The 121896-nt window shown below is 39.6% G+C and overlaps 2 protein-coding genes across 10 annotated transcripts; one reads left to right on the forward strand and one right to left on the reverse strand.

Annotated features, from left to right (window-relative positions):
- Positions 1-52206: 52206 nt before the first annotated feature.
- On the forward strand, positions 52207-91055 carry lrrfip2 (leucine rich repeat (in FLII) interacting protein 2). Of its 8 annotated transcripts, XM_061961547.1 has the most exons (27): positions 52207-52420; positions 53365-53527; positions 69925-70011; positions 77182-77244; positions 77917-77973; positions 78075-78113; positions 78267-78338; positions 78497-78544; positions 78625-78693; positions 79083-79172; positions 79577-79636; positions 80269-80322; positions 80438-80494; positions 80865-80936; positions 81102-81215; positions 81538-81579; positions 81854-81985; positions 82337-82408; positions 82928-83098; positions 83203-83295; positions 83590-83682; positions 85355-85456; positions 85760-85892; positions 88267-88437; positions 88510-88589; positions 88668-88772; positions 90423-91055. In XM_061961547.1, exons 2-27 carry the CDS (start codon positions 53438-53440, stop codon positions 90531-90533), a joined length of 2277 nt encoding a protein of 758 aa, XP_061817531.1. In that variant the 5' UTR covers positions 52207-52420; positions 53365-53437; the 3' UTR covers positions 90534-91055. The 8 variants fall into 8 exon arrangements, with proteins under 8 accessions (XP_061817531.1, XP_061817508.1, XP_061817512.1 ...); XM_061961510.1 differs by lacking the exons at positions 52207-52420; positions 53365-53527; positions 69925-70011; positions 82337-82408 and having other exon boundaries at positions 77125-77244; positions 90423-91054; XM_061961513.1 differs by lacking the exons at positions 52207-52420; positions 53365-53527; positions 69925-70011; positions 83590-83682; positions 85355-85456 and having other exon boundaries at positions 77125-77244; positions 90423-91052.
- A 25-nt stretch (positions 91056-91080) lies between these two features.
- mlh1 (mutL homolog 1, colon cancer, nonpolyposis type 2 (E. coli)) lies at positions 91081-113047 on the reverse strand. Of its 2 annotated transcripts, none has more exons than XM_061961505.1 (19): positions 112545-113047; positions 112379-112469; positions 110720-110818; positions 110563-110636; positions 110427-110499; positions 103563-103654; positions 101249-101291; positions 101093-101181; positions 100914-101026; positions 100746-100854; positions 98484-98637; positions 95873-96201; positions 93875-94041; positions 93693-93801; positions 93559-93622; positions 91956-92120; positions 91801-91893; positions 91625-91735; positions 91081-91542 (listed from the first exon to the last, which is right to left on the reverse strand). In XM_061961505.1, the coding sequence occupies exons 1-19, from the start codon at positions 112649-112651 to the stop codon at positions 91387-91389; spliced, it is 2238 nt and encodes a 745-aa protein (XP_061817489.1). In that variant the 5' UTR covers positions 112652-113047; the 3' UTR covers positions 91081-91386. The 2 variants fall into 2 exon arrangements, with proteins under 2 accessions (XP_061817489.1, XP_061817490.1); XM_061961506.1 differs by having other exon boundaries at positions 100746-100839; positions 112545-113045.
- Between the last annotated feature and the right edge of the window lie 8849 nt (positions 113048-121896).

Genomic DNA, 121896 nt, shown 5'->3' on the forward strand with positions numbered 1-121896 from the left:
CCAGAAGAACGACGCAAGCGGCTGATGGAGGGAAGATGTTTTTACTGTGGAGAGGGCGGCCATCTTGTCGTTTCGTGTCCAACCAAGGGATCCCAGGCGGTGAGTCACGTTCCGGCTGTTCCTCAGATGCCCCGTATTCTTACCAAGATCACGATAACCCATCACACGACCACAATTCTAGAGGCGCTAATAGACTCTGGGGCAGATGAGAGTCTGATGGACTGGGGTTTAGCTAGGAGACTAGGACTCAAGTCAGAACCACTAGCTAAACCCATTAGGGCCAGGTCTCTAAATGGTAAGGAGCTTTTCACCATCACACACATCAGTGAACCTTTCCAAATGAACATAGACGGTCATCAGGAACAAATTTGTCCATACCTGATTATTTCACCCTCTCATTCGCTAATCTTGGGGTATCCGTGGCTGTACCAGCATAACCCTCGTGTTGACTGGAGAACGGGGAAGATCAGTGTATGGGGAAGGGAATGTACCCAGAAATGTAGTTTTTCTACTGTCCAAAAGAAAAATGTCAAGGAAATTAATCTTTTTTCTGCCAATCCTGCCACAGACTCAGAATTTCCGGACCTGAATTCTGTTCCCTCCTGTTATCACCACCTACGACAAGTCTTCAGCAAGACTAAGGCTCTGTCACTTCCACCCCACCGTTCCTACGACTGTGCCATTGATTTACTGCCCGGGGCCACTATTCCCAAGGGTCGCCTGTACTCTGTCTCTGGTCCAGAAAAGGCAGCCATGACTGATTACATCTCTGCATCACTGAAAGCTGGCTTGATCCGCCCGTCGTCATCGCCAGCAGGAGCAGGGTTCTTCTTTGTGAAAAAGAAAGACGGGTCATTAAGACCATGCATTGATTACAGCCCACTCAATGACATTACCATCAAGAACCGTTACCCTCTCCCCCTCATGTCTTCTGTCTTCGACCAACTCCAACAGGCCAAAATATTCACCAAACTGGATCTACGCAACGCTTACCATCTGGTCCGAATTAGAGAGGGAGACGAGTGGAAGACTGGATTCAACACACCCAGCGGCCACTATGAATACAGGGTCATGCCCTTCGGACTCACCAATGCTCCCGCCGTGTTCCAAGCAATGATCAATGATGTTCTAAGAGACTTCCTGGACCATTTTGTGTACGTCTACCTTGACGATATATTGATTTATTCTCCTGACAGTGATACTCACCAAGTCCACGTAACTCAGGTTTTAAAGAGACTCTTGGACAATGACTTGTATGTTAAAGCTGAAAAGAGTGTTTTTCATGCCGACACTGTCTCCTTCCTGGGCTTCATTGTAGCTCCTGGAAGAGTGCAGATGGATCCGGCTAAAGTTAGCGCTGTGGCCGATTGGCCTACACCTGACAACCGCAAGAAGGTTCAGCAATTCTTGGGTTTTGCTAACTTTTACAGGCGGTTTGTCAGAAGCTTCAGCGCAATAGCTGCTCCTCTCCATGCTCTTACCTCTCCCCAGGTGCGGTTCCACTGGTCTCCAGAGGCAGAGAGGGCCTTCCAGACACTCAAACACCGTTTCACCTCAGCGCCCATTCTCACCATTCCGGACCCGCAGCGCCAGTTCGTCGTGGAAGTGGACGCTTCTAATGAAGGAGTAGGAGCGGTCCTGTCTCAACGTTCCCAACAGGATAGCAAGATGCATCCCTGTGCCTTTCTGTCGCGGCGGCTGTCCAAAGCTGAAAGAAACTATGATGTTGGCAATCGTGAGTTGCTGGCGGTGAAGCTCGCCTTGGAGGAATGGAGGCATTGGCTTGAGGGGGCCGAACACCCATTCATCGTCTGGACTGATCACAAGAATCTGGAATACATCAAGAAGGCTAAGAGACTTAACTCTCGCCAGGCCAGGTGGGCACTTTTCTTTAATCGCTTTTCCTTTTCGCTCTCCTACAGGCCGGGGTCCCGCAACGTCAAGCCAGACGCCCTGTCACGACTATTCGACCCCGAGCTTGAGGCCAAGCAACCTGAGACCATCCTTCCACTGAACTGTGTGGTAGGAGCGGTAACTTGGCCAATAGAAACTGAGGTAAAGCAAGCTAACGGTGTGGCCCCGCCACCTAGGGGATGTCCTGATAATCGATTGTTTGTCCCCATTGAGCTGCGTCCCCGGGTGATTCATTGGGCCCACACCTCGCTGCTTTCATGTCATCCGGGAGTTAAAAGAACAATGTTTGTGATCTCCCGGCGGTTCTGGTGGCCAGCCATGGAGACGGAGGTCCGGGAGTACGTAGAGGCGTGTTCGGTCTGTGCCAGGAACAAGACATCTTCCAGGTCTCGCATGGGACTTCTCCACCCGCTCCCCATCCCCTCCAGACCATGGTCAGACATCGCGATGGACTTCGTTACAGGGCTCCCGGTCTCACAAGGTAACACCACCGTCCTCACTGTGGTCGACAGATTCTCCAAGATGGTCAGATTCATCGCTTTGCCTAAATTACCATCCGCCAAGGAGATGGCGGAGATTATGATGACTAATGTGTTCAGAGTTCATGGATTCCCCAAAGACATTGTTTCAGACCGGGGGCCCCAATTTGTATCACGGTTCTGGAGGGAGTTCTGCCGACTAATTGGAGCCAAGGCCAGCCTAACATCTGGATATCATCCTGAAGCCAATGGCCAGACCGAACGACTAAACCAGCAGCTGGAAACCGGCCTCCGGTGCTTGGTCTGCCAGAACCCCTCCACATGGAGCAAGCACCTGGTCTGGGTAGAGTATGCGCACAATTCATTGCCTACATCAGCCACCGGCTTCTCTCCCTTTCATTGTGCCTTAGGGTACCAGCCCCCTCTCTTTCCCGAGAATGAGTTGGAAGTGTCGGTCCCCTCCGCCCATGCCATGGTCAAACGTTGTCACCGTATTTGGGCAGCCGCCCGCCAGGTATTGAACAAACAAGGAGATCGGATGAAGCGGGCGGCAGACCGCAAGAGACGGCCTGCGCCCGCCTACCAGCCTGGTCAGAAAGTCTGGCTATCAGCCAAGGACCTACGCCTCAAGGTTCCATCAAAGAAACTGGCACCACGTTTTGTAGGCCCATTCCCAATCAATAAACTCGTCGGACCTGCAGCAGTGCGGCTTCGTCTTCCCCGATCCCTCCGCGTCCATCCCACCTTCCACGTCAGTCAGATCAAACCAGCCAAAGTAAGCACCATGGTCCCAGCCACCACGTCCCCTCCACCACCCGAAATGATCGAAGGCGGACCAGTATACAAGGTTAAACGCTTGTTGGCAGTACGGAACCGGGGCCGGGGCAGACAATTCCTGGTGGATTGGGAAGGATATGGACCCGAAGAGAGACAGTGGGTTCCGTCCCGCCACATTGTCGACCCCACTCTCATCAGGGACTTCTATAGACTCCACCCTGAGGTTCCTGGGCCGTCAGGAGTCGGCCTTAGAGGGGGGGGTTCTGTCACACCTGGGTGAAGTCTTGTCTGGGTTTCGTCTGGTTTCATGTTGTCTTGTCATTTCCTGTTTTATTTTGAAAGGTTAACTTTCCCTCTCATTTCAGGTCACTTGCCCTTCCTCCCGTTTCACTGGTCTGATGTCTCTCCTGATTGCCTGATTGTGCCCACCTGTGTCACCCTCCCTCATGTGTATAAATGTCTCTTCCTCCTCTTGTCTTGTGCCAGAGTATATCGTCTCGTCACGTACCTCCAGCCTTTGTCCACAGCATCAAACCAAGTTGTTAAGTATTGCCTCGCCTTATTTATTGATTTCTTTGTTTCCTCTGAGAGAGTGATTTTCGTTTGCTAAAGTTTTTTGATCAAATTTTTTGTGTGTTATTTCATAGTGCCTTGCCTTCCTTTTTTCCTCCTCTTGGAGCGCTTTAGTTTGTAGTTATATCAGCTCTTTGTAGCGTACTTTCTGTTTATAGTTTCTAGTCTCCTCTGCATGATTTTTTTACCTTTTTGTAGCTAATCATAGATTTTTTTGTTATTAGATACGTGTGTAATTTTGCTGTTGCCTTTTTCCTCCCTATGGAGTGACTTTCTGTTTATGGCCTTATGCCTATATGTCTTTTGTTTCTCTAATGTATCAAAGCTAGGTTCTGTAGCCGCTTTGTTTTAATCACTCTGTTCAAAGAGATTTCAAAGAAAACTGTTTAAATAAAGCCTGTGTCAATTGTTCCCCTTCTGCACCTGAGTCCTCATTCTCGCCAAGTCTTAACAGTACCAAAGTAGTGTCCAACCGTCAGAAAGTCATCCTCTCAGTAAATGATGAATGCATGAGGGTCAGTCGATTCCTTTTGGTCCATTTCAGCTGTAAATAACAATATGTAATTAATAAATGTCAGTGTTCATCTTATCGCGATAACATAAACGCATCAGATTTAGGGCTAGCCTGTTAGCTATTAACATTTTGTTCACTCGGGTTGAGACAAATAACGACAAAAATGAATAATTTTACATCATGTAACAAAGTAAATACTGAATATTTGATGTTGTTTACTTTCGTTCCACGCCTTCATTTCACATTTCTCTTTAAACTACGAGGTCAGAGTCCAAGTGAGTAGCTCGCCTCGCCGCTTTGAAGTACGGCTGAATTCTTTATATTCCTCTGTAAATACGTTTGAAAGAGTCCATCCCCTTCTCGTAGACTCGCGTATTAAAATGAAGTTTGTAAAATTGCATAAATAACATTTAACTGCATACTAGTTTAAAGACTACAGCTGAGTAAAAACACTGCAAGATGATTCCACTGATCAGCGTTCTTCAGCACACAGAAGCCCAAAAAAAGATCCTTCAAGTGGAAAGTTATTTTTGCTTTTTGTTTTCCATGTTGTCAAGTTTATTGTAATAGAAACACAAGAAATAAGAAATAAACTAGTTCTCCTTGCATACTGTAATGGCAAATGAAACTTCGAATACCAAGTTTTACAACTGTAATAGCCCCTACTGTGTTCAACCAGTCAGCGTTCGACAGCACAGCCCGGACCTCCAAGGTTCCTTGGAGCTACCGAAAGTCCCACCTTGCTACTAGGAACTAAAAGAAGAACTAAATCTACCCGAGTAGTTTTTAGTGGAAACACAGGGTGTACTTTATCTGCGTAGGTAAATGGGAAAATTATTGTAAAGGTCTCATGTCTAATTTAGGGTGCTTTGAACTCACCCTAAAAAGTTCCTAAGCCCTACCTATAATCAAAGCTGATTGTTTTTCGTGAGTAGTTAGTTCAGGCATGCACCTAACACAAACCAGCGACAATATAAAAATGTTAATACAATTTATTATTGTTTGAGTAGAATGATTGTACAGGACCTGGGTGGTGTGTGTGAGTACTCAAAGAACCATACTGTAGAAGGAACAAAAGTATACAGGGGACTAGGTACGCGGCATGCCAGTGTGTTGTAGCATCACCGCGAGCAACGTGTCTGCAAGGCAGCCACCTTGGCTAGATAACAAGCTAGCTATATAACCGAGTAGAGTTGGAGACCACATCTTGCAGATGTCTGACATGCCTCTGCCTCAATTGCTCCAGCATCACAGACATACCGCCATGAAAAGTAATGACACCATCCAGCACATGGCCTCTTCAACCTGCTACCATCCGGAAGAAGGTATAGATCGATTCACGCCAGGACCACCAGAAGGTCTCACAGTCTGTATCCCCAGGCTGTGAGACTGCTAAATGAACAGCCTGCCCCCGTCCATCTTAATACCTCGCTCTTCACCAGTGTTGGGTTAGTTACTGAAAAACAGTAACTAGTTATAGTTACTAGTTACTTCATTTCAAAAGTAACTCAGTTACTAACTCAGTTACTTACACCAAAAAGTAATCAATCAATCAATCAATGTTTATTTATATAGCCCTAAATCACAAGTGTCTCAAAGGGCTGCACAAGCCACAACGACATCCTCGGTATAGCCCACATAAGGGCAAGGAAAAACTCACCCCAGTGGGACGTCGATGTGAATGACTATGAGAAACCTTGGAGAGGACCGCATATGTGGGTAACCCCCCCCCCCCCCTCTAGGGAGACCGAATGCAATGGATGTCGAGTGGGTCTAACATAATATTGTGAGAGTCCAGTCCATAGTGGATCTAGCATAACAGTAAGAGTCCAGTCCACAGTGGGGTCAGCAGGAAACCATCCCGAGCAGAGACGGGTCAGCAGCGCAGAGATGTTCCCAACCGATATACAGGCGAGCGGTCCACCCCGGGTCCCGACCCCGGACAGCCAGCACCCCATCCATGGCCACCGGATCTGTGTGTCTCCCCTTCCACAAGGTATAGGGGGGAGCAGAGGAGAAAAGAAAAGAAACGGCAGATCAACTGGTCTAAAAAAAGGGTGGCTATTCAAAGGCTAGAGTATACAAATGAGTTTTGAGATGGGACTTAAATGTTTCTACTGAGGTAGCATCTCTAACTGTTACCGGGAGGGCATTCCATAGTACTGGAGCCCGAATAGAAAACGCTCTACAGCCCGCAGACTTTTTTTGGGCTCTGGGAATCACTAATAAGCCGGAGTTCTTTGAACGCAGATTTCTTGCCGGGACATATGGTACAATACAATCGGCAAGATAGGCTGGAGCTAGACCGTGTAGTATTTTATACGTAAGTAGTAAAACCTTAAAGTCGCATCTTAAGTGCACAGGAAGCCAGTGCAGGTGAGCCAGTATAGGCGTAATATGATCAAACTTTCTTGTTCTTGTCAAAAGTCTAGCAGCCGCATTTTGTACCAACTGTAATCTTTTAATGCTAGAGATAGGGAGACCCGAAAATAATACGTTACAGTAATCGAGACGAGACGTAACGAACGCATGAATAATGATCTCAGCGTCGCTAGTGGACAAAATGGAACGAATTTTAGCGATATTACGGAGATGACAGAAGGCCGTTTTAGTAACACTCTTAATGTGTGACTCAAAGGAGAGAGTTGGGTCGAAGATAATACCCAGATTCTTTACTGAGTCGCTTTGTGTAATTGTTTGGTTGTCAAATGTTAAGGTGGTATTATCAAATAAATGTCGGTGTTTAGCAGGACCGATAATCAGCATTTCCGTTTTCTTAGTGTTGAGTTGCAAGAAGTTAGTGGACATCCATTGTTTAATTTCATTAAGACACGCCTCCAGCTGACTACAATCCGGCGTGTTGGTCAGCTTTAGGGGCATGTAGAGTTGGGTGTCATCAGCATAGCAATGAAAGCTAACACCGTATTTGCGTATGATGTCGCCTAGCGGCAACATGTAAATACTAAAGAGTGCAGGGCCAAGAACCGAACCTTGGGGGACTCCGCACGTTACCTTAACATAGTCCGAGGTCACATTGTTATGGGAGACGCACTGCATCCTGTCAGTAAGATAAGAGTTAAACCACGACAAGGCTAAGTCTGACATACCAATACGTGTTTTGATACGCTCTAATAAAATGTTATGATCGACGGTATCGAAAGCAGCGCTAAGATCAAGAAGCAGCAACATAGATGACGCATCAGAATCCATCGTTAGCAGTAGATCATTAGTCATTTTTGCGAGGGCTGTCTCCGTAGAGTGATTTGCCCTGAAACCGGATTGAAAAGGTTCACAGAGATTGTTAGACATTAAGTGTTCATTTAGCTGCTGTGCGACAATTTTTTCGAGGATTTTCGAGATAAACGGAAGGTGGGACACCGGCCGGTAGTTTACCATGAGGTCAGGATCGAGGTTAGGTCTTTTGAGCAAAGGATGAATAACCGCTTTTTTGAATGCTAGTGGAACAGTGCCAGAGGAAAGTGATAAGTTTATAATATTTAGCACTGATGGACCTAATAATACAAAAAGCTCCTTAATAAGTTTCCCAGGAAATGGGTCAAGTAGACATGTTGTTTGTTTTGTCCCATTGACACATCTTAACAATTCCTCTAGTGTTATTTCATCAAAGAGAGAGAAACTATTTTGGAGGGCGGTATCCTTCGTAGATACAGTCGTATCTGTGTTAATAGAACCCAGTTGTAGCTGCGATGCATTGTCTTTAATCTCCTTTCTAATGAGTTCAATTTTCTTATTAAAGAAATTCATAAAATCATCTGCTCAGTGGGTGGAGCTACTGGGAGGAGTCCCTTGTTGGGTTAGCGATGCTACTGTACTAAACAAAAATTTCGGATCATTTTTGTTGAGGTGGATGAGATTTGAGTAATATTTAGCTTTAGCTAGGGTAAGCATGTGTTTATAAGTTATTAAACTATCACTCCATGCTTGATGGAAAACCTCAAGTTTAGTAGCGCGCCATTTGCGTTCCAGCTTTCTACATGATAATTTATGGGCTCTAGTTTCTTCTGTAAACCATGGGGTGCGCCTTTTAGGGGCTCTTTTAAGCTTTAGCGGTGCTATACTATCAATGGTGTCGCGCAGGGCGTCGTTAAACTTGTTAGTGAGGTTATCAATAGAGCCGACATAATTTGGGAATGGTGCCATTACCGAAGGCAGTAGGCCAGCAAGAGTCATCGTTGTGGCAGCATTAATGTTGCGGCTGCTATAGTAGTTATTATTATTAGTTTGTTGACAATGAGTCAGAACTTCAAATTTTATAAGGTAATGATCGGACATTACTTTAGTATACGGGAGTATCGTAACTTTGGAGGTGGTGACACCCCTGACCAGCACTAGATCTATCGTATTTCTGTTGCGATGCGTAGGTTCATTTATTATTTGTGTAAGACCACAGCTATCAATTATAGTCTGGAGCGCCATGCACTGAGGGTCTGATGGGGTATTCATATGGATATTAAAGTCCCCCATTATGATTATATTGTCGGCGTGCGTCACTAAATCAGCAACGAACTCTGAAAATTCACTGATGAAGTCCGAATTGGGTCCTGGGGGGCGGTAGATAACAGCCAGGTGGAGAGGCAGCGGTGTGACAAACCTCATAGTAAGCATCTCAAACGAGTTATATTTATTATTTAGGTTCGGGGTAAGATTAAAGTTATTATTGTGTATGAGTGCAACTCCCCCACCCCTTTTAATGGGACGGGCAATATGCGCTCCCGCATAGCCAGGAGGAGACGCCTCACCCAGCGCAAAGAAATCGTCTGGTTTGAGCCAGGTCTCGGCGAGACCAATAACGTCAAGATTATTGTCTCTAATGACCTCATTAACTAATAACGTTTTGGAAGATAATGATCTTATGTTTAAGAAGCCCATATTATAGGTAGTGGGCTGTTTTGAGGAGTTTTTGTTGAAATTATCCGTAGTAGCAATATTAATAATGTTGTGTTTATTATGTGTAGTGCACTTTAAATAATTTCGACCATATCTAGGAATTGATATAACGGGAATTTTCCGATTGTTTGCTTGATGTTGTGATAAACCGAACGCATCATAACTTGCCACCTCAGTAGAGTGCATGTCTACTTCTGACACAGAAAAAAAAATTTTTGAGTTGTGTATTGTTGTAAAATAGTTGCTATGTGTGCAGGTATTATCCAGCCTGGCGCTGGCTAGTTCTATTTTAACTAACTTCTCACCCGGACTAGCGCTTCTTTGAGGATTAGCCTTTCGCTTTGTTGTTAGCCCCGCTCGGCATCCCCGCTTCTGCTTCCGCTCACACCGCTTACGTGTCTTCCGTTGACGGTCCTCGCTGGCACTTGACTCCGCTGCTTTCGAGGCCGTTGGATGTAGCCGGCGAAGAATCCCCATGCTAGCGAGGAGGTCGAAAGTACCCGCATCTTTCAGCCTATAACGGCCCGATCTATCCACATCCAGAATCGTCTGTCGGTCGTTACTTACACCAAAAAGTAATGCGTTACTTTGAAAAGTAACTATTTAGTTACTTCTTTTTTTCTTCTTTTTTTTTTAATGCTCCAATTAATGCCCTTTTAGCCTTCATGTCAGTACTGTTTTTGCACTGGAGAATAATACAATCTGTTGATCAACTTGACATACATTTGTATCACTGAACTCTGCTAAGCAATGTGGTCGACATACAACACACAAAGACAAAGATATGTTACAAAGGCCAATTTGTTTCTGGCCAGAACAAATTGACAAAACTATGTTAAATAGCTGCAACATAACATACATAAGTAACAAACAGCATAATAACAGCATAGCTGTAAAGCAAGAAAGGCACACATACACAAAGCCTAACCAGGCATTTTTTCCTCAAGAAATTCTGACACAAAATCATGTCTGAAGCCCAGATCACTCTACACAGTTTTAGTTTAGAGATAAGGAAAGATTGGCCTGGCCCACTAGGATCCCTCTTTATGTTTGTGAACTTTAAAGTCTATGCATTTAGAGTGATGTGATAATCAAACACTCTAGAAGTCTAGAATGAAAGAGTATATAAGAGAATTGACAGCAACGTTCCCTCTAAGGAGCGCACCTGTGCAATTGCGCACTGCTCAAGTGTCCTCTGCGCACGACAAATCTATGCTATGCACAAAATCAAATAAAAAAATAAGCGCATAACAATTTTCGACACAACACGGACACGACAGAGAAAACCATTTTCGTCTTCATTGTTCAAATATAATAATACGTCTGTCGAGACGCTTTGAGGACATGAATTCCATCCATCACTTTACTGAGCAAAACTCTTTATTGTCGGCCATAAACACATCACTGTTATATCAACAGCAGCCGCTCGCTCTTTCTCACTTGTGCCAACACATGCACATATGACACTTAGCCAGTGATGCGTTTACAGCCACACAAAAAGTTGGACAACTCCAACACCACACATAAATGTAATTCCAGGTGGTTACACTATGATTTACCAATCAAATGTGTGCTTATTCTAGTGTCATTTATTAGGAATCTTAATTTATAAATATTAATCATTAAATGTTGTTAGTATATTAAATACATACTAATAAAAATATATTTTTTACAAACAGGAAGTTGCAGGAATGTACACATGTCTGAAAGGGGTACAAACTATTTCCAAAGCAGGACCTCCACCCAGACAAACAATACAAGTACACAGTTCATGAAAAACAATATTTTTTGTTATTGTCATTGTAAGTGGGCCTAAACACTTATATTAGAAATTGAAATGACTGCTGTCATTTGATTATAATAATAAGAGAATGTTGTCTGTCTATCTATGGTGGCCCTGCGATGGGTGGGGACTTGTCCAGGGTGTACCCAGCCTTCCGCCCGAATACAGCTGAGATAGGCTCCAGTGACCCCGAAAGGGACAAGCGGTAGGAAATTGATGGATGGATGGAGATTGAACTTGTTATTTAGTCAGGTTTGGGACAGGTGTGCTGCTGGTGTAGCCACAGTGTGCACGTGTGATGTTGCTCACATGGGCTCCACTGAATGCTCAGGGAGTTTTTGCGTTTGCTCACACACATGAAAAATTACAGGGAACATTGATTGACAGAGTGTGTGTACCTTTAGCGCTGAATGATGAGCAGAGGCAGAGTTAATCCTTAAGTGGTGGAGGTGAAGTGTCATTGGAGTCTCTGTCTCTCTTTACTAGCTTCGTCGAAGCATGTTGCTTATGTAGCTTGTTTAAGCAGATTTGAATTGCTGTTTTGGGCAGTAGATGGCATCTTTGATCCAAAGCACAATTTACATTTAACTAAAATGTTCCTTTCTTTGTGCTCGACAAAAGAAAAGTAGTGAAAATATCTCCATGTTAGCAAACTGGACTTCTGGCTCTGCCATGATCAGACACGCCCCCCCACCCCCTCTCCCCTCTCCCCCCTCCCCACACTCACACACACCCACACAGCGCATGTCTCTCTCTCTTCTCCGGCTTGTGACACAAGAAGAATCAGAACGATGACACAGCAGCGCTCCGATAAAACACACTTTATACTACATAAAAAGTAACGTAAAATAACGCAGTAACGCATCATGTAGTAACGGTAACTGAGTTACTGAATATAAAAAATAACGCGTTAGATTACTAGTTACCGCCGAAACTAACGGCGTTACAGTAACGCGTTACTTTGTAACGCGTTAGTCCCAACACTGCTCTTCACCACCCCAATAATTGTGCCCTGGACATTGCATTGCTGCAACATCGACGTAACACTCTTCAGACATCTGACTGTACCCACCCCCACCTCCTCTTATCACGATCTTCTTGACAATGCTAATGTAACTATGGTCAACCTGCACATTAATGCAGTTTCTATGCCACTAGACAAAGCTCAAACAAAATCTCATTGACATGTATGACTTAAGTGTTATTACGACAATGACAAGAAAGAAATTGATTGATTGTTGAAGAGGTTAATTTAGCCTACTGATGTGTATTTATAAATGGTTGATTTATATAGGCTGGTAACCTTACTAGCCTATATAAATCAACCATTTATAAATTAATTGATTGATTGATTGAATGTCCACTTTGACGTGTTAACGATGAAATGCTCGCATACTTTTAATGTTTTCACCCACAGTGTTGTTGCCAGCGGGAACATCCATTTTCCTCTTCCTGTTGCTGCTAGTCACTCGTCAGAAAAGAGCGAGCGATGACATCGACTATTATGGACAGATTAATTTGTAGTCGGCACCTTTTGTTGTCGATTTCTAAAGACAATGTTGACGAATCGTTGCCCCATGTGAACATTTATTTTAATAATGATCAATGAAACAGTTGAACGCTTGTTTCAACTACAAACTTTGTATATGGCGCGGTGTGCAATCACATGCAGCACCATGTGCAGGTGTTCTTGTTGTTAAACGTTTGTGCCGTCAACAAACATGGAATCCCCTAAACCAGGGGTGTCAAACGTACGCCCAATTGGCCGGATCATGACAGGTTGTATCCGGCCCATGGAATGAGTTTGCTAAGTATAAAAATGAACCTGACATTTTTGAATGAAACATCTGTTCTAAATGTGTCCACTGGATGTCGCAATAGCAATTATTTGTATCTTTGTAGATGATGCTACATATGTACAAAATAAACAACAAGATGTTAGTACATCAGTCGAGGAAAATTATCACACTACATAAATAACATACTGTATTTTGATTTTGATATCATTTTTTTATCTTGATAGATTGAAAATTAACACCAATAAGTTGACTGATGAACATCCATCCATCTTCTACCGCCTGTCCCTTTTGGGGTCGCGGGGGGTCGCTGGAGCCTATCTCAGCTACAATCGGGCGGAAGGCGGGGTACACCCTGGACAAGTCGCCACCTCATCGCAGGGCCAACACAGATAGACAGACAACATTCACACTCACATTCACACACTAGGGCCAATTTAGTGTTGCCAATCAACCTATCCCCAGGTGCATGTCTTTGGAGGTGGGAGGAAGCCGGAGTACCCGGAGGGAACCCACGCAGTCACGGGGAGAACATACAAACTCCACACAGAAAGATCCCGAGCCCGGGATTGAACTCAGGACTACTCAGGACCTTCGTATTGTGAGGCAGATGCACCCCCCCTCCTCCACCGTGCTGCCCTGATGAACATTATCACATAATTTATTCAGAAAATATAAATAACATTGAGTTGACAGGAGAGAGATGGGCTTTTTCTAGTTGGAAATACCACCATTATATTATATATAATGTAGTGACAGACACATTCACAACAATATGTAATATGTACAATGTTTACCATATTTTGGTCATTTGAACCATCGCCGGTAGTCATTTCTTTCTGCGCATTTATTTCCTTTTCCATATCAGCGCACTTCCGACTTCCGGCAACAAATGTGCGTCCCTACTTTTGGAAGCAAACACAAGTATGTCATAGTCATATGGAGCCAGAACACTGGCAGTAAGATTCGGTATCGAAAAAAAATTGGCATTGTAGAAAAAGTTGTATTGGCACGATACAAGTTTGGCAACGAATAAATACAAATATTGAAAAAAATATATATTTTTGGTGGATGTTTTCGATGCCAATATTCATATTTCTGTACATTTTTATTGTTTTTGTGTTTTAAAGGTTTTTATGATCACTTCTTTTTTTTACAATTTTGTTTCTTTTTTTTTCGGTTTTGCTTCTTCTTTTGACGGTATCAAAATAATGGCAGTGTTTTAGCATGAGGGGCGGGCACCAGTGGGCGGGGCTTATAACACGTTTACCCGGAAGCAGTTTTACTAGACTGTAAAAACCCCGTAGAAGAATAAAGGAGGATTAAAGGGGTCTAAATTAGGTTCAAAATATGAAATTATGAAGCAAAATGTGTTTTTTACATGTATCTTGAATAGACCTGTATGTGTTTCTGTCGGCAGATTCACCTCCTGCTCAAAAATAAATCTTGTATTTGTAAACATAATACAGTGACCTACTTTATTACTCTTTGACTACTTTGTAAAGCACTCTGGTCAACTTTGTTACTTTCACAATTGGTTTTATATATGCAACCGATTTCAGCACTAAGAGGTTATAAGAATATATCTCAGTTATGTATTATTTTTTTATTTTTTTATTTTTTATTTTTTTGTCCTGTCCAGCTTCTCAGGCAAACCATATACGGTAGTTGATGTAGATGCCCATATCGGCTGTTCAGATTTACTTTACAAAAGAGAAGTGTAGGATACTTCTCTTGTTGCCTTATTTGTATTTGACTTTATTGAATGTATTTATATTATCATTTGGTGCAGCCGGGCCGGATCAGGAGGGGATAGAAAGAGAAAAAAAAGAAGACAGAGGGGGAAATTGTGGGGACAAGAGGGGGATTAGACAGAGAGACAAAAACAACAACAGCAAACAACAACAACAACAACAACAATAGAGCAACATCAGCAAATACGACATGTACAAATATGATGGTAAAAGTTATAGCAAATAAGCAGTTAGCGAAAATAAAAAAATAATACAGAAATGACAATGAGCATTATTATACTACAAATGGAGCAATTCAAATACCAAATAGAAATAGCGCTATTGATAATGAACAATACCAATACTTTACCTTTATTATTATCAACAATACAGTTGTTCAAATGCAACAATACATATACGTAATGATAACTTGCAGAAAATGGAGGGGGAGAAAGAGAAGCAACCTACATTAACCTTGTAGATTGTTATAGTAACAATAGGTTAAGCTTTGTCCGTGTGCCATGTGTTATGCCCAGTTTATCCTAGGGCAACAACGTTTATATATGTTTGATGAAACGTGATTGTGTGCATGAGTGTAAGTATGCATATTTACTTGTATATGTACAGAATGTGTATATGTGTTTGTGCAGTGAATGTATATGTACAGAATGTGTATATGTGTTTGTACAGTGAATGTATATGTACAGAATGTGTATATGTGTTTGTACAGTGAGTGTATTTGTACAGTATGTGTATGTGTATGTTTGTATATTGAATGTGCGTGTGGGTGTACGAACTTTAAGTATGTAAATATGTACTGTATTTGTGTATGTATGTGGGAGCGTAGGTACCTATGTATGTATGTGAGCATATGTGAATTTGTATGTACAATATATTCGACTCCCAGAGTGCGTGGGAGCCAGAGCACGGCCCCAGCCCCTCCGAGAGCCAAACCCACAAAAAGTAGGTGTGGTGCCCAGGAAACCAGGGACCACCGCCCCCACACAGCCAAGCCGGCCAGCGACAGGAACCCCAGAGCCCGGCCCACCGCACCGCCCACAAGGGCCAGCAGCAGGCCGCAGACAGACGCACCCGACAGAGGACAAGGCACGAGAAAAGCAGGGGACAGCCAGACCCCAAGCAAGCGAGAGACCACACCCCACACGGGCAGAAAGGCGAGACGCCCCTCCCGAGGGACCCAGAGACTCCCCGCAACCGGACGGGAAGACCGCCCCCGCCCCACCGGCAACCGGGCCCCCACGAGCCCACCCCCCCACCCCCGGAGAGTGCGGCGAGGCCATCCCCCGGCCACCCCACCCAAATCGGCCGTCGCAGGACCACCCGGCACGGGGCCACGGGAACCACCCACCCCACCTGCAGGGACCCCAACGATGGAGATGGAACAACCAGCAACCGCCCCGCCGAGTTCCCCCCCTGAGGGAGGGGGAAAAGTTATGTAAATGTTAAATGTTTAATTTATTAATATGTATACATTCTCTTTACAAAGCAAATAAAATAACTTTAAAGCAATTACTCATATTTATTAGTTATGATACAGTTTATAGAGGGTTTATTTTATGACTTTTTTTTTTTTTTTAAATAAAACGTAACTTGGCAGTTTACCATGAATTGATTAACGTAAACTTAAACTTAAACAAGTTGAAAAACTTATTTGGGTGTTACCATTTAGTGGTCAATTGTACGGAATATATACTGTACTGTGCAATCTAGTAATAAAAGTTTCAATCAATCAATCAATCAATCAATCAACCAAAACCATCAGCTTTGCTCAGTTGATGATGTTCTGTGGTTCTACTCAGACATTATTTTTAAAGATGTTTTAATGTAATCGTTAATAGAAATGTATCCTCTAAAAGTACATCTTATTTTTTTAATTAATTTTAAATAATCCCTCAACTCTACATTATAGCAGATGTTTTAAAAATGTGTAGGTTGCACTATGTACGTGTAAAAATTATGTGGAATATAATTGAGGATATCTGAATGTCTTCCCCTGTTTTGTATTTTTTGTAATTAAGGCAGGAAATAAATCACAATAGCAGTATAGTTTCAGAACTTTGTTTATACAAGTCAAACTAATACTTGACAATACAATACAGTGAGGCACACAATTAGACATGAGTCCATCTATTTAGGTGTAAACATAGAAAGAAAAATATAGATGTAAGCTTTTACTTCCAAACGCTGAAAAACGTTCTGTGCATGATTTTATCTCCACAGCCTGGATATGAGGCTCTCACGGGAACAAGAGGAAGAACCGCTGGAGGTTGCTCAACATTACGATAGTCGAAGTCTCGTATTTTAACACAAATTGGGTACTCATGTCACACCAAGCTTTACATGTCTGCTGTTAAATGTTTTAAATAAATAAATTTTAAAGTCGCTCTTTTTTCTCCACGAAAATGTAACAAAGTATTGTTCCATTCGGAGTTTCGCCAAATATCACGGCTATATCTAGATAAACATGGATAACTTAAAATACATTATCCATTTTTGTACTTCTTAGACTACATCCTCAAAGTACGTCTAAGTTAACACAAATATGTAATATAACTTTTACACTTGATTTAGAAGCCTTCGGTCCTCCTTTCTTCTTCTACTGTGTTTTTATAGTCCAGTAAAACTGCTTCCGGGTAAACTTGTTATAAGCCCCGCCCACAACGCCCGCCTCTCGTGCTAAAACACTGCCATTATTTTGATACCGTAAAAAAAAGAAGCGAAACCGAAAAAAAGAAAAGAAAATCGTAAAAAAGACAAGTGATCATAAAAACCTTTGAAACACACAAAAACAATAAAAGTGTACAAAAATATGAATTTTGGCATTGAAAACATCCACCAAAAATATTTTTCAATGTTTTTATTTATTTGTTGCCAAAACTTGTTTCGGTGCCAATACAACTTTTTCCACGATACATTTTTTTTTCCATTCCGAATTTTACTGGCAGTGTTCTGGCTCCATGTAGTCATGGCAGACTTGGTAACAGACCATGAAGACAATTATGTTTGGACAAATAAAGATTTCAAAACCTTATCTTTTTTAACCTGAATATACGGAGGATGAACAGGTGCTTACAGAAGGAAGCACGAAGAGAGGGTGAAACTTTGGAGCAGAAGGAAGCCGAGAGAGTGAGGTCAGCGTGACTTGTGGGTATAAATGTGGAGGTAAAGCCAAGCTATGGAATGAATTGCTTACCCAAAATCAACTGGAAAAGCCAGCTGTACCAAATGGACAACTGTCCAACGAGTGAGTCACTATAATATCGATCATGATACACGCAGCACGTCATGCATGTTAGTACAATTACAATATGCTGTCGAGCTAGCTGCAACAAAGCTTGAAATGTGGGCTAATACTTTACAGATACTCTAACATGATTGTTCATGTTTTTCAGTCAGTACCGATTGGTGTTCTATTGCATTGTGTTGTGCATTACAAACTCAAACGCAATTAAAATGCTGACATAGAAGCAGCTATCGTACATCTTGCCGTAGCTAGCTTACGGCTAATACAGTTGCACACCAATGTGTTACTACGCTAGAAAAACATTTTCCCAGTGTTCGTTCTTACAATAACAATGTCGCTACAGCTTGGTTATTATACGGTGACTACCGTATTTTTCGGACTATAAGTCGCAGTTTTTTTTCATAGTTTATGAAAGTTGCATAATGTTTTTTTCCTTCTTTATTATGCATTTTCGGCAGGTGCGACTTATACTCCGGTGCGACTTATACTCCGAAAAATACGGTATATGGTTTTTACTGGTGGCGTTTTTTTTAATGCACTGTTAAAGTGATTTAGAGGCAGAATGGATTTCTCCCATTAGCTGCACTGCTAGCCACCTAGAACAAGACCATTTTTACAATTTAGAAAGCAAAATAAAACAACCTTTTGTCTTCTTGTCTCTCATAAGTATTGTAAATGATAGCCAAAATAAATAAATAAAAAGTTATTTTCTCCTTTGAGGTTTGTTTCACACTGTTCTGGCAACAAAACGCAACTAATAAAGCAACTTGTAACCTAACATTGTTACTTTTAAAATAAAGTTACCAGTAAAGTAACTTATGTAACTTTTTTTTTTAAAGTAATCAGTAATCAGTAAATAATTACTTTTTTTGAAGTAACTGTGGCAACACTGCTCCTCCGTAACCGGTTTCAAAAAAACCTTGCTTGTTTTTGTTGGTCTGTGTAGAACTTTGTGTCAAACAGTTAAAACATTTAGGTAAATCCAACCCTAAGAGTGGTCAAACATTCACTTGTCTTTACTTTTTTCAAATTAAATGCATGCAGTGCAAAATTGAGCCAAAGAGAGTGTCAGATTGAATAGTATTCAGCTGACTTGTACTTCACTACACATTCCAAGTGTTCTTCCATTTCTCATAGTAAAACTGACAATTGTAGCCCCCTGCAGAGCAGCGTCCTTCATCCTTCAGTGAGTCTGCTGTCTAATGAGGGGCTTAGAGCCATTACTTCACTGTCCAGTGCCATCGTGTTGTACAGCCTATCTGCACCAACCTTCTCTCTGCTTCACCGTCCAAAGTGCTTTTCAAAGTGCACACTGTGGGAAATGAATGGAGGCCAGACACCATAATTACGTGTGTTAACGGAAAGTGCGCTCAGCATAAAGCCTGAGATGGAGCCATCACGTCTGCACAATGCTAATCTTTAAAACGGGCATCACTGTAGTCATGTAGTTGTAACATGATTAAAGACGGGCTATAATACTCAACTGAATACTCAACAGTCAAAGGTTTGGTCTTCTGGAAGTACTTATCTTAAACTGGTCCCAGGTAAATATTACAGCTTTGGTCTCACTCCGGCAAAAGCAAAGTAAGTATTGCAAATGATCAACACCACGATAAACACCATGAGCGGGCCTCCACAAGAGCGAGCTTCTGCAAAAATTAGCCCCGACGAAGAATTCTTCACTCTCTTTATAGCAAAAGGGCGGACAAGTCCATTGGGTCAATGAGTCCATGTGTCAAAAAGTGTTCACAAAGGTGGAGGCTAGTCCGAAAAAAGAGGGAAGTGACGAAGCTTGAGTTGTTCCATCCATTGATGAAGATAATTTTGGCAAGAGGATATGTATCTTTTTAAAATTATTATTATACATTATGAATTTTAAAACTGAGGCTATAGTTCTTCACTTTATGAGACGTTAAACTTTGTACCATTAGTTCTTTTGACATGGGAGTATAGCTTGAACTTGGGGTAAATTTAGAGCGGGGATCAGCAACCAGCGGCTCTCGGGTCAGCAACCCCCAGCTCTTTAGCACCGCCCTAGTGGCTCCCTGGAGCTTTTTCAAAAATGCAAAAAGAAAAATATATTTGTTGTTTTAAAAATGTTTCTGTAGGAGGACAGACATAACACAAACCTTCCTAATTGTTAGAAATTATACTTTTTTTTTTTGTATATTTGACTTAATTTAATTTCCTTTACTTATGTCCTCTGTAGAGATGTCCGATAATGGCTTTTTTGCAGATATCCGATATTCCGATATTGTCCAACTCTTAACTACCGATTCCGATATCAACCGATACCGATATATACAGTCGTGGCATTAATACATTAATATGCCTAATTTTGTTGTGATTCCCCGCTGGATGCATTAAACAATGTAACAAGGTTTTTCAAAATAAATCAATCAAGTTATGGAAAAAACGCCAACATGGCACTGCCATATTTATTATTGAAGTCACAAACTGCATTTTTTTTTTAACATGCCTCAAAACAGCAGCTTGGAATTTGGGACATGCTCTCCCTAAGAGAGCATGAGGAGGTTGAGGTGGGCGGGGTAGGGGGGGCAGGTTTGAGGCGGGGGGTGGGGGGGTGGGGTTGCGTATATTGTATATTGTAGCGTCCCGGAAGAGTTAGTGCTGCAAGGGGTTCTGGGTATTTGTTCTGTTGTGTTTATGTTGTGTTACGGTGCGGATGTTCCCCCGAAATGTGTTTGTCATTCTTGTTTGGTGTGGGTTCACAGTGTGGCGCATATTTGTAACAGTGTTAAGGTTGTTTATACGGCCACCCTCAGTGTGAACTGTATGGCTGTTGACCAAGTATGCTTGCATTCACTTGTGTGTGTGAAAAGCCGTAGGTATTATGTGATTGGGCCGGCACGCAAAGGCAGTGCCTTTAAGGTTTATTGGCGCTCTGTACTTCTCCCTACGACCGTGTACCACTCTGTACAGCGACATTTTAAAAAGTCATAAATTTTACTTTTTTAAACCGATACCGATAATTTCCGATATTACATTTTAAAGCATTTATCGGCCGATAATATCGGCAGTCCGATATTATCGGACATCTCTTGTCCTCTGTGTATGAATCATGACACATTATCTGTATGTAGTAATGGCTGCATTTCTGTTTGTGTGCCATGTTGTTCCAGACCACAGCAAACGTCACCATGCTGTTCCAGACCACAGCAAACGTTACCTAGCTTGCAAATATTGTAATAAATCTATTACAAGAAGACAACCTGTCCTTTCTTTTAACTTGGACACATACATCTATACCTTTGGCAGTTTTAAGCCAGTAATTTCCAGGAGTTATCTCACCCTCTGAGACACTTACTTAATGCGTTGCCTTCATTATAACACTTACATAAGGCTTTCATCTTTTTGCGGCTCCAGACAGATTTAAAAAAAATATTTTTGGTCCAATATGGCTCTTACAACATGTTGGGTTGCCGACCCCTGACTTAGAGTCATCATTCTTTCACTCTTGTACATGTGATTAGACATACCAAAACCAGCATCAAAATCCCCAAAACCACGAATTGTTCAAGACACATGGGTGAATTTAAGTGTATATTTGCTATAATATTTTAACTGGATGTTGTACAAATGTCAGGGTGCAAGATATTTACAGCGTATTTTTATTTATGCTGTGCATGTGCCTCACAATACGAAGATCCTGAGTTCGATCCTGGGCTCGGGATCTTTCTGTGTGGAGTTTGCATGTTCTCCCCGTGACTGCGTGGGTTCCGTCCAGGTACTCCGGCTTCCTTCCACCTCTAAAGACATGCACCTGTGGATAGGTTTATTGGCAAAACTAAATTGGCCCTAGTGAATGTTGTCTGTCTATCTGTGTTGGCCCTGCGATGAGGTGGCAACTTGTCCAGGGTGTAAACCGCCTTCTGCCCGAATACAGCTGAGATAGGCTCCAGCACCCCCCGCAACCCCAAAAGGGACAATCGGTAGAAAATGGATGGATGAATGGATGTCATAGTGTATTTGATTTATTTGCTCTAAATATTTCTACATTGATTTACTCTAAAAAATCAGCAATTCCTGAAAATAAATAGGGTTACACTAAAAATCATATTTTTTAAATTACTCTTGTATTATCTATAAAATACTAATTATTTGCTTGCATTTCCCTTTTATTGCACACTGTGCCTAAACTGCGCCTGGATGGCTATTTCATAAATGTAACCCTCATCTAGTCCCACTGAGGTAATTATAGACAAAGTAAGGCAATCAATCAGTGCTATTGTAATGATAATGCATGGTTAACAGCTCCCAAGTACAGGTTACCGTCGTATAATTACATCCATTATATTGTCAAAACACTAAAACAAAAATAGAAAACCCAGTAAATGATTTGATTTAAATAAATCAAAATGTGATGTCGCACCCTTTGAGCACACCGGTTTTAAACTTCTCACACAAACGCAACATGTCTGAAATGAGTTTTGGTGTGGGTCTTCTACCTCTTGCTGTGAGGTGCTTTTTTCATGTAACACCCTTTCACCAAATGTCAATTGGCAAATAAAGACCAGCCCACACCCAGAGAAGATCCCGATTAAGCCAGCCGTTCTCTTTGGACAGGGTGGGAGGCGAGAAGACGCTAAATGTGAGTAAATAAGGAATTATAGACCTTTAAATGGAGGCGAACTCACACAGTGGTACTCATGTGAAATCCTGCAAACACACAAATACACAAGATAAGGCCACAGCCACTATCTGCATGACACTTGTCTTATTTATGGTTTTCTTTTGACACACGCTTTGGATGCTTGAAATGACACCATTATCACTCAATCACAATATGAATGGGGACAAATAAGCAGGGGAAATATGCTAACAAATCATCTGCAGCACAAAAGGTCCTCATCTCTGACAAGATAAGGTCACTGGCTACAAGCCTCTGGTAAGTATAGACAACATTCCTTTGTTGGCTTTTGAACCTTCTTTCTTGCTGCAAGGCTTTTATATTCCTTCAAGAGCTCCTTTGTGCTTGGGTGTGTAGCTCGTCTGCTCCACGCTCCTCTGTTTCTTGTGTGTCGCCATCAGAACAGGACCCGACATCCTTGGAGTTCTCTTCAGGGAGGGCTAGAGAGAGTGTGACGAAAATAAGAGACAAATAGGAGACCCCTTGTCTCTTATGGATTGCCCTTTTTTATGCCTTGTTTTAATTGTTCATATTGTTTGACGCAAACTTTAATTTAATTGGATGCGTGATTTGTCGTAAAACAAATACATGGGAAAAAAATTGCAAAGTAATTATTTGTAAGTGCGAAATAACAACATTAACATAAATAACTATCTTTCGGCTTTTTCTTGATTTAGCTTACCGTAATGTTTTCTCCGAATTTCATCCCTGACACACCCCAAGCTGGGAATCAAAGCCACACCCTCTGCCACAAAAGTCAGCTATATGTACTGTACCGGTACCAAAATGTATTTCGATACTTTTCGATACTTTTCTAAATAAAGGGGACCACAAAAATTTGCATTATTGGCTTTATTTTAACAAAAGATCTTATGGTACATTAAACATATGTTTCTTATTGCAATTGTGTCCTTAAATAAAATAGTGAATATACAAGACAACTTGTCATTTAGTAGTAAGTTAGCACACAAAGGCTCCTAATTTAGCTGCTGACATAGGCAGTAATATATTTTGTCATTTATCATTCTATTATTTTTTTCAAAATTATTAAGGACAAGTGGTAGAAAATGAATTATTAATCTACTTTTCATTTACTGTTAATATCTGCTTACTTTCTCTTTTAACATGTTCTATCTACACTTCTGTTAAAATGTAATAATCAATCAGATAGGCTCCAGCACCCCCCCGTGACCCCAAAAGGGACAAGCGGTAGAAAATGAATGAATGAAGGATTTGAAAATGGCAGCGGGATTCTTTCCCGCAATTTAATTTTTCCTTTAGTGATGAAGATGACGTGCAGAAAACCCACAATAATGTGTCCTTAGCCATATTAAAACAAATGTATGCTTTTGGATAAAACAATGCCCAAAACATACATTTTAAGTTGTTTACTTTGCAAGCCTAAATTAAAACTGCTCTCTTCATCGAAGACGTGGAACACACATTTAGGAACATACATTAAAGGCCTACTGAAATGCGATTTTCTTATTTAAACGGGGATAGCAGGTCCATTCTATGTGTCATACTTGATCATTTCGTGATATTGCCATATTTTTGCTCAAAGGATTTAGTAGAGAACATCGACGATAAAGTTCACAACTTTTGGTCGCTGATAAAAAAGCCTTGCCTCTACCGGAAGTAGCAGACGAGTAGCGTGACGTCACAGGTTGTGGAGCTCCTCACATCTGCACATTGTTTACAATCATGGCCACCAGCAGCGAGAGCGATTCGGACCGAGAAAGCGACGATTTCCCCATTAATTTGAGCGAGGATGAAAGATTTGTGGATGAGGAAAGTGAGAGTGAAGGACTAGAGGGCAGTGAGAGCGATTCAGATAGGGAAGATGCTGTGAGAGGCGGGTGGGACCTGATATTCAGCTGGGAATGATTAAAACAGTAAATAAACACAAGACATATATATACTCTATTAGCCACAACACAAACAGGCTTATATTTAATATGCCACAAATTAATCCTGCATAACAAACACCTCCCCCCTCCCGTCCATATAACCCGCCAATACAACTCAAACACCTGCACAACACACTCAATCCCACAGCCCAAAGTACTGTTCACCTCCCCAAAGTTCATACAGCACATATATTTCTCCAAAGTCCCCAAAGTTACGTACGTGACATGCACATAGCAGCACGCACGTACGGGCAAGCGATCAAATGTTTGGAAGCCGCAGCTGCATGCGTACTCACGGCACCGCGTCAGTGTATCCAACTCAAAGTCCTCCTGGTAAGAGTCTCTGTTGTCCCAGTTCTCCACAGGCCAATGGTAAAGCTTGACTGTCATCTTCCGGGAATGTAAACAATGAAACACCGGCTGTGTTTGTGTTGCTGCATGCCGGCCGCAATACACCGCTTCCCACCTACAGCTTTCTTCTTTGCTGTCTCCATTGTTCATTGAACAAATTGCAAAAGATTCACCAACACAAATGTCCAGAATACTGTGGAATTTTGCGATGAAAACAGACAACTTAATAGCTGGCCACCATGCTGTCCCAAAATGTCCTCTACAATCCGTGACGTCACGTGCAGACGTCATCATACCGAGATGTTTTCAGCAGGATATTTCGCGCAAAATTTAAAATTGCACTTTAGTAAGCTAACCCGGCCGTATTGGCATGTGTTGCAATGTTAAGATTTCATCATTGATATATAAACTGTCAGACTGCGTGGTCGGTAGTAGTGGGTTTCAGTAGGCTTTTAAGGTGAGTTGAGGTCATGAAAAGTTTTACTGCACATAACCATTACCAACTATTCCCAAACAACACACATGTCATTGGGTTTTTTTGACAAGATAAAGATAGATGCTGTTTTTTTTGTTTTTTTTACTGTCGATAGAGAAAATAAATAACATTATAAGGTAGGGCCAAAGAAAAGGCAAACTAAATAAATAAAGATAGTAGGGTGCGGGGACCCCTAGAAGTAGTTGAAGGGTGTCCCTAGCTAAATGGCAGATAGTTATTAATTTGTACACATTCAGTTACATTAACATAGATATTATACTTGTGGGCCCCAAAGATAGAAATGCAGTTAAATGTAGCTTTGATGTAGCTTGTATGTAGTGTAGCTTGTATGTAGTGTAGCTTGCTACAACTCTCCGGGGATAGCTTCCCCTGTAGCATAGCTACATTGAATCGAAAGTAACTTGTAGCTTAGCTTACTACATTGTCCAAGTAGCTTACCTATCACTGCTACATTGTTATCAGACTTTTTATGTATGTATTTATTTAGGGCTTAGAATGCATAAAAAAAGAAAAAACATATGTGTTCATGTCTTATACAGGTAAAAGCCAGTAAATTAGAATATTTTGAAAAACTTGATTTATTTCAGTAATTGCATTCAAAAGGTGTAACTTGTACATTATATTTATTCATTGCACACAGACTGATGCATTCAAATGTTTATTTCATTTAATTTTGATGATTTGAAGTGGCAACAAATGAAAATCCAAAATTCCGTGTGTCACAAAATTAGAATATTACTTAAGGCTAATACAAAAAAGGGATTTTTAGAAATGTTGGCCAACTGAAAAGTATGAAAATGAAAAATATGAGCATGTACAATACTCAATACTTGGTTGGAGCTCCTTTTGCCTCAATTACTGCGTTAATGTGGCGTGGCATGGAGTTGATGAGTTTCTGGCACTGCTCAGGTGTTATGAGAGCCCAGGTTGCTCTGATAGTGGCCTTCAACTCTTCTGCGTTTTTGGGTCTGGCATTCTGCATCTTCCTTTTCACAATACCCCACAGATTTTCTATGGGGCTAAGGTCAGGGGAGTTGGCGGGCCAATTTAGAACAGAAATACCATGGTCCGTAAACCAGACACGGGTAGATTTTGCGCTGTGTGCAGGCGCCAAGTCCTGTTGGAACTTGAAATCTCCATCTCCATAGAGCAGGTCAGCAGCAGGAAGCATGAAGTGCTCTAAAACTTGCTGGTAGACGGCTGCGTTGACCCTGGATCTCAGGAAACAGAGTGGACCGACACCAGCAGATGACATGGCACCCCAAACCATCACCCAACCATGCAAATTTTGCATTTCCTTTGGAAATCGAGGTCCCAGAGTCTGGAGGAAGACAGGAGAGGCACAGGATCCACGTTGCCTGAAGTCTAGTGTAAAGTTTCCACCATCAGTGATGGTTTGGGGTGCCATGTCATCTGCTGGTGTCGGTCCACTCTGTTTCCTGAGATCCAGGGTCAACGCAGCCGTCTACCAGCAAGTTTTAGAGCACTTCATGCTTCCTGCTGCTGACCTGCTCTATGGAGATGGAGATTTCAAGTTCCAACAGGACTTGGCGCCTGCACACAGCGCAAAATCTACCCGTGCCTGGTTTACGGACCATGGTATTTCTGTTCTAAATTGGCCCGCCAACTCCCCTGACCTTAGCCCCATAGAAAATCTGTGGGGTATTGTGAAAAGGAAGATGCAGAATGCCAGACCCAAAAACGCAGAAGAGTTGAAGGCCACTATCAGAGCAACCTGGGCTCTCATAACACCTGAGCAGTGCCAGAAACTCATCGACTCCATGCCACGCCGCATTAACGCAGTAATTGAGGCAAAAGGAGCTCCAACCAAGTATTGAGTATTGTACATGCTCACATTTTTCATTTTCATACTTTTCAGTTGGCCAACATTTCTAAAAATCCCTTTTTTGTATTAGCCTTAAGTAATATTCTAATTTTGTGACACACGGAATTTTGGATTTTCATTTGTTGCCATTTCAAATCATCAAAATTAAATGAAATAAACATTTGAATGCATCAGTCTGTGTGCAATGAATAAATATAATGTACAAGTTACACCTTTTGAATGCAATTACTGAAATAAATCAAGTTTTTCAAAATATTCTAATTTACTGGCTTTTACCTGTATAGGGATTGTGAATGATAGACAGCACATCTTTGTCTAATTTTTACGTATTTCCAGTATGACTGATCTGATAACATGGTCAGAGTGCAGACGTGCTACTCCAGTGACGTCAATCTCCGGAAATAGCCGAAAGTATTCGGAGCGGAATATTCAAAATGACTGAATTTGTGGTATTTTGTGATGTTTAAACTGTGTTTTTACATACTTTGCGGATTGTAAAATACTATTGGATATGGTTTAATTGATACGATGAAAAACAATTAAGCATATAAAGTCAACGTGTTCTGCTGGTACTTTAATGCTACCAAGACTGCTATCAGCAGCTGTCCCAGCAATGCTAAATGGAGATGAACTCTGTTGATGCACTTCATTCTTTATATGACATCGGTGAACCTTTGAAGTGAGCTATGTGGAATACCGGTGACTACTTTGAGCTACAGTAGAACACACTCAAAGCTACTATATTGGGTGAAAGTGTGCAAAGACTGACTAAGCAAGTGTTATTTCATGTTTAAAGGGCTCTAATTATGCTACAAAAAATGTTTAGAAGTTTGTAAACAGTTTTTATATGGTCTAACTAAGAAAATATAAAATGTATTAATAATAACCCTACTTTGGGGAATTTGAATTACCACAATCAGACGACCCCCAGGAGACGAAGATGACGGCGCCGTCATCATCGGCTTCGTTATCATCGTCTCCAGCATCGTCGCCTCCGCGACCTCCAGCTGGCCTGCTGCACAAGCGGCCATCAGGCCATCACATGGCTCCCTCAGTGGCCAATTGATGGACACCCTCTATGCCAATAGCAGCGACACCCAGGACTTGGGCGTAGGACTCTTCGGCTGCTAGGGTTCTGACGCCGCTCACATCGGCTCCCTCGTCGGTCGAGAAGGTGGCCGTTCTGTGGTCGCTCGCCTCGCCAGCAGCGGCGGTGGTCTACTCGTCACCGCCATCTGACTCTTCCCTGCCGGTTGCAAGGACATATGGCCAGGCGACCTACCGCCTTGTCTTCCCTCCGCCCTCCTGTGACTTTGGAATCGTTTTCTAGAACGTCTGGTATCCGTTTTGTTGGGGGGGGGAAGTCTGCCACGGCTGGTTACACCAGGCCGTTTTGTGTTGGTGATCTCAGGTGTTTTGTGTTAGTTCCTGTCCTGTACTTTTATTTTGGTGGCTTTTCCGGTTTTGTTAGTGTTTTCCCGTGGCTGCTTCACTTTTGTCACAGAGCATTTCGCCTCACATAGCAATTAGTTCTACAAAACCCAAAACCCAAAACCAGTGAAGTTGCACGTTGTATAATTCGTAAATAAAAACAGAATACAATGATTTGCAAATCCTTTTCAACTTATATTCAATTGAATACACTGCAAAAACAAGATATTTAATGTTCGAACTGAGAAACTTAATTGTTTTTGCAAATAATCATTAACGTTGAATTTAATGGCAGCAACACATTGCAAAAAAGTTGGCACAGGGGCATTGTGTTACATGACCTTTCCTTTGAACAACACTCAGTTAACGTTTGTGTACTGAGGAGACCAATTTTTGAAGCTTCTCAGGTAGAATTATATCCCATTCTTGTTTGATGTACAGCTTAAGTTGTTCAAAAGTCCAGTGTCTCAGTTGTCGTATTTTACGCTTTATAATGCGCCACACATTTTCAATGGGAGACAGGTTTGGACTACAGTCACGGCAGTCTAGAACTCCCACTCTTTTACTATGAAGCCGCGCTGTTGTAAGACGTGGCTTGGCATTGTCTTGTTGAAATAAGCAGGGGCGTCCATGATAACGTTGCTTGGATGGCAATATATGTTGCTCCAAAACCTGTATGTACCTTTCAGCATTAATGGCGCCTTCACAGATGTGTAAGTTACCCATGTCTTGGGCACTAATACACCCCTATACTATCACAGATGCTGGCTTTTCAACTTTGCGCCTATAACAATCCGGATAGTTCTTTTACTCTTTGGTCCGGAGGACACAACATCCATAGTTTCCAAAAACAATTTGAAATGTGGACTCGTCAGACCACAGACCACTTTTACACTTTGCATCAGTCCATCTTAGATGAGCTCGGGCCCAGCAAAGCCGGCGGCGCTTCTGGGTGTTGTTGATAATGGCTTTTGCTTTGCATAGAACGGTTTTAACTTGCACTTACAAATGTAGCAACCAACTGTAGTTACTGACAGTGATTTTCTGAAGTGTTCCTGAGCCCATGTGGTGATATCCTTTACACACTGATGTCGGGTTTTGATGCAGTACCGCCTGAGGGATTCAATGTTGGTTTTCAGCCTTGCTGCTTACGTGCAGTGATTTCTCCAGATTTTCTGAACCTTTTGATGATATAACGGACCGTAGATGGAGAAATCCCTAAATTCCTTGCAATAGCTGGTTGAGAAATGTTGTTCTTAAACAATGTGCTCAGGCATTTGTTCACAAAATGGTGACCCTCGCCCTATCCTTGTTTGTGAATGACTGAGCATTTCATGGAAGCTGCTTTTATACCCAATCATTGCGCCCACCTGTTCCCAATTAGCCTGTACACCTCGTTCATCTGAATCCCTAAAATCACGACAACATCCTGCTTCTCCCATGACGCACCGATTATCAACGCATGACAAGTAGCTCTTTACTAGTGCACGCGACAGCAACCGCACGCACACTCGCGCGCAATACTACTTAATAAAGTGACAATCATCAACAATAATAATCCTACAATACCCAGTTTGTGGACAAGGAGAGACACAGACATTGACGCACGTTCAATTACTTTATCAACTATCAGTAAAAAAAAAAATTATTCCATTAGCACTACCATCAACAATCTCCTTCCAGTCCGCAGATTACAAATGCTGAGCTAAAACGGCCAATGAGCGCGCCCTCACTGACGTCACGCCTCACTTGACAACAATAACCGCCTTTTAAAGGCACACACAAACACACTCTTCTCTCATAAAACATCTCTCGACTGCATACATGTATGAACGTTTAAAGAATAAGTAACGCATTAATTACTTTCCCCAGGAATTATTCACATCTATTAAATGATAATCACATTAGTAATTTAAGTGAAGTGAAGTGAAGTGAATTATATTTATATATAGCGCTTTTCTCTAGTGACTCAAAGCACTTTTACATAGTGAAACCCAATATCTAAGTTACATTTAAACCAGTGTGGGTGGCACTGGGAGCAGGTGGGTAAAGTGTCTTGCCCAACGACAGTGATTAGGATGGCGGAAGCGGGGATCGAACCTGGAATCCTCAAGTTGCTGGCACGGCCACTCTACCAACCGAGCTATAATTTAAGCACTTTTTTTTTAAGTAACAAGTAAATGTAATTAATTTCTTTTTTTAAAGTATGTTTACTAATACTGTTTATTGGTGACAGGGCGTTAAATAGCTGGTAATATGAGTGCCTTCATATTTCATGTAAAGCGCATATCAAATGTTAATTATATTGGCATTTTATAGACTATTTTGGATTCCCACGTTAATATGGGACAATGTCCATTCCTTTTAACCTCAATACAGGATGCATAGTTGTTTCAAAATATGGGACAATACAACAACCTTGGTTGTGTACGAATACAGTTGTATGGGGCACAGGTGAGGGGCAACATATATAAAAAATATATTTAGGATGCAGGATAATCAGTTAATAGAATGTTACAAATAAATGCAAGTTAATAAAAAGTAAAGTAAAATAAAAACAACAAGGAAAGTAAGGGCAACATTGGAGGCTTGTTAGTGCAGAGTAGATTTTCTAGGCCTGTGACTCAAAGAAGAGACTTGAATGCCTTGCTCTACAGCAGTCCTTCACATTACTGTTGGGTCACACAAGCTATATTCTTTACCAGTTCTAAGGTGTCCTAAGATTACTTCACCATGAATACTGTAGTCTTGCTGGATAAATGACAATACTCGTAATTATTTTTTCCACTGCAGTAATCCCTGCGTTTTGCTTTTATTCAGCAACAAAACAATGCCCTGTTATCTCAACTCAAAATGTTCTCATTGCACAGCCCGTCGGTTCAACCCCACAGGTGTCCAGAGCGCAAGCATTGATATATCAAAACACATTGTTCATGATTCACTTGCTATTATTTTATATGTGCTCATCATTTATTGCTATGTGCTAAACAAAGTATATTCAAACAACCACTGCAATAATTAAACAAAGGCTTATTTCTGTTTAAAATTAGGCCCAATTTAAGAAGTGTTCCCACCAACCTAGTCAAAAATAAGAATACAAGCATAAAAGTGGCTGAATGAAAGTTTCAGCACCATGCAACATTTTCCCATGGACATTTATCATGTTTTCATTTGACTGCATGTTTATTCTATCATTATGTGGTATTGAATTGAAACGTTCAAATTACACATTGTGTATGAAATGATTACAGCCTTTGGAACCACCCACCACATGCAGCTCCACATGCAAAACAACTTATTTTACTCTACGCTTCACATTACAGTTAATGCTCGCCTAATTGCGCATTTCCTATTCATTTTTTGGTGGCGAAGAAACAAAATTAGCCAAAAATAAGCCCTTTTTTCTCAGAAAACCCATCTCGATCACGCTAAATTGATAAAAAATCATAAATGAGTTCGTAAAGCATCAAACGTATATACCAATATGGCATTCATGTACAGTCAGACCTGTGTTAGTGGCCACGCAGGGCCGCCCCAGGCTCAACTCTCTACCATGAATTGATTAAGTAGACCCCGACTTAAACAAGTTGAAAAACTTATTCGGGTGTTACCATTTAGTGATCAATTGTACGGAATATGTACTGAACTGTGCAATCTACTAATAAGAGTTTAAATCAATCAATCAAAAAAACTGGGGCCCTAAGCAGAATTGTATTTATAATATTGTATTTAAAATGTTGTACTGTAATCAACCAGACAGGCTTATTTTGCAACTCTGAATATTTGTGTTTCCTCTGTAAAGAGGCCACTAAATACAACATTTCCTGCAATAATGTATGATACTGATAGAGTCTCAGTTGTATATGAATGGTTTTCTTTGTTATGAATTAAGTTAAATACAGTAATTTAATAGATGACAATTAACGATGACACTCACATGCGGTTTACATAAAGCTACTACAGATGTTTGCATATGGGGCAGGCAGTGCCGTACCTACTACACTTATGTCGCATGCATGTGATATAATTATTATTTGTTTTCAAACTTTCAACAAATCAGCTGGCAGCAGCTCTCTAGATTTTACCAACGTCACCAAAGTTCACATTTCAAATTATCTGGTCCTACTACACTTGCATGGAGCTCAAAAAGTACAAAAGTATGTAAGCGCATCATTTCTTATTTAAGTCTACCAATTTACCTTTAAGGGATAACTGCAATTTTTTTAAGGAATTTTGCCAATCATTCACAATCTCTAAGTGAGTCCCGAACATATACAGCATGTCTTTCTCTTTTCCATGCATTCTAAATCACAAATAAACGCGAGCAAGAAGTCGCTCACATTATAGCTTATAAGACTCCTCTATTCTGCCTATAAAAAAAACTGCCAACAATACTCTATATGTCAAGACCTGCACATTAAATTAAGTTTTAGCGAAATTATTATTGTAAGAGCTAACGGCGAGGAACTACTGTATTTTTAGCAACATGGCGCTTTGATCATCCGACTCTTGCTAGTGTTTATTTACGATTTAGAATGCATAAAAAAGAGGAAGACCTTTGTGCTTGTCTCTCACATTGGGATTGTGAATGATAGGCAGTTCCCCCTTAAGGGTCGTATTATGATTTTTATAACTTTTGATTTAAACACTTCCTTATGGTCTACATAACATGCAATGGTGTTTTTTTGGGCAAAATTGTGCATAGATTATGTTTTACAGACCATCGTCAAGCCACTTTCTGACCGTCGCTTCAGGATGCGACATTTTGTGGGCGGTCTAATTTTCGCATCTCCACTTTGACTGCGTCTTCTTCTCGTCTTTGTTGTACCGAGAGTTTTTTAGGGCTTACATATCTACTGACCGATCATATAATTTAGAACTACACACTATTTTGCATTACAAATTACAACAGCGCAGTATGCATGAGCATGTACGAGCCAGTCTTCCCCACAACAAGAGGATAGAGAAAAAAGAATAAATTTATTGACTACAATGTTAGACTACAATGTCGGACTCCCGTAAAGTTCTTTGGGTAAAACTTGACCATATATGGAGATATCTACTGACTGAACCAATGGGAAAACATCAGAAATGGGGCAATTTCCAAACAGCTCGTTTGGAGGAAGTATGAAGGAAGGCAATATTGCTTTATAAATATATCTGCAATGCCTCCATGGTTTGATTTCAAATTTTCGGGGCTTATGCAGATCCTATACATCCCTCTACCAAGAGAACGCCAGCGTGGTCAAAGCAGTGGACCACGGGTGAACACAGAAAGGAAAAGTGTGGCAAGGCAAAAGCAGATGCAGAAATGCAGATATCATAAACTGTACATCCATTAAGGATGGGTACTCTTCACATTTGAATTGCCACGGTGTCTAGTTGTGACATCTTGTTTACTTACAAGTCTCAGTATTATAAATTGGATTATACATGCAGGGGAAATTCAAAGACATTGGATGGCAGTAGCGTATAGACTACGTTGATGCCTAGCCATGAAGTAGTCTTTGCCATTAAGATGAATGTCCCAGTCTAGTCTAATGTTGTGCCCTACCAATCGTTTCAACTTTAAGTATTGTATTTATCCCAGACTTACCGTATTTTCCGCACTATAAGGCGCACCGGATTATTAGCCGCACCTTCTATGAATTACATATTTCATAATTTTGTCCACCAATAAGCCGCCCCGGACTATAAGCCGCGCCTACGCTGCGCTAAAGTGAATGTCAAAAAAACGCTGCGCTAAAGTGAATGTCAAAAAAACAGTCAGATAGTTCAGTCAAACTTTAATAATATATTGAAAACCAGCGTTCTAACAACTCTGTCCCAAAATGTACGCAAATGTGCAATCACAAACATAGTAAAATTCAAAATGGTGTAGAGCAATAAATAGCAACATAATGTTGCTCGAACGTTAATGTCACAACACACAAAATAAACATAGCGCTCACCTTCTGAAGTTATTCTTCATTCGTAAATCCTTCGAATTCTTCGTCTTCGGTGTCCGAATTGAAAAGTTGCGCAAGCGTGGGATCCAAAAATGGCCGGCTCCGCCTCGTCGAAGTCATCGGATTCAGTGTCGCTGTTGTTGTGCAGCAGTTCTGTGAATCCTGCCTTCCGGAAAGCTCGGACCACAGTTGTGACCGAAACTATCTGCCCAGGCATTTACGATCCACTGGCAGATGTTGGCGTATGTCTTAGTGAAGGTGTGTTCGCCTTCGGAGCTGTGTGAAAAAAGCCACCCGGCCTCTTCGCGTAAACTTCCCTTAACCACTCGCTCATCTTTTCTTCATCCATCCATCCCTTCGAGTTAGCTTTTATGATGACGCCGGCTGGAAAGGTCTCTTTTGGCAAGGTCTTCCTTTTGAATATCATCATGGGTGGAAGTTAGCATGGCAAGCTAGAACCACAGTGAAGGATGACTTCTCATTCCCTGTGGTGCGAATATTCACCGTACGTGCTCCCGTTCCACAGTGCGGTTCAGTTGCTGTGAAATACGGTAGTAATCCGTGTGCGGATGGAGAGATTGCGTCTTTTTATGAACCGGATCGCTTAGTAGGAGCCATTTTGTGGTCTTTACAGATGTAAACAGGAAATGAAACGTACGGTGATATCCGCGCGTTTTTTCTTCTTCTTCCGGGGGCGGGTGAAGCGCTTCCTGTTCTATGGGGGCGGGTGCTTTCCTTGGCGGTTGCTTGCGTAGAAGAAGAAGCGCTTCCTGTTCTACCGGGAAAAAAGATGGCGGCTGTTTACCGAAGTTGCGAGACCGAAACTTTATGAAAATGAATCGTAATAAAGCGCACCGGGTTATAAGGCGCACTGTCAGCTTTTGAGAAAAATTGTGGTTTTTAGGTGCGCCTTATAGTGCGGAAAATACGGTACTCAGTATGTTTCCGTGCACTAAATTAGTCAGATTTCTCAAATAGTTCGGCTCTAAATAAGACTCCTACAACCCATGGAAACACCTTAATCCGATTGCGTTCGGTTTTTGAAAAATCGGACTAACCCACATGGATTATGCGATTGGAAACCAGATCTCTCAAAGGGGTGTATGCGGCAGTAGAGGAAGCTTCGTATCGAGCATACGGCAGTCTCAACGCGCGGAATACAACCCGGTAGCAGAGACCATTCAATAAAAATGTAACAACAGTTGTCATGAAGAGAAGACTTTTTATTTGCTTCACCAATTAAAAGAACAGAACACTTTGAAGTGCATCGATGGTAGAAAATAAGAAATGGAGATTGATTTAAGAAGGGAGCTAAGGAAATGTAAAATGCAAATACAAATACAAAATACGAATGAGATGAAAGATAGTGAAGCAGGTATATTAAAGGCGATTAATAAAGCGTACACAAATGTCTTCACATGACATTTGTGCACTCCAAACGGATTAACTTTCAAAACAACTGGCAAGATAGTCAAGAGCAATAGCAACCTTCCTCTGGTTATAATTTGGGGCACGAACTGTCTTTTCCTTCCGATTTAAGCATCAATCTACAAGGCCTTTTGAATTAACTTTGAGACATTCAAAAGTTTTGTTTCCATGATTTTCGTCAGAAAATTCCTTCAAAAAAACTCTTCTGCCGGTGTTTCTTTGCATCCGACCTGCATCCGCCCCGATACATTCTTGGTAGTAGCTTCATGTTCGTAGTGCAATCCAAGTATCCAATGTATTGATGCTGTCTGCTATTTAACATCAGCATAGCCATTGGAGACGTAATATTTGTAATCTATGCCAATATTACAGCGGACATCACTTAAAAAAAGTTGTAAGGATCCGCAAATCCTAGTGTGACATCATAGGTCAACCGGAAAAGTTATCAGTAATTCAGTTATCCGCGCTAAAATTAAATAAGCGACCCCCGGTAGGCACATGGCGTATGACCAATAGTTGCATTCGAGAGTGTGCATGGACACTTGGACTCCACACAAAGATGTGAAAACACAAAAAAACTAACTATTTAAGAAATCAAATGAATTTAGTCGATGAAAATATAGTGATTGTTTGATTGTAGCGTGCATCTTGGTTGTAGTTTACCGAATTTGGGGGTGTTGAAATTGCCGCCAAATGCTTAAAAGAATAAAAATATGCAAATATGACATATATATATATATATATATATACTTACAGTTTGTATATAAAACCTTGTTGGAGGTGTTTGTATGTTTTTTATGGGATTTTTGGACAGAATAGAGCAATTCCCATTGGCTACATTGTAAGCAGATTTTTGATTTCATTTACTATTTAGAATGCATTGAAAAAAAGAAAAACGTATGTGTTCTTGTCTTGCATAAAGATTGTGAATGATTGACGAAATTCTAAAACAAAAGTGCAGTTCCACTTTAACAGCAGCCACCTTTCTCTGCGTTTGTTTTGTAGTTCCCCTTATGATGGACTATTTCATGGAACTCTTAGGAACTTTTTTACGAAATCTCTATTAGTTTTTTCCACAGACAAGAACAGCGCATTTTCGGTCTGCTTTCACTTGACGTCTCTCTTTACTTTGTTTGGCACCCAAGTGCTTGAGCCCAAGATGACTGCAACCGGACATGACGTCATGTGCAACCCAGCAATTCACAGCGGGATCTCAGAACATAATTACTTGGGGAATGCCCCATCCATCCATTTTCTACCGCTTGTCCCGTTCGGGGTCGCGGGGGGTGCTGGAGCCTATCTCAGCTGCATTCGGGCAAAAGGCGGGGTACACCCTGGACAAGTCGCCACCTCGTCACAGGGCCTACACAGATAGACAGACAACATTCACACTCACATTCACACACTAGGGCCAATTTAATCTTGCCAATCAACCTATCCCCAGGTGCATGTTTTTGGGGGTGAGGGTGAAGCCGTAGTACCCGGAGGGAACCCACGCAGTCACGGGGAGAACATGCAAACTTCACACAAAAAGATCCCGAGCCCGGGATTGAACTCAGGACCTTCATATTGTGAGGCACATGCATTAACCCTGTTTCACCGTGCTGCCCCTACTTGGGGAATGATTTTTGTTAAAATGCAAATAGCCTGCAAAACATGTGCTCTTGTTCGGCATATGGTTGTTTATCTCTCCGCTCCTGACCAGCCACTTTACAAGCCAACTGAGATAACCACCACACAACAATATACACATCTGGTTGTTAACAACATCTAATTTGTGTTTTCAAGGTCCAGGTCATGCTATCCACCTCTGAATCGCCAGCATCACACACCATGTGCACACTTTTAACACTAACCCTCCCCCAGCAGCATCCACTCCATGCTATGTTCCTGGAAGCTTGCAAAGGAATAATCAATGAGTCATGTGTCCTGATTACAACTAACTCCCTATGGGGCTTCTTCAAAGGGCTCCTGAAGAGATGGAGAGGGAGAACTATTGCCCTCCATGGGGTAATTACAAGTTGGAGCACAGTGGTTTCTTTTCCTTTTCAGAGGAGCGCTTAAAGACAGTCCAGTTAACAATTGAACAAGTCTTGTTAGTGCAGCGGGAATCTCGTGCAGCCACTGTTCCACAACTGGTCATGCACGTAGACACATGCACACATGCTGTATGCTGAAGCACAGCGGTTACTGACAGATGAAAAAAACAACTGAAAACACATGGAGGCTTTTTCATGTTTGGTGCAGCTGAGTACACAGCTGTCTATTCTTGGACAACCGGCCAAGTGTTTGGGTGTTTCACAGTTTAAAGGGTCATAAACTAGACAAACACAGCAAACGACACTGTCTGGCAGTATTTAGGTGTTTTGTTTTTCTCCCTTGCTTACAGTATACATCAGGTGCTCATCCAACAAGAGCCACACATGTTATGTTAAAGGTACCATATGTAATAATTTCATGTCAAGTCATCAATAAATGGCCCTGATATGTCAAAAGGCATTAATAAATCATGTTCTTTACCAATACCTTTATAACTGATAACGGTAGTTCAGCCGGGATATGCTCATTTCAAAATTTGATTTACACTACCGAAATCTTATTATTGTTTTAATTTCGATGCCCCGCCCTCCACCGTTTGACCAATTAGAAAGTCTGTGAGAGTGTCACATCCAGGTTGGCAGTTACGCACCGCCACCTTCATCTGGCTACTGCCACTGGTAAAGTTACTAAACATGTCAGACCTTAGTAAATCTAAAAGGCGTCGTTACGATTCTCAACTTATTCATGACAAAGCCAGGAACAAAACAATGATTTGTTTCGGGATGCCTTTGAAACATGGAGACGATTGAAGGCGGAGAAGGTTTTTCATCTGACGTCAAACTTGCTAGTTTCCTCCTTGATAGGAAAGTAAGGCATTTACGTTTTCTTATTACTTGTAATAAATGGAAATTGACATTTCGTATGTAATCTATACTGTACAATACAGTCTATGACCTTGTATAACAAAGCTAGTATGTTCGTACAATTAATGCTTAGCATGCTAGCCCAGTCATTGACACATGGACATATAGGCTGACAGGGTAAGTATATGCCCGTTAGCTTGTATGTCAATGTGTCATCCAACTGACAGGGCAAAATATTTTTTCAACAAATAAAACCTATGTGGTTATGGGTAGTGTCAGTGCCTATTTAGTTGTCAATATGCTGATATGCTGTGGAAATGTCTTCCAACATTAGCACGGCTAATTGTGGTTTCTGGTACTGTATGTGCATCAGGCACTTAATGGGTGGTATTTGCTTGGCACAATATAATGCATTACATGTAATGATTTTCTACTTTGTGTATTGACATGGTAGTAGGCTACATGGTTTATGCGTAAGCGTAACATGGGTTGGCTCATAGAATCGCACTCTTCACTGAAAGATGGTAATGTGCGTACATGGAAGAGAATGCAGTGCGTCAGGTTGGATGCTGAACAAAATGTGGCGGTAATTTTACTGTTGACCTTGGCTTGCCATCAAAGTAGGCCTATGCGATATATCAATCAATCAATCAATCAATGTTTATTTATATAGCCCTAAATCACAAGTGTCTCAAAGGGCTGCACAAGCCACAACGACATCCTCGGTATAGCCCACATAAGGGCAAGGAAAAACTCACCCCAGTGGGACGTCGATGTGAATGACTATGAGAAACCTTGGAGAGGACCGCATATGTGGGTAACCCCCCCCCTCTAGGGAGACCGAATGCAATGGATGTCGAGTGGGTCTAACATAATATTGTGAGAGTCCAGTCCATAGTGGATCCAGCATAACAGTAAGAGTCCAGTCCACAGTGGGGTCAGCAGGAAACCATCCCGAGCGGAGACGGGTCAGCAGCGCAGAGATGTTCCCAACCAATATACAGGCGAGCGGTCCACCCCGGGTCCCGACCCCGGACAGCCAGCACCCCATCCATGGCCACCGGATCTGTGTGTCTTCCCCTCCACAAGGGATAGGGGGCAGCAGAGGAGAAAAGAAAAGAAACGGCAGATCAACTGGTCTAAAAAAAGGGGGGCTATTCAAAGGCTAGAGTATACAAATGAGTTTTAAGATGGGACTTAAATGTTTCTACTGAGGTAGCATCTCTAATTGTTACCGGGAGGGCATTCCATAGTGCTGGAGCCCGAATAGAAAACGCTCTACAGCCCGCAGACTTTTTTTGGGCTCTGGGAATCACTAATAAGCCGGAGTTCTTTGAACGCAGATTTCTTGCCGGGACATATGGTACAATACAATCGGTAAGATAGGCTGGAGCTAGACCGTGTAGTATTTTATACGTAAGTAGTAAAACCTTAAAGTCGCATCTTAAGTGCACAGGAAGCCAGTGCAGGTGAGCCAGTATAGGCGTAATATGATCAAACTTTCTTGTTCTTGTCAAAAGTCTAGCAGCCGCATTTTGTACCAACTGTAATTTTTTAATGCTAGACATAGGGAGACCCGAAAATAATACGTTACAGTAGTCGAGACGAGACGTAACGAACGCATGAATAATGATCTCAGCGTCGCTAGTGGACAAAATGGAACGAATTTTAGCGATATTACGGAGATGAAAGAAGGCCGTTTTAGTAACACTCTTAATGTGTGACTCAAAGGAGAGAGTTGGGTCGAAGATAATACCCAGATTCTTTACTGAGTCGCTTTGTGTAATTGTTTGGTTGTCAAATGTTAAGGTGGTATTATCAAATAAATGTCGGTGTTTAGCAGGACCGATAATCAGCATTTCCGTTTTCTTAGTGTTGAGTTGCAAGAAGTTAGCAGACATCCATTGTTTAATTTCATTAAGACACGCCTCCAGCTGACTACAATCCGGCGTGTTGGTCAGCTTTAGGGGCATGTAGAGTTGGGTGTCATCAGCATAGCAATGAAAGCTAACACCGTATTTGCGTATGATGTCGCCTAGCGGCAGCATGTAAATACTAAAGAGTGCAGGGCCAAGAACCGAACCTTGGGGGACTCCGCACGTTACCTTAACATAGTCCGAGGTCACATTGTTATGGGAGACGCATTGCATCCTGTCAGTAAGATAGGAGTTAAACCACGACAAGGCTAAGTCTGACATGCCAATACGTGTTTTGATACGCTCTAATAAAATATTATGATCGACGGTATCGAAAGCAGCGCTAAGATCAAGAAGCAGCAACATAGATGACGCATCAGAATCCATCGTTAGCAGTAGATCATTAGTCATTTTTGCGAGGGCTGTCTCCGTAGAGTGATTTGCCCTGAAACCGGATTGAAAAGGTTCACAGAGATTGTTAGACACCAAGTGTTCATTTAGCTGCTGTGCGACAATTTTTTCGAGGATTTTCGAGATAAACGGAAGGTGGGACACCGGCCGGTAGTTTACCATGAGGTCAGGATCGAGGTTAGGTCTTTTGAGCAAAGGATGAATAACCGCTTTTTTGAATGCTAGTGGAACAGTGCCAGAGGAGAGTGATAAGTTTATAATATTTAGCACTGATGGACCTAATAATACAAAAAGCTCCTTAATAAGTTTCCCAGGAAATGGGTCAAGTAAACATGTTGTTTGTTTTGTCCCATTGACACATCTTAACAATTCCTCTAATGTTATTTCATCAAAGAGAGAGAAACTATTTTGGAGGGCGGTATCCTTCGTAGATACAGTCGTATCTGTGTTAATAGAACCCAGTTGTAGCTGCGATGCATTGTCTTTAATCTCCTTTCTAATGAGTTCAATTTTCTTATTAAAGAAATTCATAAAATCATCTGCTGAGTGGGTGGAGCTACTGGGAGGAGTCCCTTGTTGGGTTAGCGATGCTACTGTACTAAACAAAAATTTCGGATCATTTTTGTTGAGGTGGATGAGATTTGAGTAATATTTAGCTTTAGCTAGGGTAAGCATGTGTTTATAAGTTGTTAAACTATCACTCCATGCTTGATGGAAAACCTCAAGTTTAGTAGCGCGCCATTTGCGTTCCAGCTTTCTACATGATAATTTATGGGCTCTAGTTTCTTCTGTAAACCATGGGGTGCGCCTTTTAGGGGCTCTTTTAAGCTTTAGCGGTGCTATACTATCAATGGTGTCGCGCAGGGCGTCGTTAAAGTTGTTAGTGAGGTTATCAATAGAGCCGACATAGTTTGGGAATGGTGCCATTACCGAAGGCAGTAGGCCAGCAAGAGTCATCGTTGTGGCAGCATTAATGTTGCGGCTGCTATAGTAGTTATTATTATTAGTTTGTTGACAATGAGTCAGAACTTCGAATTTTATAAGGTAATGATCGGACATTACTTTAGTATACGGGAGTATCGTAACTTTGGAGGTGGTGACACCCCTGACCAGCACTAGATCTATCGTATTTCCGTTGCGATGCGTAGGTTCATTTATTATTTGTGTAAGACCACAGCTATCAATTATAGTCTGGAGCGCCATGCACTGAGGGTCCGATGGGGTATTCATATGGATATTAAAGTCCCCCATTATGATTATATTGTCGGCGTGCGTCACTAAATCAGCAACGAACTCTGAAAATTCACTGATGAAGTCCGAATTGGGTCCTGGGGGGCGGTAGATAACAGCCAGGTGGAGAGGCAGCGGTGTGACAAACCTCATAGTAAGCATCTCAAACGAGTTATATTTATTATTTAGGTTCGGGGTAAGATTAAAGTTTTTATTGTGGATGAGTGCAACTCCCCCACCCCTTTTAATGGGACGGGCAATATGCGCTCCCGCATAGCCAGGAGGAGACGCCTCACCCAGCGCAAAGAAATCGTCTGGTTTGAGCCAGGTCTCGGCGAGACCAATAACGTCAAGATTATTGTCTCTAATGACCTCATTAACTAATAACGTTTTGGAAGATAATGATCTTATGTTTAAGAAGCCCATATTATAGGTAGTGGGCTGTTTTGAGGAGTTTTTGTTGAAATTATCCGTAGTAGCAATATTAATAATGTTGTGTTTATTATGTGTAGTGCAATTTAAATAATTACGACCATATCTAGGAATTGATATGACGGGAATTTTCCGATTGTTTGCTTGATGCTGTGATAAACCGAACGCATCATAACTTGCCACCTCAGTAGAGTGCATGTCTACTTCTGACACAGAAAAAACATTTTTTGAGTTGTGTATTGTTCTAAAATAGTTGCTATGTGTGCAGGTATTATCCAGCCTGGCGCTGGCTAGTTCTATTTTAACTAACTTCTCACCCGGACTAGCGCTTCTTTGAGGATTAGCCTTTCGCTTTGTTGTTAGCCCCGCTCGGCATCCCCGCTTCTGCTTCCGCTCACACCGCTTACGTGTCTTCTGTTGACGGTCCACGCTGGCACTTAACTCCGCTGCTTTGGAGGCCGCTGGATGTAGCCAGCGAAGAATCCCCATGCTAGCGAGGAGGTCGAAAGTACCCGCATCTTTCAGCCTATAACGGCCCGATCTATCCACATCCAGAATCGTCTGTCGGTCGTATCTGATCACGAAGTGTCCACGCTGTGAGCCAGCCATGAAATAGACAGAATTGACGGATATTTTTGCCAAATCGCTCTACACTTCCAAGAGCGTCTGCAAGCCGCTGCCATCAGGGCGCCGCCATCTAAAGTTATAATATAGTATATAATATATTTTGATGGTGGTCCGTGCGGTCAAACCAGACATTTTAGCAGGGTAATGCCAACAATCTGTCCCGACTAAAATATTGCTGCGTAACTTTACAAATGCATTTGGCTAATCAACATCAGTAAAATGTGGCATAATTACTTAATAAACCATCTTGCAAGAAGCACAAACAAGAGAAATGTACAGCGTAGGACTCGTCGATTGCCATTTGAAGTTCCTTGGAATAGGATTCGGATTCGGCTGCGTATCTGGCAATCTTAGTCATGGAGAGTGGGAGGGGAGTACAACATTTTGACCGTGATTGCAGTACCATTTCTGGCCACATTACTGCATATGGCTCCTGTAATAAAGGACATTTTAAAGAGGAACTGCACCGTTTCTGGAATTGTGCCTATCATTCTTAATCCTTAATGAGAGACAAGAGACAAAAGTTGCTGTTTTTTTGCATTCTAATTTGTAACAGTTGGCTCATTCCAGGAAGCTAGCTAATGGGAGCAATCCATTCTGACTCTAAATCACTTTAAAATGCATCCAAAAACCGGCAACAATACTTAACTTATGTTCCGTAACCTGTAAAATAACCAAGCTGTAGCGATATTATTGTTGTAGGAGCTAACACTGAGGAACTCTTTTTATCGTAGTAATACATAGCGACGGCATGCTACGGCATTAGCCGTAATCTAGATTCTGCGTCAACAACCGAAAGGCTTTTAAATATGTAATGCACAAATCAATGCAATAGAACACCAATCTGTACTGACTGAAAAATATGAACAATCATTTTACAGTATCTGTAGTACAAGCCCAAATGTCATGTTTTGTTTGTACGCAGCTAACTTGACAGTGTATGTACTGTTCAGTAGTTGTAATAACAAGCAATCAATATTATAGTGACTCACTCGATGGACAGTTGTCTGTTTGGTCCAGCGGGCCGGGGACGTTTTTTTCCCAGTTGATTTTGCGAAAGCACGCCATTCATGTCAACATACTTTGTCTCCAAGTTCCAAATTTGCAGCATCAGGTCACACCAGTCCTCACTCTCTCGGCTTCTGTCTGCTCCAACGTTTCACCCTCTCTTCGTGCTCGTTTCTATAAGCAGCAGTTCATCCTCAATATATTCAGCTTCAAAAAGGTAAGGTTGTGAATCCTAATTTGTCCACAAATTGCCATCTTAGTCGTCTATTACCAGTCTGTCATGATTAGAACACAGTCGCGTTTGTTTCCGGAAGTAGGGACACACATTTGTTGCCAGAAGTCAGAAGTGCGCAGCGTTGCTATGGGATACGCTGACGAAACAAGTTACGGTACTGCTTAAAATGACCAAAATACGGCAAACATTGTACACGTTACATATTGTTAGGAATGTGTCTGTTACTACATTATAAATATTTGAAGTGTGTACATAACAGGTTGATGGAGAGTTTTGATGTTGTTCCAGAAGGCTTTGAAGGATACAGTGGTGATTGACTCCGTTTAGCCGCATCTTGCAAGCGTTTGTGATCATCTTTAGAATCCTAAAAAAATTATGTGTGTTTTTGTGTATCATAATGATTGTGAATGATACGCAAACTTACAAAAAAGTGCAGAGTCCTTTTAAATAAGAAAAAAATAAGTAAATAACAGCTGTGATTGTCATCTTGTTGGTACAGCAGCGACATAGTAGAATCCAACGTTGCACATCTGATGTCTATTTAAGTAAAACATTATCACAATATCCACGAAAGCTACATGATCAGCGCTTGAAATGCTGTAACTAAATGGAAAAACGGAGCATGGACACCGTAAGGCAGAGGATGCCTTTATTGTGACTCCTATAGGCTTTTGTCTGCACTACAGTAGAAAAAGGCTGATTGGTCATTAGCTTTTTGTTAATGAGGGAATATTACACCATGTGTCGGGGCTTTTAACCTAAAGTAATAAGTAGGTTCCTAGAAATCACCTGGATTAATATAAAAACTTAAAGTAATACAATTTAAAAATAAAGATAAATTATTTTTGCAATGCTCATTTTATTAATCTATTTACAGCAATAAAGAATACAGTATTTTGTCACCGGCTACAATAATGTGTAGAATCAATCTAACAAACACAGTTTTGTCTTGCACATAATTTATGCAGCCGAATAATGGACACTTTTTTATCCACACAGCTAATACACTGCAAACTATGACCATTTTCTATACTGCTCACAGGGTCACATTTTAATTGGACTGCCTGGACTGGTCACCAGTCAATCACATAAATGAGGATTCGCACCTATGGACAATTTAGGGTGTCTAATTAACTTTGCACAACATGCTTGTTTTTGGAATATGGGAGAAAAGAACCCGGAGGAAACCCCACACAAGCTCCAAATATTGATAATATTGCTATTTAGAATAATATAAATATGTTTTGAATTAAGAGCATCAACTGAGTGATGGGGCTTTTGCTTCTTCTTGCTCCTTTCAGACACATTCCTTTCACTCTTTTGTTTATAAGGCTGCTATTTTATTTGTTTATCTTAATGGAGACTATTGTATCTTAAAATATAACTATTAGTGTGTTGGAAATAAATACAAATGAAATAAAATATCAAAGATTATCAAGGATTATATCATTATCACAGCAATACTAGTGTGATTCACAAACTCAATTATTGGGCTTTTATTTACTTATGTTGCAGTATTAGCACGGTAGTACAGGGGTTAGTGCATGCGCCTCACAATAAGAAGTTCCTGGGTACGATCCCCGGGCAGAGGTGGGTAGTAACGCGCTACATTTACTCCGTTACATCTACTTGAGTAACTTTTGGGATAAATTTTACTTTTACTTAAGTATATTTATAGAGAAGGAACGCTACTTTTACTCCGCTACTTTTATCTACATTCAGCTCGCTACTCGCTACTAATTTTTATCGATCTGTTAATGCACGCTTTGTTTGTTTTGGTCTGTCAGACAGACCTTCAAAGTACCTGCCTTACTGGTGACGTTTCACTTCGTTCCACCAATCAGATGCAGTCACTGGTGATGTTGGACCAATCAAACAGAGCCAGGTGGTCACATGACCTGACTTAAACAAGTTGAAAAACTTATTGGGGTGTTACCATTTAGTGGTCAATTGTACGGAATATGTACTGTACTGTGCAATCTAATAATAAAAGTTCCAATCAATCAATCAAAAGTGTGAAGGAAAAAAGATACTTGTTTTATTTCAACCGTACCGTCAAAAGCCTCAAGACTGACCGCACATGAGGACGTTCCTGTCTTCACAATAAAAGTGCCGCGCCATCGCGCCTGCGCTTTCAAAACAAGAGTCTCCGAAAGCCAGCGTAAACAAGCTAGCAAGCTACGGAGTTTGACGCCAATATATTTCTTGCAAAGTGTATAAAAACAAATATGGAAGCTGGACAAATAGGATGCCAAAAACCCACCACTTTCATGTGGTATTAGACAGAAAGGAGGAACTTTTCTTCTCCTCCATTTGAAAACGTGGACGTTATCATCACGACTGTCTGATTACAATCAACGCAAGTCATCAGAATCAGGTAATACACCAACTTATATTCTAGTCTTCATTAAAGAAAGGAATCTATATGTTAAACATGCATGTATATTCATTAAAACACCTTTAACATGTAAACAAAAACAGCAAAATAAATACTTATAAATGATATACTGTATATATCAATGTATATGCAGAGGTGGGTAGTAACGCGCTACATTTACTCCGTTACATCTACTTGAGTAACTTTTGGGATAAATTGTACTTCTAAGAGTAGTTTTAATGCAACTTACTTTTACTTTTACTTGAGTATATTTATAGAGAAGAAACGCTACTTTTACTCCGCTACTTTTATCTACATTCAGCTCGCTACTCGCTACTAATTTTTATCGATCTGTTAATGCACGCTTTGTTTGTTTTGGTCTGTCAGACAGACCTTCAAAGTGCCTGCGTTACTGGTGACGTTTCACTCCGTTCCACCAATAAAATGCAGTCACTAGTGACGTTTGACTCCGTTCCACCAATCAGATGCAGTCACTGGTGACGTTGGACCAATCAAACAGAGCCAGGCGGTCACATGACCTGACTTAAACAAGTTGAAAAACTTATTGGGGTGTTACCATTTAGTGGTCAATTGTACGGAATATGTACTGTACTGTGCAATCTCCTAATACAAGTTTCAATCAATCAATCAAAAGTGTGAAGGAAAAAAGACACTTTTTTATTTCAAACGTACATCCCGTCACAAGCCTAAAGACTGACTGCACAGTTCCTGTCTTCACAATAAAAGTGCCGCTCCATCGCGCCTGCGCTTTCAAAATAAGAGTCTCCGAAAGCCAGCGCAAACAAGCTAGCAAGCTACGGAATTTGCCGCCAATGTATTTCTTGTAAAGTGTGTGAAAACGAATATGGAAGCTGGACAAATAAGATACCAAAAACCAACCACTTTCATGTGGTATTAGACAGAAAGGAGGAACTTTTTTTCTCCTGCATTTGAAAACGTGGACGTTAAGCACTGCTGTCTGATTACAATCAATGCAAGTCATCAGAATCAGGTAATACACCAACTTATATTCTTGTCAACATGAAAGAAAGGAATCTATATGTGTTAAACATGCATGTATATTCATTAAAACACCTTTAACATGTAAACAAAAACGGCAAAATAAATAAATATAAATGATATACTGTATATATCAATGTATGTGTATATATATATATATATATATATATATATATATATATATGATATGTGTGTGTATGTTACTCATCAGTTACTCAGTACTTGAGTAGTTTTTTCACAACATACTTTTTACTTTTACTCAAGTAAATATTTGGGTGACTACTCATTACTTTTAGTTGAGTAATAAATCTCTAAAGTAACAGTACTCTTACTTGAGTACAATTTCTGGCTACTCTACCCACCTCTGTGTATATGTATGTATGTATATATATATATATATATATATATATATATATATATATATATATATATATATATATATATATATATATGATATGAGTGTGTATGTTACTCATCAGTTACTCAGTACTTGAGTAGTTTTTTCACAACATACTTTTTACTTTTACTCAAGTAAATATTTGGGTGACTACTCCTTACTTTTACTTGAGTAATAAATCTCTAAAGTAACAGTACTCTTACTTGAGTACAATTTCTGGCTACTCTACCCACCTCTGTCCCCGGCTCTGGGTCTTTCTTTGTGGAGTTTGCATGTTCTCCCAGTAACTGCATGGGTTCCCTCCAAAGGCATGCACTTGGTTGGCAACACTAAATTGGCCCTAGTGTGTGAGTGTGAATGTTGTCTGTCTATCTGTGTTGGCCATGCGATGAGGTGGCCACTTGTCCAGGGTGTACCCTGCCATCCACCCAAATGCAGCTGAGATAGGCTCCAGCCACCCCTGCGACCCCAAGAAAGACAAGCGGTATAGAAAATGGATGGATGGATGGGTGTAGCACTATTGACTTTATTTTGCTCGAACAATTGTATTTAATAAAATACAAATAATGAAATATGTAAATGATTCTGTTTATTTGGTACATTATCTTATATATATATATACTGTATATATATACTGTATATATCTATATCTATATGAAAGACTTAAAGGTATACGAGATAGGCTCCAGCTCCCCCCGCGACCCCAAAAGGGAATAAGCGGTAGAAAATGGATGGATGGATAGAGGATGTTGTGGATCATGTTGACTATTGGTCCTCCTAATTGTCAATCATTCTGGTGATGTTACGTAAGGACATATATATATATATATATATATATATATAAAATAAAACAAATGGCTTTTCGATAAGCCATTTTTTATTTATTTATTTATTACAACGCCAATGGTTGTAATTCTGTAGCACTTTGAGATTTGGAATCAAATGTAAAGTAGATTACAAATACAATATATTACATAAATATATATATATATATATATATATATATATATATATATATATATATATATATATATATATATATATATATATATATATATATATATATATATGTCCTTACGTAGCATCACCAGAATGATTGACAATTAGGAGGACCAATAGTCAACATGATCCACCCAGAAATAAATAAAACAAATGGCTTATCGATAAGCCATTAAAAAAAAAAAAAGGTTTTAATATTTATTTATATGTATCATTATTCTCCTACTCACCTTTCCAGTAGAGGCCTCTCCCCTCTCACTTTATGTGCTCCTCTGCCCTGACTCCTACAGGTCAATAGGGGTTGTGGAGTGATTATTATTATTATCTACTGATGATAGTCATACGTGAATGAGCTCAGCTCCTGTTCTCCTCCATGTGTAAAGTGAGAAACACAGCTGATGCTCCAGAAGGAAGTAACCCCAAAGATAGCAAATGGTCAAAAAGAGTGCACATTTAACTTTATAAATAACCAGGACCTTCATGATGCATTTCAGGCTAACTAGCTAACTAAGTAGCAGCATTGTTTTAGAGTGAGCATGTAACTTTTTGTCAAACACAGACCTTGTGTAAAGTGGAGTTAATACATTTTACTACAAGCAGTGATGAATACTTACTTTCTTGAAAAAGTTTCTTATGTCCATTTTGCATCTGTTCACGTTCTTGTTCTGCAGTGCTGTGTGCTAATGTGCTTCGTACACCTGCAGGACCGCAAGCAAGGTCGCAGAGAAAATGCGGACTGGATTTTGAGTGATGTGGGCATTTTCTATATGAACAAGTGGAATGGATTGGATACTGACGCACTAAAGGGGCTCTCTACCTTACGCTAAGAAGTGAGGGGAAAATGAGTGAATAATGACAGGTTATATTATTATTTATTTAAACTCATATTCGGGCCACTTTATAATGAATATGTGGGCATGTATTTGTAAAAAAAAAAATATATATATATATTTTTTTTTTAACACCAAATTATTTAGGGGGGTTTAAGAATATTTTAGGGGGGCTTGAGCCCCCCTAAAATAGGCCTAGCAACGCCAATGGTCCCAATATATTTTTCATTTGTTACATTTTCACAAAGAAGCAGATTTATTGGGCCTAAAATCTTTGTCCTGTGTTTTTAGGATCATAATCATGATAAACAAATTAAAGACAACAACACAAAACAATTTGAGGATCTTGCAAGTAAATTAAAAAGTATCGGCAGTACTATCCTTGTATTGACATGTTTTTAGATGACACCAAAATGCGCAGAATATGCTGTAGTCCGGTGGTCCCCAACCACCGGTCTGGGGACCGGTATCGGTCCGTGGCGAATTTGCTACCGGGCTGCAGAGAAACATTAAATAATTTATAAACGACTGCATTTTCTCCGACTTAACTTTCTCCTGTCCCACTAGACCAGTGGTTCTTAACCTTGTTGGAGGTACCGAACCCTACCAGTTTCATATGCACATTCACCGAACCCTTCTTTAATGAAAAATAAAATGTTTTTTTTTTCTAATTCAAGACAAAGTTATGTTTTTGGTAACACTTTAGTATGGGGAATATATTCTAAGTAACAAATACTTAATTTAGAGTTACTTGGACACTAGGAGAACATATAGTAATAAAGACTTAATTTAAAGTTATTTGGTTAGGGTTAGGGCCAGGGTTAGAGGGTTAGGGTTATAAAAAGGCCATGCCGAAAAAGGCATTAATAAGTACTTAATAATGATGGTTAAGAGCCAATATGTTACTCATTTGCATGTTAATAAGAAACTAATTAATGGTGAATATGTTCCCCATACTAAAGTGTTACCGTGTTTTTTTACTTGTGCATAAAATGAACCGTGCATGAACATCAGCTTGTTCAAACAACAAAACCAACACAGTGCATAAACTCACAACAAATTACACACCTGCAAACCAGTCAGATGTTGCCGTATCCGTAATACGCCGATAGAATATCAGAATATCAGAATAGTTTTTATTGCCATTGTTTGAGAAGAAGATAGGGAGAAGTTTGTATTTACACGATGAGTCAGGTGTGTTTTGACCTCCGCCAAACCCCTGAGGCCGACTCACCAAACCCCTAGGGCTCAATCGAACCCAGGTTAAGAACCACTGCACTAGACACACCAATAAGCTTGTTTATGATGTACAATAAAACTCCTCATAGTAAGTTGCCATTTGTTGTATTTGTTATAGCTTTGTGACATGATACAATGCACATTAATGAACATATAAAATATAAATGTGACAGATTGTAGCCAAAGGCTGATTTCCATCTGCATGTCATTGCAAAGAAACAAGCCCAGGGCTCCCACTAATTCAGCGTTATAGTGAGTTGTATTTTTCATGCACTTATTTTTGCTGTATTTATCTGGCACAATTGGAAAGCCTGTCCCTGAAAATAATGCCTACAATAAACCGGTCCATGGTGCAAAAAAGTTTGGGGACCCCTGCTGTAGCCCACACCTACAGAACAGAAATTATCCTCGGCTGCCCTCTCGTGGCTGTAAATAGACTGTACAATTTAGTCAAGAAGCTCACCAAGTTTTTTTAAATATTTTTTTTATTTTTTAAAGGACAACAATTGAAATACAGTAAAACAAAAATATATATAAAGAAAACGTGATCAACTTCAACTATTTGAATGCCGTTACGTTCAAAACCGAGCAACAACAAATCTTTAATAACGAAGATTATTGCAAATTAAAAAGTCACGACCTCCTGGGTTAATGTTGCTGAAATAGCTTGTTAATGTTTGAAAAATCGTGTCGGAACTTGCCCTCGCTACGTCTTTAAAACACACAATTCGGTATGTTTTTTTTTCCTATGCTACGTCTGCTAGCGCCATCACGCCCTCGTTTCTCAACATCCGGGAACTTTGGGGGCTAACCAGCGAGTGGGGCTGGGTAAAGGAGGGCAGCGGCGGAAAGGCGGACTGATGACAGCTGTCAATGTGGACAAAAAAACCACTTCCAAATTCCGAAGACTGGACTAATGGCTGACCCTTAATATTCAAAAGGGAAAGAGGAAAACATTGGCTGTGTCGCGGGATAATTCAAGACGTTGAAGAGGTAACTTAACTTTCCAAGTGGCAGAGCAGTTGCCCTGTCTTGTCTCTTGGAAGTCTGCTAGCCAAGCTAACCCCGGCCAAATCAAAGCAATCCCTTCTATTACTACAGTTTGTATTAGGTGGTTATAAAACACTTAGATTTTAGTAGAAGTTGATTAAACGTCCGATACGTGAACATTTTGTTTGTCACAGTAATTGGAGGACAAATGCTAGTTAGCAAGTCTTGCTAGCTCACCAGCTGGCTAGCGTAACCTTTTCCATTAGCATTAGCGCGCTGTCCTACTTTAGCGGAGCATTTACACACCTTTTCTCAACATAAACCATTTCTAACAGATGTGTTTTGAAAAGGCTGTATGCTTACTCTTTGATCGTGGGCGGGCAATAGTGTAAAACCGACGTATCGCTATTTGAATTCGCTAGTATAATAACGATGGCAGGGCTTGTGACTATCGTGTTTGTGACTGTTGAAACAAGTATAGCCTGTTTTTGAACTGCTTCAAACCATCAAACGCTATCCCAGGGTCTGACGCAAAAGGAACCTTGTCTTTATTTAGACGTCTTTCTTACTTTTGTGCTCTTCCTTACGTAAATATGATCTGACAACTTTCTTAATACATGTCCATCATGTTGTAGTCAAAACAGTCAGCTGCAGTCAAACCAGGTTGCCGTTGTTTTTAATGACTGTCGCTGGTTCAGTGGTTGGTTCAAATTGTAAGCTTGCAATGGTTACATGTCACATTTCCAGCTGCTCCATGTCATCCACAACGGTTATCCAAAGCCCATGTTGTTGCATGCAAGGGTGATGCGTTTTTGCAGGAATGCAAGTTGGAGATAAGGAAAGCTGGTCTGGGCTATATTAATAAGGAGTGCAGTTATCTTGCGTTTGCTCGCAGTCCTTTTGGTCAGATACATGTTTGATTATGAATTATCCTCTTTTCTCTCTAGGTTTTTAACCTACAGTCCTATTTCACATCAAAGCTCTGCACCTTACTGGAGGAGCTGCAGTTGGTCGGGCAACATGGGCACACAAGGCACTGGTAGGAAGCGTGCCCCACTAAAAGACAGGTTCTCTGCAGAGGATGAGGCCTTGAGCAGCATTGCCCGAGATGTAAGTTTACCTGGTTTAAATTGAGATTGAAAGACCAGATTTAGGTGTATATTCACGTTTACCTGGTTTAAATTGAGATTGAAAGACCAGATTTAGGTGTACCGTATTTTTCGGGCAGTCGCAGTTTTTTTCAGTTTGGCCGGAGTGCGACTTATGTGTGAAATTATTAACACATTACCGTAAAATATCAAATATTATTATTTAGCTCATTCACGTAAGAGACTAGACGTATAAGATTTCATGGGATTTAGCGATTTGGAGTGATAGATTGTTTGGTAAACGTATAGCATGTTCTATATGTTATAGTTATTTGAATGACTCTTACCATAATATGTTACGTTAACATACCAGGCACGTTCTCAGTTGGTTATTTATGCATCATATAACGTACACTTATTCAGCCTGTTGTTCACTATTCTTTATTTATTTTAAATTGCCTTTCAAATGTCTATTCTTGGTGTTGGGTTTTAGCAAATAAATTTCCCCCCAAAATGCGACTTATACTCCAGTGCGACTTATATATGTTTTTTTCCTTCTGTATTATGCATTTTCGGCCGGTGCGACTTATACTCCGAAAAATACGGTATACGAAAAATACGGTATATTGTTCCTTTTACTCTGTTAGCAGAATACAACTATATTTGCACACAGTTCACAGCAATGCCTATTTCCTCTCCATGCACATGTAGATGATTCATTAGTCTATCTCAAATACAGAAAATGTTTCCAAGTCTTTATCAGTACTTTGATATTTGGACATTGATCTATGAATGAAAGAATAACTGAGTTAAATATTAAAGTCCTTACAGCAGGTTCATTCCAGTCACTTATTAACACAATTTAATTTTTTTTTACAATGTTTGAACTACGCTGTTTAATTAGACATCTGATGAAGATCTACATAATTTGCAACCACAACAGCACCAACAAAAGTGCAGAAGCTTCATAAAACACCAAAATAATGAAATATTGTTATTTATATAGTGAATAACTTTTTAAGTGCAGAATAGGCTACTTGACAATTTTAGGAGGAAGGTGTAGAACTGCATGGTACCTCTTTGATTGCCTTGTACTTTATTACGGCAATTATGTGGATCTTCATATAGTTTAATAATATAAGTGGCCTCTAAGTTTGTCATAGTAATTGCATACCTGGATCAAAATTCAACATTATTTAGATAGATAAAAGCAACATTTCTATTATTTTTCAGCAAACAGCAGGTTATTTTATTTAGAAAGTTCATTGTGCAAGAAAACTATTTCAAGAAAGTTTAGTGGTCAGAGATGTGTCATAAAATGGGCCCTTTAAGCATCTGCTACTATGTGGATATTCAAGTTCTGCTGAAACAGCTGGTTTGTGCCATATGGATTGAAACGCTTGACAATGTTTTCGTCTGAGGAAAGATACCTGGCTTGTAACAACTTGCCTGTGGATTACTCCACTTTGTTCCACTGCAGGGCTGCAATTCTTTATTTTTCCCGGAATACTGTATCTACGAACATGGAACAACAGCATAATGAGAAGATCAAATTATTTTTGTGTATAATTGTGTTGTACAAGTAGAATTGATCACCTCTTTTGAAGATTTGTCAATGATTCATACCTTCAATGATTCCATACCTTAATACAAGAGCATTTTTCCAAATTATTATTAACCTTATATGATCTGTTTTAAGAATGATACGGTTGCCTGAAAGCTGTCCAGGTCCCCATTCTTGGGCACTAAGCTCAAGGCTCCATTTGCTTTCGTTATAGTCATGAAGGCCAATCATAGAAGCATGAGTCATTTGACCCACCAAGCCAGTTTCTAAATTTGAATCTCTTTGCAACAAAATGGTGATTAAAACAACTCTGCAGGTAGTTCAGGAGGTCAGTGTTCGACTTGTTGCCTATTGGTCTTCTAGTCTACTAAGGCTCATTTCACAGCAGCATCTGACTTGTGTTTAAAAATGCTTACAGACCTACCGTAGGAGAAATAATTATTTGATCATCTGCTTAATATGTAAATTACCCTCTTAAAAAGACTTGAACAGTTCATATTTTTTAAGACACCTGTATTTTAACAGAGAAATAATATCAACAAAAAACCATAATGGTTTCATTAATCTCCAACATGTCACAATCACTTGCAAATTAGATATTACAGCAGGACTTCGAGACATCGCAGCATCCTTTTGAGTCAAGTGCTTCACAAGATGTTAAAGCAATACCTGAAGCACTCGGCAGAACCTTCACCAAATACTTCCTGGGTTACTTGACACAGGCCCAGAAGCCTTAAAGAGGAACTGCACTTGTTGTCTATCATTCCCAAGCCTTATGTGAGACAAGCACACACATGTTTTTCTCATTAGCAAAAGTCAGCTAACAATAGAGGTAATGGGATTTGCTCTATTCCGCACTATAAAGCGCTCAAAAAATACATCTAATAACTTCCATCAAGTTTTATATACACACTAAGTATATATGTAATGCAGTAACACATGTAATATTTACATATTTTGTTCATTTTAAGCATACGGCGCCGCATTAATTTCGGACGCATCATCACGTTCGCTATTTCCTTCAACATCAATTACCGTACTAATAATCATGCCAGACTTCATGTGAGCCAGGGGCAACGACTTTGCGGCAAATTAAGATCCACAACCTTATGTTTTTTAGCCTGAATATACAGAGGATCAGTTATAAGATTTAGAAGCTGAGTGATAAGTAAAACCAGGAACTGTCTTTTCGTGTATTTCTCACGATTTTGGGGTCAAAGCTGAATGTCACAGTTGACCGACTTCTCGGTTTATGGCCATTGCCTAATACTATGAGGATTATTTGATATTGATGATGATGCATGATTGATAATCTAGAATTACCATTTTACCAATTAAGAGGTGATGCATGTATATCCTTTCAAATGCAATAAACTTGTATTTCTCGTTTATTTTGACATTGTAATTGTAATTAAAATGTAAACATCTCCAAGTTAAATAAAACAAACAACAATAAAATGTACTGTCTCTGTTGGCACAATTTTGCACTTGAATACATATCTCAACCAAAAGCAATAAAATATCTTTAAAAAAAATAAATAAATGGCTAAATAAAGTATTGACAAACATAGTTGCACTTCAATATTAAACATGTAGGCAGAGGTAGAGTTGTGCATTACTTAACAGACAATCAAGTCAGATGAATTAACAAGTCATATGGAAAAAAAACTAAAGTCTGGCAGATTCTGAGTGAGGAACACCGACATGACATGACAAATGTCTGTCAAACGTTTGCAGCACTTTTAAGAATGCTAGTATTTCATCAGTATTAAATGGCAGCATATCTCTGGCGATGTATTTAACCACACTTTCTTTGAACGCACACTATTTTGTACTGTTTTGTTTAACTGACCTGGCTTGTTCACCAAACACGAAGTGAGTGTGGACTTTTGGTTTGACTTAGACTTAGACTTAGACTTCCTTTTTATTGTCATTCAAATTTGAAATTTACAGTACAGATAAGAACGAAATTTCGTTGCATTAGCTCATGCTAGTGCAGGATAAAAAAGCAATAAGGTGCATATATAAATAAATAGATTACTGTACAGATAAATATATTGCACTTTTTCATATGCATCCACGTTTATGGATGTATGTTATTGTCTTTTTATTCCAGCGAGTTAATCCATTTTGGGGGGAATTGAGGGGATAGTTATGATGCGTTCAAGAGTCTTACGGCCAGAGGGAAGAAGCTGTTACAGAACCTGGAGGTTCTGCTTCGGAGGCTCTGGAACCTCTTTCTAGAGTCCAGCAGTGAAAACAGTCTTTGGTGGGGGTGGGAGGAGTCTTTGCAGATTTTCTGAGCCCTGGTCAGGCAGCGGCTTTTTGCGATCTCCTGGATAGGAGGAAGAGGATTCCTGATAATCTTTTCCGCCGTCCTCACCACTCTCTGGAGAGACTTCCAGTCTGAGGCATTGCAGGCTCCAGTCCAGACAGAGATGCTGTTGGTCAGTAGGCTCTCTATAGTGCCTCTGTAGAATGTGGTGAGAATGGGGGGAGGGAGCTGTGCTCTTTTCATCCGACGCAAAAAGTGCATGCGCTGCTGAGCTCTTTTTACAAGAGCTCCGGTGTGTAGAGACCAGGTTATATTGTCAGTGATCTGCACCCCCAGAAACTTGGTGCTGCTTACCATCTCCACCGCTGTGCCGTTGATGAAGAGTGGAGCGTGGCTGGACTGGTGCTTCCTGAAGTCAACGGTGATCTCCTTGGTCTTGTTGACGTTCAGGACCAGGTTGTTGGTTCTGCACCAGTCAACCAGATGTTTCATCTCCTCCCTGTAGTCCATGTCGTTGTTGTCACGGATGAGGCCCACTACTGTCGTGTCGTCCGCATACAGTTAGTTGTGTTTGAAGTGGGCATGCAAGTTTGTTGTATTATTCGCGCACATTCGGCAAACTTACTCTTCAGTGTTGATAGGTTCATCTTGTTCCAAAGGTTTAAACTGAAATATTCCCACACTGGTGCGGTGGCATTTGGTTTTGTGATCATTTTGTCCATGTTAGCTAACTACAAACCCCGTTTCCATATGAGTAGGGAAATTGTGTTAGATGTAAATATAAACAAAATACAATGATTTCCGAATAATTTTCAACCCATATTCAGTTGAATATGCTACAAAGACAACATATTTGATGTTCAAACTGATAAACTTTAAAAATAATTTTTTTTTGCAAATAATCATTAACTTTAGAATTTGATGCCAGCAACACGTGACAAAGAAGTTGGGAAAGGTGGCAATAAATACTGATAAAGTTGAGGAATGCTCATCAAACACTTATTTGGAACATCCCACTGGTGAACAGGCAAATTGGGAACAGGTGGGTGCCATAATTGGGTAAACAAGTAGATTCCATGAAATGCTCAGTCATTCACAAACAAGGATGGGGCGAGGGTCACCACTTTGTCAACAAATGCGTGAGCAAATTGTTGAACAGTTTAAGAAAAACCTTTCTCAACCAGCTATTGCAAGGAATTTATGGATTTCACCATCTATGGTCCGTAATATCATCAAAGGTTTCAGAGAATCTGGAGAAATCACTGCACGTAAGCAGCTAAGTCTGTGACCTTCGATCCCTCAGGCTGTACTGCATCAACAAGCGACATCAGTGTGTAAAGGATATCACCACATGGGCTCAGGAACACTTCAGAAACCCACTGTCAATAACTACAGTTGGTCGCTACATCTGAAAGTGCAAGTTAAAACTCTCCTATGCAAGGCGAAAACCGTTTATCAACAACACCCAGAAACGCCGTCGGCTTCGCTGGGCCTGAGCTCATCTAAGATGGACTGATACAAAGTGGAAAAGTGTTCTGTGGTCTGACGAGTCCACATTTCAAATTGTTTTTGGAAACTGTGGACGTCGTGTCCTCTGGACCTAAGAGGAAAAGAACCATCCGGATTGGTATATGCGCACAGTTGAAAAGCCAGCATCTGTGATGGTATGGGGGTGTATTAGTGCGCAAGACATGGGTAACTTACACATCTGTGAATGCTGAAAGGTACATACAGGTTTAGGAGCAACATATGTTGCCATCCAAGCAACGTTACCATGGACGCCCCTGCTTATTTCAGCAAGACAATGCCAAGCCACGTGTTATATCAACATGGCTTCATAGTAAAAGAGTGCGGGTACTAGACTGGCCTACCTGTAGTCCAGAACTGTCTCCCATTGAAAATGTGTGGCGCGTTATGAAGCCTAAAATACCACAACGGAGACCCCCGGACTGTTGAACAACTTAAGCTGTACATCAAGCAAGAATGGGAAAGAATTCCACCTGAGAAGCTTAAAAAATGTGTCTCCTCAGTTCCCAAACATTTACTGAGTGTTGTTAAAAGGAAAGGCCATGTAACACAGTGGTGAACATGCTCTTTCCCAACTACTTTGGCACATGTTGCAGCCATGAAATTCTAAGTTAATTATTATTTGCAAAAAAAAAAAAAAAAATTATGAGTTTGAACATCAAATATCTTGTCTTTGTAGTGCATTCAACTGAATATGGGTTGAAAAGGATTTGCAAATCATTGTATTCCGTTTATATTTACATCTAACACAATTTCCCAACTCATATGGAAACAGGGTTTGTAGTTGTACTGTGTGATCCTAGCGAGCCAGCGGCCCCACCTCCCCGCACAAGGAGTCAAAGCTGCTGAAAGTGACGAAAAGCGTTGAATGGTCTTGAAGCATGCACATGGCGATTTATCACAGCGGGAAAATATACCGACTTAATTTTCATTTATCTTCTGTTAATTGACTTATCGAATATCGGCCCAGGCCTAAGTGAGAGGCAGGATTTATAATCTAGAATTAACTTTTACCAATTTCGAACCACCAATAACGCTCCATTTACATGCGATGACCTGCATATTAACCAAGTTATAACTATATTATTTTAGGAACCAACACAGAGGAACTACTCTTCTTGCTCACACTGCTCTTCCGACCACGAGCAAGTAGCCAGCTACTAGCCAGCTTGAGTTTTTGATTACATTGGTTGTGACCCGCCATGACATAAAGAACAACAAGGCTCTTGAGCTGCTTCTGCTGCTGCTGTATCGCCTTTGAGTCATTAAAAGCTATTACTTTTTAAATCATCTATCTCACCTACCTGTATATAGGAGAAGGTTGTGGCACCAAGCTGGGAAGTTGGTTGATTAGGAAAATCGAAACGCCAACAACTTTGTGCTAAATGGCTCTCAATTTGACTCTCAACAAATTGAACACATCATAAGACTATTGTGTCAGCACGGTGGTACAGGGGTTAGTGCATGTGCCTCACAATACGAAAGTCCTGAGTAGTCCTGGGTTCAATCCCGGCCTCGGGATCTTTCTGTGTGCTGTTTGCATGTTCTCCCTGTGACTGTGTGGGTTCCCTCCGGGTACTCCGGCTTCCTCCCACCGCCAAAAACATGCACCTGGGGAATGGTTGATTGGCAACACTAAATTGGCCCTAGTGTGTGAATGTGAGTGTGAATGTTGTCTGTCTATCTGTGTTGGCCCTGTGATGAGGTGGCGACTTGTCCAGGGTTTACCCTGATTTCCGCCCGAATGCAGCTGAGATAGGCTCCAGCACCCCTCGCGACCCCAAAAGGGACAAGCGGTAGAAAATGGAAACAATGGATGTATAAGACTATTGTAACATTGCTACGAAGCATTTTTTTTATCTGAGGATTGAGGATTATTCTGAATTTAGCAGCTCAAGGAGAGCACAAGCTCTGAAAGATAGAACATCCTATCAAGTTACAATATACCTTAAAATGGCCTATAATTAAATAGTGCTAGTATTACATGTTATTATAAATGTGCCTGTTACTACCTGACATACATACTTACAGCATGTATATAAAATGGTATTAGGTTTTTTTTGGGTAGTTTAGGTCAACCACAGCCACAATGCTGCTGACTAAGCAGCTAGCTAGCTTTTAAAACATTGTATGTGAATACAATTGCTTAGTTAGGTCCCTAGTTGAAGTTAAGTCAGTTATAAATGAAATTTTTTTAGGTTAAAATGTGTAATTTAAAATAATAATAATAAATAGTAATAAGCTATTGTATTTTATCTATGTGCGTTGACAGCATTGCCTGTTGATTCAACCATCTTGAATCACATTCCCAACATCAACTCTCTGAATACACTCAGGTCCTGTTAAGACACATGAAAGTCAGGAAATTTGGGAAAACGTCCATTATTGTGTTGTATCAATCTGCAGTGCCAGAACAAAGGAAGCTACACACTGACGAATGTTAGGGCTGCCGCTATCGATTAGTTTAGTCAGCTATCGTTTAATTTGTTTGAGTAATCAAGTAATTGAACACAACACACTTGTGTGACTTTTAGGGAAAATAGTTGAAATAAACAAGGTCTTTTCCCATTACCTTTCTTCTTATAAATGCACATAACAATGAAATTGCACTTTTCCACACAGGAGCATCACTGTAAATTATTCACATAAAAAAATGTTATAAAGGATAAAAAAACAATAATTGCTAAAAACAGTAATAGATAATAAAGAACTAAATCAAACAAAATACTCTCATAAAGTATGATAAATTGACGGAGTGTATTAAACAATATAACATATACACATTTGAAAATTTATAAATTGGAGGAGTGTTTAATATTTAGACAATCAACACATATAAACTGTAGATGCTAACATGTCCTCACATGTGATGAAATAAATAATTTGTTGTGCAAGTCAAACATGACGACATTCGCTGCTAAAATACTTTCACCTTGTTTCTGCTTGTTTGCTGCTCTTAAATATGCATGATTATTTCTGGTAACGTTGTATCATTGATGTAGTTCTATTGTGAAATGTTAGCTCTGTTTGATAGTACAAACATTTCTCTACGACATTTGTCTTTTTCAGGTTTAAATGATTGAGGTGGGCGGGGGCGGGGTTAAGGGGGAGGAGTATATTTATAGCTAGAATTCACTGAAATCCAAGTATTTCTTATATATATATAAATAAAATAAATACTTGACTTTCAGTGAATTCTAGCTATATATATATATATATATATATATATATATATGTATGTATATGTATGTATATATATATATATGTATGTATATGTATGTATTTTAATATATATATATATATATATATATATATATACATATACATATACATATAATTAAAATAAATACTTGAATTTCAGTGTTCATTTATTTACACATATACACACACATAACACTCCTATTCATTGTTGTATTTGAAAGTGCAATGCAACCGACTCCCACACTTGCCGAAGTGCGCAATACAACGTAAACCGTTGGCCAACCAAAAAGTAACCACAGAACATTATACTCAACATTCACCAGTTATGCTGAACGAAATGTGGCGGTAATTTTACTGTTGGCCTTGGCTTGCCATCAAAGTAGGCCTATGCCATATATAATATAATATATATTTTTTATATATAATTATTTCAATGGTGGTCCATTTTGTCAAACTAGACATTTTAGCAGGGTAATGCCAACAATCTGTCCCGACTAAAATATTGCTGCGTAACTTTACAAATACATTTGGCTAATAGACATTAGTAAAATGTGGCATAATTACTTAGTAAACCATCTTGCAAGAAGCATAAACAAGAGAAACCTACAGCGTAAGACTTGTCGATTGCCATTTGAAGTTCCTTGGAGTAGGATCCAGATTTGGCTGCGAATCTGACAACCTCAGTCATGGAGAGTGGGAGGGGACTACAGAGTTTTGACCGTGATTGCAGTACCATTTCTGGCCACATTTCTACATACATATATGGCACCTTTAAATAAATCATCAAAGGAACGAAATACTAATTAATGCTTTTTTCTAATCAAATTAATGGGTTTATTTGATGAAGTGTGACTGCTAAATGACAAACCATGGGACCAAATAAAGTTTTGAGCGCCAGTAATTTGACAAAGAGACTGAGAACTACTGTGGAATTCCAGAACAAAATCATTGCAAATGTTGGCTTTCAAGTGGTCGATCTCGCCATGATATAGAGGAAGTCTACATCAACAAAAAGTAGCATTCTGGCAAAGAGAACGTATTTTGATTGAAATTATTTCCAAACGATAACAATTCCGGAACGCATTATCATTTAGGGATGTAACAATAGGAGAATTTCATATCACGATTATTGTGACTAAAATGATCACAGTTATCCTTATTATCGCAATATTTTTCAATATGTTAAAAAAAGAGAGAACTTACACACACTGAAATATATATTGACCAAGTATATATTTTTTTAGTTACACACACTGAAATATATTTTGACCAAATATATATACTTTTAAACTAAATTAAATACACACTGTGAGAAAACCCTCTATTTTGTGTTACTTCACTGACAGTGTTTTAGGCTTAGTATTTTATATGTTTTAATGGCTAAACTTTTATTGTTTTTAATATTGGTGTGTACTGTAGCACATCATAGTTCACTTGTTAGGGGGCACACTAGGGTTCGAATGATCATGCTCTCACAATCACATTCACACTTGACAAAACAAACTGTGCTAGCAGAGAATGCAACAAAGTTTGTTTTAACAAAAGCAAACATGATAGCTCTGATTGCACCCTCTACTTCAGGGGTGCTCAAAGTGGGGCTGAATCGCCTTGCTTGGTCCTCTAAAAGGTGGCTTCCAAAATGTAATACATATTCATATGGAAGTTATTAAAGCTCACACAATCAATGATGGTATGTCTGCAAGGCTTACTAGTTACCATTTATCGAACGCAACAATCTCCACTACTTTATACTGTATATGGAAGTATTATTGTAGTGAAATTATTTGCAAATCTGTATCCCAATCTGTGTGTGTAATGAGATCCTGTGTGCTTTAAAGTTGTCTGTCCGTATTAGGATTTGTTTGTGTGTAAAAGAATATCTATGTCCGTATTAGCGTGTGTAAAAAAAAAAAAAAAAAAGTGTTTAGCTCGAGGTGGGAATCTTTGGGCACCTCATGATTCGATTACGATTCAGGAGTTACGATTTGATTAAAAATTGATTATTGAATCATCCTTAATTTATGTTTATTAATGCAGTTATAAATGTATTTTCATTTCACTAAATAAGTGTTTATTACTTGCGACTTTCAAAAACAGTGCATTTGTAATCGGAAACAGTTAAATTAATTTCCACATTTATTAAATCAATGGAAATGTGTGCAAAACTGTAACATAAGTGCCCTAAAATAAAGGAGCTGGTCGGATCTCATTGAGGTGGTTCGCTAGAACTGTCTGCATTACATTATTTAAAATAAATGTATTGATTATTGATGTTTTACTCATCAATTTTATAACGTCCATGTCCGAAATGCGGTGCATCTAAAAATCGATTATTTTACACACAGACAAATCATAATACGGACAGACAACATACAACACACACACACACGCAGATCTGATTACACACACACAGATTGATATGCAGACACACACACTAATACACACATGTGAATTGGATTAATTTACACATGCACAGTTTGAGATGCACGTTTGCAAAACATTTTGCCACAATAATACTTCTATACTTATATATGGTGTTATGGTACTGCTGTTTGTTTAAAATTTGCTGTGTTTGGGCCCACGCTGCAGTGGTACATTTTCACTGTGGCCCTTGGAGCCAAAAAGTCTCGGCACCCCTGCTGTAACTTGGTGGAGAAACACTTGTTGACACAGTAAGAGCGGTCAGACTTTTCTTATAGTTAGTTGCAGAGGTTGTGTACGTCTCAGGAGGGATTTGAGTCTTCTCCTCTTCATAGAACTGCTCTCTGTGGCTGTTGCTGGGCACCGCTGAGTTTCCGCTGCATGCATGTTTTATTGGTATTAATTAGAGGTGGGGGAAATAGTCTATTTTTAGATGCATCGCAATTCGGACATGGGAGATTATAAAATTGTGTTAGTAAACGTCAATAATCGATTTATTTATTGTAAATAAAGTAATGCCGACAGTTCTTAATGTTGGCTGACTCCAGCGAACCACCTCATCTAGAGATCAGACAAGCTCCTTTTTTTAGGGCACTTGTGTTCCAGTTTTGCTCACAATAAATGTTAGAACTAATTTCATTGGCTCTTATTACAAATGTGATAAACGCCTATTTAGTCAACCGAAAATAACTGCATCAATATACATAAAGTAACGATGAATCAGTAATCGATTTTTAATTGAATCGTAGCTACTGAATCGTAATCGAATCATGAGGTGCCCAAATATTCCCACCTCTAGTATTAATGTCCAATGACTGGGCACTCCAGGATCTTACCATGCATCTTTTTGAACCACTCCTTTGTTGCCTTGGGCATATTGTTTTGGGTCATTGTCATGCTACAAGACCTGTCCACGCCCCACCTTCAGTGGTCTGGATGATCACCAAGATTTGTGTTCTTCAGCCCCTCAAATGTACCCTGAGCAGAGAAACAGCCCCAAAGCCCAAAGCCAAATATTTCCACCTCCTTGTTTGACAGTGGGGATGGTATTCTTGGGGTCACATTCAGCATTTCTCTGTCTCCAACCACAGTGAGTCGAGGTGATGCCTTTTGATCTATCCAACCACATGTTTCCCAACCTTCTATAAATTATTCAAATGTTTATAGTCAATCTTAGGATCAACTTGTGCACTGGACTTCTTGAGCAGAGGGGCCGAGCAAGCGCTGCAGAATCACAATATATTGCAGTTAGAGGTCGGGGGAAATAATCGATTTTTAGATGCATCGCAATTCGGACATGAACGATAATAGAATCGATTAGTAAAAGTCAATAATCGATTTATTTATTGTAAATAAAGTAATGCAGACAGTTCTAAAATTTTGCTGACTGCAGTTAGCCACCTCACCGAGAGATCCGACCAGCTCCTTTACTTTCGGGCACTTATGGTCCAGTTTTTCATACATGTTCGTTAATTTAATAAACGTGGAAATTAATTTAACTGTTTGTTATTCTAGATTAATTGTTTTTTTTTAAGTTGCAAGTGATAAACCCTTATTTAATCAAATGAAAAGAAATATAAAACTGCATCATTGTACATTAATTAAAGATCCATCAATAATCGATTTTTAATCGAATTGTGGCTCCTGAATCATAATCGAATCATGAGGTACCCAAAGATTCTCACTTAATTACAGTAAAGTTGTTACAGATTAATTTCTTGGTGACTGCAGTAGGGATGATGTTTGATAAGAAATTATCGAGTTTGAGCCTATTATCGAATCCTCTTATCGAACCGATTCCTTATCGCTTCTCTTATCGAGTCCAGATAGGTTGTTGTATATGGAAAAAAAAACACAATATTTGGTTTAACAAATCACTTCACATTCTCTACTGCTCGCTACTATAGTATTACCATATTACCATATCTGAGTTATTGTGCAGAAATGTGGGGAAATAACTTCAAATGTGCGCTACATCCGTTAACCGTGTTTCAAAAAAGATCAATTACACTGATACATAGTCAATATTTTTGACTCTTTATTGAGTCAAAAATATTAAAGTTTGATGATTTGGTAAAATTGCAAACAGCTAAAATGATGTGGAATTAAATGATGGAATGGATTAAGTAAAGAAGTTAAACATTGTACTGATTTGATCCAGTTTAAGAGGTTGTTGAAATGAATAGTGCTTACAAAGTACAAAGACGAAGAATTATGAGAAATACTTTCAACCTTTTTGAAAATAAGATATTCTTCATCTCAGTATATTAATAATGACTGAATTAATTAAGTACATATTACAAAACTGTTGTATGTACTAATTCACAGATATTGTATTATAAAAAGGTCAGTAAATGATGTATATATTTGTAAACGCTATGAAGTGGGATAGGGGTATGATTAAATAAGCTTTACTTCTTCCTACTCCTGTTAAGTGAAATTATATGAAACTGTGATGTATTATACTGTAAGTGTGTTCATGTTCCAAATAAACTAATGAAATAAAGAAAGCACTAGTTTATTAGACAGACTTGCAAACTCTGTCGTGGTGTAGGCTACAAGATAACGTTAACGTTATCAGACACATACAAAAAGGCTCACGTTAACGTTACCGTAAGCCGCTGACTATGCTTAGGTAACGTTAGTCTAGCTAACATTACTGCGGTCCTGGTTGACATAAGAGGTAACGTTACTACAAGTGGGCAGATATGGAAATTAACTGGCAACAGTTAACGTTAGTTACTCACCGGCGTCACCGCCTCTGTAGCTGGGACTTGGGCAGCTGGCAGAAGAAGAGGGGCGTTCTTCGTCGTCTCTGCCGCTGCTTCAACACGTGTCGAAGACACGACACGCTTGTTGTGCCCCCCCCTTACACGAGAGCGAAGCCTGGCAATAATTGCATATTGCCGCTTCCTCGTTTTTTTTGGTGAAATGAAGTCATGCCTTGGAGCGCTTTTTCCATTTTTTTCCTGCGCCTAATGACTTAGCTACGTGACGTCATTTCTAGTGATGTCCCACTGGGCATTTCTTGTCGGGACGGGATTTGTTCCCAGGGATTCGAATAAAGAACCAACTCTTTTTCTTTACTATAGTGGTCTCGATAACGTGTACCGGTTCTCAAAAAGGGATTTGAGTCCGAGGACTCGGTTCTTTTCTTATCGAACAACCGGGAAAACCGGTTTCGAGCATCATCCCTAGACTGCAGTCCCAACTACTCTAAAGTCGGTAACCGACTGCTCCCGTGTAATTCTGGGCTGAGAACAGCCCATGTAATACCACAATTTGGTTGATGGTTAAACTTCTGTTTCGATTACTAGAGCAGTTCCATGATGTGGTAGTCACAGAGCTGAAGCTATAGATAGGGCAGAAGCAGAGAGCTCAGCTGTACTGCTGTGTAGAGCAGGTCATCCGACAGACAGCTCAACTGGTGCGAAGCAGGGGGCCAGCCATCTCTTAGTTTCTCTTTTTTTTTTCTCATTATTACTGTCTCCGATTTGCACAGCATATATTTAATTCAGACAAACTCCAAGAAAGGCCTTTTACAGTACCGTATTTTTTGGACTATAAGTCCCAGTTTTTTTCATAGTTTGGCCGGGGGTGCAACTTATACTCAGGAGCGACTTATGTGTGAAATTATTAACACATTACCGTAAAATATCAAATAATATTATTTAGCTCATTCACGTAAGAGACTAGACGTATAAGATTTCATGGGATTTAGCGATTAAGAGTGACAGATTGTTTGGTAAACGTATAGCATGTTCTATATGTTATAGTTATTTGAATGACTCTTACCATAATATGTTACGTTAACATACTAGGCACGTTCTCAGTTGGTTATTTATGCGTCATATAACGTACACTTATTCCGCCTGTTGTTCACTATTCTTTATTTATTTGAAATTGCATTTCAAATGTCTATTCTTGGTGCTGGGTTTTATCAAATAAATTTCCCCCAAAAATGCGACTTATACTCCAGTGCGACTTATATATGTTTTTTTCCCTTCTTTATCATGCATTTTCGGCCGGTGCGACTTATACTCCGGAGCGACTTATAGTCCGAAAAATATGGTACTTAAAAGCAAAAATTTAAAACATGGGTTGCACATTTTTCAGTTTCTTTTTCATTACATTTTTCATTATCACTCATCGCACAGCATAAACTAAGGATGTGCCGATTGATTGGCCGATGTTCATGAAAAATATGCAGTCAGCCATTGCCAATTTTCGTCTTTTATTGCCAATCACAAAAACTGATCTCGTCTGACTGGCACTGTATTTATTTTTGGTACCCTGGCTGACAAGCGGCCAGCAGCTAATTGTGTCTCCATACACAATGTGGAGCTGCTCTCCTAAATTAATAACAATCACCTCTATTGCGGCAAATAAACTGCCTTTTGTAGTTTATTAAGTATCATTATCAAGTAATATTATCACAGGAGGACAAGGCCAAACATGCTACACATCGGGAGCAAGCCAGTAGAAGCTATGCTAATAGATAAGTTAACCGCTAAGCTAACTGGAAACTAGGGCTGCACGATAAATTCAAATCGGATCGATATTGAGGTTTTTATAAATGCGATAAATAACTGCAAGAGGATGACAATTTGTTTTTTGTTTTTCAGCCTTGTTCCCAAATTGTTGGGCCTCATGTTTGTTTGTCTCTCGCTTCAAACAGAAAGAAAGATGTCTGACTTTCTGCATCACTCTCAGCCCCTAAGCACGTTTGTTTAACAGTGAAATTACCTGAACAGAGTGACTCCTCTTTTCAGTCACAATCTTTGTCTCGGTGGAGACAAAAGCGGGACGCAGCCGCCAACACATTCGCAGTACAGAGAGCCTCGCAACTCGTCAGTGAGAAGTGCTGCAAAATAACACAAATTTGGAGAAAAAACATAAAGAGCCTAAGGTGCTGTTGTGGGAATATTTCAGCTTCAAATAGGATGAGTGATATGAGCTCATCAACAGTTAGACCACCTCCATCTTCCTTTACAGCAGCTAGCCAGCTGTATTGCGTGGCTCGGCAGGCTGCTGGATTGTTTTAGCAAAATGTGGGAGCAGACATTTCTACAAACTGCATGCTTGTTGTAATTCCACTAATTACTTATCCTTTTTTATTACGTATCCTTTTTCTGACTGTTAAGTACAACAGAGTGGATCTACGTGGTTAAATTTTTTATTTTTATGTCTCTGCAATTTGAAGTTACCAAACTATTTCATTTTGTGTACTAATATGTGTTGTAATGTATATAATATTGTAAAATAATTAATTTATTATTTGGGCTATGGTTAGTTTTGGCATGACTCTAGCTCTATAGAGGACTGCTTTTGTTTCTGTGTTACCTGAACACAATAATATGCCTGCGACTATTTCTTAAGTTATCTCATTTCTTCCAGTGACTTACAAATGTGTTCATGTTGTGTCCCACAGGCAGAGGCCAGGCTTGCAGCAAAAAGAGCAGCTCGGGCAGAAGCCAGGGATATTCGGATGAGGGAACTTGAACGGCAGCAAAAAGAGGTAAATATACTTTTATCATTCTACACATCATAACATTTTGGACATCACTTACTAAAAGGGATGCTTCATATAGGGCTCATGAAATGGACCAAAACTTATACCACGGTATTTTTAATTCAAATGGCGGTATACGGTATATACTAGGAGTGTGCATCGCTACCTTAAATGGTGTTCTGATATGAATCTCGATACATGGGTTACGATACGATTCACTAACAGTACTTTTTAAAACATTACAATTCGATGCGATATGATTCGATGCATTTCAATGAAGATGTAAGCTTTGCAAGGTGAAAAGAAAGACTAAAAGGTTGAGCTACTCACAAACAAACTAAATCTATTGACTGGCTTATTGACATGAACGATAGGGTGATTTTATTTGAAGCATGACAGTGAGTAAACATTTACATCTCAACCAAGGCAGAAACAACGGCAGCTTTGCACTGAGTGGGTGTGGGTCTCTTACTTTATTGTCATTGCATTTACAAGTACAACAAAATGTGTTTCCAGTACAAGCTGTCTCAGAGCAGACATTCAGTAGTTAGGGGACAACCTGTGAGGAAAGGCATGGTACGTTGAGGACATTAAAGTGTTACGTGCTTTCATGTCTCCAAAACATAAAAATAATTGCTAGATTTGTCGCTAGTCGCTTTTGAGAAAGAAAGTCACTAAGAGGAGTTGGAAAGACTCTAGATTTAGCGAGAAAGGCGCCAAGTTGACAACACTGTACTGGAGAGTGTGTGTGTGTGTGTGTGTGGAAAAATAAAGACGCAAAGACCCGCCTGACTTTGCTTATGATTGGTTTACATTGCCTGGTGCCTTCCGTGGAGGTCCCCACATCTCCGGTCCCATCCAAGGTTTCTCATTGTGCCCATTGGGTTGGGTTTTTTCCTGCCCTGATGTGGAATCTGTCATTGTGACTTGTGCAGCCCTTTGATACATTTGTGATTAAGGGCTATATAAGTAAACTTTGATTGATACTATGTCATACCAGTTTCATTTTGTTCATTAATGTTTGGTTTGGCTGTTAAATTTAAAACTACTTTTTAGTCACCCAGCCGCTATACTACAGTAGCTTAGTCCGCACGGGCTATGGGTAGAGGCACTTACAAACCGAGGAGTAGTTTGACAAACCGAGCGAGCAGCTGCTGTGCTAAGTCGCTAACAGAAGTGAACAACATAAACAGAGGAGATTAGTGATATAATCGCTTCAAGAAGAGATTTATGTTCTCAAGCAAATTGGTATATGTGTGAATAAAGCTGTAGTCACTCACCAATAGCCAAATGCAGTCGCTGACCAAAGCATTGCATCACTTGGAAGTCGAGAAGTCGACGATGGGGAGACATATTCTTTTGGAAAGTTTGGGTTGTGTCGTGTGTCAGAGAAGCCTACGTAAACACGCAAAGGGCGAGGTTAAGCCAAAGGGAATGCCCTGGGCTTTGCCCGTCAGGCGCAGAAAAGAGCAAATGGCACATCAAAGGATACCGGTCTGGCGGTATTTTTGCAATTATATACAACTTTCTAAAATATACTGGTATTAAATATAATTCCGGTATTTGCATGTAATGAGTTAATATAACATGTTAGTTTGACACTTGAAGTTAAATTGCTGACATAAATGGACTTTAAGACGATATTCAAATTTTTTTAGTTCCACCTGTATAATTTAAATGTCATGACTGAGGGAAAATCTGCTGGGAGGAAAACCTGCACCTACCAAAAGTCAGGAGCACTGTGGTAAATGGGTGCAAGCTTTTGACCACAAACTTAGTCACTGCACGGTGACATTCATCATTCCTGGAGTCATTGTACTCTTCCCTGCCGCGGTGAAACTCGAAGCTCAAGACAGATGTGAACTGTAGCTTGTACTGTCTGCTTCGAAACCAGTCAGAATCTGTCTGTGGTCATGCTCATCTAAATGAGAAGGCATTAATTTCAACTTTACAGGTAATAGTGCTGACATTATAGGTGGTAAGTCAGAACCTGTTGTATTTATGCCAGATGACGTGCTAGTGTTTGCTGCTGAGATGATATCGGAGCGGTTCAAAAACGTAACATTCATTTATAGTTATTGCATGCTGTGTGTTCAAATGTTTCAGCTCGTATGTCATCCTCTTGATGAAATAGCAACCTTGCTTTTATTACCAGTAGCGCTGTAGCAATCTTTTCTTTTAAAATGTAGCCAAACATTGGAGCGCTTCTTCCGCCCAAGCACCTTGTTGCTGTCTGTTGTCACCATACATGTTGCTTAATTACATCATTCCCGCCCACAAGAATCAGTAAGGGAATTGTTTTAAAAACTGTCAAGCGATTCCAAAGAATTGATACATTGGGAACCGGTTCTTGTTGATTCCCATCCTTACTGACCAAGATGCCCTTTAACCTAAAAGTAAGCCAACCAAAGCTCCTCTATGTAAGATACTGTGCATAATGACTGTATTATGAACCTTTGATTCTGTCACCATCTTTCCCTGGACGCTTGTTGACTTCACATATATTTAAATTTACATTCAGACATGTTCCCTACAGAAAATCATGCAAATTTCAGAGTAATTACTGACAAACTCCAGCCTTATAAGACCTTTATCAATGTTACCTGCTTTAACATAGCCTGTTCATGTTGAGTTTATTGCAGCTTTTTTCCATCTTGCTGTTTGGCATCACAGCAGTGACACAGAATAGAGTAGTAGGTCATCTGTGTTACTATTAGAGCAAGAAGAAGCTTATGTAAAAAGGAAGTGGCGGGTTAGTGGTGTGAGGTTTTTATATTCCCATCCTTTCCCTTTGTGTTGTTTTTATACATCACACCAGATACTGGCACTGATGTCACACGCCAGAATAATATCAGAAATATGCCGCCTTTGCTGGGTTTTGTATGAAAAGGAAATACATATTTATCTGCCGCTGTTTAACTGTCATAGAAGTGAGTAAGACTGCCACCATACATCCCATTCTAATGTTGATATAATTTCACATGATCCAAAAATGCAGCGTTGCTATATTGACATTAGAGTACCTTGACACATTATGAGGCCAAGCATGAAAGAAAAAGCGAGAGCACCATGTCAGCAAACAATGTTAGTGATAAAGGTAGAAATTAGGGTTTTCAAACGATTGAAATATTCAATCGTATTGTTCATAGTTAACTCAAAATTAATTGCAAAAATCACAGAAAGATATAATTTTTCCTGACTAATAAGTGTACTTTAGACAGATAAATTTAAAGTTTTTAATACCATAATTGGACAATTTGCTTTAATGAAATGTTTTTAAACATGCTTTTTTAAAACAGCTCAACACGAAAAGGATATAAACACGTTTTTAAAGAGAATGAAAAAATACCTACAGTGCGTTGGTGTCTTGCCAGAATTCCTATTTTGTAGGAATACAGAATTTGTATTCCTGCTTTAGGAGCACTTGCACTTACAGGAGAGGATCTACACTTCCATGTTTAGATAGCAGTCTCACGTATTAGTAAAACGAAATGTGGATTGTTATGATAATGCTTTAATTGTCAAAGATGTTGGGTGATAATTTTTCTACATTAATAAATGTTTCTGATATTCTGTACTTTACATGTTGTACAAGTTAGAAGTAGTAGTAATTTTGGACATGTTAAAAACCAAGCAAAAGAAAAAATAATGAAAAAATTACAGTATGGTACAGAAATAGAATCAAATTTCACAATGAAAACGCATAAAAAATAAAAACAATACATAATGGTTAGTTTTTTTCATATCCAAATGAAATGTGAAGAAGTTAAACTTATTTACTCCCACCCCTTTATTTAATAAATCAAATAATTAGCTTTCTTATCATCATTATTAATATAGACAAGGATACATTTAACGGTCTTATTACAATATATTATCAATAATTCTTTACTCACTTTTCTTTGGCACAAAAATATAGTACATACGTACATTATACACATACTGTACAGTATATTGTCACATGAATACAAGTACTAATTGATGGTAACACTAACCAAAAAATTACTACCCAAATAATTAAAATAATAGAAATAATAATCAATCAATCAATCACTCAATGTTTATTTATATAGCCCTAAATCACAAGTGTCTCAATAATGGAAACACTTTGTGATTGTTAGAAACCCTCATTCTTGTACATATTGAAAATCATGTCTTTGTATCGTTTTCTTTTTTTAAACAAAATTAAGGTTGGACATTCTTTTAATTACGCGTTCAAAGTGTTCCATAGTTTAACCCCACATATTGAAAAACAAAAGCTTCTTCGTGTTGTGTGTACATTCTGAATTTTAAGATTGAAAATAAAGAATATACCATAGCGATGGTAGTAATATTGTATAGTGAACTGTAATTACCCTGCGGTATTAGACCTCGTCTCAGTGGTAGAGAAGAAGAAGCGAGATTGTTCAAACACAAGCTTCCTTCATATCAGCGCTGCCATTACAATACACTTAATTTCAATGTGCCAGAAAACATTTATTTAGGTGGAAATATTACAGAATAACAGAACAGCATGATCGTATTGTAAGACAATTTTTCGTTGTTTTGTTGGTTAGACCAGATGTGAAGCGTAGCGCTATTATTGTGAAGCCGCCAACCGGACATGTGTGATTGGTACGAGAAAAGAGAGAATATCCGTTAAAAGTAATTTAAGATTTCCTCTCTACCGTCTTTGTTTCTGCTGAGGCTGTACTATATCTTACTAAAGCAGTTTGTGTAACTATCTACATTTTATGTTTTCAATCTTTCAATCTTTTTTAATATATTAAAAAATCATAAACCATATTCGACATCTTTTGAACAATTAAAACAAACACTTAAACATTATAATTCATTTTAATAGGTTATTCTTTTAGTAGCAAGCTGGCTGTGCTGATTTTTACCCTTGTCCACATCATGGCTCATATTGCATAGTCCATTGTAAAAATTGGTTTTGTTTACATTGAAATGTGTAACGTTAAATATTGTTACAGAACATGTATTTGACTTAGGGCTGGGCGATATATCGATATACGTGATAGATATATCGCGGGTTTGTCTCTGTGCGATATAGAAAATGACTATATCGTGATATAGGAGTATACGTTCTCACGCAGTTGCTTTTAGCTGCAAGCATTACACTACAGGCTCTTCCCACTCTTTCTTATCTGTCTTTCTCACAGACAACAAGCGCACATTCTTACACACGTCACATACTGTCACGTCATACGTCACATACGTATACAGCCTAGCGGAGCAGAGAGATAGCAACATGGCTAAAATTAGCTGTGATGCTAGCGGAGTGGTGCGAGCGGTAATACAAGAGAAAGAAGGTGCGAATCTGGTAACAAATGAAGGAAGAATTAATTCCCAAGAGAAACAGCAGGGGGTCCATCGTCTGGCGGTGGTTTGGCTTCAAGTGGGAATATGTCAGACAACCGTAATTTGTCAAGTGTGGGGAAAAAGCATTGCTACAAAAAGTAGCATTACTGCTAATATGTAGCATCATTTGAAAAGTCACCCGCTCGAGAATGTAGAGTGCTTACTCCGCATATCAACATCTCCGTTCGGTGCAACACGCCCACACCATCAAAATGCCGAGGCAAACATTTCCAGATCAACACCGTATGTAGATTAACTACGATCAAAGTATTGGACAGCACGTCGAAAATGTGTAATAAAGTTGTACTTTATATATGGCATACAAAACGATCCTTATATCTTGTTATCTGTCATTCATTCACCCGAAGGTTTGTAATCCTCAATCTCAACAACCACAATGCACCTGCTCCCGTTTTTTTAACATTCGATTTTCCGCAATGAATTGTGGAACATGCAGTATTTTAGTTAACCCTTTGTTAGGCTATGAAGTACAAAACAACTCAATTCAATGTCAGTGTTTCTCAAATAATCAATATCAAATACATGTATAAATCAAATAAATTCTCTTTTAACTATTTTTAGCTGTAAATAATACTAGATACATTTATCAGCAATTAAATCAAGCATGCAAATTATGAATGATCATCACACATGAACTATATAACCCATAAGTTACAACACCGTATGAAAAAAATAGTCAACAACAAAAGGAGACAACGTCCGCAGGAACCTACCACATAGCGAAGGACGTACAGTCGTACACAATTTGATTTCCTATTAGGCAGCTAATTTTTATTTGACACTTATTGTAATATCCTGTCTGACATCATGCACAAAAGTGCACTTTATTTGTTTTAAACTATTGTAGTGGTGTTCTGTACAAAAGTGCACTTTATTTTAGTGTTGTTATATGTCATCTTAGTGGCATCATGCACAAAAGTGCACTAATAGGTTGTTTTAAAATGTCTCTGACAATTCTGCACTTTCTGTTTTGGAAATGACATGAATGTTTGTGCCACTGCTTAATAACTGTTTAATAAATACTGTGTTGGTCAATTGACTTAGTTGTGATTTCCCTCTCTGCATGAAAGTTTAAAATGAGCATATATTAATGCAGTATGAAGAAGAATGTTTTAATGTAGACACATAGAATCATCATACTGCTGTGATTATATGTATCAAGTGTTCATTCAAGGCTAAGGCAAAATATCGAGATATATATCGTGTATCGCGATATGGCCTAAAAATATTGAGATATTAAAAAAATGCCATATTGCCCAGCCCCAATTTTACTATTAAATGATTATACCGGCAATATGCAGTCATTATAGCATTTATAAAATAATGTCTAAAAAAATCTAATTTCAGAGAAATATTGTGATGTTGATAAAGTATAATTTTGAGTTTCTATTCACCCCTCGTCTGATATTGAATTGAGAATGATGCATCCTTAGTGTAGTGTGACATAGCAGCAATGTGTAGGATCAACAACTACCAAAGCTCCTTACATCTGTTGTCACTTCTATATACTCATGAGGTTGAACTCAAACCTTCATCTACATTTTTTTTGGGGGGGGGGTTCACCTGTCAATTACCTTTCTTACTTTCTTATTCACATCCTTTGCTTAATGCAAAGGCTCAAAATACATTTTCCATTCATGAACAAAATAATCTCAGGAAGATCTCATGCTGCATGTCCACAGGAATACCTACATTTCTATTCTGGAAGTAGTCAGTGGCCAGTTCTGACATTTCAGCAGTTTTGGGTGTCATATGATTGTATGTTTTTCCTGGCATTTCCTTCCCTCTGTCCAGCTTTCTTACCGCTCATCCAGCAGCAGTAACAGCAAAAAATGGGGTCAAATCCACCAGTGGATGGTAGGCAAGTGAGAGTGTTGCAGAACTCTCACTCTACTAACACAGCCTGTTGTGTGGTGTTCACTCGAGACAGTCCTGACCCTTAGTGCACTACACGACAGTTACTGACCATAATAACCCTCACTGTAGAACTTGGTGTATTTGATTTGCTGACTCCGCGGAAACTGATTATAATTTTACAGTACTCTGTTTGATTGAATTTTTGGTACATGCATGCAACTTAATTTGGACACCGAGCAAGTTGTTCTATTTCAGCTTCTATTTACCTATTTTTTTTATTTGCGTTGCGTGTTGACAAACCCTCTGTGCATGGTATTTAATCTGTGTTGAATAATTGATACAGTTAGGAATTCCACTTGTAGTACTAATAGTTATGTACAACTAAATATAGTATGTGTGTGTATATGTTTATATATATATATATATATATATATATATATATATATATATATATATATATATATATATATATATATATATATATATATACAGTATAGTGTAAATGGCATTGCATTGTGTATTGTCGCAATGAATAATACAAGTTTGTTCATAAACTGGATTGTTTTGCATTGTTTGGGCTTGGCATAGCAACTGTGTGGCCTTTTTTCCTCCTGTATTTTGGACCTGGTTTACTGTCTAATTCTTATCAACTGTTGTTCTTCTTTACTTCAGGCTGAAACAGAAAAAGCTAGAGCCACTAGTAGTAGTAGATCAAGCAGCCGTCATCGGGTGTGTATATGTTCCGTCTCTTTTTTTTCCCTTTTCTTCCTGCATTTCCTTTCCTCTCTTTTTTGCTTTGCTGTTGTGACTCAGTGTTTCAACATCAACAGGGCCAGGATGATGATGTAATGTCTGTCCGCAGCTACAGGGTGCGTACATGTTACCCCCCTGCTATCAATAATAGGAGACTGTCCCCCTAGTTAGAAAATAATTATTTTTCATAGGAAAGAGTGTGCTAGATAGTTATGTTTTTTTAATTATTGTGAATATATGCTAATGTTTGTTATGTACTGCATTTTAAGTCAACATCATCATCCATCCGTGACTTGGGCTCAAACAGGAGTCGATCCACTTCCCGTAGAAAAGACACCTTGGTGCGTTTTGTGTGTCTTTGTCAGTGTAATTATATCTTACAATAATTACATAGTTTTGTTTAGTTTTGACTTGTAATTGCTTAGTCAGTGAGACATTTGTTTGGGCTCAAAAAGTGTTTTCACCAACTACTTGATGTTTTCACCCCTCCTCTCTTCAGTCTGATGGTGTGACCAACAGCTCCATTCTCAAGAGCTCGCGTTCTACTGTATGTACTTAGTGTTGACCTTCTCCTTTATCGCTCCCACATACTTTTTTGATTAACCCTTAACTCATTGGGTGAAACAGAGTTCTGTATACAATGATCTACATGGCCATAAAAAGTCTTCATCTAGCTCCTCCAGGAAAGATCTGCTGGTTAGTAGTCCTTTGTTACTGTATCTGTTATGAACTCATAGCATGGAAGTGGCAAGGCAAATACTCATTGGCTTGTGGTGATTTGATCATTGACTTGATTGACCATTCGATGCCTGATAACATCACAATTGTCCATCGATGCCTGATAACATCACAATTGTCCAAGCTGTTCACAACCATCATAATCCACATGTATGTATGTCACTAGGATGCATTTGTGTTTCTGTTTTTAATGGTGCTGCATTGTATAATATGTAGAAAATATAGATGTTGGTGATATTTAGATGTTATAGTATATCAATATGAATCTGAAATGGCATTGTGATACATGATTGTTTATGTTTGTGTTGCCTATTACTTGGGGTCAAACCATGTTGCTGCCCCTCCAGACTGGACTGTACCATGATAAAAGAAATTACAGCAGCCTAATGAAGACCACACTTCCGCCTCCTCCGTCCATCTCCTCCTATCAGCCACGGGTCTGTCTCCTCTCCAACTCAGTGACATTTCTGGCACATAATGACACATTAAAACCTTACTATGAAACTAAGGCCCGTCCTAATATATAAAATCACAAGTGATTGCATGATATTGTTTGTCTTTGAAAAAAAGTCAAAACAATGTGTTGTTGGCCTAATGTTGACCAGTTGTGTCACTGTATGAAAGAAATAGATAATTTAAGGTGCATTTAAATACTAGTAAAGGCTGCGCTCCATCAGCATAAAGCATTTTGCTTAGCACAGCCTTTGGTTGAGGGCCTTGTTGATTGATTTTGTAAGTTCAGCAAAACATTCATCCTGTTTCAGTATTAAGCAACTTTCCCGTTACAGCTCTTGTTTTCTGAACCAACATTTCACTGTTCCTCTACCTACTGTTTTGACAGGCCACCACTTCCTCCTCCTCCTCCACCATTGGCACAGGGCTGCCGCGTAGCTATAGCATGGTCAGTTTATGTGGACACTATCTTACTGCATGCATTTAGAAAATTCCAGAAGCAGCCCTTCCCCTCGCTTTTGGCCAAACACATGTGCTAGGATGTCCAGGCAGAGTGACTGTTTATTTTTAGGTTCTGGACAATCTAAGCTCTTAGCAGAGGCCACAGATTTATGCCTTAGTCAGACTGGGTGTGTTTGATCAGGCCAAAGAACCAAATAAAATACTGGCTCTTTGTAACCATTCCTTTTGTACAGTATTTGTATATTGTACATAGTTAGTTTTAGATTTAAATCACTGTGGGAAAAAAAGTATGTTTGCGAAACAGACACTTTAGTACCTGCCATATGGCACAAATTCTAGACCCATACTTTTTTCTGCTGCAAAGATTAGCGCCAGCCCCCTACTAATAATGTAGAGTACTGGGGATGTGATGTAAGTCATGATGAAGTTAACAGCATTAGCTCCATTTATTTTAGATAGCTCACATTACTTAACATCTAAATAGAAGTAACTACATTAAATCATGGACTACAGTATCTCTGCTTATTGCATGTCCCTCTCTAACCAGCAGCTAGCAGCATAGCTGTGTTCCTTCTCATGTTTTGCTGAGCCCTGCATTGTCTCCCATGTGTGCCTCAGGCCTCTATTTATGACGACACCGCTCTTTACGGCTCAAGCCACGGTTCAAGAGCTGTAAGTCTTGTGAATGTGAACAAATCACCACATTATGCCTTTTGAATTAATTTCTGCATTCATCTTAATACCGTCCTCTGCCATATCCGCCACTCTTGACCCCCTTTCCCCACAGCCCTCTGAATATAGCTGGTACTCCTCTGGAGCCAGCTCCACTCGCAGCAGCCCTGTGGTGAGCACTCTAATCAGCCTCCACTCGCATGATGTCCACTAACATCACACACAAAAGTCTCCCTGCTGCAGGGCTACCTAAACTTTTGGATATAGCTGACTAGTAGGAATGTCATCATTAGCCTTGCCGTGTTTGAATTAAGATTGACTCGGGTCTTATTTGTGAATTTGATCAAATGGAATTACTTACTGCATGAACTATTACTGATTAATGGAGAAGATTAAAACGTAATTTTAACACAGAGATAGCTATGGATTGCAGTCTGAACAAGGAGTATTGTATGTAGTAAACGCCTTGTCCTTTCACCCAACGTTACTGAGAATGTTCATATGTGTTTTGGTTTGTGCTTGTGTGTGCGTGCCCACGTCAGTCTTCTTCAGATGATGACACTGTAAGCAGTGTGTCCCAGGAACGCTTCAGCAGAGGCCGCAGGGACAGTGCGGTGAGCTTTAGAGACTGAGCCAGACTCTTCACTTGTCAACAAATGCAACGTCAACTTTTGCTTCCATTGTTTTGGTCTCAATACAACATTTTCTTGTTTTTGTTCTGTTTTGTATTTTCACCTTGTGTCTATCTTAATCTTTTCCCCTGTGTATGTTGAAAGTAGTCGTCTGACTTCTCCAACATTAGTGAATCAGCAGCTGATTATTTCAGCCGTTCCAACAGAAGGGGCAGTGTTGTGTCTGATCTAGATGATTTGAGCATTCCAGATCTGGATGCTGTAAGTGGCCTATTCAGTTCCCAACACGGAGCGATGGAATGCTTTCTTATAAATGATGCATGGTTTGAAATTAACAGTTGGTCCAAGATTAATCTCACATGGTTGAAGTGCTTCTTTTGTTTATTAGGTGTATTAAATCAAGCCTTCTCTTGAATTGTTACAACTTGTGTAGAATATTTGAACACTTATCCTGACTGACTTCAACTAAGTACCCCCACTTTTCAGAGAGGCAAACGTTTGCTCGGAGCATGATCATAAATTATCTCGCTTTTCAAAATACTGAGCATCTCAGTCATTTATTAATGTTTCTACCTTCTTTCAGCTGGACGAAAAATGTGACAAACAGTATCCAGATTACAGTCGGGTAAGTTTATTATTATTTCTAGTATTTTTTCTCTAGCAACACTTGGCAACGTAATTGAGCTATATAAACAAAATTAAAAAACAACACACCGATGTTGTATATGTGCACACCTTCTGGAATCTCAACAGCAGGTTTATCAGGTTTATCACACCACGTCGCAGCTAGCAAGCGACAGACACACAATGACTTGACTGTAGAATGCTGTCAGGTGCCGATTTGAATGCGTCTTTTTAGATTGTTTTTTTGACCTGTCGTCAAAATGTTGTGCTTCCAGCCATCTTCCCGATGTGCCACCCCAGGCCTATCACCAGCCACCCTGGCATCATTGGGTGGCACCTCATCACGACGGGGAAGCACAGACACTGGCAGTGTCTATGATCCAGACACCAGTCTGAATGAACTTAGGGTAAGTCAAACAAACAACACTAACTTTCAGCAGTCAAATAGTTTCACAATGGACTTCATACTTTGTTAATTGTGATTGTATCTCTTTGCTGCCCTTAAATCTCGCCTAAACATTGCCTATTTTTTGCTCCCTCCGCTGATCTTAGCCTTTACTTTACCGGTTTCCTTTTTGTATGCACGGGAGGCTGGGATGTGACATGTGCCCCTTATAGCTGCTCCTCATATTTGGGTGTGCTGGTCCTTGTGCATTCCAGAGGTCTTTGAGATGGCAGCACGGGTTCTTTATCTCGCCTTGATCATCCCTACCCTTTATGATGCCCCAGTTCAACCATTCCCTCCATCTGCTCCACAGGATATCTATGAACTAAAGGACCAGATTCAGGATGTAGAAGGGCGATACATGCAAGGGCTAAAAGAGATGAAGGTAGAGGGGCTTGAGTTCACAGCATGCCTTCTCTTGTCCTCTGGGAGCAGTATGGCATCACTAACCCCCTGCGTTTCCCCTCATATCCCCCGTACCTCCTAACACTACAGCCATTTGCGTGCTTCTTTTCTGATTTGGAATGACATTTGTTTTGCATGAGCTTCCCACACTTCCTTGTTTTTTATCTAAGTTATTGTCTGGTCAGAAAAGAAAACACAACCAAGCTTTGATTGACTCAAGGCTTGGTGTTGGTACATTTTGATGTAGCTGACATGTTTGAACGAGATTACTTTTTGTCATCGTCTTTCATAGTTCACTTACTAGTTACTCTGTTTGATGTGTTGCATTGCATCGATAATACAAATGGCTTTAGAAATAGGCAGGATTGGAAAATCCATATGCCATATCTAATTTGGAAACACTTGTCTCTGTGCTGCCTTTACTTTTTTTTTTCTTGACCCCATTTTATACAGTTTGTTTCTAATCGTTTCGTTATTAACATGCTCCAATTTATGTCAGGAGTCCCTTGTAGAAGTGGAGGAGAAATATAAGAAGGCGATGGTATCAAATGCACAGCTGGACAACGACAAAGGCAACCTCATCTATCAAGTGGACACATTAAAAGATGTCATAGAAGAGATGGAGGAGCAAATGTCGGAGATGAAACGGGAGCTGGAAGAGAAGTCAAAGGTGAACTTCCAGCTGTAAATTACATGTTCATTATTATTATAGATCGCCTGCTGGAAACTAGTATTTGTGTTTTGGGTCATGACACATTCTCTTGTTTATTTCAGGAATTAGAAAGGCAAAAGCACTCATGTACTGTCCTGCAGCATAAGCAAGAAGAACTAAAAGAGGGAATTCGTCAGCGAGATGAACTTATTGAGGTATGTCAACCATTGCTGTTTTCCAGCCTGCAATTTTTGTCAGCACCATGGAAGGTGCTGGTGGCTCTGTGCAGGCCCAAGTGAGGACACTGTGCAGGAACTTGATATAGCTTGATGGACACTGGCCACCCTCAGTCATGTATATTTAGTTGAGTCTGTTATCACAAAAAAAAGCACGTTTTCACCCTGTCATACTTTCCTGTATGTGCATTTTTGCCTATTCTGTCTCTTCCATTGATATGTTTCCTTCCTATCTTGTTCTTGCCATTCTGTTACTGTTCATCACACCTCCAGGAGAACCAGCAAGTGCAGACTAAGTTAGATGCTCTCACCAGAGAGGTGTTTGACCTGCAGGAAACGATTAACTGGAAGGACAAAAAAATTGGGGTAGGAGGCCCCACATAGATCCTACGACAGACTGAAAGACAAAAGATAGTTCATAATCAGCTATTTGAAACTAGGGCTGCACGTTTAATGCACATCGAGGTATTAATTAGTGCGATGACGTAGCCGCAAGAGGCTGAGGGTTTTTTTTGGTGGGGGTGGGGGGTTTCTCTGCTGTCACCGGCATTTGAGCGACAGACATGTTTGCCATTAAGAATTGCTGAGCCTCGAGTTTGGTCATCTCTCGCTTTGAACGGAGAAAGAGGTCTCACTCTGTGCATAGCTCCCAGCACCCTGAGCATGTTTATTTAACAGTAGAATCAACTGAACACAGTGAGCCTTCTTTTCAGTCATTCAAAAGATGTGTCTCGGTTGGCAGAGATCGACTTAGCGTGACTGCACACGCAGGAAGCACAAACAGAGAGCCTCGGGATTCACCATTGAGAAGTTTCGCAAAGTAAAAAAAATTAGGAGGAAAAAAACATGATTGCAATGGTGGGAATATTTCAGCTTCAGAACGGGTGGGCAATATGAGACCACCAACACGGACAAACGAGCAAAAATGCCGTGATCACGTGATGGCAACAAAAAAAAAAAAGAACGCCCAACCTAGTTTTTTCAACTGGGAAAAAAATGCACTTTAAAATGTTCAATATTTAAATTACATTTTTGCTTACAGAAATAATTATTTTTGTTGTTGTTTATTTATTAAGGGTAACAAAGTTATTTACCTTCCAGTTACAGTACATTGATAATAATTCCACAATAATGATAAATACAAGTGTATATCCTTCTAAATGATTACTTGCATTATTATTGTATATTATGATTACATGACATTATACACATTGTATAGTTTTTATCGATTATTTATTCTGTTTAAGAGCAGGATGTAGACAAAAGCTCTGTCTGTCTGCATAAAGCCAAATATTTTTTAAGTACATTATTGTATATTGTTCTGTGTGGCACCTTTAGGCAATGTGTATTTTGACAGTCTAAAATTGACATGTCGTCCTTCACTCATTATTTTTGCAGTTTTATGCATTTATGTGTATAAAATATAGAAATTGCAATTTTGGAGAGAGAAGTCGCAATTAGGTTTTTTCTCAAAATCGTGCAGCCCTAAAAACCACACTGATCTTTTGTCTTTCATGCTCTCTGTGTAATAGACCGTTGTGTCATAGACTAGCAAACATCTGGACCCAACCACACTCACATGTAATGTAGCACTTTGTGCATGTCACTATAACAAGGTTTTTAGATGACTTTTACAGCTGACAGTGAAAACCTTTGGGTTCAGTGTTATTGCTGTTGACACACTGCTGAATAATAGTGTAAACTAACACAATGTTTGCTAGTGCAAATGTGAGGTTACTATAATCTGGCATGATGTGCACACTTGAATCAGTTTGACAGGCCATGAAAGTTTGGTGTTTCCCTCCTTACAGACTTGGGTCATACTTCCCTTTTCTTTGCTTACCCCAGTATTTTCCTCTACTGTGAATGTATCTGTAACCTTCTGTATTTTTTCCTGTCTACATTCTCACTGTTTGCTTGGCATGCACAGCGCATGTTTGTGCATGATGCACTACAGCACGTGCTGTTGCATGTCTGTCCACTCTCCCAACTTTTCTGCCTCTTGTCCATTCTTGTCTTCTCTCGTCTGTGCGGCCAGGCCCTAGAGAGGCAGAAAGAGTACTTTGATTGCATTAGGAATGAAAGAGACGAGCTCAGAGATGAGCTTGCTGACCTCAAGGGGAAGGCCAAGCCAGTAGAGGTAGGTCGTCCTACACCCTGGTGACAAATGCTGTACAGCAACATAAGTTGCTGGTCAGAATGATATTTTATGGGATTAGAAACTCCTAGATGTTATTTGTTAGAGGTATTGCTATAAATCACCACTAGAGCTGTTATAATAGCTTCAGTCTTTAATGGTCGAATATTTAAACAACATTTAATTGTTTTCTCTGTCATTGCTATATCCTTACAAGGAGACTGAGTTTAGATGGGCACAGAATAGTCTTTATTGGGCTACAAAATAGAAGAGACAATTGTCCTCACGCTCCTTATTTCCTGACAGAAACATGGGCTGGTCATCATCCCAGACGGCACACCAAACGGAGATATCAACCATGACCCTTTGTCCTCAGGGATCACTGTGGTCTCACAGGAGGCCGCTCAGGTGCTGGAGTCTGCAGGAGAGGGTCCGCTCGGTGAGTCCCATGAATGTTCTTTTAATGACACGCGTTTGTTCAAGCCTTATCACTGTTTAATTCAATTAATGATGCCTAGAGCTCGCCATGACGGACAAGTCCAAGTGACTTATGAGGTAGAACAAGTTACCTTCCTAGACTGTAAGTTAGGATTTAGTGCAAGTCAAACCTTATATCTGAATGAACACTTAAGTCACTCACATTGTACACAGAACACACAAAGTACATATAAAATGCGGTAGTATAAATATTCAATAAAATAATTAAAGGTGGAGGAAGTAGAAACCATGCCACAAGACCATAAGGCTGCTTAGTTATCAGTGTGTATTTCATAGGAGAATGTTTAAGGTACCATCTTTATTCGATGTCGATTTCTCCACTGAGCGTTTTATAATGTCTAACTTCACTTTTTGTTTGGTGCGCTGCCCCAGAAGAGATGCATGGAAGATATAGTGACGTGCAAAAAGTGAACTAATAAGTGATGTTATTTCTTCTCTTTGTAGCTGTAGGGCACACTGTATTCCTGTGCTACGGTAGATTTTATATTTTACTTACCATTTATTTATTTAATAATTCTTCCTCTGTGCATGCTGTTAGTAGTTTGCAAGTGAATCTAGTGCTTACAGACCAAAGTAAAGTTTTTAATTCATTTGTGGGAGTGTGTAACTACTAAACGTTGTATACCAAGGACCGCCCGTAATAACAAATATTCAAGGCTGCGATGCAGCTGGTCAGTCAATGGTCTGGCAGATTTATCATCGCCACATACTTTAAAGAGGAACTGCAGTTTTTTAGGAAATGTTGCATATAATTCACAATCCTTATGAGGTACAGGAACACATTTGTCTTTTTTTAAGCATTCTAACTCTTAAATAAACGTAAATAAGTCTGCTTACAATGGAGCCAAGATGGCATTGCATCTACTCTGACCATAAAACCCAATAAATAACCATCCAAAAAGCCCCGACAATACTGCATTTACATTTGGTGACCTGAATATTAACCTAGTATAAGCAATATTGTTATTATAAGCGCAACATTAAGGACCTACATTTTGCAACGCATTGATCAGAGAGGCAGCTTCCTTATGCTGCTGTATTGACATAATCAGCGGGTGAGCTGCTCTCTCGCCTCGGAGCTCATGAAAGTTTATTGTAGATTATAAATCATGTCTCTCACCTTGATAGTAAAAAAATGTGGGCTCAAACTGAAAAGTTGGTAAACTTTGGCGGCTAATTTAGACCCAGAAATAGTGGAAAAGACCCGAAGACGCTCGGTTCCACCCCCCTTTTTTCTTCGCGAGGATCTTGAGTCATTCGTCATCTAAACGGGAATATATCAACATACTAACAGTCAGCATCCCAGTGACAGCAGACATTGTTTAGTAAGTGATGTTTTATTATGTTTGTTGGCTCTCATGAAGTCTGCAGTGAGTCAGTGATGTAGTCGAAGGGAAAAGCAAATGTTGTAATGCGTTTGTGAAATTAATGCACTGCCGTAGGCCTCCATCCATCCATTTTCTACCGCTTTTCCGTTTCGGGGTCGCCTAAAATGAGCAAAATATGCAAATGGTACATGTTGTTATTAATGTGTCTGTTACTACATTACATATATACATACAGCGTGTAAATAAAACATTGAAGGAAGGGTTTGGATGTTTTTAAGCACTTTATAGGCAGAATAGAGCGACTCCCATTGGCTCCATTGTAAGCTGACTTTTGCTCGCATTCATTCATGAATAAGAAAGCATAAAAAATAAAAAATTTGTTCTTGTCTTACATAGGAATTGTGAATGATAGGCACAATTCCAAAAAAAAGCAGTTCCCCTTTAAGTGCTGACAAGTATACAAGGCTGGACAGTGCAACAAAAAACAACTGTGTGTAAAAAAAGTGTCTACAACCACTTGGTGCGACTTACGTAAAAGACCAGTGCAGTGAAATATTTGTGGTTGTGCTGCCTGTGTCAACAACGTGTTGCATAAACATGAGGGCTGTGCTTCAACATACCATCCACAGTAATACCAGTTTAATTTAAAAGCACATAAGTTCTGGGGCGCACACACATTATGAGCCCAAACATGACTTGAAAACATTGCAATTATGGCTGTATACTAATATGCTTATATTGTGTTTTTATCTAATGCAAGAAGAGATGGACACACAGGTGCCAAACCTTTGTTGTTGTTGCTATCTAGCATGTCTTGTATTGTATTCAATAATGCGACTTCACACCTGCGACATCTGCTCTGTTTCCCTTGACAACAGAGCCAGCACTAATTTGTACTGTAACTGTTTACCTTCATGGTGCTGTGCCAAAAGGGCTTCAGCTTAGCTCCTACCATATTACTCATATCTGTGTTTTTATCATATCTAGATGTTAGGCTACGGAAGTTAGCGGAGGAGAAAGATGAGCTGTTGTCTCAGATCAGGAAGTTGAAGAATCAGTTGGAGGAGGAGAGGCAGAAACACTCAAAGGTGGACAGCATGTTCACAGACGGCGAGAAGATGGAGAACGGTACAGACCTGCACTTCATTGAGATGCAGAGTAAGTTGACTTTTCTATTAGGAATTTAAATGCATATTTTTCATACATGTCAAAAACTGTTTCCATCTTCAGGAGACACCAATAGACAGATTAGTGAATATAAATTCAAGCTATCCAAGGCAGAACAGGAAATGGCTACGATGGAACAAAATGTAAGTAACGACTTGATTGCTGATTCTGAAAAAAGGAAACATCAATAACCAGTCATCACTTATCTGCTGGCCTGACAGGTAAACAGACTTGAGGGCCAAGTGTCCAGATACAAGACATCAGCTGACAACGCTGAGAAAATAGAAGATGAGCTCAAAGCAGAAAAGCGCAAACTCCAGAGGGAGGTATGTACTGCCTTTGAATTCATCCTGGGAATTTAGGGATGGCCAAAGGTTCAACCATCAACATGTGAAACCTGTCGAGTGGCAGCGGCTATTAACACCTGCAGGAAGACACCCAACTAGTTGGAATGCAGACGTACTGATACTTAACTCAAATCACTTTCGTCTGTGATAGCTCCATGCAGTAAAACACGGCTGCACAATTCTTGAAAAAATATTTCTTAGATTAGAGTTCAAGGTTCTCTGCGATTGTTTTTTTGCTCAGTTATGTTCTGGTTTATGTTTTAAAGCAGTCACACTGATTAATATTATTAAATAAATAAAACGTTATCGATTCCCTGGGCATACTGTATGTACTCAAGAAGGGAAACAACATGGCTCACTCACTAGGCCAGGGGTAGGCAACCCAAATTGTTAAAGGAGCCATATTGGGCCAAAAATACAAAAAAAAATCTGTCTGGAGCCGCAAAAAATTTAAAGCCTTCTATCAGTGATTTAATGAAGTCAGCACATGATGTAAGTGTCTATATTAGCCTACTAGCAAAATGACTGTTTTGCAGGCTGAAACAAATCTTCGTTGACATAAATGTTGAAATGTAATATTTATTTTACCCATTTTTACAACATTTGAAAACATTAGTAAAACGAAGGCTTCTCACAGGGTGAGAACTCCTGTAAATGACTGGCTTAGAATGGCCAAAGGTGTAGATGTGTGTGTCCAAGTTAAAGGAAATGGCAGGCTGTCTTCTTCGAATGGATTTATAACAATCTATGCAAGCTGGGTTACGTTTGCTGTGGTCTGGAACAACATGGCACAAACCACTATCAGAAATGCAGGCAATATTACATACAGATAATTCGTCATGAGAAATGCAAATATAAATTAAATACACAGAGAAATTAAATGAGCATAATGATGCAATATGTACATAAAGCTTGCCTAAATAGCATGTTAGCATCGATCATGCACTGACCAAATATGTCTGATCAGCAATCCACACAAGTCAATAACATCAACAAAGTTCACCTTTGTGCATTCACGCACAGCATGAAATGTTTGGTGGACAAAATGAGACAAAGAATGAGTGGCATAAAATATGTCTTTCTCCAGCATCGTTGAAGAAAGTTGTACATGTAAACAAGCTACGGTCAGTTCAAGGACCGCCAAAATTAGTAGGACAAAACGGCGTGCGCCAAATACTCTCATCAGAGAATCATGTTTCATATAAACAGTGGGATTTCTAACAATTAGGGAGGTTTGTGTCATGTCTGTCCTCCTACAGAAACCATATTAAAACAAAAATATATTTTTTCCCTGTCTTTTTCTTTCTCATACATTTTTGAAAAAGCTCCAGGGAGCCACTAGGGTGGCGCTAAAGAGCCGCGGGTTGCAGATCCCAGCACTAGACAATACATTCATGCACATGACAAGCATACAGCCAGAAAAGTCAAATAATTAATCCAATTGCAGTATTTGTACTGTATTGCGATGCGACTACACAACACCACTTTATTGCTACTGTAGTGTGTCAGTCATGAGCATGTGTGTGTGTGTGTGTGTGTGTGTGTGTGTGTGTGTGTGTGTGTGTGTGTGTGTGTGTGTGTGTGTGTGTGTGTGTGCACTAACATCACACTTGTGTTGTTGCCCGGCAGCTGCGCACATCTCTGGACAAGAATGAAGAGATGGAGATGACCAACAACCACTTAGTAAAGCGTCTGGAAAAGATGAAGGCCAACAGGAACGCTTTCCTCTCCCAGCAGTGAGGACAAGCCAGCATCACCACAGAAGCCCTTAAATTCTCACCGAAGACTGCCATGTAGCTCCAGCTCCAACACTTCATGTGTAGCTCGCCAACACTTGACAACTCCAGGCATGGACAACAAAACGAGAGCAGAGCCGCCAGACGTGTCGGGTTTGTTCTGGCCCGGCAGTTGCAGAGACTCTAAAGTAAAGTAAATCTGTCGTTGAGAAAGACGTGTGAGGACGTTTCTACTTTCTTTTTGTTGTTTTGCAAGAATGTAGTGGATTGTGGCAGGCAGCTTTGGCTGTTGGTTTTCTTTAGGTAATTGCATGAATGAGTATCATGATGCTTTTAAAAGACTGTCACGGCTGCACTGGCTCTGCACCCTCCAGCTTCCCTCACAGTCAAAGTGCCTTTTTCACACTAGCAGTCACTCTGCTCCATCATCTACGCTTTTAACTGTACATCAGAGAGGTGCAGATGGAACATACCTATATACAACAAACTGCTGCAGTTTTCCTGACCTGTTGTTTTTTCAAATATTTAAAAGATTCTTGAAAATAAATGTGTAATTTACAAAACTGTGCCTTTTATTTTGATTTTTTTTCTTTCAAAGCAGCGGCATACATTGATGGAAATTACATTTTTTCAGTCCCCTCCTGTGGAAACTTTGGTCAGTCCTTGATTTTTCCGCCCTACTCTTGGCATGGCACACCAGGAGTGAGGGCATACATTCCATCCAATCTGTTTGGGGGCGGGGAATGGTGATGTGGTTAAAGCTGACGCACTTTAAACTTGCGGCTCTTCATTCTTTACCACACTGAAAAACACTTGACCCAAAAGCATCAATAAATGAGGTATTTCATTTCAAGTTTTTAACACCTTTCAAACACTTTATAAAGGTCGGGTAAGTTGGCGATCTGCAGCAATGTGCCGTCCTCGCTGTAGTGCTTGGGAGGACTGATGAGAGTACGTAGTGCCTTACACACCACGTGCTCAACTTTCCATCGCCATGAATTCAGCTCCGGGTCCTGACGTAAATAAACCGAGACATTATTTTTATTTATTTTTTTTACAATAGTAAGCTTGGTTAAGCAACATGTTTGCTCCCACCTGCTCCTCTCCAGGCTGCGCCTCCAGAATGTATCGCTTCCTGATGGAATAGAACATGCTGCACTCTTTGCTGAAGCCTCGGAAGCATTCCTTTTCGTTGTCCCAGTTCACCTGCAACACGTAAGAAAAGTAATGATGTTGGGATCAAGGAGCGGTCTTAACGAGACGATCCGCACCTCTGTTGCCAGGCGGAGGATAAACATGGGCAGGCCCTCCATGACCGGAGTGTACTTGTCAAGCAGCAAAGGTAGTCCTCGAAGATTTCCCTCCTGGAACGTGCAAACTTAATTTACTGTAAGACCAAATGAGAAGAAATGTAATCAAGCCTGACTTGATCTATCTCCATGGAGAAGTAGTCCTCCAGCATCTCTGCTTTCTTCTTCAGGAACTCCACAATATACTGAGCCAAGCCTTCTTTGGGGCCATCCTCTTCAGTCCAGCCACTTTCCTCCAAGTCCAGAGCCAACATGGCCAAGTCATAAATAGGAGCTGGGCTCTAGAATCCAAAAATAATGCATTATTAAAAACCCCGGATGAGAATGTTCTACATAGATCTTACGTGACCAACGTTCCCTCTAAGGTGCGCACCTGCGCAATTGCGCACTGCTCACGCGTCCTCTGCGCACAGCAAATCTATACCGCGGAAAAAATCAAATCCCACTCTAAACAAATTAAACAAATCGTTTGTTTTGTATGATTTTGCAATGCAACTGAGTAACAGGTGACGAAAGGTGGCCACAACAGATAAAACAATGTTTGTCAACACTTAAATTATTGTAACGTCTGTGGAGGACAGGAATTCCATCGATCCCTTTATTTAGCAAAATTGTTTGTCGGCCATAACCACACCAAAACAATGTGTAAAATACTTTTATCTAGCAAAACTGGTCGTTGTCTACCGTACAAACCAAGCCAAAAGCAACTCTTTGTCATCTGTGATATCAACAGCAGCCGCTTGCTCTCTCTCTCTCACCTGCACCAACACCTACACTATGGTAATTAGCCACTGGTGCGTTTATGGCCACACAAAAAGTTGGACAACTCCAACACTACACGTAAAGTGTAAATTTCAGGTCGTTTTACTATGACTCATCAATCAGTGTGCTTATTCTACTGTCATTTGTTAAGAATGTTATTTTTTGGATATTAATCATGAAATGATGTTACAGGACTACATAATTGCTAATAAAAATATTTATTTTACGGACAGAAAGTTAATAAACACTTCATCTCATGCAACATGTGAATGTTTTAAGGGGAACTAAATGTGATCTTTGAAAGGGGTACACAATCTTTCCAAAGCAGGACCCCCACCTAGGCATAAAATACTATAATAATAATAATAATAATAACTGGGATTTATATAGAGCTTTTCTAAGTACCCAAAGTCGCTTTACATGAAGAACCCATCAATCATTCACACCTGGTGGTGGTAAGCTACTTTCATAGCCACAGCTGCCCTGGGGTAGACTGACGGAAGCGTGGCTGCAATTTGCGCCAACGGCCCCTCCGACCACCACCTATCATTCATCATTCAATTCACCGGTGTGAGTGGCACCAAGGGCAAAGGGTGAAGTGTCCCGCACAACGGCAGCGATTTTTGGATGGTAAGAGGCGGGGAGCGAACCTGCAGCCCTCAGGTTTCTGGCACGGTTGCTCTACCCACTACGCCACTACGTTCCTATAGTGCATAGCTGATTAAAAACAAAACATCTAAGTGGGCCAAATCACATATGTTAAAAAATAATCTCTTGAAATTGACTACTGTCACTTGATTATAATAATAAAACATTTAAATTGTTATGTCAGGTTTGAGACAAATGTGCTGCTGGTATGGCCACAGTGTGCACGTCTGTATTCCACTGAATGCTCAGGGTGTTTGTGCGTTTGCTCACACACATGAAAAATTAGAGGGAACATTGGACGTGACTTACTGATAGTCTCAGGACACCAAAGTTGCCAAAGTCGTAGATGAGGATTTGGTAGAAGAGTTCCTGGCTGCAGAACAAGAAAGCGTAAGCAAAGTGTGTCCCCACTAGTGTCTCTTTTCTTCTAGTGTGTGTCTGACCTGAGTCGTGTGGTGTCGAGCAGGTATAGTTTGGTGTGATGCTGGATGAGAGTCCACTGGGGGTTAATGCAGCCCACAAACGAGTGATTTTGCAACATCTCCTGAAGACCTGGAGGCACACGCAAGAAGACGAGTGCTGACTGAAGACCAAGAGGTCTTTAGATGAATGACAGGCCTGTCACCTTTGTGTGTGTTCTGGCTGATCTCTCCTCTCAGATCTTTAATGCTGCCCAGTTTGATGACTCGTCTCTTAGGTGTGGATGCAGCCGTAAGCTCCTCCTCTCCTCCCTCTACCACCTCCTCCTCTTCCTCCTCCATCGCCTGCTCCTCCTCCTTCCTGGGACGTTTCCTAGTAGGCGATAAACATGCATTTTCACCCCTTCAGTTCATTCATTAAGAATTTCGTCCACTAGGGGGCAGAAGTAAACCACTAGAATTAGGTACGTTGCCTCATACAAATAGTCAAAGGTCAAATTAAAGCTGTTTATGATTTTTCTAAAAGTTTTTTTTTTTTAAGTACATTTTAGATTACAGTACATGTAAAGTACTAAATTATTATATAGCTAGGTCAAACCAGCATGATTTTTCCCCTTAAAAAAATATACATATATATAAAAAATTAAGTGAACTATTTTGAAAATTTTTGATTACATGTAAAATACTCAATGTATTTTACTGATTTTATACTGAAAGCAATAAAAACATATATTGTTTATTTTTTTATATATGTTGGACAAATTAAAACATTTTTTTCTAAATTTCTAAAATATTGTATGGATAATGGATACATATTTTTAATTGTGTGTAAAGTACTAAAAACTATTATGTATGGAGGTCGAATTACAGCAATTTACTTTTTTTTAAGTAATTAAAAAAATACATATTTGTATCTATAGTTTTATATGAATTAAATCATTGGTAGCCAAAATGAGGCATTTTTATTATCCTTTTTTTACAATACGATAAAAATATTGTTCTCAAAATGCAGGTTTTACATTACATTGTCTTTAATGCAATTGCTTGTATTAAAACATGTGTAAACTTGACAGCACACGTGACGCATAGCTGATCTACTAAACTTGTGCATAGAGAACTGCGTCTAAGTGAGTAAAACAAAAAACGGAATCCATTTAGAGTGTCTGTCTTCATTAAAATGCAGAATATATGCTGATCATCAAAACGCTCACAATACCGGGGGAGAATATCTAATTATAATTATTTAGCAACTCCAGGACTTCCTCTAAAATGCCCATAAAAAGTGGTACATTTAAGCTGTGCTTAAAACATAGCAAAACGCCACAGGTAGACAGACACATGATAACAAGAATGTGCAGTAAATGAGTATCTCCATGGTGAAAGTCACGTAGTACACGCAAAATCCCCATTTAAATAAGGCAGTCTGCACCCGTTATCAATTGTACATGCAGTCTTAGTAGATAACACGTAACAGGCCCACTAATAGTACACACAATTTTATAGTGTGCACACGCTGTTTAGTCCGTGGTATTTGAATCTTAGTAAATCAGGCCCAAAAGTGCATTGGGAAAGTATTCACAGTGCTTCACTTTTCCACAATTTGTTATGTTACAGCTTTATTCCAAAATTGAATTTTTGTCCTCAAAATTCTACACACTATGCCCCATAATGACAATGTGAAAACATTTTTTGACACAATTTTGTAAATGTATTAAAAATGAAAAACTAAGAAGCTTATGGTATTCAACCACAAGCAGATAGCCAAGATACCAAAGGAATGACTTCAGGACAACTCTGTAAATGTCATTGAGAGGCCCAGCCAGAGCCCAGGTTTTGAATCCAATTGAAGATCTCAGGAGAGATCTGAAAATGGCTGTGCATCAACGCTTCCCATCCAACCTGATGGACCTTGAGAAGTGCTGCAAAGAGGAATGGGCAAAACTGCCCAAAGATAGTTGTGCCAAGCTTGTGGCATCTTATTCACAAAGACTTGAGGCTGTAATTGCTGCCCAAGGTGCATCAAAAAAGTATTGAACAAAGGCTGTGAATACTTGCAGTATATAATAGACTATATACAGTATATCCATTCATACAATATATCACTTAAATTTGTTTTCATGTAAAGTTAAAAAAAAAACCTGTATATACACACACACACACATATATATACAATATAGATATATTTGATATCTAAAAAAATTTACCTTTGGACATCATGGACTTTGGTGCTGCTGTCTTTGTCCTTCTTTGGCAGCTCAGCCTCCATCTGGTCCAGAGCCTCCAGCATGTCAACATCATCCATATCTACGCCATCAGACTTGCCTGCCACGGCGTTGGGCTCCACGTCGCTTGGCCCGCCAGGTTCAGGCTCGGGAAGCTGCTTCTCTTTTGGCAGGAGAAAGGCGTCCAGCTTCTGAGCTCGACAGTCCGTTCTCACCATCTGATGGGCGTAGACTCGCTCGGTGGACTCGAACGTGGCGCTGGACGACTTGACCTCACCTCCACTACACACAGACAGCCCGGGAAGCAACGTCTGCAACAACATGTAATAAAATGTAAATTACACAATTTATATAATCACTATGCAAATTATTATTATTATCATTATAGTTATTAACATTATTATAATGCCGAACAGATCTGGCAGGCCCAAACGTTTAGTGAGGGTACGCTGGGAACGTTTGGCAGAGGCTCCTGTCCACCAGATCTTCAACTCACACCTCAGGCAGAGCTTCTACTGCATTCCAAGGGAGGTAGGGGACATTGAGTCAGAATGGGCTGTGTTCCCTACCTCCATTGCTGCTCATCAAAGCGGTGGTCCCAAGGCGGCTGGTGCCTGTCGTGCCCGCAACCTCCGAACCCGATGGTGGACACCACAAGTAAAGGTGGCCGTCAAAATGAAGAAGGAATACTTTGAGGATCTCCTCAATCCTACAGATACACCCTCCGTGGAGGAGGCAGAGTCTGAGGCCACAAACGCGGACATGACCATCACCGGAGTCAAGGTTGGTGAGGTACAGTCATCAAAAAACTGCCTAGTGACAAGGCCCCAGCAGAGTACGAGATTCGCCCCGAATACCTCAAGGCTCTGGATGTTGTGAGACACGTCTCTTCAACATAGCGTGGAAGTCTGGGGCAGTACCTCTGGATTGGCACACCAGAGTGGTGGTCCACCTTTTCAAGAAGGGGGACCAAAAGGTGAGTTCCAACTACAGAGGGATCACATTTTTCAGCCTCTCGGGAAAAGTCTGCTCCAGGGTGCTGGAGAGGAGAGTCGGTCGTTAGTCGGGCCTCGGATTCAGGAGAAACAATGTGGTTTCCATCCTGGTCGTGGAATACAGGACTAGATTCATACCTTTGCTGGAGTTCTGAAGGGGGCATAGTAGTTTGCTCAGCAAGTCAAAATGTGTTTTGTGGATTTGGAAAAGGCATTTGATCGTGTCCTTCGCAGTGTCCTGTAAAATCGGAGCAGGAGTATGGTTCGCATTGCCGGTAGCAAGTCAGACATGTTTACAGTGGACGGTGGACTCCGCCAGGGCTTCCCTTTTTCACCGGTCCTGTTCATTATTTCCATAGACAGAATTTTTTTAGGGACGGCGTGGCGAAGTTGGTAGAGTGGCCGTGCCAGCAATCGGAGGGTTGCTGGTTACTGGGGTTCAATCCCCACCTTCTACCATCCTAGTCACGTCCGTTGTGTTCTTGGGCAAGACACTTCACCCCTTGCTCCTGATGGCTGCTGGTTAGCGCCTTGCATGGCAGCTCCCGCCATCAGTGTGTGTGTGAATGGGTAAATGTGGAAATACTGTCAAAGCGCTTTGAGTACCTTGAAGGTAGAAAAGCGCTATACAAGTATAACCCATTTATCATTTATTTTAGGTGCAGTCAGGATGTGGAGGGTTTCCACATCCTGTTGGCTTCATCAGGCTGGGACCTTCAGCGTTCACTGGGGCGGTTTTCAGCCGAGTGTGAAGCTGCTGGGATGAGGATCAGCACACCCAAATCTGAGGCCATGGTTCTCAGTCGCAAAAGGGTGGACTGTACCCCTAGTTTGGGATGAAAGTTCTGCCTCAAGAGGAGGAGTTCAAGTATCTCGAGGTCCTGTTCAAGAGTGAGGAAATAATGGAACGCGGGATTGACAGATGGATCAGTCACTGTACCGGTCTGTTGTGGTGAGTCAGAAGGCGAAGCTCTCGATTTACCTGTCAGTCTACGTTCCTCCCCCCCCCCATGGTCAAGAGCTTTGGGTAATGACCGAAAGGACAAGGTCACAAATACAGGCAGCAGGATGTATGAAGGTGTCTAGGATCACACTCAGAGATAGGGTGAGGAGCTCGGTCATCTGGGTATAGCTCAGAGTAGAACCACTGCTTCTTCATGAGAGGAGCCAGCTGAGGTGGCTTAGGCATCTACTACACTACGGACGCCTCCTGGACACCTCCCTGGTGAGGTGTTTCGGGCATGTCCAGCCGGGAGGAGGCCTCGGGGCAGACCTAGGACACTAGCTGGCCTGGGAACGCCTCAATGTCCCCCCTGTGGAACTAGAGTTGGCCGGGGACAGGGAAGTCTGGGTATCTCTGCTTAGACTGCTGCCCCTGCGACCCACACTCAGATAAGCAGCGGAAAAAAGGATGGATGATGTGAATTATGTATAAAATAAATGTGGATTATAAACTTTATATAGCAATCATGTGAATTATAATTTGCATAATCATGTGAATTATAGCACTTACTGTATATATTCATTATATAAATGATATACCGTAGTTGAATTATTGTTCCTAAGATGCCGCAATATTGAGACACATCAAGCTGTACCTGAGTGAAATATGTACGCGAGGAGTTGGAGCCCAGCAGTTTGCCTTCGACGTGTTTCTGAACGCTCTCGATGACGCCATCCTCGTGCAGAAAATGCACCTCATGCTTTGTTGGATGCACGTTCACATCTACATTCTCAGGGGCGATCTCTAAACTGTGTGGATCAAGAAACAAAACAAAACAAAAACTGTAAAGATATTCATAATATACACTTTAGCATTTCATTGAACTTGGATTGAATTAAGTTATTAGGGAAAAAATTACCACTGAGGAACGTATTATTGGAAGCTGATTGTTGCGATGAATTAAACAACCGAATGAGGTTAGATACATTGTGGCCGTCTAGGACTATGCATGTCAAGTTGATAAGTGTTTTTCTTTCAAGGGAACTGCACTTTTTTGGAATTTAGCATATCATTCACAATCCCTATGTAAGATTTTTTTTTTTTTTTTTAAGCATTCTAGTTATTAATATACAACAAGTTTGAGGTGGCTAACAAATAAGCCAATGGGAGTACACTGTTTTGCCCATAAAGCCCCCTAAAAACAACCAAAATCTGCCATGAGCTGCTGCATCGCCTCTTAATTGGTGAAATTAATTCTAGATTCAAGTCCATGCCTCTCACTTGTATAGTAGAAGAATGTGGCCATAAACCGAGAAGTTGGTCAACTTTGACATCCAACTTAGACCCGAGATCCCGAGAAAGACATGAAAAGACGCTCATTTGCCGCTTTTTTTTTTAACCCTTCGTGAGTATTATTATTATTTCTATATCTAAAGAAGATATACACATTCCATCAGTCAGTATCCCAGTGAGAGCAGACATTGTACAGTAAGTGAATGTTTCCTTATATTCGTAGCTTGTATTTCTTAATTCGCACTAAGTAATACTAATGCATAAAGCTTATAATTGTCTCACCAAAGCTGGCTTTGTTTAGCACACAGCTTTTAAAACGTGTAGATCATCCTCCTTATATACAAGCTAAAATATATACGTTTCTGGATCATATTTTGTCCCAAAGTAGTCTTTGTTGTCTCTCTCGAAGTCTGCCGTTAGTAGTAGTGTTGCTGTTGTTGAAGGGAAAAGCGAACGTTGTGATGCTTAAAATGAGCAAAATACAAAAATATTACAATGTATTAATAATATGCCTGTTACTACATTATATATATATACTTACAGCGTGTATATAAAACCTTGATGGAGACTTTTTAATGTTTTTTAAAGCGCTTTATAGGCTTAATAGAGGGACTCCTATCACCGCCATTGTTAGCTGACATTTGCTAGCGTTTATTTCAGAGTTAGAATGCATAAAAAATTAAAACATGTGATCTTGTCTTACATAAGGATTGTAAATGATAGGCACAACTCTAAAAAAGTGCAGTTCCCCTTTAAGGATACACATTCGTTAAGTCCCAAAATCCACCCATCCATCCATCAATCCATCCATTCTTTTTTTCTACCGCTTGTCCCTCTCAGGGTCGCGGGAGTGGCTGGAGCCTATCCCAGCTGCACTCGGGGGGAAGGCGGTGTACACCCTGGACAAGTCGCCACCTCATCACAGAGCCAACACAGATAGACAGACAACATTCACATATTTTCAATAAAACCCCAATGTTGGTTCTAATGTTGATTTTGATGACACTAAACAAATCAAACTCATAATCTTACATTTCACCTTTAAAGGTTTTCACTTAAAGGCTTAAAGCATAAAAGTACTGAAACATTTCTCACAACCACATACAGGTACAGTACAGCACACCCTCAAAATTGAGGCTCAGTGAAGGAGTATCGAGTTGTCCTGCCAAAACTCTCACACCTTCGGCGTGCTAAAAATAGGTTCTGTTCACACTTCTACAGTACATCTCAGTTGTATAGTTCTTCTACATAACAAAACAGTACAGGTTAGACCGTTGGAGCTTATGATGTCATGAATGTGGAGAGTCTTTATAGTACATGCAAACTCCTCATTTAAAAAGGGCGGTCTGTAGTTGTCAATTGTACACAGTCTTAGTAGATCACACAAACACACCTAATAAATGTACACACAATTTTATAGTTTGCACGAGCTTGGTATTTGGATCTTATTAGATCAGGCTCTTTGTATATTGCCACGTTCTTGTGTCATTCCCAGCTGAAAGGTAGTCATTTAACACATACGGATTCACTTGAACGCCACATGTATCTCGGCTATAAACCCAAGTGTCTTCATGATGTTTTCACCCGCAAACAAAAACATTTACACTACCGGTAATATCGTCACCTGAGATAAAGAAAGGGGTGTGTGTTCTTGGGCAGGTATGCAGCATAAACCGTCTCCACCGCCTTCTTCAGAGTACTCGACTCCACCAGACGGTCTGAAGAATGGCAAGCTGCAATTAGTCATTATTGGATGATTCTATTGAGTAAGCAATGTTTCTTTGCTGCGTACGATTGATGAAGAGGACCATGATGCATTTCTTGACAGAGTAGTTTGCGTTGGAGATGTAGCCCTTCATCTTGTAAGCTAGCTTCTGGTCCTCGCAGGAAACTTCGATCAGCTCCCTGAGAACACTCAAGACGTTAGCAGAAATGGTGATAAAAGTGCAGACATGTCTTTCCTAATGATACCTGCTGACTGCATTGCCAAAAACTCCTCGAATATTATCCACCACAGACGCATTGGGTAAAGTCCTCACGTCTGCGACTGTCTCTCCTTGCTGGAGGATGACAGCAAGAGAATGATGAGGTTCAAAATTTTTCTATTCTTGAGTCGGTTGATCTCACCTTTTTGACAGAAAAGCTCTTTCCTGAATTGTGTATGGCGTACCTGAAAAAAACGAGACATACCAAAGGTTGAATACATTACAGCAGTGATTCTCAAACTTTTTCACCAAGTACCACCATAATGACCAACATTGAAATACAGTAGCAAAGTAGGCTTAAGTATTCATTAAAAACAAGGCAGAGGTTTTATTTAACAAGTGTATTTAATATATTTACTTGTCCAGGGTGTACCCCGCCTTCCGCCCGATTGTAGCTGAGATAGGCTCCAGCGCCCCCCGCCACCCCAAAGGGAATAAGCGGTAGGAAATGGATGGATGGATGGATGGATTTAATATATTTGGCCACTGTAACATTACATACAGTTTGAAGAGTAACACTGTGTTTTACACATAGAAAAATAAAACATTGTACTTTAATCATGTTATTTGATTACCGTATTTTTCGGAGTATAAGTCGCACCTGCCAAAAATGCATAATAAAGAAGGAAAAAAACATTATGCAACTTTCATAAACTATGAAAAAAACTGCGACTTATAGTCCGAAAAATACGGTATTTGGCCTACCATTAGAGATGGCCGATAATATCGGACTGCCGATATTATCGGCCGATAAATGCTTTAAAATGTAATATCGGAAATTATCGGTATCGGTTTCAAAACTATCGGTATCGGTTTCGTAAAGTAAAATGTATGACTTTTTAAAACGCCGCTGCATACACAGACGTAGGGAGAAGTACAGAGCGCCAATAAACCTTAAAGGCACTGTCTTTGCGTGCCGGCCCAGTCACATAATATCTACGGCTTTTCACACACACAAGTGAATGCAAGGCATGCTTGGTCAACAGCCATACAGGTCACACTGTGGGTGGCCGTATAAACAACTTTAACACTGTTACAAATATGCGCCACACTGTGAACCCACACCAAACAAGAATGACAAACACATTTCGGGAGAACATCCGCACCGTAACACAACATAAACACAACAGAACAAATACCCAGAACCCCTTGCAGCACTAACTCTTCCGGGACGCTACAATATACACCCCCCGCTACCCCATACCCCTCCCTCCACCTCACCCCCGCCCCCCAACCCCGCCCACCTCAACCGCCTCATGCTTTCTCAGGGAGAGCATGTCCCAAATTCCAAGCTGCTGTTTTGAGGCATGTTATAAAAATATAATGCCCTTTGTGACTTCAATAATAAATATGGCAGTGCCATGTTGGCATTTCTTTCCATAACTTGAGTTGATTTATTTTGGAAAACCTTGTTACATTGTTTAATGCATCCAGCGGGGCATCACAACAAAATTAGGCATAATAATGTGCTAATTCCACGACTGTATATATCGGTACCGGTTGATATCGGTATCGATAATTAAGAGTTGGACAATATCGGGATATCGGCAAAAATGCCATTATCGGACATCTCTACCTACCATTAGATGAAGCCCGCATACTACTATTGGTGCACATACCACAGTTTGAGAATCACTGCATTAAAGTAATCAAGAAAGACACAGCAGACCTCCGCCAACCCAAAGGGTTCCCTACAAATAGTTGAATGTATTACCGTATTTTTCGGAGTATAAGTCGCACCGGAGTATAAGTCGCACCTGCCGAAAATGCATAATAAAAGAGGAAAAAACATATATTAGTCGCACTGGAGCCAAACTATGAAAAAAACTGCGAATTATAGTCCGAAAAATACGGTAAGTGAAAGTGCATTTATTATTGAAAAAGTACAAGTTTATCCACTTAGTAACACAAAAAAAAAATTACAGTAACTTTAGTAACAGGTATTATTGTAGTCGCTAGGTTTATTTGTATTGTTTACGTCTGTGATTTCCATTAATAGCAGGTAGGAAGAGCGATCAAAAATAATTAGAAAGACACACCCGAGCTCTCGGTATACACTGCAAAAATGCATACCAGTCAACACTCCCCTTTTCTCTGGGAAACCCCCATATTTTGGCCTTCTTTCCAAGAAGCCTCTAATTCTTGTAATACGTTGAAAGAAATCCTGCTGGTGGGCACAACACCTAGTAGACATCTGTCTAACATCCGGTTGCCCTTCACTGACATGGCCTGCCACTTCATTTTAAAAGGTGGCTCATCCACTTTCTATGTTCATATTTTTACTCAATTTGCAAGAATGTGTTGTTTCTACAAACATGTATTATCCATAAAGTTTCATGGAAAGCAGAGCTGCCTTTTTTTGTGTAACCATGCTTACTAACCAACCAATCAACAATCTTTGTCACACCTGCGTTTTTTGGAAGTAGAGATAACAAGAATAGTTCTTATGACAGCACCTGCTAACCACCTCTACAATCCTGGAGTGCTCATCACTGGGACTTTTTAAAGCTTTCCTTCTGGTGGACACGTTGTAGAAGAGATCCTCCACCTGTACACAGAAAGGACAAACTATCAGTATACACACAGCGATGTCGGCTGAGACTGAAAACATGAGCTGTATTGATTGACATTGTTTAGAAGTGCAGCGGAACCTGGATTTACGAACCCCTCATTGTGCATATTTTTTTATTCAAAAACTACAAAGCGAATAAAATGATATGCTTATACAGGTATGTACGATCTTTGTCTCAGTGGACGAATGTTACAGCCACCCATTGTATTGCCTCGCAGCGCAGCCATTTTGCACGGGCTGATGGATCTCCAGTGCTAATTGTTATCTCACAATGCTGTCGTTAACTACTGTGCTTTATAAGTGTTTTTTAGCCTTTGTATAAAATGTTTAGTTTTGCTCAATAGGAGTTCAAAGAAAGCAATGGACAAGCAATGTGTGGTTTAAAAACATTTAGGAAGCATCTCCAGCAGGCTCATTCAACTGGCGGCCCGTGGGCCATATCCAGCCCGCCAAAGCTTTTCATTCGACACGCCGAAAATCGCCCAAATAGGCTTGATGAAACCATTAAAATTAGGGTGGAGCATGTATGCAGTACCCCCACCACCCCTTGGGGGGAACAGCGAGGAATGTGTCACAATGAAGCAGCAGTAGGGTGAGTAGAAGACAACTACTCATTCAACCCTAAAAAAAAAAATCTAAATAAATTGCAAAAAACAGACTTTTAACCATGACGGGACAACAAAGTATGAATGTTCTGCCACGGGTCATTGTTTTCTGGCGGCCCTTTTAAGCAACGGACACATTGATCCAGACAAGAAGCAACAATGGTAGAAATCTCAGCGTGTAACTTCATCACCAAACTTGGTCAAACATTTGTAAGTTGATATTGTGCAAAAACATATTTTGTTTGTTTTGTACTAAAATTGCTGACTTCGTGATGTCTTTGTATTCGTAGTTGTGTTGGTATTTGTCTGGGAGTAACTTTGCCGATCAGACCTTGTTTGATATGTGTAGCGTTAAATTTGACCAGTAGAGGGCGACAACGCTACCCCTAACTGTGATAAATCACATACAGTTTTTGCAATTTTTGGTGCGATTGTAGCTGAGATAGGCTCCAACGGCCCCCGCGACCCCGAAGGGAATAAGCTGTAGAAAATGGATGGATGGATGGATGGATGGATGGATGGTGTGTTGGTGTTGTGTAATTTCTGTATGTGTAAACATTTGTAGTTTATTATGTGAATATATTAACACTAAACATTCTCTTTGATTTATGTAAAATACACAATAGATATTATACTTTTATGTTTATTTAAGTTTATATTTTCAGTCTTACAAACTTAAATTAAGGAAGAAGTGTAAATAATTAAAACTGAGGAAGGAAAAGAATGCAGAGGAAGGTACATCAGTCCTCAACAAAACTTCTAGAGCTTCTGTTTCTTCATGCTTTTAACTAGCTGCACATACTGGAAATGAATAGCAAGGGCAGAATAATGAATTTATTGACAATGCAGTGTGAAAGCTGATGTGTTTACTTTGCAACTAAGTAAACGTAGTCTCAAAGAAATATAACCCCCGGAGGCATCTTTTCTGACAAAACATCCACATTTCGATGTCCGGCCCCTGAGCCCTTGGGCTCTTGAAACTGCAGCCCTCTTCATTATGTCATTGAATAGCCCTGATCTACAGCATTTCCACTGCAGGAACTTTTTAAGGAACTTTTCCATTTACCAGGGTAAACAAAGGTACCCCTGTGTTTCCACCAAAAACTACTATGCAACTTTATGCAGTTTATTGTTGTTTTTTATTTCTTACAAACTTCATTTACGAAACATAGACGAAACTACGAGAAGTGGACTCTTTTAAATGTATTAATGGAAGAGTTTGAAGCTGGACTAGAAGCAACGACCTCAGGTGCTTACTACTCTGACTTTGTTGGATAAATGTGAAATAAAGGAAACAGTAAACAAGTGGAACAAGGGTAACTAACATCAAATATTAACTATTTACTTTATTACATGGCAGCACGGTGGCAGAGGGGTAAGTGCATGTGCCTCACAATACGAAGGTCCTGAGTTCAATCTCGGGCTCGGGATCTTTCTGTGTGGAGTTTGCATGTTCTGCCCCTGACTGCGTGGGTTCTCTCCGGGTACTCCGGCTTCCTCCCACCTCCAAAGACATGCACCTGGAGATAGGTTGATTGGCAACACTAAATTGGCCCTAGTGTGTGAATGTGAGTGTGAATGTTGTCTGTCTGTCTGTGTTGGCCCTGCGATGAGGTGGCGACTTTTCCAGGTAGGTAGGCTCCAGCACCCTCCGCAACCCCGAAAGGAACAAGCGGTAGAAAATGGATGGACTTTATTATATGTTGTAAAAGTAGTCAGTGACACTCCATTTGTGTCGTTGTTAGCCTCAACCCAAGCTAACAAGCTAAAGTGACGTGTTCGTGATGTCTACGTGAGATAAACCCCGATGCTTTATTATTTGTATATTGATTGATTGAATTATTTATTTCAAACCTGCACAGTACAACAACACACATTTTTTTTAAACATTTTGGCAGGGACATTTATGCAAGGCTTGAAAAGGGGTTGGATGAAGCAGATGCTTCCCAACCCCTCTCACTCATTCCACATTTAACATAAACAATATAATACAAGAACAATACTATACAAACAAAAACAAGAAAAGCTCCTGTACACTAACAATACAATAGTACCACTGTTACTATGAGACAAGACAAGACGAGACAAAACACACACACACACACACACACACACACACACACACACACACACACACACACACACACACACACACACACACACACACACACACACACACACACACACACACACACACACACACACACACACACACACACACACACACACACACACACACACACACACACACACACACACACACACACACACACACACACACACACACACACACACACACACACACACACACACACACACACACACACACACACACACACACACACACACACACACACACACACACACACACACACACAGGCCCAAACACTCTCTGACCATACACCTCTCTCCCATCGCTCTGTGCTGAGGGCATCACTCTCTTTTCTCCTCGTACTTCTTCAGTACTTCTTTTTTAAACAGTCTTTTAAATGTAATCATGTTAGAACAGGTTTTTAACTCGTCCCCTAAGTTGTTCCACAGACTGACTCCACGCACTGAAATGCACATTGATTTTAAATTTGTTCTAAATTTAGGAAAATATAATTTGTTGTTTCCTCTTAGACTGTAACTATGGTGAGCATCTCTATCCTGGAATAGGTTTTGTATATTGGATGGTAGAGAGTTTTGGGATGCCCTAAACATAATTTGAGCAGTTTTAAAATTGATCACATCGTGCAGTTTAAGTTGCTTTAACTCCATGAATAGTGGATTTGAATGATGTACCGTAAGTAGTGAACTTTGGACACAATCCTAATGGCCTTTTTCTGCAGAGTGACTAAAGGCTGTAGATGGGATTCATAACAATTTCCCCAGACTTCAACACAATAGTTTAGATATGACATAATAAATGAATGATACAATAAAAGCAGAGCATTGGTGTTCAATAAATGACATGATCTCCTCATCATTCCAACACATTTAGCAACTTTTGTCCTTAGGTAACTTATATGAGGCTTCCATGATATATTTTCATCTATTACCACTCCTAAGAATGCATTTTGTTGAACATATTCTATTGGTGTATCATTAATAACAATCCTGATGGGTATTTCACTTTTGCGATTGCTAAACAACATGATTTTGGTCTTCTTTAAATTCAGAGACAATTTGTTGGTATTAAATATTGTTATTTACAGCTGAAATGGACCAAAAGGAAGCGCTTGACCCTCATGAATTCATCATTTACTGAGAGGACGACTTTCTGACTGTTGGACATTGAGGACAAAAGCCTGACATTTTCTGAACAATTTGGCACACTTTATTTCTTAAATCATATGGTTTTGTATATTATTGCTTTGTATTTAATTTACTTGCTTTTGAGTGAAATAACTATGACCTAATATTGTCTGTTTATTTCCATGGTATGAGTGTAAAAATATGGTAAACCACTCCTCCATACGTCATCAGCCTGATTTGTATAAACTACCCTGAACTGTGAAATGCAGTAGAAACACAAACCACACACTTCTACAGGAACCTATAGATCCAGGAACCAAACGTTCTTGAAATTTTCATTAAAAAAAGACTTAATGTTAGGTTGTCAACATTGTCTCCTTCCCATGCCCCCCTGACTTTCGCTGCACGCCAAGATTTACAAAAGTTAAATCGGAACTGATTTTATTTGTATTCCTAATCTTTGTTGCATATGAGAAGGACAGGTCAGCTAGTTGTTGTTGTTTTGGATTTGTTATAATGAAGTTATTTAGGTTACTAAATAGTTGATCCATCACCCTCGTGTTTTGTTTGCTTGATATACAGTACTGTAAAGCATTTTATATTGGGTTCCAAGTGTACAAACATATAGTAAAATATGGACTTTTGTCAAGGCTGGAATCTCATGTTTACATTGTTTGTTATGCGGAAATGTGCTTCAATATGCAAACTTTTCTATTTATGAACACTATTAAAAACCAATTACGTCCGTGAATCGATGTTGCACTGTATTTATTTTTGAAATATTGTTTTCTTTCCCAAGTGGGAGAGATGTGGCTTCATTATTTGAGTCTATTATGAGAGATGGTGGTTACTGAATGTAATTGTCAAAGCCATGCGTCTTTGTGTCGGTGACCAATATTAGAAATAATACAATAAAACCCTTGTCCAGACTTTTTCAGCTCAGCAACATGGCAAATAAGACAACACAATGAAGCAAAAACAACTGTTCGAGATATTACTTGTTATTGTATTACAAACCCTGTTTCCATATGAGTTGGGAATTTGTGTTAGATGTAAATATAAACGGAATACAATGATTTGCAAATAATTTTCAACCCATATTCAGTTGAATATGCTACAAAGACAACATATTTGATGTTCAAACTGATAAACTTTTTTTTTTTGCAAATAATCATTAACTTTAGAATTTATGCCAGCAACACATGACAAAGAAGTTGGGAAAGGTGGCAATAAATACTGATGAAGTTGAGGAATGCTCATCAAACACTTATTTGGAACATCCCACAGGTGAACAGGCAAATTGGGAACAGGTGGGTGCCATGATTGGGTATAAAAGTAGATTCCATGAATGCTCAGTCATTCACAAACAAGGATGGGGCGAGGGTCACCACTTTGTCAACAAATGCGTGAGCAAATTGTTGAACAGTTTAAGAAAAACCTTTTTCAACCAGCTATTGCAAGGAATTTATGGATTTCACCATCTACGGTCCATAATATCATCAAAGGTTTCAGAGAATCTGGAGAAATCACTGCACGTAAGCAGCTAAGCTTGTGACCTTCGATCCCTCAGGCTGTACTGCATCAACAAGCGACATCAGTGTGTAAAGGATATCACCACATGGGCTCAGAAACACTTCAGAAACCCACTGTCAGTAACTACAGTTGGTCGCTACATCTGTAAGTGCAAGTTAAAACACTCCTATGCAAGGCGAAAACCGTTTATCAACAACACCCAGAAATGCCGTCAGCTTCGCTGGGCCTGAGCTCATCTAAGATGGACTGATACAAAGTGGAAAAGTGTTCTGTGGTCTGACGAGTCCACATTTCAAATTGTTTTTTGGAAACTGTGGACGTCGTGTCCTCCGGACCAAAGAGGAAAAGAACCATCCGGATTGTTATAGGCGCAAAGTTGAAAAGCCAGCATCTGTGATGGTATGGGGGTGTATTAGTGCCCAAGACATGGGTAACTTACACATCTGTGAAGGCACCATTAATGCTGAAAGGTACATACAGGTTTTGGAGCAACATATGTTGCCATCCAAGCAACGTTACCATGGACGTCCCTGCTTATTTCAGCAAGACAATACCAAGCCACGTGTTACATCAATGTGGCTTCATAGTAAAAGAGTGCGGGTACTCGACTGGCCTGCCTGGAGTCCAGACCTGTCTCCCATTGAAAATGTGTGGCGCATTATGAAGCCTAAAATACCACAACGGAGACCCCGGACTGTTGAACAACTTAAGCTGTACATCAAGCAAGAATGGGAAAGAATTCCACCTGAGAAGCTTAAAAAATGTGTCTCCTCAGTTCCCAAACGTTTACTGAGTGTTGTTAAAAGGAAAGGCCATGAAACACAGTGGTGAACATGCCTTTTCCCAACTACTTTGGCACATGTTGCAGCCATGAAATTCTAAGTTAATTATTATTTGCAAAAAAAAAATAAAGTTTATGAGTTTGAACATCAAATATGTTTTCTTTGTAGTGCATTCAATTGAATATGGGTTGAAAAGGATTTGCAAATCATTGTATTCTGTTTATATTTACATCCAACACAATTTCCCAACTCATATGGAAATGGAGTTTGTACTTTGGAATGGTGTACAACTGCACTGAATATCCTGCGTTGAAAAAAACTGTCCCCTCCCATGTAGCTAATTGAATGAACCAACAGTACGATGCAAATTGCAGTACAACACTGCTGTAAACTAAAACCACATACTGTACATGTATTGTTACATGAATACTTCTATGACAGTATCAATCAAAATTAAGTAATATCTTTGTAAAGCTTGTTGCAGCTTGTGTAATGGATCTCATAAGTTGTGCACCTGATAAAGTGACCAGTTTATTATCTAACACAAAGTTTTTTTTAGGGTGTGTAGAAAGTAAAAACCTACAAACTCACAAGTATTTGTGTTCCCTGGTTTCCAGCACAGGGTTTTGGAGGACCTTTTAGTTTACCGTCACTATAGCTGGCCCTGCAAGGAAAAGAAGATGTGATGTCATCCTTCTTACTTCATGCAAGCTACATGTGACCATACCTGTAGGCACATTTGGCATCAGCGGTTTTTGTTGTTATAGTCACATGGGCAACATGGCTTATACTGGCCAGAGCCTGCAAACATAAACAACAGTGATTAGGTAGAGAAAGAAGTGTGTACAGTAAGTTTGTTTGGATCAGTCAGTGTCAGTGCCCACCTCTCCTCTAAATCCGTATGTTGCAATGGCAGAGAGGTCCTCAAATGTCTGCAGCTTGCTTGTGGTAAATCGCTCACAAACTATTGTCATATCTTCTTTCTGCATCACAAATAAGTTGTACTTACAACCTTTTAGGAAGCAATAGCTTCTTCACACAAACACTTTGGTTAATAATGGTTCTCCTGGGAGATGGAATTGTGAGTGACAAGAGGGAAAACACCAAAAAACATTATAGGAACAGGAATAACACAGTCTTTATTAATTTTAATAATATATTTTCGATCAATCAATCAAAGTTTATTTATATAGCCCTTAATCACAAGTGTCTCAAAGGGCTGCACAAGCCACAACGACATCCTCGGCTCAGAACCCACATCAGGGCAAGAAAAAACTCAACAATGGGACACAATGAGAAACCTTGGAGGGGACCCCTGCTTTCTTGTTGCCATGGGGAAGAGGCGGGGAAAAGGCAGGCCATGAGGCAGCAAGTACCTCTGCCTCAAAGTAGGGGGCGATATATTGCGAACTTGCAGTTCAATGCCTCAGCAGTACTCTGACTCGCCACACTGGGAGAAGTGGGGGAACTCAAGCTAGCAGACAAATGTTTCTCCAGCGGAAGCCAGACTTTTTTTCTTTTTTTTTTTAAAACTGTATTTATAACAAACATGGCATTTTTATTAGAGTAAGCCAGCGTTTGTGGATGTTTTTTGTCAGATGCAAAAATATTGTTTTATTGCTTGTAATGAAATTGAATTAAATGAATGTGTCTGCCAATATGGAGGATTATATACTGTATCCAAAATGAAATACTTCTCTAAACTGGATTTGAAGACAACATGAATGTGATCATACAAAGTATGTTTTCATGGAGGATAGCTATTGCTACTTCAGATACAAATACAGAAAGGTAAGATACATGCACAATACTTGATTCATTTTGGTGAAAGCAAATGGGACCAAAAAGTATTTAATAACAACTTTATCAAATACTTTTTGGACCAATTTGTCATATCATAATATCATTATGATAATGTTTTTATGAAAGCGAATAACTCCCTTCTTTTTCCTGTTACTCTAATGTGCATCCTAAATCAACAATGATTAGAGCTTCACATATGAATTTAAGTAACAAAAAAGAAGAAAAGAAAATTTCAAAAGTATCTATGCCTCACCTGGTGTATAGTTCACCGCACGTCACTGCATTCAAACGCATTTAATTTAATATACATTGTTAATGCTGTTCTTATTGTATTTAATTGTATGTCTATTGTTATTCTTGATCTTTATTTCCCTTTTTCTCTTTAACATTATTCAAGCTGTATACTACTGTTAGTTTTTATTTCGAACTCATTGTTGCTCATTAGTAGAACACCCTTTTCCTTACATTTCCATGCATTGCTCCAAATGTATTGTTATTTTTTTAATTAGAAAATTGTGACACAGGACGTAAACAAACTTTAAATGACAAAATGTAAGCAAACAAAATCATGTAAGTGTCATGGTGTGGATGATCACACATGGAGAAGTGGAGAGGTTCATTAAGCTCTGCTTCTCTCTACTCCTATTCAGACATTATGCAAATGTCCCACCATATTTTTTAACAACCAATGTGAGGTAATGCACAAAATAAATGAAGGCATCCTCCAGGTGTGTGCCTACCCTGATACCGGTGCCGTTGTCCTGAATCTGGAGCAGCTTTAGTCCGCCGTCCTTTACGGTCACCTGGATGTTGGTAGATTTTGCATCCAGACTGCAACATTAGACAACACACGTGGTTACTTATTTAGCTGTTGAGTAACGTTACTTGTATTGTTGCGGCAGTTACCAGTTTTCAATCATTTCTTTGACAGCGTTAGCAGGTCGTTGAATAACTTCTCCAGCCGCTATTCGGTTAACAACCGTCTCGTCGAGCCTCCGGATAACTCCGGCCATGGTTTGGGTTTTACAGCACTCCGCCTTCAGTTTCAGGGTGGCTAACAGTATAGTCGGCTCTGTCTATGCATGTTAAAAGCTGCGTTGTTTACATGTTACTGTGTTCATGTAGAAAACCGGAAGTTATTACACAGCCGGAAGAACAGAAAGACCTCTCACTTGCCTGCAAAAATACTTTTCAGTCACACACCTTGAGTCTATTTAAAAATAAGTATTTTGGATTTAGTTAATAGTTAATATTAACGGTTTGTTACGTTTGAATGCACTTTGGCAATAATCAGGGCGTTGTTTTTCGTTTTCCATTTGCGTCGAATCTATTTTTTTTACAAACGATCTTTGAAAGCACCGCGCGCGGGCAAAAATATTGAAGATATCTACGTTTCATCAATGACGTCATCACGTCCGTTTTCTTCTTCGTGTGTATTGTCGCTTTAGCTTGATTGTTAAAAATGTGCACAGCGCTACCAACAGGTGTGTCTGAATGTTTCATTTAACTCACTTCAATTCAATTTAAGAAAACGTTATTTGTCCCCGGGGGGGGGACAAAAAAACTAATAAAAGTATTGAAATAAGTAAATGAAGTAACATCTATGAAATTAAGTATTATTTTTAATGTTTAGAGCAAATATGTATTTTCGTTTTTCAATAGGACTAGTGAACTGAAAAATCAATGAATGCAGGGGAACGTTAATGTTTTTATATATATATATATATATATATATATATATATATATATATATATATATATATATATATATATATATATATACACACTGTATATATATATATATATATATATATATATATATATATATATATGTGTATATATATATATATATATATATATATATATATATATATATATATATATATATATATATATATATATACAAAAGTTAGTCATATATAAAGACAAAGTTTTGTGTTAATATTAGTAATTACGATCAGCTTTTTCTCTTGACATTGTGCTTTTTGTGCTCAATTATGCCCATTTTGTTGAGTTTTTGTTGTTGTCAATAAACCATGTTTTGTTTTACAATTTTGTGCCAGACAATAGATAATTAACCTATTGCTGCAATTTGACTTCAGGTTTGATGTTTTTTTTAGTTTTAATTTAGTTTGACAGCACACAAATTGTTTTGTTCTTTACATTATTCACCAAACGACACAAGTTTTTAATTTGTGTATTGTTGCATCTACACTGCTTAAGTATTTAGCCACAATGCCAAGCATGACTTTGCATTCTGTAGCATAACTGGTTAGTCAAATATTTATGAAATACAGCATTGTTTCGAAAAGGGAGTAAAGTTATAAACATATATTTTAAGGTTACAGTGTTTAGTATGTGCTTGCTTCAATAGCTACCAAGGAATCGTTGAACTTTGTCATCAGGCAGGATGACTTCATCAGTATACAACTCTGTGAGGGTGATCCCCCAGGGTGAGACACTGTTGAGAAATCAGGCCAGGCTGGGCTTTATAGATTTTCTTCTGTCCAACATGAACTTTGGTCCAGCGTTAGGAGGACTGAAAAACACATCATTCAAGAGCATGAAGAAAATAAAAAAATGGTGAACTTGTTAAATGCTGTTTCAGAATTTAACTCACATGCTCAACAGCTTTATTAACCCCATACAATAAATGTGATGATGACAGAGAAGTGGATGGGTCACCCTAATGCTATTAGGTCTAATTGCTCTCAACAAAGAGTGTCAGTTTCGCCGTTCTGTTGCATTTAATGAACTTAGCTTATACAAAGTTTAAGTGCACTCATTAACTTTATACCTCAAGTGCATTTTTTTAATGATCCAATACATTCAGGGTCAACCCTTGCTCCAGCATTGTTTTGTAGCTTTATTTCATAGAAAAATCATAAGCATTCCAACGCATCTGCAGGCGCCTATTTTAGCAACTTGCTGTGCTGCTTTTTGAGCCATAGTTTCAGTCCCACTAATAAACATGCCTCAGGCAGACACACTGCATAACCTGAAAGGTCACTGTAAGTATGAAAGGAAGCATTTTGAACTGTATCAAATGTTAATGCCATGCCTTTCTTCTGCTCTCTCAGCTCTGTGTTGACTTTTGTTGCTGCTGAAGAAGGTGTGCCAACAGCATGATGCCAAACATTAAGTTTTTCCATTGATTCCAGATGCACACTAATATTTACATTGGCCATCAGTTATGATGTACGGTATGCAACATGCACTTCCCATACTTTGGACACAGGAAAGTTGTCAATTGTTGTATCTTTGCATCCAACATGTATTGGAAGGAAATGATGTAAATCCTTAACCTGTCTTTGAGACACTGCTGGAAGGAGCAATCAAGTGAGTGTGGGGAACATCCACAGGATGCCCCACAGGAAGCAGTACAATAGAAAGAAATCAAGTAAAACGGAAATAAGTCACTATTGCTGTTGCTATGGACTGTTTATGATGTCAGGCAGCCATTATGACGTACTGCAAAGCTTTTTACCATCTAGTTCAGGGGTCTCAAATGTGCCATTAGCCGGCCCATATTTATTGCCCTATACATAACTTCATAGTTTAGTTTAATTGTGGCCCAGACACCCTGGGTGGCTAATATGTACAAAACCCAAAACCAGTGACGTTGGTATGTTGTGTCAATCGTAAGTAAAAACAGAATACAATGATTTGCAAATAATTTTAAACCTATCTTAATTGAATACACTGCAAAGACAATTAACTTAACTTTTAAACTGGTATCCTTTGTTATTTTTTGCAAATATTAGCTCATTTGGAATTTGATGCCTGCAACATGTTTCAAAAAATCTGGCACAGGTGGCAAAAAAGACTAAGAAAGTTGAGGAATGCTCATCAAACACTTATTTGGAACATCCCACAGGTGAACAGGCTAATTGGAAACAGGTGGGTGCCATGATTGGGTATAAAAGCAGCTTCCATGAAATGTATATATTAAGGTCTGTAATATCATCAAAAAGTGCAGAGAATCTGGAGAAATCACTGCACATAAGTGGCGAGGCCGAAAACCAACATTGAATGCCCGTAACCTTCGATCCCTCAGGCGGTACTGCATCAAAAACCGACATCAGTGTGTAAAGGATATCACCACATGGGCTCAGGAACACTTCAGAATACCACTCTCTAACTACAGGTTGTCGCTACATCTGTAAGTGCAAGTTAAAACTCTACTATGCAAAGCAAAAGCCATTTATCAACAACACCCAGAAACGCAGCCGACTTCGCTGGGCCCGAGCTCATCTAAGATGGACTGATGCAAAGTGGAAAAGTGTTCTGTGATCTGAAGAGTCCACATTTCAAATTGTTTGTGGAAACTGTGGACGTCGTGTCCTCCGGACCAAAGAGGAAAAGAACCATCTGGACTGTTATAGGCGCAAAGTTTAAAAGCCAGCATCTGTGATGGTGTATTAGTATGGGGGTGTATTAGTGGGTAAATTACACATCTGTGAAGGCACCATTAATGCTGAAAGGTACATACAGGTTTTGGAGCAACATATGTTGCAATCCAAGCAACGTCTTTTTCATGGACTCCCCTGCTTATTTTAGCAAGGCAGTGCTAAACCACATTCTGCACGTGTTACAACAGCGTGGCTTCATAGTAAAAGAGTGTGGGTACTAGACTGGCCTGCCTGTAGACTAGACCTGTCTCCCATTGAAAATGTGTGGCGCATTATGAAGCGTATGACAACGGAGACCCCGGACTGTTGAACTACTAAAGCTGTACATCAAACAAAAATGGAAATAATTCAACCTGAAAAGCTTCAAAAATTGGTCTCCTCAGTTCACAAACGTTCACTGAGGGTTGTTAAAAGGAAAGGCCATGTAACACAGTGGTAAAAATGCCCCTGTGCCAACTTTTTGTGCTGATGCCATTAAATTCTAAGTTAATGATTATTTGCAAAACAAATGTTTATCAGTTTGAACATATCTTGTCTTTGCAGTGTATTCAATTGAATATAAGTTGAAAAGGATTTGCAAATCATTGTATTCTGTTTTTATTTACGATTTACACAAGGTGCCAACTTCACTGGTTTTGGGTTTTGTATTATGGCAATCTTGAATGCTATACTAGACAATAACTACAATAACCGTACAACACAAAAATGACAGCAGAACAAATACACATTGAGCAACACTAAGAGTAACTCTCTTCAGGCAAGCAGAATTGTCTCCTGGGGAACTCAACATTGTAAAAATATGAAAGATTTACATTAATTTTACATTTATAATGACTGAAGGCTTAACATAGCTTCAAGTAAAAGTAGTAAACAAATTTAGTCACATGGTTCAAATGTGATTCTGAAATGAATACTTCTTGCGGCCCAGCCTCACCACGACTTTACCTCCAGCGTCCCCCATTTAAATTGAGATTGACACCAGATCAAGTTGGTGTGACATTATTTTTTAAAAGGATAAATTGCTAAACATTTTACTATGGAAGGCTGAATGAAACTGATGTCCAAACTGTTTGTGTGTAAAGCCCAATTTTTGTTGTAATTTTCCTCTTTCTATACACTTGGTTTCACTTGTGAAGCCAGACAAACATTGTCTACAGCGCTAAATATGTCTTACAGTGTACCCCAGGGTGTCATATTGGGACCAAATTTGTTCAATCTCTATATAAATGCCATCTGTAAAATCACAAACGGTTTAAGGTTTGTCCTACTTACAGATGACATGACCACATTTTGTTCAGGAGAGAACACACAGAAGCTATTACTAATAATAACATAGGAAAGAGATGTTTTGCCAAAAACAGACTATCTTTTAAACTCCGTAAAACTAAAATAATGCTATTTGGTATGAGTGGGAAATATAAATACAAAAAAACATAGTAGACATTGACAGGGTAACATTTAAAAATATCTATGTGTAAAAATAGATGATAAAATTAACTCAAAATCTAATATAAAAACATACAACACAAGGTGGAAATAAATACTTCAATAATGAATAATGCAAAATTTGTTCTGGACAAAATTTCACTTCATTTTCTCTATTGCTTGCTAGTGTTACCATATCTCAGTTCTTGTGTAGAAATATGGGAAAATAACTACAAAAGTACACTTCATTCAGTAACCGTGTGAGAAAAGAGGTCAGTATAAATAATACATAATGTTGGATATGGAGAAGACTCAGACCCTTTATTTATTGAATCAACAATATGGAAATTCAATGATTTTGTGCATTTGCAAACAGTTAAAATTAGGCACAAAGCAAACTATAACTTGCTAACCAATAATGCACAACTATTTTTCTCAACAAAATCTAACCTTATAGAAACATTTTAATCAAAATAGGTGCATGCACGTACAACACTTAAAACCTTTTTGTGGAACTGAATTATGGAATGGGATAACCTTTTCGGCTATGTTGTTATGAAAAATTGGATAATGCAATGTACCATATTGTAACAAATCAAAACTATAACCATCACTATAACATGGTTGAACAAAGTTCTACAAAGGCCACGCCTTCAATGGGTCGACACATGTGATGACAGGCAATGTAAATATCACACATGCAACGTAAACATTTATGAGAGGAGACTGAAAAGGCTATGCGCTTCTACAATATGCATAATGTAGAATGAAATGTTAACCCATTTTAATTGAAAACATGAATTTGAAGAAAAAAAACAGGTATGAGGTAAATGAAGTTGGAACAATTCCACACCTTCTTGCTACTGTAACTAATACATGCATGGTTGACATACATTCCACTCTGACGCCAGCCCACGCAGTGTGGTATGGTTTCACTTGTGTGATGTTCTTTTTTTTCTTTGCGAGTGAGAGAGGTGTTTTTTTCCGTCAGAAACCTTCAGACTCATCTGTGGACTGATCTACGCCATTACATCGATTGACAGTAAGACAGACTAAGTTCTATTTCAAACAATTCTCCATGGAAAGTATTATGGGACATATACAGAATATGTCTTTACTCTTGATGAAGAATTTAAAGTACAACAAATTTAGTGATGGTGGAGTAACACTGAAGTAATTTTTAGTATGGTATAAATGTACTTGTTTTGAGTATTCCACACAGTACCATTCCAGTATTATCATAAAAAAAACATGTTTGAGGACTTAAAAATGGATGTTATCTACATTAAATTGCTGTAGTCCATCATTGGTAAATTAGTGTATTTCCTGGATTCTACTTAAAACTTTAAAACAGACTGTAAAATGTACAAATTCATGTGCGTTACGTGATTTTTTGAATTTGGTGCAGACCACTTCATTATGATGAATCAATGTGAGATGCGAATACTAATAAATAACATTAATGTACATTACGTTGGTGTCTATTGTGTAGGTACAATCAAGCCTAAAATTATTCATGCCCCTGGCAAATTTGGACTTAAAAGCTTTTGTTCAAATGTTAAAAAAAAAAAAAGCTGAGTAAAGTAAATAGTCACAATGATGCCTCTTGTACATTGTCTTGTAATCTTCTGAGTCTGTGTCATTTTCAATCAAGAATAAACTTGCTGGTCGAAAATAAAAGTAATTTGGGGGTATGAAAAATGTTGGGCTTGACTGTACATGTGTAGGTTCTTCATCGCTATACATGAACTCCTCAACAAATGCTGAGACTTCCTTTGCTGCAGGATGAAGTGTTACGTCTAATAATGAATCTATCAGCTGCTGCTCTTCCTTTTCCTTTTGTTGCCACTCTTCCTGTTGTATCTCTATTCACACCAGAAATACTTTTATCAGACATGTTGCTTAATGTGTTCATTATACAGTAGTTAAAAAAACAAGCTACCATTTTGCATAGTGTTCCAATATATGCTTAATATTTTGGCAGCTATCTAAACCAGTGGTTCTCAAACTGTGGTACGTCTACCACTAGTGGTACGCGGGCTCTATCTAGTGGTATGCTAAAGAATCACTTGATTAAAGCACAGTATTTAATTTTCCTATATTCAAACACTGTGTTACTGTTCAAACTGTGTGTATATGTTACAGTGACCAAAATATAAAATAAAACCTCTGCCTTGTTTAATGAATACTTAGGCCTACTACGCCATTGTATTTTATTGTAGGTACTTGGAGAGCCAAGTTTTTTTCTGAGGTGGTACTTTGTGAATAAGGTTTGAGAAACACTGGTCTAAACAATTCGAATACAAAAATGTAGTGGTAGCATCATAAAAAACTAAGAAAAATCAAAACAAACTTGTGAAGTTCATCCTTTTTAGATTTTCACTGAGCAGATTTGTTTTGTTGGATCAATTTAGTCTCGTAAACTTTGGCTAATCTCGGAACTGTACAACTTTTGGGTCATTTGACTTATGGGCTTTGACTCTATTCGAAATCATTAAATTCTTATTGTGTAGTGCAGCTCAATTAACTGTGACGATTCTTTATCTCATGCAACGGAATTATTGATTATTATTAATAATAATAATTAATCATTATTATTATTAAGTTCTGTTCAAGCATGTCTTTAAATATTTAGATACTATTGTGCTTTAATGCTTTTTGCAAGGCCAAAGCTTTCCTCTCACTATTTTACTTCTTAATGTTTAATACATTTGACCAAAAAAAAGGAATTGATGCAGAGTGAGAGTGTAATTTGGGGATTTGATTCCTGGCACATGTGCACCTAAAAAAAAACAGAGGAAGCTGACGAGAATTTCTCCATCAAGCAGTTCCACTTTGCATTAAATTCATGGACAGGAATTACTTACAGTAAATTTCCAGGGTTTTTTGACTCAACTGGACCATCATACAGTGTACTTTAAATTTGTCAAATCCATCCAATATACCTAATCTGTTTTGGAATAATAGCTACAGCTGTTGTTGCCAAAACAATTACCAATACCAATTAGACATTGAATTAAATTATTATTTTTATGTTAAATTTTCTCATCTAGGATCAGGGCATTTTTTGTTTGGACAGTATTTGATTTGTTTATTTCTGTATTTAAGATGGGTATGTGTTTGTTACGTCTTTGCGTCCGCCTCTGTCTTGTAACACCAGTGTCCTATCATGGTCCTCCTGCCTCCGCCATGCCTCTCTTGTCGCCTCCATTCGGCATTTGTGTTGCACGGGTGTCCAGCTGTGTCTCCGGGTCTCGTGTCTAATCACATGAATGAATGTTGAATAACATGAATAACAGTCAGACTTTGTATTTATCTCACAAAAGTGGATGTACGGTACCTCTCACATTTCATAGTCTTTTTAAGAGACTATACTTTAGAAACAAAAACTTAGTTAATTAATGGTCTTACAGCCAGCAGCCACCCAGCAAAAGAAGGAGCATGGTGGCAGTCATGGCATGAACTAGGGCTGCATGAGTACTGCCGGCACTGGGGAGCTGCGGTTCATTGAGGGAAGCATGAATTCCAACATTTTGAAGCAGAGCATAATCCCCTCTTTTCAGGAACTAGGTTGTTTTTCTAACATGGTATAGAGCCCAAAAATTATCGTACTTTCCGGGCTATGGAGGGCACGAGTATTTAAGCTGCACCCACCAAATATATATATATATATATATATATATATATATATATATATATATATATATATTTTTACATATATTAACTGCACTGGACCATAAGCCTCAGACATATACCGGTACAAAATATTTTGTAAATGTTTATTTAAATATTTGGATTTGTTCCAAACAATTCCTGTCACGTGGAGGTAAAACGGCTGATCAAACAAAAAAGAAGTCATTGTCATGGACCTACTAGCTGTGGAAGCTAGCTCTCTAATGAGCTAAACAACAGCTCCACGGTGACGTTTTGGTGAATTGACGAAACTGAAACAATAAAAATAGAATGCCATTGTAAGTTAATAATAATAACACAGACACTTGTAAACATGTTAGCATATTCGCTAATGCTTACGACGCTAGTTTGATTACATTACGATAGCACGTACAAATATGCAGAAAAACACCCGTACATGCATCACACATGGGATGGTTTAATAAGTATGAATTGTTTTAGTTATATTATAAAACTTACAAATGTTGCTTGGAGTGATGAATGAAGACCCCTTTTGAGCAGAAACGCTATGAAAGAATAGTAGACGAAACGGGATATACTTCCGATTCAAGGCACGAAATAGGAAGTACATACCCGAAGTACATACCCATAGCACCTGCTGTAAGCAAACTCGTCCAAAAGATGACACCATAGCAAACAATAACACACCTTTTCAATGTCTCTGTAGGTGTTGAAAACTATTTGTTAAACACAAAACATTATGGCTCTTAGCGAAAAAATTCCATAAA

This window comes from Nerophis lumbriciformis, linkage group LG02 (genome assembly GCF_033978685.3).
Source record: "Nerophis lumbriciformis linkage group LG02, RoL_Nlum_v2.1, whole genome shotgun sequence".
In the NCBI taxonomy this organism is placed as follows: domain Eukaryota; kingdom Metazoa; phylum Chordata; class Actinopteri; order Syngnathiformes; family Syngnathidae; genus Nerophis; species Nerophis lumbriciformis.

Bases quoted from the DNA above. Each gene is read 5' to 3' on its own strand.
- lrrfip2 (XM_061961547.1), top strand. From the start codon at position 53,438: ATGGGCACACAAGGCACTGGTAGGAAGCGTGCCCCACTAAAAGACAGG. The intron at 81,580-81,853 runs GTAAGTTTATTA...TTGTGCTTCCAG, and splicing joins AGTATCCAGATTACAGTCGG to CCATCTTCCCGATGTGCCAC. The intron at 88,773-90,422 runs GTATGTACTGCC...GTTGCCCGGCAG, and splicing joins AGCGCAAACTCCAGAGGGAG to CTGCGCACATCTCTGGACAA.
- mlh1 (XM_061961505.1), bottom strand. From the start codon at position 112,651: ATGGCCGGAGTTATCCGGAGGCTCGACGAGACGGTTGTTAACCGAATA. The intron at 94,042-95,872 runs GTAAATTTTTTT...ATCGCCTACTAG, and splicing joins AAAGTCCATGATGTCCAAAG to GAAACGTCCCAGGAAGGAGG. The intron at 93,802-93,874 runs GTGACAGGCCTG...GTGTGCCTCCAG, and splicing joins CAGCCAGAACACACACAAAG to GTCTTCAGGAGATGTTGCAA.